Source organism: Macaca mulatta, chromosome 11, assembly GCF_049350105.2.
Source record: "Macaca mulatta isolate MMU2019108-1 chromosome 11, T2T-MMU8v2.0, whole genome shotgun sequence".
Lineage (NCBI taxonomy): Eukaryota > Metazoa > Chordata > Mammalia > Primates > Cercopithecidae > Macaca > Macaca mulatta.
In genome coordinates, this window is record NC_133416.1 from 80294802 (window position 1) to 80438980 (window position 144179).

Consider the following 144179-nt stretch of genomic DNA (forward strand, 5'->3'; position numbering starts at 1 on the left):
TCTAGATCCTTGAGGAATCGCCATACTGTTTTCCATAATGGTTGAACTAGTTTACAATCCCACCAACAGTGTAAAAGTGTTCCTATTTCTCCACATCCTCTCCAGCACTTGTTGTTTCCTGACTTTTTAATGATCGCCATTCTAACTGGTGTGAGATGGTATCTCATTGTGGTTTTGATTTGCATTTCTCTGATGGCCAGTGATGATGAGCATTTTTTCATGTGTCTGTTGGCTGTATGACTGTCTTCTTTTGAGAAATGTCTGTTCATATCCTTTATCCACTTTTTGATGGGGTTGTTTGTTTTTTTCTTGTAAATTTGTTTGAGTTCTTTGTAGGTTTTGGATATTAGCCCTTTGTCAGATGAGTAGATTGCAAAAATTTTCTCCCATTCTGTAGGTTGCCTGTTCACTCTGATGGTAGTTTCTTTTGCTGTGCAGAAGCTCTTTAGTTTAATGAGATCCCATTTGTCAATTTTGGCTTTTGCTGCCGTTGCTTTTGGTGTTTTAGACATGAAGTCTTTTCCCATGCCTATGTCCTGAATGGTACTACCTAGGTTTTCCTCTAGGATTTTTATGGTATTAGGTCTAACATTTAAGTCTCTAATCCATCTTGAATGAATTTTCATATAAGGAGTAAGGAAAGGATCCAGTTTCAGCTTTCTACTTATGGCTAGCCAATTTTCCCAGCACCATTTATTAAATAGGGAATCCTTTCCCCATTTCTTGTTTCTCTCAGGTTTGTCAAAGATCAGATGGCTGTAGATGTGTGGTATTATTTCTGAGGGCTCTGTTCTGTTCCATTGGTCTATATCTCTGTTTTGGTACCAGTCCCATGCTGTTTTGGTTACTGTAGCCTTGTAGTATAGTTTGAAGTCAGGTAGCGTGATGCCTCCAGCTTTGTTCTTTTGACTTAGGATTGTCTTGGCAATGCGGGCTCTTTTTTGGTTCCATATGAACTTTAAAGCAGTTTTTTCCAATTCTGTGAAGAAACTCATTGGTAGCTTGATGGGGATGGCATTGAATCTATAAATTACCTTGGGCAGTATGGCCATTTTCACGATATTGATTCTTCCTATCCATGAGCATGGTATGTTCTTCCATTTGTTTGTGTCCTCTTTTATTTCACTGAGCAGTGGTTTGTAGTTCTCCTTGAAGAGGTCCTTTACATCCCTTGTAAGTTGGATTCCTAGGTATTTTATTCTCTTTGAAGCAATTGTGAATGGAAGTTCATTCCTGATTTGGCTCTCTGTTTGTCTGTTACTGGTGAATAAGAATGCTTGTGATTTTTGCACATTAATTTTGTATCCTGAGACTTTGCTGAAGTTGCTTATCAGCTTGAGGAGATTTTGGGCTGAGACAATGGGGTTTTCTAAATATACAATCATGTCATCTGCAAAGAGGGACAATTTGACTTCTTCTTTTCCTAACTGAATACCCTTGATTTCTTTCTCTTGCCTAATTACCCTAGCCAGAACTTCCAACACTATGTTGAATAGGAGTGGTGAGAGAGGGCATCCCTGTCTTGTGCCAGTTTTCAAAGGGATTTTTTCCAGTTTTTGCCCATTCAGTATGATATTGGCTGTGGGTTTGTCAGAAATAGCTCTTATTATTTTGAGGTACGTTCCATCAATACCGAATTTATTGAGCGTTTTTAGCATGAAGGGCTGTTGAATTTTGTCAAAAGCCTTTTCTGCATCTATTGAGATAATCATGTGGTTCTTGTCTTTGGTTCTGTTTATATGCTGGATTATGTTTATTGATTTGCGAATGTTGAACCAGCCTTGCATCCCAGGGATGAAGCCCACTTGATCATGGTGGATAAGCTTTTTGATGTGTTGCTGAATCCGGTTTGCCAGTATTTTATTGAGGATTTTTGCATCGATGTTCATCAGGGATATTGGTCTAAAATTCTCTTTTTTGTTGTGTCTCTGCCAGGCTTTGGTATCAGGATGATGTTGGCCTCATAAAATGAGTTAGGGAGGATTCCCTCTTTTTCTATTGATTGGAATAGTTTCAGAAGGAATGGTACCAACTCCTCCTTGTACCTCTGGTAGAATTCAGCTGTGAATCCATCTGGTCCTGGACTTTTTTTGGTTGGTAGGCTATTAATTATTGCCTCAATTTCAGAGCCTGCTATTGGTCTCTTCAGGGATTCAACTTCTTCCTGGTTTAGTCTTGGAAGAGTGTAAGTGTCCAGGAAATTATCCATTTCTTCTAGATTTTCCAGTTTATTTGCGTAGAGGTGTTTATAGTATTCTCTGATGGTAGTTTGTATTTCTGTGGGGTCGGTGGTGATATCCCCTTTATCATTTTTAATTGCGTCGATTTGATTCTTCTCTCTTTTCTTCTTTATTAGTCTTGCTAGTGGTCTGTCAATTTTGTTGATCTTTTCAAAAAACCAACTCCTGGATTCATTGATTTTTTGGAGGGTTTTTTGTGTCTCTATCTCCTTCAGTTCTGCTCTGATCTTAGTTATTTCTTGCCTTCTGCTAGCTTTCGAATGTGTTTGCTCTTGCTTCTCTAGTTCTTTTAATTGCGATGTTAGAGTGTCAATTTTAGATCTTTCCTGCTTTCTCTTGTGGGCATTTAGTGCTATAAATTTCCCTCTACACACTGCTTTAAATGTGTCCCAGAGATTCTGGTATGTTGTATCTTTGTTCTCATTGGTTTCAAAGAACATCTTTATTTCTGCCTTCATTTCGTTATGTACCCAGTAGTCATTCAGGAGCAGGTTGTTCAGTTTCCATGTAGTTGAGCGGTTTTGATTGAGTTTCTTAGTCCTGAGTTCTAGTTTGATTGCACTGTGGTCTGAGAGACAGTTTGTTATAATTTCTGTTCTTGTACATTTGCTGAGGAGTGCTTTACTTCCAATTACGTGGTCAATTTTGGAGTAAGTACGATGTGGTGCTGAGAAGAATGTATATTCTGTTGATTTGGGGTGGAGAGTTCTATAGATGTCTATTAGTTCTGCTTGCTGCAGAGATGAGTTCAATTCCTGGATATCCTTGTTAACTTTCTGTCTCGTTGATCTGTCTAATGTTGACAGTGGAGTGTTGAAGTCTCCCATTATTATTGTATGGGAGTCTAAGTCTCTTTGTAAGTCTCTAAGGACTTGCTTGATGAATCTGGGTGCTCCTGTATTGGGTGCATATATATTTAGGATAGTTAGCTCTTCCTGTTGAATTGATCCCTTTACCATTATGTAATGGCCTTCTTTGTCTCTTTTGATCTTTGATGGTTTAAAGTCTGTTTTATCAGAGACTAGTATTGCAACCCCTGCTTTTTTTTGGTCTCCATTTGCTTGTTAAATCTTCCTCCATCCCTTTATTTTGAGCCTATGTATGTCTCTGCGTGTGAGATGGGTCTCCTGAATACAGCAGACTGATGGGTCTTGACTCTTTATCCAGTTTGCCAGTCTATGTCTTTTAATTGGAGCATTTAGTCCATTTACATTTAAGGTTAAGATTGTTATGTGTGAACTTGATCCTGCCATTATGATATTAACTGGTTATTTTGCTTGTTAGTTGATGCAGTTTCTTCCTAGCCTCGATGGTCTTTACATTTTGGCATGTTTTTGCAATGGCTGGTACCGGTTGTTCCTTTCCATGTTGAGTGCTTCCTTCAGGGTCTCTTGTAAGGCAGGCCTAGTGGTGACAAAATCTCTAAGCATTTGCTTATCTGTAAAGGATTTTATTTCTCCTTCACTTACGAAACTTAGTTTGGCTGGATATGAAATTCTGGGTTTAAAATTCTTTTCTTTAACAATGTTGAATATTGGCCCCCACTCTCTTCTGGCTTGGAGAGTTTCTGCTGAGAGATCTGCTGTTAGTCTGATGGGCTTCCCTTTGTGGGTAACCCGACCTTTCTCTCTGGCTGCCCTTAAGATTTTTTCCATCATTTCAACTTTGGTGAATCTGGCAATTATGTGTCTTGGAGTTGCTCTTCTCGAGGAGTATCTTTGTGGCGTTCTCTGTATTTCCTGGATTTGAATGTTGGCCTGCCCTACTAGGTTGTGGAAGTTCTCCTGGATGATATCCTGAAGAGTGTTTTCCAACTTGGTTCCATCTTCCCCCTCACTTTCAGGCACCCCAATCAGATGTAGATTTGGTCTTTTTACATAATCCCATACTTCTTGCAGGCTTTGTTCATTTCTTTTTCTTCTTTTTTCTTTTGGTTTCTCTTCTCGCTTCATTTCATTCATTTGATCCTCAATCGCTGATACTCTTTCTTCCAGTTGATCGAGTCGGTTACTGAAGCTTGTGCATTTGTCACGTATTTCTTGTGTCATGGTTTTCATCTCTTTCATTTCGTTTATGACCTTCTCTGCATTAATTACTCTAGCCATCAATTCTTCCACTACTTTTTCAAGATTTTTAGTTTCTTTGCGCTGGGTACGTAATTCCTCCTTTAGCTCTGAGAAGTTTGATGGACTGAAGCCTTCTTCTCTCATCTCGTCAAAGTCATTCTCCGTCCAGCTTTGATCCGTTGCTGGCGATGAGCTGCGCTCCTTTGCCGGGGGAGATGCGCTCTTATTTTTGGAATTTCCAGCTTTTCTGCCCTGCTTTTTCCCCATCTTTGTGGTTTTATCTGCCTCTGGTCTTTGATGATGGTGATGTATTGATGGGGTTTTGGTGTAGGTGTCCTTCCTGTTTGATAGTTTTCCTTCTAACCGTCAGGACCCTCAGCTGTAGGTCTGTTGGAGATTGCTTGAGGTCCACTCCAGACCCTGTTTGTCTGGGTATCAGAAGCAGAGCCTGCAGAAGATAGAATATTTCTGAACAGCGAGTGTACCTGTCTGATTCTTGCTTTGGAAGCTTCCTCTCAGGGGTGTACTCCACCCTGTGAGGTGTGGGGTGTCAGACTGCCCCTAGTGAGGGATGTCTCCCAGTTAGGCTACTCAGGGGTCAGGGACCCACTTGAGCAGGGAGTCTGTCCCTTCTCAGATCTCAACCTCCGTGTTGGGAGATCCACTACTCTCTTCAAAGCTGTCAGACAGAGTCGTTTGCGTCTGCAGAGGTTTCTGCTGTTTTTGTTATTTTTACTGTGCCCTGTCCCCAGAGGTGGAGTCTACAGAGACAGGCAGGTTTCCTTGAGCTGCTGTGAGCTCCACCCAGTTCGAGCTTCCCAGCAGCTTTGTTTACCTACTTAAGCCTCAGCAATGGCGGGCGCCCCTCCCCCAGCCTCGTTGCTGCCTTGCGGCGATATTGCAGACTGCTGTGCTAGCAATGAGGGAGGCTCCGTGGGCATGGGACCCTCCCGGCCAGGTGCGGGATATGATCTCCTGGTGTGCCTGTTTGCTTAAAGCACAGTATTGGGGTGGGAGTTACCCGATTTTCCAGGTGTTGTGTGTCTCAGTTCCCCTGGCTAGGAAAAGGGATTCCCTTCCCCCTTGTGCTTCCCAGGTGAGGCAATGCCTCGCCCTGCTTCAGCTCTCGCTGGTCGGGCTGCAGCAGCTGAGGAGCACCGATCGTCCGGCACTCCCCAGTGAGATGAACCCAGTACCTCAGTTGGAAATGCAGAAATCACCGGTCTTCTGTGTCGCTCCCGCTGGGAGTTGGAGACTGGAGCTGTTCCTATTCGGCCATCTTGCTCCGCCGCCTCTCATTATTTTTTATGACTGCATAGTATTCCATGGTGCATATGTGCTGCATTTTCTTTATCCACTCTGTCACTCATGGGAATTTAGGTTGATTCCATGTCTCTGCTATGGTGTATAGTCCTCAAAACGTCATTTACTTTTCTTAGCAGAGGAAATTTTTCAAATTTATTAATTGAACAAACAAAAATTTCATCAGTTTGATCACCTAATATCTTTTATGTGAAACCAAGTATGTTAGCTTTTGGAAGACTGAGTTCTAGTCTGGTTCAATTTTTTATTCATCATGAGTAATTTATTTGGCAGTAAAAAAGACTCTTTACATGAATAAATTTAAAAATGACTGGTGGAATGATACCTTCTTCATCTGATAGTTGTTTTAAATATGCCTCTCTTCAGAAAATAATTAAGCTGGAAATTATTGCTGAAAATCCTCAATCAAAATCTTGACTGAAAATGAAGGCATCTTCATTATTTATTGCATTTTTTTAAATGAATTTTTAAAATAGATGATAATATTGCTTGCTTTTACATTTTAGAAAAGAAAGGTAAGATTTTAAAAAATTCATTGAAAGCATTATCTTATAAGGAAATATTAATCACGAGATATTGATATAAAATGTAAATATATTATGAGTTATATATAAGAAAAAATTCCTAAAGCATTTCATATGTATCTGATAAAATTGAATTGCACATACAAGTATGATTGTCTGTGAATCTAATGTGCTGTAAGACTTGCATGAAAACAATAAGTATATGAGAACTCATACACTGAGGGAAATGACTTGAAAGATAAATAGTATGCCCTGTGCCATTTAATAATGCTAAAACTAAGAGAAGAAGTAGATGAAGGGTTAACAAAATTTTTAGCTGTTGATAAAATAAAGCTATTTTAAAGTCCATGAAAAACGTGTAATCAAAATGTTCATAAGGAAGTTAGAAATATGTGCAAAATAGGATAAAATAGGATTCATTATATAAAATGCAAATTATCATAACTGCAGAAAAATAGTTTGAAAATAGCATGTTTGGATACTAAAATAACTTAGAAATCCATAACACTGAATAATGTTAACAAAAAATCTGGGTGCAAAGTTAGACCTGAGCATATCTTACAGTGTAATGATAAAATCACAGAGCTATCCATTATGCTTTGGATAAAGTTCAAAACCCTCTAAGATGGTTTACAAAGCATCAGCAATCTACCTCCTGCAAAATTCTACAAATTCTCCTCGCTATTTGCTTTTCTTGATATATTAAGAATGATTATTTGGCTTCTGGCCTGTGCAATGGTTTAATTTTTTAACCAGGGTGAATTATAGCTTTCTTTCCTAAATAATGATCACAGGAATAAGAGCATACAATTTTGTGGATTAAATATGAGTTACATTTTGTACATGTTTGGTGTGAGTTGGCACCCTGAAAAACTACACTGTGATACCTAAGAGGAAGTTCAATAATTCTGGTAGTGATTTATATTTAAATTTTAGTAGAAGGAAGGCTGCTGTTCTGTTAGTTTCTGTCTGGCTACACTGGGTAACTACAGATGACCTTTGTTCTAAACATATTGGCTTGTGTCATATTAATTGTTAATTATTTTTAATATCTTCCTCAAATAGAAGATTGTGATTGAATTTTCCTAGGGAGAAATTAAGATGCAGACAGAGATAGGTCAGGAGTCCAAAACAAATCCCAATCCATATTCTGCTTTACATTAATAAACAGGAATGAATGCATAGACTTGTATGGAAATGGAAGCCTGTCATCTATACAACCTGAAGTGTATGTTCATCAGAAAGGCAACATCTACTAGAAATTAATTATGAAATTAATTAATGTTTGAAATTAATGTGCCTAATATTTTACCTGTAATCTTTGCCAATGTAAAATACATAGTTGTTTAATTTTTTGAAAAGTTATTTTCCTAAGATGCTGTTAAGAAATTGTTAATAATTCCTCATGCATAAATTTACTGACAGGCAAAATAATTATTTTTCCATTTCTAAACTTTGGGAAAATATCAATCACGGCAATTCGTATTGTTTTTGTTTATTTACTCAGTTGGGATTCATGTATAACTTCAATAGTTTATGGCAAGGCATTTTGTATCATATGCTTTGGCAGAAAAATGATTTTATTTATTCTTTAAATATTACCATTTTGAAATAAGTTTCCCAAAGTGATTTCCTTCTTTCCATTTCCTACTGTATGCTTAAAAAGGAATTATAATTTCTAAATGCTTTTGTTGGACTCCCCTGTCTCAGATATATTCATCTTTTACCAGAAATCAGCCTTCACAAAAGAAATAATATTCAGCATGAGGTCATTATTATTCTGTATTTTCATGTCCAGCAGATGATTTATTTCAAACCTCATTTTCTCATCATATGGTTTTATTCAGCCTACTGATAATGTTTACTTTGTTCAGAATGAATTCCCAAAATAGAATGATTGAACTGGAAGAGACCTCAGGGCACTGTTTCATTTTTCCCTCCATCATTAAGTACTTAAATTGTAAGTTCTGTAATGAAGAATTCATTTTTTTTAAATAAAACTTTTATCCACTCACTCTTCATTGTACTTCTTCCCAAATGTATTTCCTCTAGGATTTGTTCATTTGTTTAAAATAGACAAGTAGATTTTAAATATTTAATCTTTAAGAACATGTAGTAAAATATTTCATCATTTCTATCTCATGATCCCTAAGCAATTAATTGTACAAAATTACACAGAGCCACCCCCAAGTACCTCAGACATTTTTAACCTTTGGAGTTTCTCTACAGATGAATGTGCTTTCCCCTGGAGTTTTTCTTTGGGTGCACAGATGTGGTTCTCAGCCTCGCTGCAGTTTGAGCTCAGACTACCTTGAGGGACAGGTGCATGCAAAGTAGTGAAGGCAAACCAGCAATCAACATAATGATATTAGTTATCTATTAGTCCCTGGTCCCAGAAGAAGGCAGTTACTGACTGGTGTTTTCATAATCCCTAGCAAAGAGACAGAGAAAGGAGGGGCAGGGGTGGAAGAGAGAGAGAGATTATATAATATAGTTCTATTTACTAGAAAGTAGATGCTATCAATTCGACTGGAGTTTCTCTAGTCCCAGGAATGATTCCACAGGAAACATCACTGAAGAACCCTGAAGGAGTCATGAAAAGTAGATCTTATTAGCCAGTCATTTTATTAATTAAAAACACACACACAAAATTGAGCATCCGAAATATGTAAAGCTCATTAATAGGCATAATACATTTTATTTTCATTTAATCTTCACAACAACCTTTGGGAGTAGGGATTATTATTCCTATTACCAAGACTTTATATCATCTATGTTGTAGGGGTCAAGGGAAAACTTTCCCTTCACCCTCTTAAAGTTTACCAAAAATCAACTGACAAAAGGCAGATTAATAGAAGGAAGGGCATACAAAATTTATTAACGTGCATAGGGGAGAATCACAAAATGATTACTTCACCACACAGTAGGGTTCAGATGTTTGTAGACCCTTCTTTTTATGGGACAGGAAGATGGAGAGATGTGGATAATATTATGGGCATAGTAACTGATTTTTAGGGGCATTTCATAGGTCTGAAAAACTTACAATGGCCTAGAAAAATATCTACTGGGCCCACAGAGCAAAGAGTGGTTTGTGACAAAAGTCTGTCCAGGTGTGTTGTCAGATGGAAGCCTCCTTCCTGAGGTGTGAGTTCAGTCAATGAAACTCAGGGAAGGGGTAATTGTGTTAACTAGAGGTAATTGTTTTGTCTGTGGAGGGTCTGAACTTTACACACATAAGGGCCCTTCAGAGACCAAATTCATTTTGTGCGTTGGGAGAGAAGATTGAGAGACAAGAGCAGGCAGAGAGTCAGAGAGACCTTGAGACTTCTCCCTCAGTTCAGCATTTCAAATCACTGTATCTTGGGGTATTGGTTTCTGAGCCCCAAAAATGTTCTGAGGTAGTGTCAGGAGTCTCCTGTCTTCAAATGACCTGACTAATTTTAAAAAATACTTGACAGCATTGGGAGGTAAAAGTCTTATCTGGTGCTTCCTTCCAAGTGAAACCCTAAAGATAGCTGAATAGAACTCAAACATTTTGGGATTAAAACTTTATGTCATTTATCTCATGCTTATTTTTATAATGATCCAAGATCTTGATTCTGTAATTGTCCTTCCGAATTTAGCGAATTTAGCAATCTTATGGTTTACTTCAGTTTTTCAAAAGAAACAGGTTATTAGAAATATAATCACAATTTATACTCATTATCACATTTTGAACCAGGACTAATGCTAACATTAAAATATTGAAGTCTAATAGTGCAGAAATATGGATAATATATTTTTAAGTCTGAAAATTAAAAACAAAAGCAAATGATGGTTAGAATCAGCACAATTGAGATGCTATTTATCCACCAAAATTATTTTTTATTCAACTCTACTCTGCACAGAATATATATATATATTAATTTTCTCTCTCAAAACATAATTTTTTCTCTAAACCTATATTTCTTAATGACCAAAAAATCAGAATGTTTTTGGAATAAGCATTAAGTATATGAAGTTAGGGGTTAAAATTGTGTTTGTAATTACCTGTTATTAATATGAAAAACAGATTCATGACTCTGAAACTACTGAAAAATCTTTTCATATATTACTTTCATCCTGAACGTGGTAATAATTATGCTATAATTGCTAGTTAGCTAAACATTTATGTACATGTGATTATATTGTAATTTTAGCTAAAGATGTTTACACCAAATATGTGAGGATATTACTATGCAATTAGATATTTTCTCTACCTCTTTATATTATATATTTACATAGTAAATTGGCTGCATGAAAATTACCTTATAAACATGCATATTTATAAAAATATTTTAGAGTAGACTATGTAGTTAATATAAAGGATGTTATAATATTTTAAGGTAATTGGAAAAATTTCCCCTAAAATAAAATACATTTTTCCTAAAAAATTATGTTTTAGAGGAAGTTTATACTCTCAATAATCTCTCATTTGTTTATAGATCATCCATTTGCAAACTGAGTAGACCCTTGTCATCTATAAGGTAAATATTCTAACAATTTTGAGACTCTCCAAATACATAAAAGGCACTATAATATGTAATTCACCAATAAAAGACTGAGAAACCTATCTGAAAAATGTAAGAAAGCCCTATACCCCCTTAGTAATTTTATAAATACAGGACTAAAGTCATTTATAAATTATACAAATATATGCTGAATGAGCTCTCACTAAAACCATTTTCTATATCACTTTTGAAAATTTTAACACTGTATATGAATTATTATTCATGAAATAGAAACCATTGCCAAATTAGATATTCCTGTTTTTGTTTTCTGCTAAATTTACATTTTCTAGCTAAGAATCATCACCTTCTGGGTCTTAATTCAACAAAATTATAGGCCAAGCACTATTTTCGGCTCTATGGCTAGTTATACTTACCTGCCTGCATAGAGCTTACATTGGTTTTGTTCTTTTCTATTACCATTGCTACTAATTTGTTTTGTGTTGTGTTTATAATGAAATCTAAACCAGATGCCATAAAGTATCTTATATGACCTGCCTGCCTCCTTCTCCAATCTCATGTCTTACTGCTCCCTCTGTGCAGTTCTGCTGTAGTCATACTAGCCTCCATTCTCTTTATGCAACAATGATAATGCTTAACTTTTTCTCACTTCTGCCTCCTCCGGTTAGAGTTTTCTTTCTCAACTCTTTGTATGCCTAGGTTAGGTACACATCCCCTTTGAGATCCTCTGTGGCTATGATGTTCCCTTCCCCACATTATATCACCCTGCCCTTAACTTTTAACAAATTTATATACCCGTTTCTGTCTTTTCCATACAGGAATGTAAGCTGGAGAATATACAAAGCATAGTAAACACAAAATAAATAAGTATTTGATTAATGAATAAATAAATAGAAACTAGCTAGAAAGAAAATCATTTCTGTAATCTTTCTTTGACAAACGCTGCTTTCTATACCTTGGAGATTCACAATATAAATTAGCATATTAAAGGCTCTGCATATTTTGTAGTAAATAAACTTTCCTGTACCCAGAGTTGTCCAAGCTTTTTGGAACATGAAACCTTTTTTGTTTGTTTATTTTGTTTTAAAATCATGTCTATTAACATCTTCGTTAGCTATTGCTCTTTTGAACACTGGCTGTAAAAGGTGAGCCTTCTCTTATTCTACTGAGATTTTCATAACCCAGAATATAATTAAAACAAGCAATCTAATAAATACATGAAAAGTTTAAAGTATTGAGAGGGCCGGTGTGTGTTTTCTGAGTGAACAAAGTTCAGTTCTAGAAGAAAAAGGCATTTTGCCATTAGCTTTCTTGCTCATGGTTGACAGTTGATGGAACAGTATATGGAGCAATATGTTTTCCTTTTGCTTTCGAACTTTGTATTAAGCCCATAGCAATTCTGCAGCAAATTTAATGATGTTGTGGGAAAAATGTCTAATATAAAATATTTTATTATAAAAGTATCAGAACATTAAGGCTATACTGTATCTGCCTCTATATTTGACAGCAGAGAAAAAAGTACTATAGTTGTAAGGAAGGGAGGTAGAATGATTTTAGAAATGAAAATGAAAACCTGAACCGTATAGGCATTATTCCCTAGTGCTCAACTCTGTGGGATGTTTTTATTGTATTTTGTGTTTGACAAAACATAGTTTTCCATGTTCAGATTTTGGGGAAGTTTAGCCTGTTCTGGCATAATGGATTAAGTTATAAGGTCTCTTGCCATTTCAGAAATAATATGTTGAAATTCATTTGCTACAATTCCTCACGAAACAACTTCAAATGTCTAATAAAAAGAGAGGATGCAACTTTAAAAGACTTGGAAGTCTTTAAAGGTGGCTTTTTTTTTCTACTCTTCTTATTTGCAAGGATAAAAATATTCAAAAGTGAATTGTAAGTGAAATAAAGAAATTCTGCTTTAGATTTTAGACCTTATTTCATTTTTACAAACTATTAATCGTCAAAACTTTAAAAGAACACTAAAGACTATCTCCACTACATCCAGATGATTAAACTGAAATTCCATCTACCCAAATTATTACCAGTTTTAGAAAGTATACTAACACATAGATTGGGTTCCTTGAGAACGTGTCACAGAGAACATTGATTCCTTTCTAAAATGGGTTTTAGGTGAACCTAAAATAGACAAATCAACCTGTAGACTTTTTTCTTTAGTTGGATTACATAGACTGAACCATTAATCTGATGGTCCTTTTAAGAAACTTTCAGAAATGTTAAATGATTGTCTAAAATTCCATCCAAACTCATTTCCCACAATTATAAATGAACTAAAGTTTATTCACAACTACGGAGTCTATCCACAACTACAATGGATTTTAAGACCGATTCATATTTATTTCTTGACCTTTTTTTGTAAGCACTTTATGTGTGTGAGCTCAATTGATTCTCACAACAACCCTGAGGTAGACATTAAACAATATTATAATTTACAGAGTAGGAAAGGGGCCAGAATTCAAAAACTGCCTCTTTGCAAACATAATTACTTCCTGACAATTGGCATTGAAGACTAGAGATGTAAACTTTGAATTAATGTAGAAAGAATGAGTAGTTGAAAGCAAATGAACATGTGTTAATGTTAAGGAGAGGATTATAGATAAAGACAGTAAGAAGCAACTGTAAACTAAGTTTTTTTTTCTTTCTTATTAATAGGATTCAATATGAAAGGGCAGGAAGAAGGAGCCTCCCTTTTGGAGGTCTAAGATAAAAAGATTGGTTTCTGAGAAAAAAATGGTAAAATTTTCAATGAAGGGAGTCAGTAGTGTTAAAGAAGGCATTGATGTCAGAATTTCATGTAGTTGGTCTGCATTTTTGAGTGGAGGTACCTCAGACATTGACTAAGACAACTACATCGTATCCAGATGAGATACTGAAAACCACCAAATAGATTAACTAGTTATGTTAAATTTGAATTATTCACTGAGCATTTCCTGAGCCCCTTCTATATTCCAAGAACTTGGTTAGCTTTTTTTCTATATAAAGACATTTGCCCTATTCTTAACAGATGGTGTATAGAATAAGAGATAAATTGGTAATTATGACACAGTCTTGTGTATATTAAAAAAGAGGATCAAAAAGAGGTTGTGGGTCAGTGCTACTTTGGTGGAAGGTAGTTGGGCAGAATCAAGAATTTTTTTTTTCAGAAAGTGTGATTTAAACTATGATATACTTGAAGGCTAACTAGGAGAGATAGGAAACGGAATTAAAAGATGAAGTATATGCAAAGCATGGGATGTGAAATGACTCAATGTCTGTGGAAGGCCACATATCATTGGGGTGGGATAACCTTATCAAAAGATCTTTTTCACTTTCCCTTGATCCTTAATTATCTTGTCCATGTTTAACCTCCATTAGTGTCATTTAGGCATATACAGTCAGGCACTGCATGATGGCATTTCAGTTAATGATGGACTACATATATGACAGTGATCCCATAAGATTATAATACTGTACCTTGTCTATGTTTAGAAATGTTTAGATACACAAATACTTACGCTTGTGTTACAATTGCCTACAGTATTCAGTACATTAACATGCTAGATAGCTTCTTACCCTAGGAGTAACATTCTATACCATGTGGATTAGGTATGTAGTAGGCTCTACCATCTAGGTTCGCATAAATACACTGTATGATGCTTGCTCAATGACAAAATCCTCTAAGGATGCATTTCTCAGAAGATATCACTATAGTTAAGCAATGCATGACTGTAATCATATTTATCCTTTGATTTACTTGTGTTATGACAATTAACTACAATTCCAACATTGACTGTCATTCTGTAAAATTCCACAGATCACAAACATAATTACCTATAGTAGTCAAGAAAGCAAAGTTCCAGAGTGAAGCTGGCAGGATGAAAGTATTTGCACACTTGGTGAGTTTAGTGGAGCTCCAGTAAGATGGAGGAGACTCTGGGCCTTGGGGAGGCAGGGTGTGTATTGTTGCCATGGCAGAAAAGAAAATTGGTTTCAAGTAAAAACACTTTTATTCAGAAATAGGTTTTAAATACTCTAACTGATCAGTGTACTCTAGAACTAATTTAGGTCAATAATATTAGTTGCCTCTTACATCTTCATGTTTTCACATTAAAATAAGTTATTGATAGATCATTTATAATATGGAATATTTATTTCATATATGAGTCTTTTAATATAATTCTTTTGATATGATAGTTCTTTTGATAATTTTATTCTTCTCTAAAAGTGCTGCATATTTTCTGTTATGTATTAATTTTTTTGGAAAGAGAATTAAATGCAAAACATATAGTTCTGATAGCAGAACTATGAGTAGACTGTAGTAAGCAAAAGCAGTTTAAGTATTCACTGAGGACAACACAGTAATATACAACACTCAGCCTAATTCTATAAACATGACACCTATTAGGAGAGGCATAAAATTTATATTTTGCCTTAGGTCATGATTTTCAACTGTTGGAGAAATATATAACAGAGGAATTGATGTGCAAAGAAACATTTCGACTCCTGACAATAGAAATATTTCAGTGTATTTTTTAAATTACCAACTTAAATATTAGGAATGCCATATGAGACATTCATCCCAATCCCACCCCCATAAATCCGGTGACATGGTGTTTTATAATCAGGTAAAGAAAGAGTTAATAGCAACAGTTTAACACTATTTAGTTAATGCAGATAAATTATCCAATATCCTTATAATTTGCAGAGCTGGCAATACTCTAGATCAGTGGATTATCAGAAAAGCACCTAAAACTTAGAAAGCTTCACTAGAAAATAATCATACTTGAATCATAATCCAGTGATTATCATCAATAATCATAATTCAATGGTTATTCAGAGCATTAATCATTTGTGAGGGTATGTGTATGTGTAGGGGAAAACGCACATGCACATGTGTATGTATAAAAAGAAAATATTCAAGTTACCAATATAAAAACATTTATTTAGGAATAATTAGAATCACCTAATCATAGAACTACTAGAGACTTTTAGGGATCATTCAGTCGCAGTGAACAGCCTTAACCTAACCTTCCAGTTCTGTATGTTTTCTTTGTACTCATTCTTTTGATATCTCCACAGTACTTGGTTATGGCATCAACTGAAAAATAGTTTAAGTATAATTTTGTTAGTAGTTGATATAATTTTTCCAAGTAATAATATCATTAAGAAGTCTAACTTTCCCTTGACATATCATATAACACTTTTGACTCTCCTACAGAATAATAGGGGGAAAAAGTTTCTCTCTATAATAAATCGGATAAAACCCAAGTTGATAATCATCTTTTCCTTGGTTTGCTTTCAAGTTTTCTTCTCTTTGCTTTGGTGTATACTCTAGTTCCCTTAAGTTAATTTCTAATACAATGGAATATTACAATTAATTCATGAATTAATCTAGTAGAAGTATGTTTCTTAACATATATATTTTTAAAAGGCTGTTTTGTGTTTGTAGATGCAAATCTTATTTTACAGAACATTATCAATTATGAAAATGATTTTATCAAAAAATTACAAACATGAAACCAGCCAATAAGCAAAATGCCATTCCTTGTTTTTTACAACCATTGTAAGTTGTTGTTAAGACATCTTCGATTCCACATTCACCTGCTTCATTCCTTATTCTCTCCCTGTTACTCTGTAGGGTTCTTTGCTGCTTCTCACACTTTGAATTGCTGTATTCCTCGATACTTGGTCCTTATCCATTTGCCTTTTCTTTTGCATTTTCTCTACCAATATTATCTCTTATTTCAATGTCAGCAATTATTTCAACAGATATCCTTTGCCTTAACCTCTCCCTGAGCTCTAATCCAGAGTTGGCTATACTCTAGATCAGTGGATCATCAGAAAAGCACCTAAAACTTAAAAAGCTTTACTAGAAAATAATCATAATTCAATGATTATCAATGTAACTCTTGTTTAGAGAATTAACCATTTGTGAGTGTGTGTATCTGTACGTGTCTCCTCTTGGACATATTTACCTGAATGTTTATTTGTCATCTCAGTGTGGGCACCAAATTCATTAACCTCTATGCCCAACTGACTCCTCTTACAAATTCCATTTCTTTCTATGGCATCATAATATTTCCAGTCACTGTGCACATCATTTTCAATTGAGCTCCGAATAAACCAAAGTTTCTCAGCGGAGCCTCTGAAATCCAGTGGGAGACTCTTTGTATGGAGCTCTGGGCTTCATGTTCTCCTCCCCCTTTCAAACAGAGCAGCTATACTTTTATTTACTTGATACATGGGGTTTCTCGATAAAATTGTATGTGTAAATAAAATAAGCTGCTAAACAAGCAAGCAAACCTAAAAACCACTGAGGTATTTTTAAAATATTTAAGCCATTTTTAATTCTTTATTAACATAACGACACTCACATTAACTATCATTATCTCAATGCTTTTAAACCTATATTTATTTCTGCCGGAAAATTTTGAACTCTCTTTTAACACCAGATAATAATGTTGCCGTGTATGAGTGAATCCCTGAATATACTAGGTCTCTGAGGATGTTTGTAGTCTCTCTCAAACCTTATCCAAACAACGTATCCCTAAGAGAACATTATCCTGTTGTATCTCCCTTGCTCAGCAAGTACCTGTGATGGTTAATTTATGTGTCAACTTGACTGGGCCAAGGAGTGACCAAATAATATTCTGAGTATGTCTGTGAGGGTGTTTCTGGATGAGATTAAAAATTGAATCAGTGGGCTGAGGAAAGCAGATTATGTTTCCTAACATGTTTCTTCAACCAATCAATTGAAGACCCAAATAGACAAAAAAGCCTGTGTACCATTATGGAAAGCAGTTTGGTGATTTCTCAAAGAATTTGAAACAGAACTACCATTTGACCAAGCAACACCATTACTGGGTATATACCAAAAGGAATATAAATCATTCTACCATAAACACATATGAACGTGTATGTTCATTATTGTACTATTCACAATAGCAAACACATGGAATCAATCTAAATTCCTATCAGTAGGAGACTGGATAAATGCAACGTAGTGCACGGATGGGCGTGGTGCCTTAGACACATCATCCCAGCATTTTGGGAGGCTGAAGCAGGTGGATCGCTTGAGCTCACGAGTTTGAGACCATCCTGGGCAACATGGCAAAACCCCATATCCACAAAAAAATCCAAAATTAGTTGGGCGTGATGTTGCATGCCTGTAGTCACAGCTACTTGGGAGGCTGAGGTGGGAGGATGGCTTGAACTCAGGAGGCAGAGGTAGCAGTGAGTTGAGATTGTACCACTGCGCTCTAACCTGGGTGACAGAGCCAGACCCTGTCTGAAAAAAAAAAAAAAGAAGAAAGAAAAAATAGAACGAAAGAAAGAAAGAGAGAGAGAGAAACAAAAAAGAAAGAAAGCATAAAGAAGAAATGAAAGAAAGAAAGAAAGAAAGAGAGAGAGAAAGAAAGAAAGAAAGAGAAAGAAAGAGAAAGAAAGGAAGAAAGAAAGAAAGAAAGAAAGAAAGAAAGAAAGAAAGAGAAAAGAAGAAAAGAAAGAAAGAAAGGAAAGAAAAAGAAAGAGAAAGAGAGAGAAAGAAAGAAAGGAAAGAAAAAGAAAGAGAAAGAGAGAGAGAGAAAGAAAGAAAGGAAAGAAAAAGAAAGAAAGAAAGAGAGAAAGAAAGAAAGAAAGAAAGAAAGAAAGAAAGAAAGAAAAATACATACATACCATGAAATACTACACATCCATAAACAAGTGAGGTTATGTCCTTTACAGCAACATGGATGGAGATGGAGCCCATTATTCTAAATGAACTAATGCAAGGACAGAAAACCAAATACTGAATGTTCTCATTTATTTAAGTGGGAGCTAAACTTTGCGAATATCTAAATGCAAAAAAGGGAAAAACAAACACTAGGGCCTAGCCGAAGGTGGAGGGTGGTAGGAGGGTGAGAATCAAAAAATTACCTATCGTGTACTGTACTTATTACCGGGGTAACAAAATAATCTGTACACCAAACCCCTGTGACACACAATTTACTGACATAACAAACCTGCACATGGTCCCCTGAACCTAAAATGAAAGTAATAAATGAAAATAAAAAGCTGAGTCAGAGGGAACTTTGCCTGCTTGACTGTCGAGCTGGGACATTGGCCTCTTCTTGTCCTTGGACTGGAAGTTTAACCATCAGTTCTCGTGCATCTCAGGACTCTGAACTCTGAACCTACACCATTAGCTCTCATGGGTCTCCAGCTTGCTGACTGCATCTCTTGGTGCTATTCAGCTTTCAGAATTATGTGAGCCAATTCCTTATAATAAGAGTCTAAGTTTGTTTACACACACACACACACACACACACACACAGGAATATGATGCTGCAGTGACACAAATAAGAGTAGGTTAGGGATAGAGAATAAATTTGCATCACCAGACTTACCACAAATAAAAGAATATATCCTATTGTTCTGGATAAACCTGACTAATATAGTTACCCCTCCATAAAGCACCATCATCACTTAACTTTGCATGTGATAATCCTATTCATTCTTCCAGTGATAGCAGAAGAAAAGAAGAAAAACTTCCCTGGTGCCTCTAAGCAAAAATTATCTTTTCCCTTAGAAATCATACAGTAATTTTTTGCATTTCTCTATTTCACATAATACATCTTATGCTGCATTATAAATATTGGTAAATATGATTTTTGATTTCTACTACTCTAGGATCCCTATTTTTGACTTATATACAATTTGTACCTATCAGAATGCCTCGTATAAAATAACTTTTAAAAATGTGCTTAATAAATCAATGTATCTTTTTAAATTATTTTATTTTAAACAAAAACAAATAACATAAGCATAATGAGGTAATTTTTCTAATTTTGTTAAAGTTAATTGGTGTCAGAGAAGAAAGAAGAAATCACATTAATTAAGCTTTCATTCTTGTTATAAGAAATACTCTTTCATATTTCCCCAGTGGTGTACATGTGAACTGTTCACAAAATATATTTGTGGAAAATCTAGTGTGAAGTGGCTCAGGCAAGATTCCAAAAAGGTGGAATTCCAGGAGGCCACTGAATTTTCACTATCGACTTCATAACGATTTATTTATTGACTAAGAAATCAGAAACCAGCTATAGTTTTAGTCATCAAAAGGTCTTTCCCGCAGAGTTTCTAATAAGGTCATCAAAATCCATCTGTTGGAGAAAAGTGTTTCATCTCACAACATATCTTGAGTTGAGTTGGTTTTATCAAAAATTACACTTCATTCTTTCTCATTCTGCAGAAACAAGATCTCATCACCAGGCTTACCACAAAAAAGAATGTATATTTCTTAAAGTATCTTCACATCTGAAGTCTCTGTCTTAACTACTCTTCTTAAAGTGGTCTATATATACTTAGAATGAACTCAGTTTTCTTTTCTGTTTTCTAATTTTAGTACAAATCATACTTCACCTGAATGATGTGCTATTTTCACAATTAAGGTATAAAGTTGATAGATGGACTGGTGGTTTCTAGTGTAGGTTGGTGATCAGTATAATCAAGGTGTCTTTTACAGATACGCATCCCAGAATTCTAAACCCAGGGCTGCTGTATCAGCATTTCCAGAGAGTGTGGTAGTGTGATATATATATATAAAATATTGTATATATAATGAATACATACATAAATTACGTATTATATATAGCTTGAAAATGCATCCTCCCCTTGGTTTATAAACCTAGACTAGATTTGGCAAATAGATAAGAATTTATTCTGTGCTTTCCAAAGAACAAAACTAGAGAGGTTGTTATACATAAATAGAGGAAGCTTAAACTTGAAAGGAAGAACGGAAACTTGCTCACAGTAAGATAATAAAGAGGGCTCTATTTGATTTCTCTGAACTCACAAAATACACTGTTAGATTACTGTTATTGCTTAATCAGTGTTTGAAGAACAATCCTCTGGATCTTCTATATCAAAAAATACTGTTAATTTAATTATAAGATTCTATTGTTTTAATAAAGATATTAGAATTAATAATTTTAGATATCACTGTCAGATACTAATGACATCAATTAATATATTTTTAACTAAATCAATACTTCATAAATAAGAATTTATTCTATTAAAATTTATTTTCTCTGAAATATATTCTCTAAATACTTTCCTAAGGATTTGTTTCCTAAAATATAAAAATGTACAAAATTTTAGAATGAAAACTGGGTATATTATGAACATTACTTGTATGAAAACGATTTTGCTCATTTGTTATATAAAAAATATTTATTTATCATTTCCAGATGTAGATATGAAACGGCACTGGAAATACAAAGAAACGTAATTTAGTTCTAAAATATTTTTTGTGGTCTTAGAAGCTTTCACATTAGCAAGTTTGTATTCTATCTTTTAAATTTCATCTCCAGAATCTGGTTTTCTATTTATGTTACTAATTTTTTTTCAGTTTGTCTTATGGTAGCCATATCAAATTCCTTCACTTTTTCTTGTGAAGGAGATGAATGTTTTAAAGGATTATGGATTACAAAATAAAATACTTAGCATATAAATTTCTGTATTTAATTGTTAATTCATTATGCTGTTCAAGCAGACGGTGTGGTAATTTGTCTATAAAAAATATGTTGATCAATTGTGTGAAAAAGCCTGGTATACAATTTGTTCAAATTTTATGACACTATAAACTGACTTAGGATAAAAAAAAAATAGTTAAGGAATAAATGTGATAAGCATGAACAACTCTGACTGGCAAAGACTCTTATATTAAGAATAGTAAAAATAGGAATAGAATCAACATTGCTGAGAGTAGCATGAGAGTAGGTTTTAGGAAAACTGTGAATAAGAACACATACCAGTTTTTATTCCTGTTTGGAGTTAGAAGAACAAGGATTATATATTTATTTCTGATTGGAGGTGATGATCTGATATTAACTAACAAAAACTCCTTCACTTCATTTGTGTTTCTTTTGTGTTCCTCATTCGGAACAAATTGAAATAAGCTAGGGCCATTAAAGAGGTGTATTTTACAACGTTCATATTGGGTCATGGTCAGAATCCAGAATAACCTGAACAGAATAGAATAGTAGATTCAAATACAGGATTTAATGTGGACTCCTGAAATTAGTTTTAAAAATCATGTGTGAGAGTTCACTACTATTTGATGGTTTGGGCAAATTGTCTCTACTGGTCATTTGTGGCAGGCTTTCAATCATATTGGGCAGAAATCTGTTTTGGTTGATCCATGCCTCTGACATTCCTGCTATTAAATGTATGGACTATCTTACCTGAGGAATAGTATAAATGAGGATTTTGAGTTATTATGAAATCATGAGTGGTCTCTGGAATTTATATACCCCTTTTGTTTCAAGGACTCTGAAAAAACATGGCACATAGAATATAGTAGTAGAGCAAATGGAAATGATGTGAATATTTTCTTGTCATCTGATTTGATGTAACTGAACAGTTTGAAAAGTCTTCTAAAGAAGGTCATGTGGTTTCAGGTTCCATACAGAGTCTGAAACAAGGGAGATGAAAGGTCAATCATACTTTTGGCTGTGTTTTTCTCCATTGACACTAAATATGGAGTATTTGTTTATAAGCATCTTCTACTGATATAATGTTAGAGTGGCTCAAAGCTGCAATATACCATCATTGGTTAGGGAAAAGGATAATTGATATCCCTCCTTTCCTGGTAATAAAAATATTTAGCAGAAAGAAAGTAGAAGTAGCTACAATAAATTCATCTCCAGAGATGTAAATGTAAAAAAGAACTACTACATAATGTGTAGCATATAATTTGATTGTGAGAAAGTGAGCTTGCAGCCAGATAGAATTCAAAGAGGGAACTATATGAACACTAGTTGAAGGTATAAAGGAGAAGATTAATGTTACTTGGAGAGCTGAACTGTATAATTGCTTGGCTGTCATTCAAAGCTGAGATTTTTTCACTTTATTTTGCCTAAAGCAGTGGTTCTCAATCAGGGGTCATCTGTCTACTCTCCTGAGGACATTTCGCAATGTCAAGATACATTTTTGTTTGTCATGAATGGGGAGGCTCTACTAGCATTTTGAGGATAGAGACCAGGGATGCTGTTAAACATCCTATAATGCAGTGGTCCCCAACCTTTTTGGCACCAGGGACCCATTTCATGAAAAACAACTTTTCCATGGACTAGGGATGGGAGGATGGTCTCAGGATCATTCAGATGATCCTGAGATTCAGATGGCATTTATTGTGCACTTTCTTTCTATTACTATTACATTATACAATTTTAAGGAAATAATTATACAACTTACCATAATGTGGAATCAGTAGGAATCCTGAGCTTGTTTTCCTGCAATTAGGCAGTCTATCTGGTGGTGATGGTAGATAGTGACTTATCATCAGACATTAGGTTCTCAAAAGAAGCGTTCAACCTAGATCCCTTGCAGGTGTGGTTCACAACAGGGTTCCCACTCCTATGAGAATCTAATGCCACCGCTTATGTGATAGGAAGCAGAGCTCCAGCAGTAATGCGAGTCGTGGTGAGCAAACTCGCAGAAATACAGATAAAGCTTCACTGGCTCACCATGCCACTCGCTTCCTTCTGTGTGGTCTGCTTCCTAACCTTGGCCAGCGGTTGAGGACCCCCTGCTGTAATGCACAGGATAGCTCTCTGTGACAAAAAATTATTCAGCCCAAAATGTCAGTAGTGCCACGGTAGAAAAATTCTGGGCTAAATTAACAGAAAACTGTTTGCATGCAGTAAAGTATAAACTTTTTCATGTTTATGAATTCATTAAGCCTGAGAAATGTCTGTAGTGGTTAAAAAAAAAAAAAAAAAAGGATACACCCTCAACTTGTTTTTGTAACAGCATGTTTTATGATTTTTTAAGTTTTCTAAGAAAAACTACTTTGTATTCAAGTTTTAGGGTTCACTTTGTACGTTTTCCTCCTTTGTACCTTACTTGTCATGTGTGTCTTTTATTTCCTGGCTTTCCTATTTAGTAATTTTGTTTAAGTTCCATTTCTACCACTGAATTAGGAGTTTTCCTTTTCTACCTCTCATAGTGATGGTGATACCTTGCTTTCCCCAAAATTGCTGTCCAAATTCAACTTAGTAATTACATTTGACCTTTCAGAATTTACCTTGTAGTTTCTGTTCTAAAATGTTGGGGTAATTTTCTTACATGATTAAAGTATGTAATCTTTAGCTATGGCAACATTTCAAGTCACAGATTAAAAAAAAGAAAAAGCAATGCTTATGTATTACATATACTGTTACCATTTTTCTAGTTATGAAGATTTTGGGGTTCCTGAAAAAGGGGATTTGCTGATATACAGATTCATCATTTCAGTGTATTTCCTCTATCTTCTTTACAACAGCATTCTGCTGTTAGTTACGTAGTAATAGCAGACATTAAATTAACGTAACAAACAGATATAAAGCTTTTTATGTAATGGACAATCGAGACACTAAAAAGATTAACTTATTTAATCTGTATAACAACACATGAATCATCGGTATTATTATCTAATTTACAGATAAAGTCACAGAAGAGTTAAATAACATGTCCAAAGCCATTCAGCTAAGTCACAGGTCTAAATTGAAACCTATCTAGTCTAACTCCACAATCCACACTTTGAAACACTGTCTTTCTAAATTTTATATTACATATAAAATACTTACATATATGTATACGTTTATGTACATTATTGTACACAAAACACAAGTTGTACAAATTATTTGCATATTTTACATATACAACAATCCTATGAGATAGGTACATTTATTATTCCACGTTTTGGAATTGAAATAATAGGTTCAGAGCAGTTAAATAACTTGCCCCAAATCCCATTAATTTGGGAAGAAATTCCAGCTATTCAGTGGAAGAAGTGTGATTTGATCTCTGGAAATTTGACTGTATTCCACAATGAAATATACTATCGTTTCCTACTAAAAACGTGTTAAATAAATGAATAATTTTTTAACATGATTTTTTTGTTAGTACTCTCTTTTTAACCTATTTTAAGTTCAGGGGTACACGTGCAGGTTTGTTACATAGATAAACTTGTATCATGGGGGTTTGTTGTACAGATTATTTCATCACCCAGGTTTGAAGCCTACTACCCATTAGTTATTTTGCCTGGTCATCTCTCCCACCTCCCAGCCTTCACCCTCTGATAAGCCTCAGTGTGTATTGTTCTCGTCAATGTGTCCATGTGTTCTCATCATTTAGCTCCCACTTATAAGGGAGAACATAACATGACTTTTAACTGGGAATTGTCTTATCATTGACGAATTGTTTTCCAGCTTGCTACCTCACTTCAAATACTGAAGTGTGAAAGAGGTATGCAGGTAGATTTTTTAGCTTTATTGCATACATAGCTACCATGTTAGCTGAAGGCGTGTTTCTTTTCTGGACATTATTCCATACCCCTTTGATTACAGGTAAAATTCCAAAAGTGCAAACATCCAGATAAAAATATATACAACTACTCTGCTGTATTGATCATGATTTCTCTGTCTTTTTAGGCCCTCAGTGTTACCCCACCAACTGTTACTTATACAAATAATGAGTATTATTTATAATAATTTGAGAAATAAAATAACATTTCTCACTTTTAATACAATATTTACTGAAATGCTTTTCATAAATATCTACTATTGGAAAAATAAAACTCAAGATCAAAAAGAAACAAAACTATTAAATTAATTTTGGTACTTTGGTAGATTATATTGTCACTATTAGAATAGTTATGAAGGATATCTAAATAGTTATGAAGGCTCTCTAATGACATGGGAAATGTGTATGTTATGTGACTATGTAAAAGGTAAAATTAATATCTGCACCTTTAAAATAATAATAGCAGAAAAGATGAGCAGAAAATATATTAAAATATACTTTCAAAATTTCTTCAAAAAATTAAATATTTCTTATTTTAATTTTTTTTTTTTTTTTTTTTTTTTTTTTTTTTTTGAGACGGAGTCTCATTCTGTCGCCCAGGCTGGAGTGCAGTGGCCGGATCTCAGCTCACTGCAAGCTCCGCCTCCCGGGTTTACGCCATTCTCCCGCCTCAGCCTCCCGAGTAGCTGGGACTACAGGCGCCCGCCACCTCGCCCGGCTAGTTTTTTTTGTATTTTTTAGTAGAGACGGGGTTTCACCATGTTAGCCAGGATGGTCTCGATCTCCTGACCTCGTGATCCGCCTGTCTCGGCCTCCCAAAGTGCTGGGATTACAGGCTTGAGCCACCGCGCCCGGCCCTTATTTTAATTTTTAATGCTTAATTTTCAGAGCTGAAACAGTTATCTCCTTAGTTAATTAAGTCTTATTTTCATTTTTAAATATTGTTAGAAGACATTTATTTATTGAGGTATGGAATAAATTTTGTTTTCCAAATATACTCACTTTCATATAAAAAGAACAATAGGAAAGATACTAACTTACTGACAAATTATTGATAATTTGATATGTGTGCAAACGCTATACTGGGGATATTTGTGATAAAAATAATGTCAAGATATGATCTCTGCTCTCCGGGAACTCATAGGCAGGTGTAAATAGCTTCAGCACTATGTCGATTATAAGAGTTTTACGGAAGAGGTACAAATAGAGGACCATGGGAGCTTAAGGAAATACAGTTCTAGACAATGGGGTTCTGCACGGGGTTCATGAAATAAGTCATTCATGCAGACCTTCACAGAGAGAGAAAGGTATCTAGTCGCTAGAAATAGAGTGATTAGAAATCTAACATGTTCTAGTTTCTTCTTTTCTTTTTTTTTTTTTTAATTATACTTTAAATTCTGGGATACATGTGCAGAATGTGCATGTATACATAGGTATACACGTGCCATGGTGGTTTGCTGCACCCATCAACCCATCAGCTACATTAGGTATTTCTCCTAATGCTATCCCTCCCCTAGCACCCACCCTCCCACAGGCTGCAGTGTATGATGTTCCCCTCCCTGTGTCCATGTGTGCTCATTGCTCAACTCCCACTTACGAGTGAGAACATGCGGTGTTTGGTTTTCTGTTCCTGTGTTACTTTGCTGAGAATGATGGGTTTTAGCTTCATCCATGTCCCTGCAAAGGACACGAACTCATCTTTTTTCATGGCTGCATAGTATTCCATGGTGTATATGTGCCACATTTTCTTTATCCAGTCTATCATTGATGGGCATTTGGGTTGGTTCTAAGTCTTTGTTATTATGAATAATGCAGCAATAAACATGCGTGTGCATGTGTCTTTATAGTAAAATGATTTATAACCCTTTGGGTGTATACCCAGTAATGAAATTGCTGGGTCAAATGGCATTTCTGGCTCTAGATACTTAAAGAATCACCGCACTGTCTTCCACAGTGGTTGAATTATTTTACACTCCCACCACAGTGTAAAAGAATTCCTATTTCTCCACATCCTCTCCAGCATCTGTTGTTTCCTGACTTTTTTTTTTTTTTTTTTGAGGCGGAGTCTCGCTCTGCCGCTGCCCAGGCTGGAGTGCAGTGGCGCGATCTCTGCTCACTGCAAGCTCTACCTCCCAGGTTCACGCCATTCTCCTGCCTCAGCCTCCCGAGTAGCTGGGACTACAGGCGCCTGCCACCACGCCCGGCTAATTTTTTTGTATTTTTTAGTAGAGATGAGGTTTCACCGTGTTAGCCAGGATGGTCTCGATCTCCTGACCTCGTGATCCACCCACCTCAGCCTCCCAAAGTGCTGGGATTACAGGCTTGAGCCACCGCGCCCGGCCTGTTTCCTGACTTTTAATGGTTGCTAGTCTAACTGGCGTTAGACGGTATCTCATTGTGGTTTGGATTTGCATTTCTCTAATGACCAGTGATGATGAGCTTTAACACCACACATCTGCAACCCTCTGACAAACCTGACAAAAACAAGCAATGAGGAAAGCCTTCCATATTTAATAAGTGGTGTTGGAAAAACTGGCTAGCTATATGAAGAAAACTGAAACTGGACCCCTTCCTTACATGTTATACAAAAATTAACTCAAGGTGGATTAAAGATTTAAATGTAAGACCTAAAACAATACAAACCCTAGAAGAAAACCTAGGCAATACCTTTCAGGACATAGGCATGGGCAAATCTTCATGACTAAAACACCAAAAGCAATGGCAACAAAAGCCCAAATTGACAAATGGGATCTAATTAAACTAAAGAGCTTCTGCACAGCAAAAGAAACTATCGTCAGAGTGAACAGGCAACTTACAGAATGGGAAAAAAATTTTGCAATCTATCCATCTGACAAAGGGCTAATATCTAGAATCTAGAGGAATTTAAACAAGTTTACAATAAAAAAACAAAAACAACAAACCTATCAAAAAGTGGGCGAAGGATATGAACAGACTCTTCTCAAAAGGAGACATTCATGAGGCCAACAAACATGAAAATAAGCTCATTATCACTTGTTCCAGTTTCAATGTTTTTTTTTTTTTTCCTTACCCCAAACGTCAAAAAACTGCAATTTTTCAATGTCAGCTCCACATAATACTTATAACAGCTTGGAATCTTTAAATTTGTGCTCTACAGATGCTATTTTGAAACATGACTATATTTTCTTCTATCTACTTTCCATGTCCACACAAACCTAGGTGACAGGATGTGAGCATAATATTTATATCCATGGACTACTCTCCTTCAATACTCATTATTTTCTTAATCTTAAGTTTCTATTTGCTCTTGAGGGACCCCAAAATTATCAGACATGTAAGTAATAACATTTTTTGTCAAACATCCCATGCAGTGTTATTAGCATTTTCTAATTATCTTCTTTGCTGTAAATAAGTAATCATAAGTAGAGAGTTTTTCTTGTTATACCTGCAAATATGGTTACAATATCAAAACAGTATCTTTATTTGAATGTGCCAGTTGTTTTACTGAAGCAAACAATAATGACAGCATAATGTCTACTGAATACATGAACTATAGAAAATCATGCATTTTGGATTTGGATTTGAGTTGTACTTTTGAACTGATTCCCTAAAAATTTCTTCTGCCAAAGATCCTACTTTAAGCATTTCTATTTAAACAGGTATTTAAGAGCATGGTGATTGGGAGAAGAAGGGTTCTTAATTCTTCTTCCTGTAACTCATGTCTAAAAAAGTTATCCTTGAAGATGAAATCAGAGAGTGGAATGAACTGCTTAGGCTACTGATACCTGCCATCAACTAAATCTCAAAGTAGCATACCCTAAATCTTCTGAGGCTCAGGTGACATTTTCATGTCATTTTTATTTCACCCAGACCAAATTTGAAGGTATTTTAAGAGCAAATGAAATCTAGTCATCTTCCTTTTTCTTTCAAAAAATGCCACAGAATTGGAATAGCAATTCACACACACTCTCTCAAAGTATTTAAAACTTAAAGATAGTTCACCATCTAAATCACTGAGCAGTTTTTACCAGTTTTTATTGCAGTCATATTCCTTTAAACTTCTTTGCCGGGTATTCATTCTGTTCATATTCTTAGTGCCTTGTCATTTTGACTACTCCTGGCTAATACTTTCCAGCTAAAAAAATATGGTTTGAAGGAAATTGGCTCTGGCTCTGAAAATAATAGCACAAATGTCAAGTCTCCAAGTTACCTAAAAGTGCCATAACACAGAGAACATTTGCATGTTTTGTTTTACATGGTATGCAACAGTATCTACCATTGTTTGCACACATCTCAGAATGCTGGTAAAAGGATTACTGATTCTGAAGTGTTTGTGATATTGAATTGCAAATCTTGACCTAATATATGATCAAATTACCATTTTAAGAAATAGAAGTTCAGTTTAAATTATGAAAATACTCTATACACTCACTTGGTGTCCTTATTTTGAGCAAAATTGTTCCCTTTGGTGTCATTTAACTATGTTTTTTTTCTCTTTTCCTCATGCTTCCATTTTCCCCCAGAAATGCATACACTCTCTGTATTCACATGCAGTGCTGTACCCAACTGAACACTATGTTAGAACAATAGTTTCTAAAATTATAGAGATGGGAACATGAAATAGAGAATTGTATGGGACATAAAAATTATGATGATTAAAATTATGATCTTTATGAATAACCATGTAATTAAAATGTGTAAGGTTTGTTATAAGTATTCTGATTTCTGGTATTCCCTATGGTGAAGGTCACAAACAAACTTCAGAAGAGGGAATCTATCTATCTATCTTATATCTATTATCTATCTATCAATCATCTCCCAATCTATTATCTATCTATCAATCATCTCCCAATCTATTATCTATCTATCAATCATCTATCTATTATCTATCCATCTATCTATCTATCATCTATCTATCTTTTTTGGAAAGAATAAAGCTCTACAATTTCCTCTTTCCAAAAATCGAGACTCCTCTACCATTTACAAAACCACTACAGGTTTTTCCATTTCCAACATCAGTAGCAGCAAGACAGCCAAACCCAAAGTAACTGATTTCACAGGTATTGTTTTTCTCTGATTTGATTTACCTTGTGGTTTTCATACCTGCAATTTCAAGAACTACAATATTTAAAAATCGAAGGCACACACAAGAAATGTAACACTGAACATCAGTAAATGGCAGTCTTGTGTTCATACATTTTTGCCGTATCACTGGGTACTTGCTATACTGCAGACAATTGCAGAATTTTTAATATAGTAATAAGTGAGTCATACCTCTTGGACTTAGAAATGAAAGCAACATGTAAGGGAAAGATTTCTGAAGTTTCCATAACAAATTAATATAAATGAGAAAATCTAGTGTCTTATGTCACTGACAATTATTAGGCTAAATAGAATTATGGTTTTAAAAAATAGAAGAGGTTTATATATAACTCATTTTGAAAATGAATTTACTATACTTAAAAACTCTTACATTTTTCTTCCTTTTAGTTTATAATAAAATTTTGTCATTTTATTTAGATAACTAAAAGAATGAGGAGATCCAGTAAATATATAAAAACTCTTGCATATAGTCGCTTCCCTCCCTTCTACAGTTTTTCTTTTATTGTTTTTCCCCCCGCTAGGTCTGAAAATCAGAGGATGGAGCTAGTAGGGAATTCACTGTGTTCTTAGTATGGGCACCCGCTGAAACCTGAGGTAATATGGAGAAGTGAATCACTGTGAACTGATTTCAGTCTGAATAGCATACGTTTCTTTGCTGCATGTTTATATAAGCCTTACTGTAAGAGGCAAAGAAATTGGGATTGTGTGGGTTGGGCCTCCAGAAGAGAGACTAAATGGAGCCTATTCAAAATCCTCACGTCTGATTTGTACTTGAAGCATCTGATGGTAAAAAAAAAAAAAAAAAAAAAAAAAAAAAAAAAAAAAAAAAAACCAGACATTGTGGAGAGAAGTAGGACTGGAAATTAATGGTTATAACCCCAAGAACTATTTATCTTGATATTTTAGTGTTTAAATTTTATAGCAATAAATAAAGTAGGAACATAAAAAAGACTGTGCGTTTTTATTGACTTGAGTACCAATCAGGGAAAATAAAATGCCTGTGAGTTTAAAATGAAAGTGGATTTGGTTTTGCTGATCACTGCTGGTAGTAAGCAGCCGGCTAGATGTCTCAAATCCCACTTTCAAAAAAGCCTATTTTCTATTGGTGATGATAAATTTTCCCCTTGCTTATACTTATCAGTGGGTGTTCAGTTGTCACAGTAGATTGGAAGTGATTCAGTTCATTTCTTGGGTATTTTCAAAAGCAGGGAAGGATTTCACACTCTGTGGAGTGCTGCTGCACCAGAAGTAAAGAATATTGCAGCTTATGGGAGTGATAATTAAAGTCAATAATAACCTAGAAGTCTCACAGGCTCTGCAATGTTGGGAGTTAGACTTTTTTTTATCCCCCCACAAGGTGAATACCTGTCTGGTTGGGGACATTCTTGTTGCTCCCAAGTCAGGCTGAAACTGCAATTCAATGGGAAATACTGAAATCATATTCCTAAGTTTTCATGTGAAGAGTTAAAATATGCAAATAAATATTCTAACAATAAAGGTAGTGTATAAAGGTAATATATTATGAAAAAATATCATGAAAGGCTATTTCAAGATACACTGCCCTATACTGTCTATGTATGAGAAAAAAGAAAAATATTCTAAGTCAAAAGAAGAAAGATGATAAACTCACAAAGGAAAATGCCTACTGTATTCCAAATATTGTAGAAGTGATACATTATAGCCCATACCAAGTAGGTAATATAATATCTGACTGTTATAGGCATTTCCTCTTTATTTCCCTTATAAATTAATGAAAGAGCCATGATTTTTGATATTGAGAAACAAGTCAGTTGAGGCATTCCAAATAAGACTCAGAGGAAACAATTTCATTGTCCAAAGAATAAGTGGGCAAGTATGTGAGAGGCAGTTATACTAACTGCAATTATAGAGGCTTTACTAGAAAAACATTATGGAGAAAGTAAGCATACAACAAGTTAAATCAGAACAACAATAAAGGCTGTAAAAAACTAGCAAAAATCTTTGAACAACCCAAGTTCACTTTCTAAGTCTACTAGTTTTTAAACATTTTTTTATCACAAAATATCTTAAACTCTCTTTAAAATTATTGAAAATACCAAGAGCTTTTTTATAAAAAGTGGGTCATATCAATGAAATTTGTCATGTTAGAGAATAAAAATGGGAATAAGGGAGGAAAACTAATTCTGTCTACTCTTTCTTAATTCTTGGTCAGAACTCCCTATAACAAAGGATTAACAGGAGAAAATCATACAGAAGTTTGTCTCTCATGTACACATGGGAAATACCCTGAGAAATGAGTAAATCTCAAAGAGACGGCTTTGAATTCAAGTTTAGTATCGTCATCTAGTGAAACAAATAAGAAATTTGTGGGGAAGGCGACTTTTAGAGGAAGTCCAAGAAAACCAATGATAAGATTTGTTATGTAGGTTTAAGTTGGTGCCTTCTCAAATAATAAATCCCTAGTGATATAGATTCATCCTTCTCTTTCTGGTACAGAGATCTCATTTAGACTGAAATTTCCCTTCTAAAAGGGTAAATTCTACTCTCTTTCCTAAGCTTCCCTTGTGTCCACAGTTTCTAAAAATAATCAGCTCAAAATAGTCTTCATGATAAAGAAGCATATTTAGGGGTGGCATATTCTCATCTCTGAAATGAGGAAAAGTTTAAACTATTTATGAATAAATTCATTTTAAAGTAATAGTAGTAAATATATTGAATAATATATTTCATGAAAAATATATTTCATGATAAATATAAATTACTGAGTAATGTATTTGAATAATATATTTCATGATAAATAACTATATTTTGTAAAACAAAAATTTAGTAACAGAGTGACATTGTTTTTATTTTGCACAAATTTATTTTTAATGCTTCTTTTAATTAAGAACAGTTTTGGGCCAGGCATGGTGGCTCACGCCTGTAATCCCAGCACTTTGGGAGGCTGTGGTGGGCGCATCACGAGGTCAGGAGATGAGACCATCCTGGCGAACACGATGAAACCTCGTCTCTACTAAAAACATACAAAAAAAAGAAAAGAAAAGAAAACATTAGCCGGGCATGGTGGTGGATGCCTGTAGTCCCAGCTTCTCAGGAGGCTGAGGCAAGAGAATGGCGTGAACCCAGGAGGCGGAGGTTGCAGTGAGCGGAGATCAGCCACTGCACTCCAGCCTGGGTAACAGAGTGACACTCCATCTCAAAAAAAAAAAAGACAGTTTTGGATTCTTGCATATGCTTCTGCATTGTTGTTTTGGTCGGAGTATGAGAAAATTATCCCACCACACACCAATATGTAGTTACAAAAGAGAAGGCCCCTGAAACCCTGAAAAAGTCTTAGAATTCTCCTTGCTGGGATCATTGGACCTCAGTTTTAGGGCTGCTGCCCTAGTCCATTTATGGTCACACTCCCCTAGACAACACCACCTCTGTCTTCACCTTAATTAAAGATCTCCTTTCTTATTTATTGAAAAAACAAAAAACAAAAAACCCATAATCCCTACCTACTTGCAGCTGTGCCCATATACTCTTTATCCCTCCCTTTTCCTTTGGATGAAATATCTATGCTCCTATCTAAGAACAATCCACTTGGGCCCTTGCTCTCATATCTGCTGACCACTAAAGACATTGTCTAAGCAATTTTCCTCTTTATGTCCAGCATCATTGCTTATTTTCGTCTAAACCTCATTTCCATCAGTATATGATCATATTGCTTATTTTCCAATATTTCAAATAAAATAAATCTATCTTGAATCTACATTACTGTCCATTTACGCTTCTAGTTCTGTTATCATGTATGATAAATCCCCTTGTAGAACTTGCTTATATTGGCTATCTCCAATTTATCTCTTAAATTTCTAACATGAAACTTCTTTAATAAATCACTTTCTCCTATGTATGCACAAAATTTCTACTATCATTGTCAAAAGTGACTTCTACTTTGCTAAATTCAATCTTAATTCTCAATACTTATCTTATTTGACTTAGAAACAACATTTTATACTTTCATCACCTTTAATCATGTTTGTAATTTAGTTTCCCGGAGAGCAATCCTTCCAGGTTTTCTTCTTGTACACCTGCCTCTTATCTCTAATATCCTTGTTGATCTTCCTCATCCTTTCTACTTATGTTATATTTGGAGTGCCTCAAATCTCAGCCTCCAAAATTCTTCTGTTCTGAATTTACATTCATGCCCTTGGTGATGTCAAACTTTATCTCTTTTGAACTTCAGAATGAAGTTCAAATGAATAATCCATACATCCACTTGGATGCTTCCTAAGTATCTAAAAATTTAACATATCAAGAACTATACTAATGACATACCCTCTTCCCCATAATTTTTTCTTTCTAGATTCCCCCATTTTAATGAATGCCACTGTATCTTCCAGCTGTTCTAGCTAAAAACTTTAGCTTCATCGTTGGTCTTGGTCTTTCTCTTTTTATCACACCCCGTATCCAATCACTTAGTTAACTTCCTTTCACCCTCCTTCTCCAAAGCTACTACTCTGATGTAGCTTTAAATATTAATATTTAAATAGCATTAAATATTCTTAATAATATGACCAGATTACTTTAGTAGCATACTAACTGATCTTCTAAATTCTGTACTTGCCCCCACTGTGGCCTAGTCTCCAAACTGTAAATATGAAACTAACACCTATCATGTTATTTCTTGCTGTAAAATCGACTAATATTCCTTCATCTCCTGGAGATTAACATCCAAAGTCCCACCAAGGCCTTATGAATTCTGCCACTCCTTAAACTTTCTGGCCTATTTCACAAGACTATCACCCTACCTTCCTCTATTCCGGCCACATTGGCTCTTTGCTGTTCTCAAATAGGTATATTGCCAACTACCAGATATGCCCTCCCTCAGATTTCCACATTAGTTACTGCCTTGCTCTTTTAAGGTCTTCATTCAAAGGACATCTCCTTATTGATACCTTTCCTGGCCTGCCTATTTAAAATCACAACCTCTTCCACAGCTATCCTATCTCATGTTGTTTTTTTTCTCTATTACTTATTATCAAACATCACTTCTGCTTTTTCTTTTCAACTGCTGTACTTTCCGCCTAGCACACAGTCAGAACTCAATTAATATTTACAAGAAAAGTGAGTCATCTAACATGTCTATTTCCTTCTCATTAAGTCACGATTCTATGATTAGGTTGGCAGATTCTATTATTCCTACTTTTCTATTTGATTATTATTTTAACGGCAAAGATCGCAATAACTTTTCCACCAACCTAGTAATATAAAGTCATTTACTTTTGAAAGAGAAATTAATGGGGAACCATCATAACCATAGTCAAGACTTAGTAAAAGTATTGTTTTTGTACAATTCTAACATAATTACATTCTGAATTATGCAAGAGCTCAAAAAATATATTTCCTTAAAATATTATTTAGAGATTACTAGTCTAATGAGAGAAGAGTCAAAATTTATAATATAAATAGGACAAATTCTTATTATAGAAAGATTAGGCAACGTTTGTAAGAATACATATTTTATAATAAGTTAGGAATAATTGATACAATTGGTAGTCATAAAGTTGAAGGCAAATAGAAAAGCAATTTAAAAATAAAATATAACTGAAGTAAAACAGTATGAGTATAATAATAATTTCAGGCTAAATTTTTTGAATATGTCAACACATGCTAGGAAGAAAGGATATGTTATTAGGAATATATATTAGGAAATCCTAACAATGTAAACAATTTCTTCTGATAAATACAAAAGATCAAACTTATTCTTTGCTTTTACTTTTCATAATTAGAGAAGTTTTGTGGAAATACATATTTTATAAGCTTAAGAGAAACATTTTATATACATATCAAATCCATTGAAAAGAAACATGTAAACTGTACATTAGACAATGAGACAAAAATAAGAAACAGCATCACAGCATAAAGATACTAGGTTTATACACAAACATCTAATTTGAAAAGAGTAAGCTTAATGCTTTAAATTTCTTTAGCTTATAGCAGAGGAAAACTCCAGTTACGTGATACTTTTAAAAGAAAGACTAAAGTCTGTACCATATACTAAGGTTGCAAATAAGAATCTACAATATAATTGATGGAAGAAGTGAAAAACACAATGGAAGAGAAATAATTCAATAACACTAAAACTATCACTCTATGTATTAGCTTTCTAGGGCTGCTATAGCAAAGTACCACAAACTAGGTAGTTTAGAACAATAGAAATTTATTGTTTTGGAGACCAGAAGTCCAAAATCAAAATATCAGCAGGCTTATATTCCACTGGAAGGCATTAAGAAAGAGTGTCTTCTAGGCGTTGCTCCTAGCTTCTGGTAGCTTCAGACACTGCTTGGCTTGTGGATGGCTCTAGTCTCCTGTGCCCCTTTCCCAAATGTCATGGAAAGGGTGCCTGTGTCCAAATATTCCATCATTATAAAGACAATAATCACATTGGGTGCCTGCATGCATGGGACACATGCATGGGTGCCTGTGTCCAAATATTCCATCATTATAAAGACAATAGTCATATTGGATTTGGGGCCACCCTATTCCAGTATGATCTTATTAACTAATTACATAGCAATGATCTTATACCCAGATACAGTAACATTCTGAGGTACTGGGGGTTGGACTTCATCATATGCATTTTGGGGGAACACAATTCAATCCATAACATCCTAAAAGAATTAATATGAGATATAATCTTAAACGATGAAAGCAAATTTGTATTAACTCTAACTTATAATAATGTAATATTTTGGTGTCAAATAATGTAGTTGCCAAATAAACCTAAAAAAAGATTTTGCCTTAAAAAAGAAAAATGTAAAGAAATATATGTTCATTGGGAGATTTTCAGCAAACACTCTATGACACAGAAGGTGATCCACATAGAGAAAACACACTTAATACAAAATAGTGGATATATAGTAAAACCACTTCATTAACAAATGAAATAATTTTACTTTCTTTTCAGAATCTACTGAACATTTAAGAAACATGGATTTATATTAGGTCATAAAAAAGTAATGAATATAAAATGCTAGCATGTTGCAGACTCAGATCAAGTAGCAGACACTGTGGTATTGACACTATGTTACATAGAATAAGAAATTAGTAACAAATTTTAAAATGTAAAACCTGACTCCAGAAGATTTACAAAAGTAGGTCAAAGGGTGAAATCAAATATGTTTAAAAAGTTAAGCCAAAGATGAATTCAGAAATGAATTAATGTCTTAAAATTAAATACTTTATTAATCATAAAGAACAAATGACACAATCTAGCCAATAAAGTTAAAAAATAAGTGTAACTTCAAAAAATTAATAATAAACCAAAATATGGAAAATAAATAGAACAAAGATTCAAAGTAAAGTTAACTAATAATCTCTAGAAGTATCCTTTGAAGGAACAAGAAACACAGATAAAGTAAATTTTAAAAAGACTGTAATTATTTTAAATTCTACATTTTTAATTTTTCTACCTCACTTGATTCTGAGTAAATTCAAACTATCTTTTTAAACTTTTCATTATAATCCTTGTGTGTGATTGAACTTTTAAATGCAAATGAATGCTTTTCTGGAAAATAGAAATAACTAGAATAGACTCCAAAAATAAGAGACTAATAATCTTGGAAGGAATTACATCTACAGAAGACCATGAAAGAAGAGGATTCTTCAGGTGGGTTCTTTCACTATTGAGAGTATAATTATTATGCTATAATGTGTTACAGAAAATGAATAAAATATGAAAAAAGATACAGAAATGTTTCTTCAGTTATGTTAATCTTTATACAGAGTTTACAGAGAACCAAAAATATCACCATTACTATATATATGTATTATAATATATACTTATATATTATAATATATATATACACACATATATATATGTGAATCTTGCCACCCACAAGAAGAAATGAATTATACCTGCACTCTATTCATTACCATTAATTCTGGTTACAGTATCTTGCTTTGTTTTATTAAGAAATCTTTGTTTTTATGTTATCATTGAAGCTATCAGTCAGCATCCCCTACTGTTTTGGCACAAGAATGGACAAATAACCAAGTATGTTCTATCAGACTATTGCATTTTTCTTGGATATGTTGATTCAATAAAGGTGAAATATTTCACCCAAATAGTGTTAAACATAATATTTTCTCATATTTAATACAATAAAAAAGAGAAACACTCTTTCTTTGTGAATTGCAAGATTTAAAAAGCTTTGTAGACTTCGAATTGTTAGCAGCCATCTTTCTCCTCTTAGGAAAGAACACTGCAAAATAATTAAGTCAATACTCATACAGCATTATAACCCAGTAATAGAAATTGCTATAATGCCTGTATGGATCTAAGCTCCTGAATTCAGTTATGAGGTACAAGCGTGTCTACCCTTAGAATTCACTATGTGGCATTCACTCCCCACCCCTTTTTTTCTTGATAGCATCTTGTAATTGAGTCTCTGTTACTTGAAGCAAAAACCAAAAATATATTGACAATTACAATCCACTAACATTAAGTAGGATTTACTTTGGGAATTCAGTGATAGTTTATTAATTAAAAATCTATTAATATGTGTTAATAAGAAAATTAGAAAATATCACCTAAGGAGATCCTGAAGTTCATTTTATAATCTGCAGTGGAATCCTTTAATATTATTAACTAATTTAAGAAAGCAGGAATGTAGGAGTATTTTCATAAAATTATATAAAATATGTACCTCAAGCCAAAAGTCAACATGAAACATGGTAATTCACTAAAGTTATACTCATTAAAACCAGGAAGAAAGTGAAGACGTCTGTAATTGCTGTTGTTATTTTATATGATTCTAAATGTTCTGGCTAACACATGAATAAATGACACAGATATGAGAAGAAACCTTTTAAAAAGCAAAGTGCTAAATTATAATTGTCTAACATCACAGTAATATATCTAGAATTTCTAAAGAATCAATTGAGAACTATTAGATTTACAAAGGCAGCTTTAAAAAAACTGGATCTATGGTAAATGTAATATTTCTTTCTGAATTGGTGGTGCATGTCTATGGGAAGTGGTAGTCGGTCTGTGTGGATAAGCATTTTCATTAATATATAGATGATATAGTGTGAGAAACCATGATCTATGTTGACAAAAGCTCACTCCAGCATTCAAATACTCCTGAACATTCCCCAGGATGAGTGCCTTTATATTTCCTGTAAAACTGTCTTTCTTATGAATCTCCACTTAACAATTCTGACCTTTTCATAAATAGTTCCCCAAGCTGCCACAATTCTTCCTGCTCCATTATGCCTCAAATTATTCTCTTAATTTCCCAAATTAGAGATAAAACTAGGCTGATTGTTTAACAAACTTTATCAAATGCTGAGGATAACATAAAGGAATTACAATGCGTAAAATGAAACTCTAAAACCAGATAATCAGGTCTTACTCCTCCTAGAGTCCGTTGGTTAATTTCCTTCCTGGGAGTATCCCTTCTCCTTGGATCTAGCCTGAACAGTAGTCTCCTTTTTAAAAGTCTCCCTTTCTAGACTCTAGATTCTAAGAACTCAGCTTCCAGCAGAATAGCCCCCTCCAATCCATCTCCTCTTTTTCAAAAAAGAAAAAGAATAAAGAAAAAAAATATGTATAGTTCATAATCTCACGGAGATATCTCTGTGCCTGGAATGAATATCTATTTCATGATTAAATAGAACGCTTAATTTTTCCATCCAAAGCATACCGCCATCCCAGATACAGGGCTTCCTTTAGATTTGCATAAACTAAAAGGTTTGCTCATATTGGTTCCTCTAAAGAAGGGAGAATATTACTGAAAACCGAAAGCTTCCTCTACCTTTAAGTCCACAGGAGGAAGAAAGTGCAGGCAACCTGAAAATCGCATTTTGCCTCAGACGCTATCCATTATGAATGTCTTCAGACCTGTTTAGATGAATCTCACAACAATACCTTTCTAGTAAAATAAAATAAAATTTAAAAATAAAATAAAATATGTGATATTATATTCAGCAATAATTGGGAATATATAATGCCTTTTTTTAAAAAGCCATACTGCAGCAGGTACTCCCAAATAAACTGACAGCAAATAGCCATCTGAGGAAATAAGTGGGCTATGGAAATGAAAATCACAATCCTTTACTGCAGCAGAATATAAAAATAACTTGAATAATTTAAGATAGCACTAATATTTCTATATTTTTTCCCAAATTTAAGGTAATTTTAATAACAATCTCAATCGTATTGACATGTGAAAAAAAATTAGCTAGAAAAATAAAACTCTGTGAAAATTCATCTGGAAGAATTCCAGGTAATTTTAAACTCCAGGATATTGGAAAATGAGTTACATGGGAGAGCTAATTCTATGATATATGACCTGTGTTTTAACACTGTACTGGTTAAAACTAGTTCTGCTGTTGGCTTAACAATAGATAGGCAGTTAGCAAGACCACAACTGAAATATAGAGACAAACTCATCTGTATTTCATGTTTACATATATAATAAAATAAGTGATGTATCAAAACTTTTTCAATAAATAATTTTGAAATGATGTTTAAGTATGTTAAAAAATCAGATTGTTTTCATGTCACATCATGCAACAAATAAATTCCAAGTCATTGATTATGAAGCAAATAAATATTAATCATAAAATGTGGAAATTTTTATTAGCTATAGAAAGAAGGCAAGGTTGACTATATAAGGAAATTTAAATTAAAAACAGATTAAGACAATACAATAAAATATGCAAAACAGTAGAAACACTAAACAACAGATTAGCAAATATTTTGCAGTATGTATGATATATAAGTAATGATATTAAAATATAAAGAATTCATAAAATAATATTCTTACAAAATAGAACTCCAGTAGAAATAATGAGCAGTAAACAAGCAAAGGCAAATTACATACACACAAGCGGAAATTAAAAATATCTTGTAATTACTTACAGAAAAACAAACTTACTTAAAATCAGACATTTAAATACAAAAAACAAAATATTTCTCAGGTTTCAGTATCCTTTAGATAGGTAGGTAGGTAGGTAGGTAGGTAGGTAGATAGATAGATAGATAGATAGATAGATAGATAGATAGATAGATAGATAGATGATAGACAGATAGATAAATTCTGGCAAGGGCAATGTAATTTATAAGCTGTACAACAGTGGTAAGATATGAATGGGTGAGACTTTCTGTAAGACAATCTGGCAATGCCTATTAGTAGTTTCAGAGATGTTCATACTCTTTAACTAAAGAGTTCCATTTTAGGTTTTAAAAAGACTCATGGGAATCTATCTTAATGAAATAATCATAAATATGGATAAAAATTACCCATAAAGTACTAAAAGTATGGATATTTATAATAGGAAAAGAGTTAAATATAAAATAATGGTACAAAAATAGTGAAATCATGAAAAAATATTAGCAGCATCTTATCATGGAAATTTAAGTATCATTAAAATGGTTTCCTGAAAAAAGTACTCAAGATATTATACTTGAAATTAAAATGAAGTTTACTACAAATTTGCTGCCTTTGTATTATTTCAATTATAAGAAAAAGTTGCAAGGGTGGAGCAAGATGGCCAAATAGGAACAGCTCCAGTCTCCAGCTCCCAGCGGGAGCGACACAGAAGACGGGTGATTTCTGCATTTTCAACAGAGGTACTGGGTTCATCTCACTAGGGAGTGCCGGACAATTGATGCTGGTCAGCTGCTGCAGCCCAAACAGAGGGAGCTGAAGCAGGGTGAGGCATGCCTCACCTGGGAAGCACAAGGGGGAAGGGAATCCCTTTTCCTAGCCAGGGGAACTGAGACACACAACACCTGGAAAATTGGGTAACTCCCACCCCAATGCTGCACTTTACCAAGGGTCTTAGCAAAGGGCACATCAGGAAATTATATCCCACAACTGGCCAGGAGGGTCCTGCACCCACGGAACCTCCCTCATTGCTAACACAGCAGTCTGCGATCTAACTCCAAGGCAGCAGGGAGGCTGGAGGAGGGGCGCCCGCCATTGCTGAGGCTTAAGCAGGTAAACAAAGCCACTGGGAAGCTTGAACTGAGTGGAGCCCACAGCAGCTCAAGGAGGCCTGCCTGTCTCTGTAGACTCCACTTCTGGGGACAGGGCAGAGCTAAACACAAAGCAGCAGAAACCACTGCAGATGCAAACGACCCTGTCTGACAGCTTTGAAGAGAGCAGTGGATCTCCCAACACAGAGGTTGAGATCTGAGAAGGGACAGACTGCCTGCTCAAGTGGGTCCCTGACCCCTGAGTAGCCTAACTGAGAGACATCCCCCACTAGGTGCAGACTGACACCCCACACCTCACATAGTGGGGTACACCCCTGAGATGAAGCTTCCAAAGCAAGAATCCAAGAGGTACATTCGCTGTTCAGAAATATTCTATCTTCTGCAGCCTCTGCTGCTGATACTCAGGCAAACAGGGTCTGGAGTGGACCTCAAGCAATCTCCAACAGACCTACAGCTGAGGGTCCTGACTGTTAGAGGGAAAACTAACAAGCAGGAAGGACACCCACACCAAAACCCCATCATTACGTCACCATCATCAAAGACCAAAGGAAGATAAAACCACAAAGATGGGTAAAAAGCAGGGCAGAAAAGCTGGCAATTCAAAAAATAAGAGTGCATCTCCCCTTCCAAAGGAACGCAGCTCATCACCAGCAATGTATCAAAGCTGGACGGAGAATGACTTTGACGAGTTGAGAGAAGGAGGCTTCAGTCCATCAAACTTCTCAGAGCTAGGAGGAATTACGTACCCAGCGCAAAGAAACTAAAAATCTTGACAAAAGAATGGAAGAATGGATAACTAGAATAATCAATGCAGAGAAGGCCATAAACAAACTGACAGAGATAAAAACCATGACACGAGAAATATGTGACAAATACACAAGCTTCAGTAACCAACTAGATCAACTGGAAGAAAGAGTATCAGCGATTGAGGCTCAAATAAATGAAATGAAGTGAGAAAAGAAGTCTAAAGAAAAAAGAGGAAAAAGAAATAAACAAAGCCTTCAAGAAGTATGGGATTATGTGAAAAGACCAAATCTATGTCTGATTGGGGTGCCTGAAAGTGAGGGGGAAAATGGAGCCAAGTGGGAAAACACTCTTCAGGATATCATCCAGGAGAACTTCCCCAACCTAGTAAGGCAGACCAACATTCAAATTCAGGAAATACAGAGAACGCCACAAAGATACTCCTCGAGAAGAGCAACTCCAAGACACATAATTGTCAGATTCACCAAAGTTGAAACGAAGGAAAATCTGTTAAGGACAGCCAGAGAGAAAGGTCAGGTTACCCACAAAGGGAAGCCCATCAGACTCTCTTGTGGTTTAAACCACATATTATAAATTATGTCTTCTCCTGACCTAATTAATTCTTTAAGATATTGGTTTCCCTAAAGTCCAAAAATGACATAATTTGTCTTATTTAATATAAAAATCATATAGACAACATTGTTAAATATGAAATAGTGTTTGATTTTCTTTGGGTTGTATTTGTAAAAATATGTTATTGGTATTTGCTCCAAAATTATGAAAAAATCCTATAATTCTGATATCACTTAGTGTACATTGTCAGTAGTAATTATAATTGTTATGTTAAATTATTGTGTGCCACAGAGGAAACAAATTTGTCAATTGTGTCCTTGACTGTGATTTCCCTAAAATATTTTGTCATCCGTGGACAATTGTTGTCTTGTTTTGGTCCTCTTTAGAAGGTGGTTTTATTATCAGCTATAAAACTCTAACAGGTGCTCTTGAATACACGTTTCTGATAACTTTGGAGACTGTGACATCAGAATAGAAAAAAAAAAACTTTTAGAACTCACAGATAACTGAAATGTTCATATCAAGCAGAATCGGAATTAACTATATGGACTGAACTAATGTTGCTGATCCTTTTTTTTTTTCTCAGATTCAAGGAAACTTTTCTTTTCAGCTATTGACAGCTTTTTACAATTTAGAATACTCCTATGAACAGAATTTAGAACATATGTCTTTCTCTCTACCTGATTTCTCCAGAATTTGGAAACTATTTGTAAGTATTCTTAACTTACAGCAAAATATAGTTATTTGCATAAGTGCAATAAGAATCTGTTTCCATATATAACAGAAAACAACTGTAGAAACTGGTTATTTTACCAAAGCCTTGACTGAAATGGTATGCTTTCTTTTAAGGAATCAAACTTGACTCATGGAGCCAATAAAGGCCCCTCAGGAAAACTGGCCTCAGACCTTGTCTACACAGTGCCTTTACAGGGTTACTGACCTGTGGTAAGTAAAGAATGTCACTTTCTGGGCCAGGCTCAGTGGCTCAAGCCTATAATCTCAGCAATTTGGGAGGCTAAGGTGGGCAGATCACCTGAGGTCAGGAGTTCACAACCAGCCTGGCCAACATGGTGAAACCCTGTCTCTATTAAAAATACAAAAATTTGCCAGGTTTGGTGATATGCACCTGTAATCTCAGCTACCCAGGAGGCTGAGACAGGAGAATCACTGGCCCCAGGAGATGGAGGCTGCAGTGAGCTGAGATTGTGCCACTGCACTCCAGGCTTGGCAACAGAGCAAGACTCTGTCTCAAAAAAAAAAAAAAAAAAAAGGAATGTCACTTTCTGACAGGCCTAGGAGCCCCAAGGTTGTCTTTGGACCTCACATGAAGAGGACTTCACCCAACTCATAGATATTTGATACTACAAATCCATGGCTGGGCTTGGCTTCAAAAAGTCTTATCTGAGATTCCTTCTATGAAATAAAGCTCCATGAGAGATCAGACAAAACCCAAGACCAGAGACTCATTCTCTCCTAAAATGCTTTCTCCAAAAGATTTTTAAAAAGTAAAGGGGTGAAATTGTGAAAGGAAAATAAAATAAATCTTGGGTTCTCAAAATGACTAAGCCAAAGGGAAAAGTCAAGCTAGAAACTGCTTTGGGCAATCCTGCCTTCTATTCTATTCAAATTCACCCCTCTGATCACTGACATAAATGCGTATCTGATTGCCTCAGTTGGAAAGACTAATCAGGAACTCAAAAGAATAAAACTAATTGTTTCTTCCCTAACTATGACCTGGAAGCCCCCTCCCCACTTCAAGTTGTCCTGCCTTTGCATCAAGTCATCCCACCTTTCCAGACTGAACCAATATACAGCTTACACATATTGATTGATGTCTCATGTCTTCCTAAAATGTGCGAAACCAAGCTGTGCCCTGACCACCTTGGGTACATGTCATCAGGATCTCCTGAGGCTGTGTCATGAGTGCATGTCCTCAACCTTGACAAAATAAACTCTTTAAATTAACTGAGACCTGTCTCAGATGTTCAGAGTTTACAACAGACAGTGGACAGATAGATGGACAGATTATAGATTTATATAATTAGATACATCTGTATCTATATGTACTGTTGGTTCTTTTTCTCTAGAGAACTCTGATTAACACAAAGAAATCTTGCAACTGGCTACTGAGAAAGCTATAATCATTCTCACTTTACACATGATAATACTGATTTTTAATAACTTTAGTAACCTGCCCAAGGTCCCACAGCTCATAGATGACAAAGAAGATTCAAATCCAGGTCTCTGACTCCATAGTGCATTATTTTAGGTACAGTGAAGGTCAACAATATATCAGTTCAAATTGTTCTCCATTTTTATTTATGTGACTTTCAGGAGAAGATTCTCCCATTTTTCTTTTGGTATATTGACAAAAATGCATTTTTTGGAACCCACATTTACAATTTCAGTATTGTAGATGATAGGAGGATGTAGTACCTACAAGATATTTTAGTCAAACCACTAAGATCATTAAACTTAGTCCTACTGTGAACTCCTGCCTGACCCCTACACATACAAGAAAATGCTCCTATAGAATGTAAGAATTAATCACACCTTTCTCCACAAGTGCTTTAGACTAACCACATCAATTTCAATCTCAAGTTGAGTCTTTGGATCATTATCCTCTGTGTTTTCTCTGTTCAACTTGGAAATCTTTATTTTATATATCTAAAAATATAAACTTATGCTCTAAGCAGCCTTCAGTGTAAAATTAAGAATTACTGCCCTCTGTCAGAGCTGCTGACAATCTGAGAATAAACTACACACAAACATATACACAATGTTGTATATTCAGTCCAAGATTCTTATTCTGCAAACTAGACTTTTCAAGCACAGGTGCAGCTGATGAGAAGCAGACATTTTAGATAACACAGACATGAAGGAGCCAGATGATTAACTCAGTTTTATGTCTACACAAGAAGATAAAATTTAATTAAAGGCAATTAAGTGACTTTTAAGTGGATTGCATGTAGAAAAACCTATACTTTATCTTCCACACCTTTAAAATTTCTCTTGACCAATGCTGTCACTTATCTAGCCATGTATCTTTTTTTCTATTTGCCATTGAGAGTGTGAGTCCTATGCATAAGCTGACTCTGTGAAATGTTTTGAGTAAAAGAAGGAAAACACGTTATACTAATCTAGTGCCTGCAGAACTGTCAGATATGAGAAACATAGCTTCAAAACTGGCTTACTCGACTTCTTCTTGTACGAACCTTAGAAAATAACCATTTTTGAATCTCATCTGTTAAAAAACAGGGCAAATAACATAGAAGACAATGGATTTTATAAGAATTAAGTTCAGAAACCTAAAGTTACAAAATGCACCTTCAACCAAAAGGTGGACTGAACCAAGGTGGTAAAACTTATTTTTGCTTACAAACACAAAGAAAAATAAAACAGCAGCTGGAAATAAAAAGCTTAAATAAGTTTCTGAGATTTTTTGCTCATAACAACATGAAAAACCAACCCAGTGTGCTGGGTCTCTCTCCCAGCTTAAGACGGAAGGTGCCAGCAAGGAAATGAAAATACGTGGAATTGAGTAATTACAGTAAGTGTGAGAAACTCCTGAAGAAAAAAGGGCAAATGTGACCTGGTGTAGAAAGCAACACACTAGCTCAGGGTAGATAGAGTGAACTTTCATAATTTGGAATATGGGCAGGAGGTCTGGAGAGAACTTTTTATTTCTGCTCATTGTTTTTCCATTTATTTCGTGCTCCCACACAACTAGGGTAGAAAAACAACAGCTGCAGTTGAGAACTATAGTCAATAGGGGTAACATCAAAGTCATGCCAAGACTGGCTGGAGAAAGAGAGTATAAAAAGAAGCACAGGCTGATTACCAGGACCAAAGCATCTCTTACTCTTTCTTCCACTGACACTCTAAAACTCAGGCAAAATCAGTTAAGGGAGACACATCATTCAAGAAAAAGAGTGCTTAGAAAGGTGGTATATTGTTTCACATTCAACCACATACATGTTACAGGAAGGAAGATGAAAGGATGTCATTTATATTAGGAAAATAATACTTTCCCCTGAAACCACTGGACAATTTCTGCTTAGGACTCAGGGTCTATGACTGTTTCACCCAAGTACCTTTAGCTCCAAGGATGTCTAGGAAAATAAGTGTATTTGTTTCTTATTGTCAGAAACTATATATCATTACAATTATATTCTCGCATGGCTGTACATACTTTGTTGAACTTAAGAAAAAAAATGGACTGTTTACTCTGTTTCTCTGTGTCTTTATTCTAAAGACTCTTTGTACACATTAAATAAAATTTTGTATGGCTTATTTTCAATTAATCTGCCTTTTTTGAGTTGATTTTTTTAGTGAACATTAAAAGGGCTAAGGGGAAATTTTCCCTTGGTCCTGATAACTGCTAGCAAGAAAGGGGAAGAAAAGAAATATTGGGTAACTAGTTAGAAACTGCCAAATATGGACAAGAATTCCAGTATAAACAAAATAGAATTCAAAGTAAATAACATCGTGAAGAATAATGAGTTTTCATAACTGATAGAAAATAATAATTAGGAGTTTATTCATGTAGATTAAGCACGAAACTGCTGCTTCAAGACTCTTGTCTAGGCTGGCCCATTGATCTAGTATATGCTCTTTCTTCAAATATCTACATGGACTCCTACCATCTCATTTCTTTCAGATTTTTAGTCAAAGCAGAACTGTTTAGAGAGATCTTATTCCCACTCCCTGTAACTTTCTTTTTACTACCTGCTATAATTTTTAAAGCACTTATTGGTGTCTCCCATTCTGTATGTTATGCTCAGTTGTTTATTTTCTACCTTGCTCCCTACCACCTACAAGAGTGTAATCTCCCCAGTGGTAGACACTGTGTAGGTTTTGTTCATTGCTGTGTGTCTAGTGCCTAAAGCATTGACTGACACAAAGTAAGGGCTCAATAAAGAGGAACACATTGACTGAATAATTACAAATATGTATACAGAAAAAATAATTTAGCAGAACAAGCAGTAATTAACAGAACTATGGATAAAGCCAAACCAATGCTCAGGGTTTTAAAAGACTCATCCCAGACATTTTATTGATCAAATGCTACATAAACAAATATGTAGAAGATTCAAATAACACAATAGTCACACACCATACATCTTCAAATCCTACTTTATTGAGGATACAAAATTGATTATATCCTGGTTTACAATGATTTTTTCTTGCATTTTTACATATTTAATTCCAAATTTTTGTCTTTTAAAAATGCCAAATTTATAAAGAAGTTGAAATAATAATTCAATTAATATCTAACTTATATTAACTAATTTGTTTTATATTTTACTTTATGTTCTGGGATACATGTGCAGAACATGCAGTTTCTTTACACAGGTATACACGGTCATAATATTATATGGACTAGAATTTCCAGACAAAAGTCAATGGAGGGAGGGAGGGATGAATAGATGAAACACAGCCAATAGATGAAATAGATGAAACACAGTTAGGGCAGTGAAACTATTCTGTATGATACCGTAATGAGAGGTATATGTCATTATACATTTGTCAGAATAATATATGAATTTAAAGCCAGGTCAAAGTTTAATTAAAATAGCAAAGACAAAATTAAGCTAAAAAAAGCTAACCTATTTCCAGTTGTAAATATAGAGGTGAAAGCGTCAAACACAATTGCGTCTAAATAAATCCAATAGAGTTTTAAAAATAATATATCATAAATAAGGTGCATTACAGAAATTCAAGATAACAGGAATTTGAGTTTGTAGGTTCAACACATCTGTAGGTTATCATGTTGTAGAGGAAATGGAAGTAAGGGGAATAAAACAAAGGAAGACCCTGAATAACCAGTCATAGCAGTACTCTGTAAAATGAGGTCTATGTTGAACTCATTTCTCTGCTCCACTCTTGACTCCAGTTAGAATTGAAAATATTTAAAGAAAAAAAAAATGTAGTAGCTGAAGTATCAAAAGGAGGAGGAATTATATAATTTAACAAATCTTGTTGATACGGTTTGGCTGTATCCCCAACCAAATCTCATCTTGAATTGTAGTTCCCACAATCCCCACATGTCGTGGGAGGGACCCAGTGAAAGGTAGTTGCATCATGGGGGCAGTTACCCCCATGCTGTTCTTGTGAGAGTCAGTGAGTTCTCATGAGATCAGATGGTTTTTACAAGGGGCTTTGCCCTCCTTGCTCGGAACTCACTCTCTCTCCTGCCACCATGTGAAGAAGGACATGTTTGCTTTCACTTCTGCCATGATTCTACACTTCATCTTAGTCAAAAGGCCAAGAAGGGATACCCTTCTGCCATGATTGTAAGTTTCCTGAGGCCTCCCCGGCCATGTGAAATCGTGTCAATTAAACCTCTTTCCTTTATCACTCAAAAAAAAAAAAAAAAAAAAAAAGAGGAGGAAAAGTAGACAGAGATTACAAAGTAGGAGGAGGGATCTCTGATCTCTGTAGACAAAGAAATGTTAAATTTGAAAAGAAGTAAGACTTTAATGTGTATCTGAATCTCTCTCTCTCACACACACACACACACACACAGCTTAAGTCAGTTGCTTTCTAGGTGTAGTCCCAGACTGCAGGCATCAACATTATCTGGGAATTTGTGAGCTCAAAACTCTTGAACCCCACCCAGATCTTCTGGATCAGAATTCTGGTGGTGGAGCCCAGCAATGTGGTTTTAATAAAATGCATGCTAATGTTTCAGAACTCCTTCTTTAGAAGGTGAAGTTGGAACAACACAGTACAGAGAGTTGAGTCCATAGCTCTTGTTAGTGTTAGGGACCATACAATTTATTGTTCAATCTGTGACACCCTTGGGTTTAAAACAGGAAGTTAATAAAACCACCAGTGCCAGAGCACAGTGGTGTTCTACCTAGAACAATGGAAAGAGTCCCAGTGAAAATTTAGCAGTGAAAGCATGAGTTTTGCATAAGCAAAAAATTGAATTTGTATGACTCATGCGATGCTAAAATCTGTAGCCTTGATACTAATTAAAAGCTGATCTTGAATCGGTGAACTTCATAAAACCATGGTAGAGACAGCCACAAAACACTGTCACAGGGAGAGTGTATGTTGAAGTGTTCAACATGCAGGTCTTCTAAGGTTGGATTCATAGGAATTACAAATCACAAGATGATATTATTGTCATGAAAGTGACAGGCTCCTGCTAACAATACAATCAGCAAGAGGAACTTAAATACATGTTTGAAATAGTCAAAGATAAAAATAAAGAACTAAATTCATAACCCAAGTAAAGGGGAGTTTGAAAATGGCTACTTTGAAAAAAACAGCAACGTAGATTTTAGAAACTGAATTTACAGGATTTAAAATCAAATTATGGCCAGGCACAATGGCTTATGCCTGTAATCCCAGCACTTTGGGAGGCCAAGGTTGGCAGATCATGAGGTCCAGAGATCAAGACCATCCTGGCCAACATGGTGAAACCCCTCTCTACTAAAAATACAAAATTTAGCTGGGTGTGGTGGTATGTGCCTATAGTTCCAGCTACTCAGGAAGCTAAGGCAGAAGAATTGCTTGAACCCGGGAGGCAGAGGTTGCAGTGAGCAGAGATCGTGCCACTGCACTATAGCCTGGGGACAGAGTGAGACTCCATCTAAAAAATTAATAAAATAAAATAAAATAATGTACAACAAAAATAATTGGATCATGATGATAATTTTGAGATTTCTTCCCAGTAATAACTGGTACAAAAGCTCCAGGATTCCATATATGTAGGGATGTGTGTGTGTGTGTGTGTGTGTGTGTACATGATACAAAATATATACCTTTACTAATGTAGTTTAGTCAAACAACAGCTATCACTTTTGAAAAAATCACTGATTGTCATCCCCTTCCTAAAAACCAGGAAAAAGATAATTTCAGATTCCATTAACCAGGCAAGACGTAAGTGAAAACTATAAAATTTATATCATTACTAAAGAAAATCATGCATTTTAATTTCTAGCTTTTTATATTTTTATTTTGCTTTTCATCGAGACGCTTTTTGAGGAAGCTTGCTAAACTATGATTAACTTTTTGGAAGAAGTAGTTATGCTGGTTTTATTCTTGAAATACAAGCTTTCCTACCTTAGGCCTATAGATAGGTATCAAGGCTCAGTGTGGTCACACTCTTCTCTCTTACGGATTTTCATAGCCTGAAATTAAATCTGATCACCACTTTGAGGTGATTTATAGCAAGCTACTTAGCTTAGCAAATATACATCTTATTTATTTCTCTTATATTTTGGAATCCTTTGCCTGTCTAGAGACAGGTATTAAATAATAATATGCACTGTGTATTTACAAGTAAAGGGTATTTTTAACAAATATATTAGACACAGTAATGATAATTCAATTTTTATTTACAACCTGAACATTTTTAATTGTAAAGAGATAAAGAGTTACAGGTTACACTTCATAATGAATTTGACGTACTTTGATTAACTAGCAAGAGGTACCTGAAGAGTTCTTGAGTTAGAAAGATTTGGGGGGTGGTAATTTGTGTGTATATTTTATGGCATAACACTTCACCCATTTCTCTTTCCAAGAAAATTCAAGCAGCACAGTTTTGAGAGGGTCTGAAGATATTGCTGACCAGGAGACAAATGGGTTCCTTTGGGCAATGGCTATTATGGCCACGTTGTGGTAATATGGTGGACACTATGATGTACCAAATCTTTCTTCAAGGAAGGACTTGTCCCAGCTTGTGGAACTGCTGTCAACAGATAAGTGTTCATTGGTCACACTGTTCAGGGATTTCCTGAGTTGTGGAAAGCTCCCTTGTCCAAGGTCATGCTCATTTCCGGGGCAGTTCTTATCCAATGACTGATCCATGAGGGAATACAAAGGTCAGGTAATCTCAGCACAACTCTGGAAAACTGAAGGATTATTTTAGCTCTGGAGCTCTCTGTGGACTTGCTTTGCAGCTCTATTTCTCTTTTCAGCCATTTCTGCTTCCTTTCCCATCTGTCCTCAGGCATGGGTGACAGGGAAACCCTAATAAAACTGTACTTTGAATTTCATTTCAGAACTGGCTTGCCAGGGAAACCAATCTGTGACAATGCTCCTACAACACAAATTCATTTTGATAGATCTAATCCTCTGGTCTTTTGAAATGTAGTGTTACTTCTGATTGGAGGACATTTCCCTGTCCTGGCTCCTTTTCCATCTCTCCATATTTTATGTCTTTCCAGTCATTCTTTGCTGACCTTTATTTGATTAATAGAGCACCTGCACTCTTTTTTCCATCCTTTTATTTAGATACCAAATATCCTGTTCTTTTTTTTTTAAAGTATTTTCTTGTTTGGTGTTTTATTTTGAAATTTTGTGGGTACATAGTAGGTGTAGATAGTTATGGGTACATGAGATATTTTGATACAGGCATGCAATGCTTAATAATCACATCATGATAAATTGGGTATTCATCACCTCAAGAAATTATACTTTGTATTACAAATAATCCAATTATACTTCTTTATTTTAAAATGCACAAATGAATTATTTTTTCTTACTATAATCACTCTGTTGTGCTAGCAAATACTACGTCTTAATCATTCTTCTGACTATTTTTTGTACTCATTAACCATCCCTACTGTCCCCCTCACCCACCCAGTATCCTTCCAATCCTCTGGAAACCATCCTTCCACTCTCTATTTCCATGAGTTTAAGTGTTTTAATTTTTAGCTCCCACAAATAAGTCCAAACATGTGAAGTTTATCTTCCTGTGCCTGGCTTATTTCACTTAACATAATGACCTCCAACTCCATTCATGTTGTTGCAAATGGCAGGATCTCATTCTTTTTTGTGGGTAAATAATACTCACTCCATTGTGTATAAGTACCACAATTTCACTATTCATTCAACTGTTGATGGACACTTAGGTTGCTTTAAATTCTTGGCTATTTTGAATAGTACTGAAATAAACATGGGAGTGCAGATATCTATCTGACATACTGATTTTCCTTCTTTTGTTTCTATATAAAGAGGCGGTATTTCTGGACTGTATGGTAGCTCTATATTTATTTTTTAAGGCATCTTCAAACTGTTCTCCATAGAGGTTGTACTAATTTACATTCCCACCAACAATGCATAAGGGTTCCCTTTTCTCCACACCCTTGCCAGCATTTGTTATTGCCTGTCTTTCGCATAAAAGCTATTTTTGTTGGGGTAAGATAATATTTCATTGTAGCTTTTGTTTGCATTTCTATGGTGATCAGTGATTTTGAGTACATTCTCATATATCTGTTTGTCATTTGTATGTCTTCTTTTGAGAAATGTATATTTTGATATCTTTTGCCCAGTTTTTAATCATATTATTGGATTTTTTTCCCCTGTAGTGTTGTTTGAGCTTCTTGTATATTTTGGCTATTAAACCTTTATCAGATGGTGATATGGGTTGGCTCTGTGTCCCCACCCAAATCTCATGTCATATTGTAATCCTCAGGTGTTGAAGGACAGGCATGGTGGGAGGTGATTGAATTATGGGGGCTGACTTCTCCCATACTGTTCTTGTGATAGAGTTCTCATGATATATGGCTGTTTGAAAGTGTGTAGCACTTCTCTCTTCACTTTCTTTCCTCAGCAGTCGTGAAAGTGGGCATCCTTGTGTTCCTGATCTTAGAAGGCTTTCAGTATTTTCCCATTCAGTAGGATATTAGCTGTGGGTGTGTTGTGTATTGCTTTCATTATTTTGAGGTATGTTCCTTCTACTTTCTCTCTCCTGCCACCATGTGAAGAAAATACTCGCTTCCCCTTTGCCTTCTACCATGATTGTAAGTTTCCTGAGGCCTTCCACTCATGCTGCCTGCTAACCCTCTGGAACTGTGAGTCAAACCTCTTTTCTTCATAAATTATCCAGTCTCAGTAGTTCTTCATAGCAGTGTGAGAACTGAATAATACAGATGCATAGTTTGCAAATATCTTCTCTCACTCTGCGCGTTGTCTTACCACTTTGTTGATTGTTTGCTTTGCAAAAGCTCTTTAAATTGATGTGATCCCATTTTTGCTTTGGTTTCCTGCGTTCGTGGGGTATTACTCAAGAAATCTTTCCTCAGTCAAACATGTTCGATATTTTTCCAGAGTTTTTTTCTTTTTTAGTAGTTTTATAGTTTGAGGTGTTAGATTTAAGTCATTAATTGATTTTGATTTAACTTTTGTATATGGTGATACATAGGGGTCCAGTTTCATTCTTCTGCATATGGATGTCCAGGTTTTCCAGTATCATTTATTGAAAAGACTGTCCTTTTCCCAGTATCTACTACTGACACTTTTGTCAAAAATGATTTCATTGTAGATGTATGGCTTTATCTCTTGAATCTCTATTCAGTTCCACTGATGTATGTGTCTGTTTTTATGCCAATCTCAAGCAGTTGTGCTTGTTATTAGCACTGTAGTATAATTTGAAGTCAGGTCAAATTTCTCCAATATTCTTCTTTTTCTTAAGAAAGTTTGACTATTTTGGGTCTTTTGCAGTTTCATATAAATCTTAGGATTTTTTTTTTTCTGTTTATTTGAAAAAAAAAAAAGTCATTGGTATTTTGACAGGGATTGCATTGAATCTGTAGATTGCTTTGGGTAGTATGGACATTTTAATAATAATGATTCTTCCAGTCCATGACATGAAATATTTTCCCATTTTTTGTGTATGTCCTCTTCAATTTTTTCCATCAGTGTTTTATAGTTTTCTGTAGAGAACTTTTCCTTTAGTTAAGTTAATTCCTAGGCATTTAATATTATTTGTGGCTGTTGTAAATAGCATCACTTTCTTGATTTATTTTCAGATTATTTTCCATTGGTATATAGGAATGTTACTGATTTTTGTATGTCGATTTTGTATTCTGCAACTTTACTGAATTTTTTTCATTAGTTCTAGTACTATTTTGGTGAAAACTTTAGGTTTTTTAAAGGTATAAGATCAAATTATCTGCAAACAAGGATAATTTGACTTCTTTCTTTCTAATTTGGATGCCCTTTATTCTTCCTCTTTTCTGTTTACTTTGGTTAGAACTTCTAGTACTACGTTAAATAGCAGTGGTGAAAGTGGGCATCCTTGTTGTGTTCCTGATCTTAGAAGAAAAACTTTCAGTATTTCCCCACTCAGTAGGATAGTAGCTGTGGTTCTGCTGCATATTGCTTTTATTATTTTGAGGTATGTTCTTTCTACAGCCAGTTTTTAAAGGGTAGTGATTTTTTTCATGAAGATACGTTGAATCTTATCAAGTGCTTTTCCAGCATCAGTTGGAATGATTATGTGGTTTTTGTCCTACATTCTGTTGATATGAGGTATCATATTAATTGATTTTTATATTTTGAACCTTTCTTGAATTCCTGAAATGAATCCCATTTGGTCATGATGAATTATCTTTTTAATGTACTGTTGAATTTGATTTCCTAGTATTTTATTTAGGATGTTTGCACCAACATTTATCAGTAATATTGATATATAGTTTTCTTTTTCTTATGTTTCTTTTTCTAGTTTAGGTATCAAGGTAATACTGGCCTGGTAGCATAAGTTTGTAAGTATTCCCTACTCCTCTGTTTTCTGGAATAGTTTGAATAGGATTGGTATTAATTTTTCTTTAGCTATTTGGTAAAATTCAGAAGTGAAGCCATTAGGACCCAGTCTTTTCTTTGCTGTGTGTGATGGTTAATACTGACGTTAATACCTATTAAACTACCATTGACATTCTTCGTGGAACTAGAGAAAACCTTTTTAAAGATTCATATGGAACCATAAAATGAGCCCAGATAGCCAAGGTCATCCTAAGCAAAAAGAACAACGTTGAAGACATCATGCTACCTGACTTCAAATTGTACTACAGAGCTACAGTAACCAAACAGCATGACACTGGCACAAAAACAGATATATACACCAATGGAACAGAATAGAGAACCTACAACTATATGATCTTTGACAAACCTGACAAAAGTAAGCAATGGGGAAAGATTCCCTATTCAATAAATGGTGTAGGGATAGCTGGCTAGCCATATGCAGAAGATTGAAACTGGCCTCTTCCTCACACCATACACAAAAACTAACTCAAGATGAATTAAAGACTTACATGTAAAACCCTAACCTATAAAAACCCTGAAGGTCATGTTTTCCTGGGTTCTCTTGATGCTTGTGGATTTTCAACTGTATCTGGGCATTAATAATAGGTATATATTATAGCCTCTCAGTCTTGGTAGGTCCCAGGAGCACCGGTCCTTCTTGGGAATGCTTCCCAGGTATTTGAAAGGACTTGGGTGTTGTGATCTAAACCATATCTTATTAGGGGACACCCCAAGCCTAGTAATGCTGAGATTCTTTCAGACACATAGACGTGTCACCTTGATAGTCTTGGAGAAGATCCAGAATTCTCAGGATTACCAATCAGAGACTTGTTCTCTTTCCTTTTTTTTTTCCAAATAGAGTCACTTTCTCTGTTCGGAGCTGCCTGTAGCTGAAGGAGGAGTGATACAAGTACCCTTGTGGCCACCACCACTGCTACTGCACTGGGTCAGAACTGAAGCCAGCACAGAACTGGGACTTGTGTACTAATGCCTGCTGTAACCACTACCTGGCTACCACCTATGTTCATTCAAGGTCCTGGGGCTCTCAAATCAGCCAGTGGAAAAGTCAGTTGCTTGTGTCCTTCCTTTCAGGATGGCAAGGTTCCCCAGGCCCTGGATGGGTCCAGAGGTGCCATCTGAGAGCTAGGAATAAAAATACCTTAGAAGTCTACCTGATGTTCTATTTTACTGCAGCTTAGCTGGCTCTCAAACTACACAATGCAGTCCTTCTCCCTTTTCCCTCACGTTTCCCCAGGCAGAGGAGCCTCACCTCATGGCCACCAACACCATAGGCCCACAGAAAGTACTGCCAGGCTATCTCCAATGTTCACTTAAGGCCCAACGGCTCCTTAGTCAGCTTGTAGTGCCCCCTGGCCCAAGGCAGGTCCAGAAAAGTGGTTCAAGAGCCAAGACCTATAATGGGGGGCCCTGAGATCTCTCTTGGGTCCCCTAGCCCCTGTGTTTGAGCTGGTACCTAAGATGCAAGACAAAGTTCTTTTTACATTGTCCTCTGCTTTTCTCAAGCAAAATGAGTCTCTTTCCATAGCCACCACAGCTAGGAATGTGCTGAGTTTCACATGAAGCCAGCAAGTTTCAGAGGCTCACCCAAGACCCACAGCATTCTATATCAGTATTGCTCCTGGTTAGTCAAGGCTCAAGGGCTCAGTAAGCAGATGATAGGTCCTAACAGGACTCAATTCTTTGCTTCAAGACAGCAGGTTCCCTTCTGTCCCTGGATATATTAAGAATAGTCACCCTAGAGCTAGGGCCTGGAAAAGGGGCCTCATGACTCTCACTGGTGCCCTATTCTACTGTGGATGAGCTGGTATCCAAGATGCAAGACAAAGTCCTATTTTCTCTTTCTGCTCCCCAGCTCCTCTCCTGAAGTGAAAGAAGGGGTCTCTTTTGACTGTGCTGCTTGTGGTTGGGGAAGTGGTGGTGCAAGGCTCTCTTAGCCACCCTGGTTGGTATCTCTGCAGGTTTCATGCCCTCCAAGTCCACTGTCTCCAAGCCCAGTTCAGCACTGGGATTCACCTAGTTGCAGTTCTTGTGGTCTAGACTGCCTTTCAAGTTTATTTATGGCCTCGGAACACTTTAGCTTGTGGTTTTTGCCTGCTAGGCTGGGCAATTTGCTTCTGGCTAGGGTTTCTTTAAATGCTCCCTCTGAGGGTGTCAGCTGAGTTCAACCAAGTTTTGCTCTTTTTTTTTTTTTTTTTTTTTGAGACAGAATCTTGTTCTGTCTCCCAGGCTGAAGTGTAGAGGTGTAATCTCAGCTCATTGCAACCTCTGCCTCCTGGCTTCAAGCAATTCTCCTGCCTCAGCCTCCCGAGTAGCTGGGACTATATGTGAGTGACACTACATCCAGCTAATTTTTGTATTTTTAGTAGAGATGGGGTTTCATCATGTTGGCCAGGCTGGTCTTGAACTCCTGACCTCGTGATCCACCCACCTTGGCCTCCCAAAGTGCCGGGATTACAGGTGTGAGCCACTGTGCCTGGCCAGCTAGGTTTGCTTTCTGCTGTGACTGGGCAGCACTGATTTCAATGCAGTGTTTCATAGTTGCTGTGTTGTCTCTCTTCCAAGCTCACAGATTATCTCTTCACACCATGTGGCTACTGGTGGGCGTGGGGTACAGGTGGTGTCAGTGATTTAAGGCTGTCGTTCCTACCCTCTTCAGTGCCTCTTTCAGTGATATGAAGCTATAGTCAGGTACTCTGAATGCTCATCTGATTTTTGCTTTTTATGAAGTAATTTTTTGTGTAGATAGCTGTGAAATGTGGTGTTCCAGTTGGGGAGATCATCAGTGGAGTCTTCTATTTGGCCATCTTGCTCTGCCCCTTTCCACATCTTATGCTATATGTGTACTCTGCTATCTAGAACAAAGATTTAAGTTAAATTGTTTCATTCTTAATATATATGTTTCTCAAAATATTTATAGGGCTTTTAAATATGTTATCGTACCTGAAAATAAAGTGAAAATTACACCATCTCTGCTTAATAACTTCTAGTAAAATATATTTTTTCGGCGTCACAGAAAAGCATTTGATAACGAATATGCAGCAACTATTAAATGATTTTTCCCATAGATTTATTTTCTGCCTCATATGGCTTATCATATTTCCTTCAGTGATTTTAATTAGTCTTTCCCAGGGCATGTGGCTATGAAAAGCTTTGTACAAAATAAAATAAGTGACACCTATAGAATAGGTTAGTAGAAATGACTTAGGCTGCACTGCTGATTCTTCAAGTCTCTATGGATCACTTCAAGGGAGAATAGCTAATTAACCATACCAGTAGTCAGCTAATGGAGTGACAGATTGTGTACCTGAGGGCTAAATCAATGAATGAGAATATAATCACATGATTTAAAATTCTAGATAGGACATTTTCTCATGCTTAAATGATCTTGGTGTCTTTGGCTCAAAGCTATTTAGATGTATAATGAAGACTATCTCTAAAGGATTAAAAATATATAGGAATTGTTAACCATGGCTGAGACTATGATGGTTGTCTACAATCCTATATGTTTATATTCCCCTCTCCCATGCAATGTTAAGATTTAACCCTTAGTCTACAAATTTCTAGCAAGAGAGCAAGAGAATTGAATCTCTGTTTCATCCTGATAAATTTGTTCACTTATTGAATTAATTACAAACGTAATATGAAATATTAGGAACGCTATAACAATCTTAACACTTTTATTTCTAACTCTAGCTTTTAAGTTTCATGTTTTGGAAAAAACTCTTAAAAATAATGGCTTTTTTTAAAAGTAGCAGTCATCTTTAGGATTAATATAGTCGTCATACTCAGCAGATTTTCTTGGGCGATCTCTCTCTCTATATATATATATATATAAATATATAAAAATAAAAGATATGTATATATAGTATATATAATTATATATTATATATAATGTTTGTTTTCTCTTTCAATAATTTATTGGTTTTTTTCAACTTTTATTTTAAATTCAGGGGTATATGGTTACATAGGTAAACATATGCCATGGTGAGTTGCTACACAGATTATCCTATCATGTAGGTTTTAAGTCCACTATCCATTACCTATTTTTCCTCACGCTTTCCCTCCCCTGACCCCACCCCTTCACCACAGGCCCCAGTGGGTGTTGTTCCCCCTCATGTGTCCATAGGTTCTCATCATTTAGATACCACTTATAAGTGAAAATATGTGGAATTTAGTTTTCTGTTTTTGTGTAACTTTGTTGAGGATAATGGCTTCCAACTCCATCTATGTCCACACAAAGGACATGGACTCATTCCTTTTTATGGCTGCATAGTATTCCATGGTGTTTATGTACCACATTTCTTTCTGTACCACATTTTCTTTATGTAGCTCTCTACTTACCTGTTGTTGGTGTACAGGTGTGCTAGTGACTTTTTTCACATTGATTTTGTATACTGAGACTGCTGAAGTTGCTAATCAGCTTAAGAAGCTTTTAGGCTGAGATGTTGAGGTTTTCTAGATACAGGGTTGTGTAATCCACAAAGACAATTTGACTTCCTCTGTTCCTATTTGAATGCCCTTTCTTTCTTTCTTTTGCCTAAATGCTCTTTCCAGAACTTCCAATACTATGTTGAATAGGAGCAGTGAGAGAGGGCATCCTTGTCTTGTGCTGGGTTTTGCGGGAAATGCTTCCAGCTTTTGCCTATTCAGTATGATGTAGGCTGTGGGTTTTTCATATATGGTTCTTATTATTTTGAAGTATTTTCCTTCAAGACCTAGTCTATTGAGACTTTTTAACAGGAAGGGATATTGAATTTTATCAAATAAATCACATTTATTGATTTGCATGTGTTGAACTAAACTTGAATCTCAGGGATGAAGCCAACTTGATCATGGTGGATAAGCTTTTTGATGTGCTGCTTGATTTGGTTTGCCAGTATTTCCTTGAGGAGTTTTGCATCAACGTTTATCAAGGATATTGGCCAAAAGTTATTTTGTTTACATATATATATGTATATTTATTTGTATCTCTGCCAGGTTTTGGTATCTTTATTATGCTGGCCTCATAGAATGAGTTACAAAGCAGTCCCTCTGTTTCAGTTTTTTTTTTAAACAGTTTTAGTAGAAATTGTACCAGCTCTTCTTCATAACCCTGTTACAATTCAGCTGTAAGTCTGCCTGAACCTGGGCTTTTTTTCAGTGGGTAGACTCTTTATTACTGCCTCAATTTCAGATCTCATTATTAGTGTATTCAGGGATTCGATTTATTCCTGGTTCAGTCTTGGGAGGTTGTATGTGTTCAGGAATTTATCCGTTTTTTTCTAGATTTTCTAGTTTATATGCATAGAATTGTTTATAGTAATCTCTGATGTTTGTATTTCTGTGGGGTCAGTGGTGATAACCTCCTTATCATTTCTGATTGTGTCTATTTGATACTTCTCTTTTTTTCTTTTTTATTAGTCTAGCTAGTGGTATATCTATGTTATATATCTATTGTTATATATTTTATATGCACTCATTGATATTTTAAGAGTTTTTTAATGTATCCGTCTCCTTCAGTTCAGCTTTGACTTTGGTTATTTCTTGTCTTCTGGTAGCTTTGGGTTTGTTTGCTCTTAATTCTCTAGTTATTTTAGTTGTGATATAGGTTTTTAACTTGAGTCTCTAGCTTTTTGATATGGGCATTTAGTGGTATAAATTTTCCACTTAACACTGTCTTAGCTGCATCCCAGAGTTTCTGGTATGTTGTCTCTTTGTTCCCGTAAGTTTTGAATAGCTTCTTAATTTCTGTCTTAATTTCATTACTTACCCAAGAGTCATTCCAGAGAAGACTGTTCAATTTTCATGTAGTTTTCATGTAGTATTGAGTTAATTTCTAATCTCAAGTTCTAATTTGATTGTGCTGTTGTCCTAGAGGTTGTTTGTATAATTTCAGTTCATTTGCATTTGCCTATGAGTGTTTTGCTGCTGATTATGTGATCAATTTTAGAGTGGGTGCCATGTGGTGATGAGAAGAATGTATATTCTGTTGTTTTTGGGTGGAGAGTTCTGTACATATGAACCAGGTTCACTTGATTCAGAGTTGAGTTCATGTCCTGAATATATTTGTTAATGTTCTGTCTCATTGTTAAAGTCTCCCACTATTACTGTGCGGAACTCTAAGTTTCTTTGAAGATCTCTAAGAACTTGCTTTATAAATTTGGGTGCTTCTGTATTAGGTGAATATATATTTAGGATAGTTAGCTCTTCTTGTTGGATTGAATCCTTTACCATTATGTAATGTCCTTCTTTGCCTTTTTTGATCTTTGTTGGTTTAAAGTCTGTTTTGTCAGTAACTAGTATTACAGCCCCTGCTTTTTATCTGTTTTCCATTTGTTTGGTAAAATTTCCTCCATCCCTGTATTTTGAGCCTATATGTTTCTTTTCACATGAGCTGGGTCTCTTATAGACAGCATATCAATGGGCCTTGACTCTATATCTATCTTGTCATTCTGTGTCTTTTAATTGAAGTATTTAGTCTACTTACATTTAAGGTGAGTATTGTTATGTGTGAATTTGATCCTGTCAGTATGATGCTAGCTGGTTATTTTGCAGACTTTTTAATGTGGTTACTTCATTGTGTCACTAGTCTGTGTGTTTCTGTAGTGGCTGGTAATGGTTTTTCCTTTCCAAATTTAGTGCTTCCTTAAGGAGATTTTGCAAGGCAGGTCTGGTGGTGACACATTCCCTGAGCATTTGCTTGTTTGTAAAGGATCTTATTTCTTCTTCACTTATGAAGTTTAATTTGACTGGCTATGAAAGCCTGGGTTGGAAATTCTTTTCCTTCAGAAAGTTGAATATTGATCCTCCAATCTGTTCTGAATTTCAGGGTTTCCACTGAGATGTCCACTGGTGGTCTTATGGGCTTCCCTACGTAGGTGAACTGGCCTTTATCTCTGGCTGCCCTTAACATTTTTTCTTTCATTTTCACTTTGGAGAATCTATCAATTACGTGTCCTGGAGTTGATTTTTTTTTTCTGGAGTGTCTCATTGAGGTTGTCTGCAGTTTCTAAATTTGAATGCTTGCCTGTCTTACTAGGTTGGGGATGTTCTCCTGGATAATATCCTGAAGTATGTTTTTTAATTTGGTTCTGTTCTCCCTTTCAGGTACCCCAGTTACAGGTCAGGTCTTTTTACATAATCAGATATTTCTGAGAGGTTTTGTTCATTTCTTTTCTTCTTTTTTCTCTATTTTTGTCTGCCTCTCTTATTTCAGAAAGATAGTCTTCAAGCTCTGAGTTTCTTTTCTCTGCTTGATCTATTTTGCTATTAATACTTGTAGTTGCATTGTGAGTTTCTTGTGTTCTGTTTTTCAGCTCTATTAGGTCAGTTATGTTCCTCTCTAAACTAGATATTCTGACTATCAGCTCTTGCATTGTTTTATCATGATTCTTAGCTTCTTTGTATTAGGTTATAAAATGTTTTTTTTTTTTTTTAGCTCAGTGAAGTTCATTATTATCCACCTAATATTAGGTTACACACCTGACTCCTATTTCTGTCAATTCAGCCATCTCATTCTCAGCCCAGTTCTGTATTTTTGCTGGAGAGGTATTGTGGTCATTTGGAGAAGAAGAAGTGCCCTGGCTTTTGAGTTTTCAACATTTTTACATTGATTCTTTTTCATCTTTGTGGGCTTATCTATCTTTGATCTTTGAGGTTGATTGCCTTTCAGTGGGTTTTTTTGTGGGGTCTCTTTTGTTGAATTTGTTGTTTTCTGTTTGTTTTCTTTTAACAGTCAGGCCACTCTTCCACAGGGCTGCTTCAGTTTTCTGGGGATTCACTCAATACCCTTGTTGCCATTTTTTCTTATACTTGGACATATCACCAGTGAAGGCTGTAAAACAGCAAAGGTGTTAGCCTTTTCCTTCCTCTAGAAGCTTCATCCCAGGGGTTACTGACCTGTTGCTGGCTTGAATGCACCTGTAGGAGGTGGCTGGAGGCCCCTTTAGGAGGTCTCAGTCAGTCAGGAGGAATTGGATCACCAACACACTTAAAGAAGCAGTCTGGCAGCTTTCTGGTAGAGCAGGTGTGCTGTATTGCGGGGGGCTCTTTCTTGTCCAGAACACTTGGATTCCCCAAAATTGGCAGGCTAGAATGGCTGAGTTAATCAAACGGCAGAGATATTGGCCACAGCACCTGCTGGGAGCTCCATCCCAGGGAAAGATCAGAGCTGGGTCTGTAGAAGCCTGGCTGGAGTGGCTGAAGCCCCCATAGGCAGGTCCTACCCAGTGAAGAGAAATGGATATGGGTTCTGCTTAAAGAAGCAGTCTGGCCATTATCGGGGAAACCCCACCCCCAATATTAAACGTGGGTTCTTTTCTATTTCCCTAAGCATTGGCTGGTCTGAGAAATAGAGGGAAAGAGTACAAAAGAGAGAAATTTTAAAGCTGGGTGTCCAGGGTAGACATCACATGTCGTCAGGTTCCGTGATGCTCCCTGAGCTGTAAAACCAGCAAGTTTTTATCAGCGATTTTCAAAGGGGAGGGAGTGCATGAATAGGGTGGGGATCACAGAGATCACATGCTTTAAGGGCAACAAAAGATCACAAGGCAGGAGGTCAGGGAGAGATCGCAAGGTCAGGGTGAAATTAGAATCACTAATGAACTTTCATGTCCAGCTTTGCACGCATTGTCATTGATAAACAAGGTTCAAGAGCACAGAACCCATCTGACTATAATTTGCCAAGCTGGAATTTCCTAATCCTAGCAAGCCTGGGGGTGCTGCAGGAGACTAGGGCATGTTTCATCCCTATCTACATCTGCATAAAGGCAGACACTCCCAGAGTGGCCATTCAGAGGCCTCCTCTGGGAATGCATTCTTTTCCCAGGGCTGTTAATTATTAATATTCCTTACTGGAGAAAGAATTCAGCAATATTTATCTTACCCATTTTCGATAATAAGAGAAATATGACTTTGTTCTGTCTGGCCCGCAGACAGTCAGAATTTAAAGTTATCTCCCTTGTTCCCTGAAAATTGCTGTTATTCTATTCTTAAGGTGCCCAGATTTCATGTTGTTCAAATACACATGCTCTACAAACAATTCGTGCAGTTAACGCAATCATCACAGGGTCCTGAAGTGACATTCATCCTCAGAGTATGAAGATGACAGGATTAAGAGATTAAAGTAAAGATAAGCATAGGAAATCACAAGAGTATTGATTGGGGAAGGGATAAATGTCCATGAAATCTTCACAATTTATGTTCTTCTGCTGGGACTTCAGCTGGTTCCTCCCTTCAGGGTCCCTGACTTCCCACAACAGGCCATGATCTGGCAAGGCAGCTGTGCTGTGTTGTGAGGGACCCTTCATCCGGATCATCTAGATTCTCCAAAGCCAGCAGGCTGGAACGGCTGAGTCTACTGAACCACAGAGATGGCAGCTACCCCTCACCCCAGGAATTTGGTCGCATCTCAGGCAGACTCCAGCCTTTGCCATTGGCTGGCTGGAATTCCAAACCAGTGGGTCTTAACTTGTGAGATGTTTTGAAAGTGGGGCATAAAGACTGATGCTGCTTAGCTCCCTGGATTCTTCCATTCTTTCATGATTTCCAGCATTTCAAATTCAAGATTTAACTGAAAGCACTATTTCTATCATGTACATTTTTGAGGAAAGTGTCAAAAATAGTTTATGTGTTTCTTAGTCTTTCTCCTTTCTGTCCACTAGGATACTGACTTCATCTCTTCTCTGGATATCCATTATGAGGAGTGCGGAAAGACCAAAAAGTAGAAAGGACAAAGGCAACTTCATCAGATTATCACAGGAAAATGGTCAGAGTGAAGGATAAACTGCTTTCTGTTTCAGCATAGCAGTAGACACAGCAATAAGTAAGAGGGAAGAATTTGGAAATGATGTGGGAAAGTGAGCTCAACTGGGGAAGTAAGGTGAGATTCTCTCAGCAGTTTTCAAAGTACAAAGAACAGAGAAGAACAGATATTTTTAATTAGTGATTATGAACAATATACTTGGATTTCTTCTAATATTATTGAAATATGAGTGCAATGCTTTGATATTTAATCAGGTCTAAGCCTGAAATACATGACCATGGATTTGATAAAGAGATATCATCTATCTCTATCTCTATCTATCTATCTATCTATCTATCTATCTATCTATCTATCTATCATCCATCTATCTATTTTCTTTTGAGATGGAGTTTCACTCTTGTCACTCAGGCTGGAGTGCAATGGCATGATCTTGGCTCACTGCAACATCCAACTCCAGGGTTCCAGCGTTTCTCCTGCATCATTCTCCCGAGTAGCTGGGATTACAGGCATGAACCACCATGTCCAGTTAATTTTGTATTTTTAGTAGAGATGAGATTTCACCATGTTGGCCAGACTGGTCTCAAATTCCTAACCTCAGGTGAGGTCTCCCAAAGTGCTGGGATTACAAATGTGAGTCACTGTGTCTGGCCTGAAGTGGCATATTTAAATCATAGAAGTATGGCTAGATTGCCAGCCAACTCAGCCCTGTCCACAACCAGAAAATAGGCCTCATAAGAGATGGCAATATATTTTCTAATTGTACATTAAAAACTAGATTACATTAACTCTTTGCAAAAGGAAAAGAAAAATGATAGCTCTAAAAATATGGAATTTTAACTAATTGCACTATTTATGTTTTAGCATTTACTGACTCTATTAAAATGATTCTCAAGATGAGATTATGGGAGTATGCCCAAGAGTTAATTAGTCAAAAAATGTGTCAAAATTTTGTATGTCACAAAGTGAATTTCTTCTCAGAAACTTGTTTTTTGGATCTAAGTAAACAGGTTTTTCCAAATTATTAATGACCAAACAAAATTTGGGGTCAGTCAAAATAAATCTTTAATTTATTTAAGAGTTCAGGTTTGAAATTGCTTTCCAAAGGTGTTTGCTCATTTTTACTTAAGGTTTGGTAATAAGGTTAGATTTTAATTATTGAAGAAAATCACTTCATACCATTGCTGAAGTCCTATGAATTATAATCTTCTAAATCCATTTTGTGACTGATAGGATAATGTTTTATAGATTTTGCATGATGATATTTACATGTGAAATCTAAAAATGTTAAATTTGGAGAAACAAAGAATAGAATGGTGATTGCCAGGGACCAGGGGAATGTAGAAACAGGGATTTTGTCAAATTATATAAACTTTCAGCTATAAGATGAATAAATTCCTGATATCTTAAAATATAGCCTGGTAACTGTGTTTAATAATAATAAATTGATGATTGAAATTTGCAAAGAGTAGACCTTAAGTGTTCTAGCACAAATACACAAAAAGGTAACTATGTGAGGTGATGGATATGTTAATTAGTTTGATTGTGGAAATTATTCCACAAGTGTATAAGTATTTTCAGATATATTTTATACCAAAATACCATATTATATACCTTAAATATATACAATCTAATTATCAGCTGTACCTCAACAAAGCTGGAAAAATATTTAATAGCTTTTGAATTATAAACCAAATTTTCTTCAACTTTGAGATGTTTATTTTTTCACCCCTTTGGCAAAGAAATCCAATATGCTGAGTTCGTCTGATGATTGCATGGGGAGAATTGCCACTGAATCTCAAGCTGTTCAAATTCCTTCTCAATAGCATTCAGGATAATCATTGCTAGCGTGGCATTGAGATGGATCTTAGTCCTGTAAACAATGTTCAAAACTGATGCCTTGCTCTGGAAAGCAGTTCCTGCTACATAAATCATAAATGCCATAAAATTCACTTGACAAGAGACGTAAAATTGATAGGCGATTACTACTGAAAGAGTGATTGACAGCAAGACAATGCAAAACATCTCTGACTGAGGGAAATGTGGCCCATAGAGGACTGTGTTTTCAACCCATGAAAAATGGTTTCCACTGCAATAAATAGAAAACTGCTGCTAGCTTAAAGATTTCTCCTAAAATGATTGATCATGGGAAAAAAGGAAGTAAAACTCCATATATTGAGGGGTAAAGGTGACCGAATTTTGCTTCCTATAGTGATTCTCAGACCTGCACATATATCACAGTGATTAGTGGTGCTTCTGAAGAATGGAGATTCCTTATCCCTACTGCAGACATAGGCAATCTTAAACTCTAGAGTGGAACCTTGGTCTCAGCATTTGAAAAAAATCCCACACATGATTAGTATAAATCGTCAGGTTTGGATATTATAGTTAAGAAATATTTTCATAGCAGTTCCTTTAAAAATTTAGCTTTCACCTATGAGGAAGTCTATTTTTATCATCTTCATTTCCTCTATACGATTGATTTTATATTAATATACATTCAAACTGTAATAACTTATTTTTGTGTTACCATAATATACACATTTTAATCTCTAGGACAGGTCAAGAAATATGATTTCCTTTTCTTAGTAACTTTAGGTATTACCTATTATCTACAGATTGAGACACAGCCTCTATTTGTCAAATTTGGGAAGCAGCCTCTTTTGGTCAAATCTCTCTCCAGTCTGCCTTTGAACATTTATTTGTGTTCCATATATTCAGCAATGCATTATCAAGCCAAGCACCCCAAACAACGCTACATTTGCCTATTATAGTAGAATGGCAAGAATAACAGCTTCATTATTTTTGTCAATAATAACATCCCAGGAGTAAGAGCGACTAAAGAGATAATTGAAGTTATCCAAGGATTTAAACTAGCAAGATGGAAACAAACAAATAAAATAAGTTAAGGTATCCAGAAAGCAGGACAGTGAAGATTTGGAACAGTGAATCAAAGTGATTAGAATTAATAGAAAGGACTATAAGACTAGGAGGGTGTGATAGGCTGCCATGATTGGAACAAACGGAGGGAACAGAGGTCCGAAGAAAAAGTGATGCAAACTCAATGGATATAGATAAGTAAAAATGCCAGAGAGAGATATTATTAATATTTGGAAGCCCAAATTGGTAGTTTCTTCCTGTGGTGAACATAAAGATAGTTTTCTTTGAGAAACTACAGCATCTCTAAGATAACACTGTTGAAATTTTCATGTTATGACTGAGATTCCTCAGGATATTAACAAGAGTTTGGATAAACTTAAAAATAGTGGAAAAGGGATTAATATATTCTTGAGATAAGTGGGGATTGTGTGGAAATTTGGAGATTGACTTTGATAAAAATGAGAGAGAGGATATAGAATCTTATGATATGGACTTCAAATAAAGATAAATTGTTGAGTGTGGTAGAATGCCTTTCTGTAATAAAGAGGAGAGTGAAAATTATTCCAGCTTTTTGCCTTGGTGCCAATATGATGTTTGTGGAAGAGGTAATACTTTATATCTAATAAGTTTTAACATTTCAACAAATATAGATTAGCCATTGCATGTTTAAAACTAAGCTGTATTTTAGAAGTAAAGGAAGAATATACATGTGAATAAAATTAATTTCTTACCTTTGAAATGTGCATACAATCCCATCTGGGAGACAGTTCTGTACCCACAATAATGAATGAACAAGCGACTGAACCAAAGGTACTTATAATATTTATTGTATCCCAACTATATACCAATTTTGCACAGAATTCCAAATTAAAATTGCTATCATGGTATAGAAAACACATTTTAAATCCAATTTAGTGGCATAGGAAATGATCTGATTCCCAACGCTAGCAGCTGAAAAGAAAAGCTATGAATTTATAACTCACATCTGCTATTATTTAAACAAATGTATTAAATAATGCTTAAGGTTAAGTTAGTATTTTTCTTGATAGAAAGTGAAAGCATCTTATGGGAAGACACCAAGGAAGCATAGAGCAAGAGGGCTAATGGATTCTCAACTTGACTGATTTATTCTATTTAAAAGAAGTTGATGAAGAAATTTAAACTTTTTCCTAGTTTGGGGTTATAAAGAGAAAGAGACACCATGAGTGCATTTATTAAATTTGTTTTATGTCACTTATAACTTATTTTAATACACATACAACTATTTGCAAAAAATGCTTAATAGATGCTATTGGGCTAGCAAATGTCAAAAGGTGTGCAATTACTGGGACCTTTGAAAATGACTCACATCTGGCTTGGATCACCTCACTCATTAATTACTTTATTCAATAATTTAATAATTCTATTATTAGAAGACTTAATTTAATGGTGGAAACCAATTATAAAGACACACAAATGTAGAATAGTAGTTGCATCAAGCTAATCTTGAGAAACTAGTACTTAAGTTCAGATTCTGAAGATTAAGACGGAGCTAACGAGAAAGGAACAAGAAGAAAAAAAGAGATATAATAATGTGTAAGTTTCTGAGTTTTGAGAAATCATTGGTGAGTTCACAGAACTAGAATAAAGCCACTCTGATTTGGCAAGTGAAGACATAGGGAGTTTGGTGTCAAATGAGGCTTGACATGAAGTAGAGGGACAAATTATACAGGATTTTTTGAACAGATTCAAGTTATTTTACTTTATATTTAGAAAAACAAGAAACCATAAATATCATTTACCAATACTCTCAATTATTCTGTATAACAGTCAAGCACAAAAATCTTAGCAGTAGATTGAGAGAGACAGTCCATCTTTGTTCCTTAAGTCTCTTATTCTCCTTTTGGCCATGGGATAGCCTGGGCAAGTTCTCTTCAAAGGGGTGGAAAAGCACTTACTTACAAGGCAGGTGAAAAATCCTGAGGCATCTGAAAGTCTGGACTTGGAAATGGATCACTTTGTCTTCCAGTTTCAACTAATGGCCAGGCAAATCACATGGCTGAGGAAATACACTCTACTACTAAAGTCAAGGGGTGTGGAAATGTACTTCACTACTCTATTGGGGAAGGAGAAATAATGAAGACTCTTGAGTTTTAATTTAACCTACCACAATAAAGAAATTGTTGAATATGTGTATGTATGTTTGTGTGTATGTATGGGAGAGACAGAGAGAGAGAGAGAGAGAGAGAGAGAGAGAGAGAGAGATGGAGAGAGAGATGAACTAGAGAAAGAGAGAGAAAAAAATAAAATAATTACATTATCTTGTAAAATTATTGGTTCAATATGGAGAATGGATTGGATATATCTATTTATTGATCAGTTGGTCTGTCTGTGTTTCTATCAAGACCTCTGTAGTGTCCCAAAGAAATGATAGTTCTTTGGACCTGGATGAGCGAAGTTCGTGAAAATAAAAGATGAATTTAGGACATAAAATCAAAAAAACTTGGTGATGCCTTGATTTTAAGGGTAGACTGAGAGGTAGTTAATAAAGATATATATAAAGTTTCTTTCTTGATAAATTGAAAACTTGATGTCATTCCTTAGAATAAAGCAGCAGAAAAGGAATCAGTTTAAATAATTGAATTTAATAATAATTGAGTTTAATAATTGAATTCCAAAACATTCTGCTTTGGAAATATTCAATTCTAGGTAAATTTGAGATATCCCAAAAGAAATATTAATCAGAGAGTTAGATTTTAAGGTTTCAATCTTAGAGGAAGCTGTTGATATTAAAAGTTGTCCTCTTTTATTTCTTCTTATTTCTTCTTACGTACCGAAAAAGAATATTGGGAAATACTGAACAGCTAAGTTTTTATTAAAAGCCCAGGTAGAGGAAGAACAGTCATCAAAGGAGTCAGAAGAAGTAGGTAGAATGGTAGAGGGAAAGCCAGAAAATTGTTGTGCCATGGAGCCAAGTGAAGAGTGTGCTTTAAAAAAGAAATAAATAAATAAGATCAAATGCTGCTTTGAAGTCAAATAAAATGAAAAACAAAAGCTTCCATTCAATTTGCTGCCTTGCTTACATAAAATAATATTTTTAAAAATGTGGTTAGCTTAAAATTGAGATATAGGGTGACAGCTGTTACAGAAGGAGTATTCCAGCAAGGGTATGTTGGTTTGCTTTTGCTTTTATATTTCATTTCATTTTATTGGGCAAATCACTAATGCTCCTTCCCCCACCAGAAAAAAAAAATGTTACTATAGAACTGTAAATATGATATCTCTGGGATTTTGTCCTTCTTTCCTCTATTATTTCTTCTTATGTAAAAAACACCCTTCAAACTCTTGCTAGAGCTAAAAATAATATGTGCATGTTAAAAGGGCACAATATTGTCTTAAGGGAATGTGCTACTTCTCCAAGAGCAATTATAGCAAATAGTATCATGCCAACAGGAGCTGTTGAAAGTTACATTGTTGATCTGCTGTTGGAGAGTAGCATATTGGATATCAGCCATATGAATGGCAAGAATAATCCCCTAACATAATACAATAGTTACACGTAAAGCATTTGGCTAAAGTGTAATATTTTTTAAATATTAAATTTTAAATTATTAGTGTACTGAGGATGATGGGTGCTAAATTTAATTAAGAAATCAACTTCCTCTTTTAAATGATTTTCCTTGTATTATGTCAGGAATAGACTGCTTGAAACTAATGTTCAAAGTACAAAAAAAAAAAAAAAAAAAAAAGTACAAAAAAAGTGTTTACATTCAAATGAATGTAAAATCTTTGTTTTGATTACAGAGAAGCTACCCTGATTTGTTTAATACTAATGGCATCAGTGATGACTCTAAGTTTCAGAAACATTCCGTAGAGTACTTCTTAGGTTTTTGCATAACTTAGATTCATATTGAATACCAGAACTGGAAAATGGGTGCCAGCCTTTTTCCCAGGAGAAATCATCATCAATGTCAATACTACTCAGAACATAGTAAATACTCTAACAAACATGCTGACATATATAAGTCTTTACCATTCTACTGGAAACCTATATATTTGAATGGTCAAAAAATTTATGTGGGCCGGGCGCCGTGGCTCAAGCCTGTAATCCCAGCACTTTGGGAGGCCGAGACGGGCAGATCATGAGGTCAGGAGATCGAGACCATCCTGGCTAACACGGTGAAACCCCGTCTCTACTAAAAATACAAAAAACTAGCCGGGCGAGGTGGCGGGCGCCTGTAGTCCCAGCTACTCGGGAGGCTGAGGCAGGAGAATGGCGTAAACCCGGGAGGCGGAGCTTGCAGTGAGCTGAGATCCGGCCACTGCACTCCAGCCCGGGCTACAGAGCAAGACTCCGTCTCAAAAAAAAAAAAAAATTTATGTGATGAAACCTATAAAGTGATTCAGAGATGGTAGTTTCAAAAACACACTTCATTTTTACATCCATTATAATAGCATTGTGCATTATAAATTATAAATTATATTTCTTAAAATAATATCCAATATGTAAAAATCTACATTTGAATACTAAAAGAATATTTTTCACACTATGGTCCTAGTGTGTATAATAATGGCTACAGTATAATCGGTGAAAAATAAGTAGTTGCTGAAGAAATTGATTTTTATAAAAACATTTTCCAACACACAGAAGGGAAAACAAAAGACTTCAGTGCTTTCATTCCATATTGATTCTGACCTGCCTGATGGCAGGTAAATAATACTTTAAGCAGAAACATCAATTGGTAATCTGCTGAGACTGAATAACTCATTTCCCACTTATCATAGAAGACTGTAGACAATGTCTTGAGGTTAATTCTTAATTTTGAAACTTAATCTCTTAAAATGCCTCAGCTGTGTGATTTTGCTTTAGGTAATACTGAGTAGTTTGAGCAGTTTGCCCTCTCATCTGTTGTGCTTTCTTGTAACATCACAGATGGTCACTATTATTAAATTTAATACTAAATACCCTATCTAGGGTAATTATGTGGTTCCTTGGTTTAGTAATCAATTCAGGAGCCTGAATAAGAGCATTTATAACATAGTTATATTTATGTCATCTCTGGCTCTTTTCTTCTATTCTTTTCAGCCTATGTTTTGCATTTGCATCATGGTAAAAAATAATAGCATCTAATCTTTATCTTAGAATCTAGGAAGTGTTAAAAAATCTGTCATGTAAAACATTAATTCTGATTACACTAGGAGCACCTAAAGTTATTGGTATGTTAATTGAATGTGGTTTGGGAAAAGTGTCATCTGCCTTATGGCATTCATTTGCATATTAATAAAAAAACTTTGTTCAGTAGAGACATTTTCTAATTAAATCACCAATGTAAGAGCTCACTTAGGCCGGGCGCGGTGGCTCACGCCTGTAATCCCAGCACTTTGGGAGGCCGAGGCGGGCGGATCACAAGGTCAGGAGATCGAGACCACAGTGAAACCCCGTCTCTACTAAAAATACAAAAAAAAAAAAAATTAGCCGGGCGCGGTTGTGGGCGCCTGTAGTCCCAGCTACTCGGGAGGCTGAGGCAGGAAAATGGCGTGAACCCGGGAGGCGGAGCTTGCAGTGAGCCGAGATCGTGCCACTGCACTCCAGCCTGGGCGACAGAGCGAGACTCCGTCTCAAAAAAAAAAAAAAAAAAAAAAAAAAAAGAGCTCACTTAGAGATTATATGATTTCGAACTATGAACTGAAAAAGTCACAATTTCTAAAGAAAAGTCTTCTCAGACAAGCAATTTATATAAAAGAGCAAAGAAACACATTGAAACTATTGATACCATGTCTATACATACCAAGAGGCAAAGAAAGTAATGTTCTAAGGCATGTTACCAAAAATTTCTGGATTTTCTTAAGAAATTTTTTTCTCTAATGATTTTATAGAGCTTTATGGTGGTCAGATAAGTTTCCCAATGTTCTTGCAAGAAGGGCTCTTGAGAGAAAGCTGAGAGGTTAGCATAGGTTGTGAGATATTGGAACACATGCTCGCTATGACCAGCAATGGCTATTAGGCTTTGAATTAGTAACATAAAATAATAAGAAATATTTAAACTGCTTCACATGAGGGGAAACCCTACCAATCCATATGTCTGGAGCCTACCAACAAACTTCTAGATACTTCCCCAGATAATTTCATTTGTAATGTCCTTGGTCCACCTTGCTTAATTTGGATTTTTAAATAAATGGCTATAAATCATGTAGCCTGTATTAAAACATTCTGGAAAAGTTTTCAGAAAGCTTTGTTTTCTAAAAAGATTTTGTTATTTAAGAAGCCCCATTATTTAATCTAGTTGCTTCAGACCCTGCTTTGCAGTTATGTAGTTTCTTTGGCTGAATTCGTATTCCACTTATTTTATGAAGATCATAATCTTGTATAACTACAATGTGTCTTTGTAATATGTCTTATATAACAGTCCTTGTGATTGATATTCATTGACTTTTTATATTCATTATTCGACTTTTCCTTTCAGAAAAGGTACAACATTTGAACTCAAATTATGATAGTTTGTCATTGTAAATATATGGTCATCAGTGTAAACTATAAATTAGCAACTGATGGGATTTTCTTAAGTGTCATCATATTTTTGGCTTAGATTTTTCTTTTCAAGTTACCTTTCTTTCAAAGCAGGGATAAGATATAAAAAACGTAAGTGTTGGCTTCCTCCAATTAATAATTATCTTTAAAAAAAAAGATGATACTACTGACAGCAAGTAGTAATGGTGGGTGATGGGTTTGCACTTAACCTTTTTTCTCCTATTCTCACTTGTCACTTGTAAGAGTCTTCCAATCAAGTAAAACGGGAAAAAAAAAAAAAAGACTGAGGCTTAACTTGGCATCATTAAAGCACTGACCTATGTAGGGACAGGTATAGACAATGCATGAAACTCAGAGTCATGTTTTATTATACTTAGAGAATTATATCCAACTTTCTACTGTACATCTCTACTTGAATGCTTCAGAGATAGACACACATTATAAATACTAGGTTTACTTTCTTCTTCACTCCTCAGATCTCCTTATCTTTTCATTTTTTCCTGTCTTGACATTAAATACCTCTCTTGCCACCATTAAATACCTAGTTCAATCATAAACCTGGAAATTAGGCTCAATTTCTCCCTCTTGTTTAGCCTTTAATTTCATTGGAGATAAGACTCTATCCATTTTGCCTCTTAAGACTTCTTGAATTCCTCTGTTCCTTTCCATTCTCACTGCAACTACTTTGCTTCAGACCACTATGGCTTCTCTGCTAGATTTCTGTAAAAGTGCCTTGACAGGATCCCATGCCTCTGGTTCTGTTTTTATCCAATCTATTTTTCACACCATTGTAAGAATTACCTTTATAAAGCATAAATGTGACTATGTCATTTCTCTGCCAAGAATTCTTCTGTGACTTTAACTTTCAACTTCTAGTAAGTCTTTAAAAGGCTTATGACACACTGTAAGAATCTTTCATATCATAACAACTCTTACCTCATAAGCCCTATTTCTTGCCAATCCTTCTCCAGTTCCTTACTTAGGTCATACTTACTTTCTTGTAATCCTCAATCACGACATTTCTATTTTTTTTTTTTTCCTGAACCTATGTGCATGTACTTCTGTAAGGCTAAACATATCTTCTCTTTTTGTTTGCTTAGAGAACTTTTATGTCTTTTTCAACATTTATCAAGACTTTAAAAAATTAATTTCAACTTTTATTTTAGATTCAGAGGGTACATGTGTAGGTTTGTTACATGAACATATTGTACAGTGCAGAGGCTTGAGATACTAATGATCCCATTACCCAGGTAGTGGGCATACTATCCAACAGTTACTTTTTCAACCCTTATCCCCAACCCCACTCTAGTAGTCCCCAGTGTCTATTACTGCCATCTTTAAGTTCATGAGTACCCAAGGTTTAGTACCCACTTATAAGTGAGAACATGCAGTTTTGACATGCTCTTGCTACCCTTTTGGGTTTCTATTTTATAAGTTGCTATAAAATCTCAAATTTGCTTTGATTTGACAATTATTAAGATGAATCACAACTGTATTTGTCTGTTCTCAAGCTGCTAATAAAGACATACCCAAGATTGGGTAAATTATAAAGGAAAGGGGTTTCAATGACTCACAGTTCCACATGGCTGGGGAGGCCTCACAATCATGGTGGAAGGGAAAGAAGAAGCAAAGTCACATCTTACTTTGCAGCAGGCAAGAGAGAGCTTATGCAGGGGAACTCCTATTTATAAAATCATCAGATCTTGTGAGACTTATACACTACCAAGAAATGAGTATGGGGGAAACTGAGTCAATTATCTCTACCCCGGCCCCACCCTTGACATGTAGGGATTATTACAATTCAAGGTGAGATTTGGGTGGGGACACAGCCAAACCTTATCAACAACTGTCTTCTGCTCAACCTAAATATCCTCAACCCAGAGATTGTGTCTTTTATTTCTCACAATTTCTAGCACAGTGCTTGACAAATAATGCACAGTCCAAATTTATTTGTTGAATGAATGATTGAATGAATGAAACCAGGTTCATTTATTTGATTTTTCTCTTCTGATTTTTCTTGATTTTGCTGTTAGAAAGTTCTTATAAAAATGCAAACAAACTCATATGCAGCACAATCAGTATGTGTCCCAAGTAGACAAACGACTCCTATTTGACATTGCTCCATACATGTAGATAAATCACCTCTACATTATAATACCTGCCACCATCCATGCTGTTCTCCCTACTTAAGATCTCAGGAGTATTGTTGACCATTCTGCTTAATTGGTTACACCCAATATTGAATAAATCTTTTTGAATCTATTCTCCAAATTGCTCTTGGAGGCTTTTCCTACCTCTTCTCTTAATTCCTATAACCACTGTATTATTCCTGCTCCCATCATTTCTCATCTAAATTGGTTTCCCTAAATAGCTTCATATTTTCTTATCTCATTCAACTCTGTACAGTCTAGTCTCTGTAATATTACCATAGTCATAATTCTAAAATAGAAATTTATTTATATTCTGTGCTTAAAATCATACAATAGTTCTCTAATTTCACATAGAAAAGTCAGGATTTACTTATAAGGTGTGGCAGATAAAATGTTCTATTTATTCCAAATCTATTACATTTTCGTCTCTCTCCGATTACGTCTCTTTCTCAGATTCCATTACTGACAGACAACATTTCAACATTCCAACAGCATTGAATCTTGGATCATACATAACATGAGTAAACTATGTAAACTTTATTTTGTCAATCTGATGAAATTCAAAGTTTCTCTGTTAAAGCATCTACAGTTACTTACACTGATAATACATATAATAACCACAGCACTGTGGTTAAGAACATGAGGTTTTAAATTACAAGTGAGTCATGGTTCCAATATCACTACATATGGAAATGCAGGTAAATCACTTTCTCATTCTAAGTTTGGATTTTCTTTTCTAGAAACTATCTCATTGTAATGTTGATAACTATCTTGTTGTGATGTTGATAACTGAACACATAATTAGTAACTATCTCATTGTGATGTTGATAACTGAACACATAATTAGAACTCAACAAATACTGGCTATTAGTGTCTACAAAACCAAGATAACAGCATTTACTTTGTATAGGATTGTTTTGAAGATGAAAGTAGGTAATCTGTGAATAAGTATTTAATATAGTACTTGTACATTCTATTTGCTTAATTAAAATTAATATATGTGGATGTTATTATCATCATCATCCTCAATATGAATTTTATCTTTAAAATTCATGACAAGGGAATACTTCATAATGACCCTAAGCTTATTGAAACTTCAAGCAAACGAAGACTTAAATTATGATAATTTGTCAGCTATCCAGCCAACAAGGTGCTGCTTACACAAAATATTATCTAGTTTTACTTTGGATGAACAAGAAATGCAGCAGTAGCATTGACCATTTAAATCTTCAAATATTGTCCCCCTTCCCACATACTTTATTTCTGTGAATAATTAACACAGCACAAATTGCTTTTTGGCTATGGAACAAGAGGAAGGAGGAGGAGTTAGTTCAAATAATGAGCAAATTGACAATAATTACTTAAATGAATGAAACTTGCCCTAAATACCATATGTTTCTATTATACTTTAACAATGGTTTTAAAATCTCGGTTATTTTTAGTTTATTTTGCAAACTGTATTTTAATGTCATCTCAAAAGTTATGACCTAAGGAAGGCATAACTAAACTATATTTGGAAAAAAAAGAGAAAAAATGATAATACATTGTTTAAGGATATATAAGAACATATTTTAAATCCACTTCACACTCTGATATTTCTAATTTTATGATTCAAAAAACTTAAACACTCTCACAAGTACATGATTTTCACTTACAGGTACATTATAGCATACTCAAAACTACAATTGAATTATGAATAATAGCTGTGATTTTAGAAGCTGAGAATGAAAATGAAATAGTATAATATTTACCTCTCTTTAGAGTATATTTAGTCTAGTTAAAACATGCTGGCATAGATTTGAGCAGGTAATAACTGACTGTATTTTAAGGCTGGAGGCAAAGCCCAAGGTACTAACTCAAGCAGGTCATTAACGCACTGGTAAAAATGCTCACAGGATATATTCTGGCTTTCTATTTGTGCATTTTATATGGTGTACTCATTATTGAAGATGTTAAAACTACTTGGGTTAAATAATATATTTTGGCATAACTTGATAATTTATTAATATTACCTTGTAAATTGACCATTTTAAATCTGTTATTCTTTAATAGTTAATTTTCCTTTTTACTATCTACTTTATTTCTTACTATAATAATGAATATCTATAGTGTTTTCACAACTTATTTTTAGAAGTTATGACTATTAAACAAAAATATATTAGATTTCCAAAAAGTTTAGAGAGTTATATCTGTATCTGGCAAATACTTCCTAAATATTTATTGTTGATTAAATTACTAATCAATTATTTATTGTTTGGACTGGGATGCCAATATATTAGTGACTTTAAGGGATTAGATAGCTGTATTTTTTAATCCTGAAAATTTTATCTGTAAAATTCAATTTATTAAATACTAATTGGAAATAAATATTTTCCCTGGCTACTCTGCTGTCCTTTCTGAACTCTTGAACAGGACCATTTCTTACATCCTCCCATATTTGCTAGAGTTTATTAGATATTTAACTTCTCACTTCTCCTGGCATATATATATATATATATACACACACACACACACACGCACACACACATACATATTCTGTTTGTCTGAAATGAAGCCTTTTCTCATGTGAAGTATCTATCTTCCACTTATTTCTATATATGTGTACTTTCCAAGGATACAGAGCCCTCTTTACCTAGAACATTCTAATTTAAAACTCACAAAATTTTGTGCTTGCCAAACCAAGCAGGGATTCTAGGCTGGCTGCCAGTTTGCAAATCCTGGTTATGGGATGAAGCCCAAACTCCTAAGCATGGCTTATACTGTCCTTCAACATCAGGCTCCTGCCCACTGACTTGGCTCATCTTCCCACCATTTTGATGTGCAAATAAGACTCCAGTTGCCTCAAAAGATTTGTAACCACCTCTCTCCATCTTTTAAGTAAGACTTTGTGCTCTTACACAGATTCATCTCTCTGCCTGAATTTCCTCCCCAGCTATTTGTTTCATATCTCCCCGAGACTGCTTGGAAAACTTCTCATTCTCCAAGTAACTGTAAGTGTTACCTCCTTTGAAAAACATTTACTCAAGCCAAGTCAGTGAAATGTAACTCCATGGTTTCATAAATATTGCAGAATTTCTCTTACAAAAGTAGAATTATCTACTTATCTCTGATGTCTTCAATAAGACTTGCAATTCTTGAAGACATGAATGTCCAGCTATAAGCTTAGATGTCTTGTTCTCATTACTTCTTACGTAGACATCGACATGAGTCTCCTAAATTAATTAATTCTTTCTGCTATGGAGTTTTATTTGTCTCACTTAATGAGACTAGTAATGTGAAACACAATGCCATCAGATATCCTAGTTTTTATATTTTCAATTTGCTTTTTTTAGCTCAGACATATCACCCTGAAACCACAAAATGGCTGTCCTACTTCCAGCATCACAGTTATATTCTGCGCAAGAAGCACAAGAGCAGCAGGAGGTAAAAGTGTATATCCTGGCTGGATTAGTTCTCTTTAGATTTTTTTTTCTCAAAAAACTCAAATGTTTTCTCTCTATTATATATGATTGGACAAAACTATGTTACATAAACGTTTCTAGCTTCCAGGGAGAGACAGAAAATGATAAATTCTTAGTCGGTCCATTTTCACTCTGAATAAAACTGTCCTTCAAACTTCAAACTGAATAAAACTGTCCTTAGTAAGGAAGAAAAGAATGACTATTGGCTCACTTGCAGGTATCCTGGTCCTCATTATTTAAACTTCTCTTTGTTCTTCTCAGGGTGTTTCCACACCATAACTTGAATAAATTTTTATAGATCAACTGGATGATTTTAAGAAAAAAAAAACATGAAAGAACAATAATTAATCACCAGGAAAAATAGAAAGAAAAAATGAGAACAGTTTCATTTCTAGAGTTAATTTCCAGTATATAGAAACATAGGCTTATGTTTTTATATTTGTTCCCTCCTTATATTTGGAGGGAACAGCACACACCACAGGAATGCCAAGTACCCATAGGATGCTGATACCATACATGACATAACGGAGAAAAGTCTTCTTTTCTGGAGTCCTAGCTAGGTTCAGCTCAGTTTTCTTGGTAGTGTTTTTCAAGACAGCCCCATCCCAACTGATCTGGCCTGTTTCCCATTTTCTCATAGGTGTTTCCCTTTCTTGATGGTATTGATTTTGCTACTTACAAATAGGCGGTAATGGATTAATACCAGACATCACTCAAATAGCATATTAACACTTTAACAGTAGTCTTTTATATAAGGGAATTATTAAATCTCAGTTTCTGGATATGTCCATGGCAGGAATAGTGGTGGGTGGGTACGATTTTTAATAACCTCCAACTGATAAGCATAGATCGTGTTCATACTAGGTCAGTTTGTTTTGCCCCCCAGAGACATTTAGGATAGTTGACTTTATCTGGATCTCTTCCTTCCCCTAGGTGGCACTACGTTTAGATGCATGCTCCACCAGTGCTAGATTTGTTCTATGAAACCATTTATAAATCACAGTTGAATAACTGCTCTTTCTTTCCCTTCCCTTAAGCTCTTATGATGCATAAAGTTCCTAGAAAACCCAGACAAAATTACTATCCATTCTACAGAGCACCAATCTCATGGAATAGAAGTTTCCTTAATGATTTTGTCCCTCTCTGGCAACCTATCTGTGAGTTCTAGAGAACTCACACCACAGAGAAAACTGCACTGAATATGCTGGACCCACTCAATGTGTTCTCTGCTTCATCATCTGTGGCCTGATAATTGCACCACTCTTGTAACCAGTCTTCTGATACCCAGGCTCTCACCTCTCATCTCTCATCACTTTTCCATCAAGAAACATTCTGAAACAAGCATCTGAAACACATGATTCTCAATGCTTTCTGCTGGTTAATGATTCCTTATTGTTTAAAATATTTAAGTATGGTATCAAGTGTTGTTCAAAAGCTAACTACTAAATTCTGTAGAGACCGGGTGCAGTGGTTCATGCCTGTAATCACTCCCCTCCCCCCGCACTTTGGGAGGCTGAGGCAGGTGGATCACCTGAGGTCAGGAGTTTGAGACCAGCCTGGCCAACATGGCAAAACCTTGTCTCTACCAACAATACAAAATGTAGCCAGGTGTGGTGGCATGTGCCTATAATCCCCAGCTACTTGGAAGGCTAAGGCAGGAGAATCGCTTGAACAGGGAGGTGGAGGTTCAGTGAGCCGAGATTCTGCCATTGCACCGTAGCCTGGGCGAGAAGAGCGAAACTCCATTTCAAAAATAATAAAATAAAATAAAATAAAATAAAATAAAATGAATCCTCACAAATAATCCAATACCTGAATTAGATCTCACTGAACTAACTTCCTCATTTTAGGAGCAGTACTTACCATTGAGATCCCCAAGTTACACAAGCAGTGAGTCCTATTGTTGATATGTAAACATAGGTATTTTGACTCCAAGTGGTGTCAAAATTTTTCTACTTTTTGTAGAAAAAATAGAGGCTCACAGTGTCTGAACAAACTTGGCTGCTGAATGTGAATTCCTCCAATTTGCCATCCTTTCCTGCTGAACAAAGGAGGTAACTCTGCACTAAGACTCTTCTTACTGATAGATATGGTCCACAGCCTATGGTCCTCACCTGGGACTTGGCATGAACATCTTGGCTTCCAGACCTTGCAGTTCGTAAGTAACAAAGATCAGAGATTTGTAGTATTATTGTGGGAGAAGGCATCCTGATTCTCAATAATAATACATTGGTTCTCAGTAATAATAAATGGATGGACATTTGGGAACCAAAGGATCCAGGGTTAGTGATGAGATACTAGAATATTCAGCTATTTTCAGGACATAGTGAGTTCACTTGAGAGTTCTCTATAGAGAAGTTTCATAATTTATAACTATCTATCTTCAAATGGAGATCAGATAAAAAGGGTAAGCAGAGTAACTTGCTAGGGACTAATAGCCTTTTTTTTCCCTTCTATTTTTTTAGTTCATCTAGAACTTTGAATTGTCAATCTTGCATATATACATCATGCAAAATCAACTTTGTTTCAGAGCTCCGTGGCAGATTCTCATTGTCTTTTTATCAAGAAAAATAAAACATTTTGCTATTCTATTTAAAATAGCTATGTTTGATGCTTTTATATTTTCTTTCTCTATTTCATTTTTTTTTTCATTTTTGCACTTCGGAGTGCAAAGGCATGTTTTACAACATTGTAAAAAGTAATACCTATCATCTAATTGCTCTACTTCCCATATCTTGACTAAAACTCTATGTAAGTATAAGGTACCATTTTACATTGTCACTCTAGGTACAGGCTCTGAAACATCTTTCCTGTTCCCAAGAGATACTCAGAAAAATAATAGGGCATCTTCTGGACGATTATGTGTCTGTGGGAAGCGGGTTAGGGAACACTAGACATTGTTTGTAACCCCTAACAATCCATTATCCATAAACATGGGGTATTTGAAGAGCTGTCTTTCATGATGAAGAGATGTATTCATTTTAATGGTCTCATATGTCCTCATAAATGCATAGGCAGCACTTATATTCCATCATGACAGAGATTTCTGGGCTACAAAAATACATATGGCTTTATTTTGTCTAATAGTTTTCATCATTGTCAATATTAATTTTATTTCATAGCATAAAGCTCCACAATGTTAGATATTTGCAGCAGGAGGTCAATTAAATATATACACACCACTTTGACATTCTTATGTTCTCTTCTAAAACAAGACAAAAAGTAAATGCAAAACGATATTTAAAAAGTGCAGGTAAAAATGTAAGAATAAGCAGCATGAGATGATTCCAAAGTTAAGTTTTAAAAAACATTTTTTTAAATTAGCTCTTATTTTAATTTGTGACTTAAATATAACATGTTCACTATTTTACTTCTTAGAGATGTAATGAGAGTTAAATTAGACTATCTGAAAAGTTCATCAAAGTTTGTATTTAACCTCTATTAAAAATGCTATTTTTTACTGGTAATTTTTCAATGTTGATTTGTAACCTAACCTAATAAAAAGACTGATTTTATTTTTATGACTGTAAAAATACGATTCAAAAAGACAATGGCATACATTTTGTGGAGTCTACATTCTGTCATACAGTGGTATGCCATATTATAGTGGGTAAAGAGGATGCCATTTTAGAGATGCTTGGTTATGTTTATGAAAACTATGCTCATTCAATGTACTGCTTTCACACATAAGATTCATGTGTAAAATTCATTAGTACACATTATGCTATGAGAAACTTGGAAAGCATATTTTTCCGTTTTTGGTCCTGGAGCACATTTGTCATAAGTGCATGCATCAGACAGTTTCTATTCTGTTTCAATTTTATTTATAATTCTTACACAACCTTTTTGGAAATGGCATTGAGTTTCACAATTTAGATTGTTTAATGGAAGTTCACTGGCTACATTCCAAAATCTAATTACTTGGCTTAATTGAAAAACTTTTAGATTTGCGCTGGCTGGCATTTTCTTACTCCATGGATAATAGGTTAGTTTTTCTCCTCAAAGTAAACCTCCTTCCCAAACCAAGCACACATCTACAACACGTAGTTGAGCTGTGACTGCCTCCTGCTTATAATTACCAACAAAATAGAGGAAAGTCACAGGTTCTCCCTTCCTGAAGTGTTGCTAATAGAACATCTCAATCTTAGAAGGAAAAAAAAAAGTTTGCTAGAATTTGGAACTAGCAAATTATCAAGATGCCATAATAATATGAAATTAAGTTTCCATTTCACTTCAAAATATTTCAGCACTTCGTAAATTTTGCTCAGAGTGATAGGTTAAAAATATTTTCTATAAACAAATATGGGACATAGTCATTTGACATTTAATAGAGCATATGTAATTATTTACATTTCCTGAAAGAAAAAATAGGAAAAACAACTTTTGGGGCATATACAGTATTCTATTGTCTTAGTCCACTGTGTACTGCTATAAAAGAATACCACAGACTGAGTAATTTATAATAAACATAAATTTATTTGGCCCATAATTCTGGAGCCTGAGAAGTCTGAGATGGAGGGTCTACATCTGATGAGGGCCCTCTTGCTCTGTCATCCCGTGGCAGAAGATGGAAAACCAGAAGAGCAAACGTAAGATAACACATGAGAAGGAGGAAGGGAAGGCCAAACTTGAAATGATAACAAATTCACTGTCATGATAAGAAACCTTGCCCTGCAATAATGACATTTCTCTATTCATAATGACAGAGCCCTGATAACCTAATCACCTCTTAAATGTCTCACCTCTCATCCCTATTACACTGGGGATTAAGTTTCCAATGCATGAACTCTGGGGGATGCATTCAAACCACAGAATCGATGTTCTGTTGAAACTTTACATTTTAGAACAAAAGGAAAATCTAAATTTTTATTTCTTTCATGAGAATATGATCAGGGAGAAAATTATAAAAATCATAATTAATTAAACAACTGCTTAAATTCAACCCACGGGTCCATTAGAATAAAATACAATTTGTTGAGGACTTGTTAATGCATGGCTACCACCGGCAATCAATTTCACATACTATTTCTTTCTAACTTTATTGAGGTATATTTGACAAATAAAAAAAGTATATATTTAAGCTGTACAACCTGATGTCATGATATATGTATGCACTATAAACTGCTCACAATCAAACTGAGCAATATATCAATCACCTCAAATACCTTGTTATTGGACTGATAACACTTAAGAGCAACTCTATAAGATCAACTCTCTAAGATCAACTCTCTTAGCACATTTCAAATATACAATATGTTGTTGTTAACTATAGTCACAGTGCTATATATTAGATCTACAGAAATTATTATTCTGTGTAACTAAAGTTTTGTACCATTTGATTAACATTTCCCCACTTCTCTCAGCCTCTGGGCTTTGGAAACCACTGTTCTACTCTCTGCAATTATGAGCTTGACTTTTTAAGACTTCACATGTAAGAGAAATTATGCAGTATTAGTTTTTCTGTGTCTGGCTTACTTTACTTAATATAATGTCTTCTAGGTTTATCCATGTTATTGAAAATGGCAGTATTTCCTTCTTTTGACTGTGGAATATTTCATTTCACTTGTGTGTGTGTGTGTGTGTAACATGTTTTTAATCTCTTCCTCCTACCAGGAACACTTAGATTGGTTCCACATTTTGGTTATTGTGAATGACGCTATAGAGAATATGATGATACAGTTATCTCTTTGGGATACTGATTTTTCCTTTGCATGTACATCTATAAGTGGAATGGCTGGATTATATGGTAGTTCTATTTTTTAAACATTTTTGAGGCATTTCCATTCTGTTTTTCACAATGACAATACCAATTTATAGTCCCACCAACGTTGTGAAAGGATTCCCTTGTTTCAACATCCTAACCAATGCTTCTCTTTTATCTTTTTGATAATAGCTTTTCAAGCACATGTGAAGTAATATCTCATTCTGGTTTTCATCAATATTTCCCTGATGATTAGTGATTTGAGCACTGTTTCATATACCTGTTGTCCATGTCTATGTATTCTTTTGGGAAATATCTATTCAAGTCCCTAGCCCATATATTAATCAGGTTATTTATTATTTTGCTATTGAGTTGTGTACTTTTTTTATATGCTTTGCATATTAACTCCTTATCAGACATATGGTTTGCAAATATTTTCTCCCATTCCATAAGCTGCCTTTCCACTCTGTTGATGATTTTATTTGCTGTGCAGAAGCTCTATTATTTGATACAGTCTGACTTGTCTATATATGCTATGGGTATCTGTTCTTAGAGTTTATATCTAAAAAATATTGCCCAGACAAATATCAAGAAACTTTTCCCCTATATGTGCTTCTAGTAGTTCTATGGTTTCAGGTCTTAAGTTTAATCTTTAATCAAAGTTGAGTCGATTTTAGAATGTTTTATAAGATTATGTTCCAATTTTAAACTTTTCATATGGATATTCAGTTTTCTCAGCACTATTTACTGACAAGACTGTCCTTTCTCCATTGGGTCTTCTTGGCATCCTTGTTGAATATCAGTTGACAAGAAACATGGTTGTATTTCTGTGCTGTTTGGTTTCATTAATCAATCTCTCTTTTTGTTCCATTACCATATTTTTTAATGGCTCCAGCTTTGTGATGCCTCCTGTTTTGGTCTTCTTGCTCAAAATTGCATAACTATCTGTGGTCTTGTGTGATTCCACATGAATTTTAAGATTTTTTTTTCTATTTTTGTAAAGAATTTTACTGAGATTTTTGATAGGGATTGCATTGATTCTTTAGATCACTTTGGGTAATATAGACATTTTAACAATATTAAATCTTTCAACCCAAGAGTATAGGATGGCTTTCCATTTGTCTGTATCTTCTTTAATTTCCATTGATGTTTTATAATCTTTAAAAGTCTTTTACTTTTTGATTGGGTTTAGTTTTTAGTATTTTAATTTTGTTGTTATTGTGAATGAAAGTATTTCTTAATTTTATTTTCCAATGGTTCATCATTTTTTATATAAATGGGTCTGATTTTTTATGTTGATTTTTTATCCTACAAATTTACTGAATGTGTTATTAGTTCTAACAGGTTTTATTTTTTTGGTTCAGTCTTTATGGTTTTCTACATATATGATCATGTCTTCTGCAAACAGATCTAATTTAACTTCTTCCTTTCTTATTTGGATACCTTTTGTTTGTTTTAATGGTCTAATTGTTTAACTAGAATTTCTAATAGTATGTTGAATAGAAGTGTTGAAAATCTACTGTATGTTGGGAGAAAAATTTTGAGTTTTTCCCTATTTATTATAAAGTCAGCTGTAGCATTTTCATCTATGGCCTTTCTTATGTTACTGTAATTTCCTTATATACCTATTTTTTTTTTTTTTTTTTTTTTTTTGAGACGGAGTCTCGCTCTGTGGCCCAGGCTGGAGTGCAGTGGCGCGATCTCGGCTCACTGCAAGCTCCGCCTCCCGGGTTCACGCCATTCTCCTGCCTCAGCCTCCCGAGTAGCTGGGACTACAGGCGCCCACAACCGCGCCCGGCTAATTTTTTGTATTTTTAGTAGAGACGGGGTTTCACCGTGGTCTCGATCTCCTGACCTTGTGATCCGCCCGCCTCGGCCTCCCAAAGTGCTGGGATTACAGGCGTGAGCCACCGCGCCCGGCACCTATTTTGTTGAGAGTTTTAATTATGATTGTATGTGGAGCTTTCTCAAATGCATTTACTCCATTTATTGAGATGATCATATTTTTTTCTATTTTTTTTTTAATGTGACATACCACATTGATTAGTTTGTGAATGTTGAATAATCCTTGCCTCCCAGGAATAAATACCACTTGGTTATGCTCTGTAATCATTTTAATGTGCTGCTAAATTTGGTTTTCTAATATTATATTGAGAAATTTTGAATCTATATTCATCAGAGATATTGGCCTGTAGTTTTCTGTATATGTGGCACCTTTGTCTGACTTTGGTATCAGATTAAAGGTAGACTCACAAAATGAGTTTGAATGCGTTCCCTCTTCAAATTTTTGGAAAAGTTTAATTCTTTTTTGAATGTTTGTTAGAATTCACCCTTGAAGACATATATGGTGGTGAGTCTTTCTTTGTTGGGAAGCTTTTAATTACTAATTCAAACTTCCTATGTGTTATTGGTCAGTACAGGTTTTCATTATTTCTTGATTTAGCTTTGATAGGTTGTGTATTCCTAGGAAATAATCAATTTCTTCTAGATTATCCAATTTCTTCATGTATGATTATAATAGTTTCTTATAATTTTTTTTAAAAATTATGAGATATTTATTATGATATCTTCTCTCTCATATCTGATTTAATTTGATTCAATACTTCCTTCCCCTTAGTCTAGCTAAAGATTTTGTCAGTTTTGTTTACTTTAAAAAAAATCATAGTTTTGTTGATTTTAAAATTATTTTTCTAAACTCTTTGATTTATTTTGGCTCTAATCTTTATTCTTTTTCTTCTGCTATATTTGGGCTTAATTTATTCTCCTGTTTTAATACTTATTTGAATCTTTTTTTAAGGTAACCATTTATTGCTATAAACTTTCCTGTTAATACTGCTTTTGTTGTATCCTATAAGCTTTGCTATGTATTTTTTGTTTGTTTGTTTCATTTATCTTGAGCTATTTTTTTTAATTCCCTGTTGATTGTCTCTTTAACCCCAGGGTTGCTTAAGAGTGTCTTGTTTAGTTTCCACGTATTAGTAAATGTTCCTTTTTCCTTACTACTATTGATTTCTAGTTTTATTTCATTATGATGGAAAAGATACCTGGAGTGAATTTGGTCTGCTTTAATTTACTGAGACTTCACTTTGTAATTCAACATGTGTTATACCCTGGAAAATGCTCCACGTGTGCTTGAGAATATGTATTCTCCTGTTTTGGGGTAGAAAGTTCCTTTTATATTTGTTAGGTCCATTTGGTCTATAGTATTGCTCAGTTTGGCTGTACGCTTATTGTATCTTGTATCTTGTCTGATGATCTACTAGTAATGGGGAATGGGGTATTTCAGTCTTCTACTGTGACTGTATTATTCTTTATTTCTCCTTTCAGATTTAGCAATGTTTGCTTTATATTTTAGATTTTACTTTTTTTTTTTTTTTTTTTGCTTTATGCTTTATATTTTACATCTATGCTGGTATATATTCAGGAGTTTTGATGATAGGTACATGCATATTTGTAATTGTTATATTTTCTTCTTAAGCTAACCCTTTGATCATTATTTAATAAACTTCTTGTGTTTTGTGAGAGATTTGAATTTAATCTATTTTGTCTGCTCTCTTTTGGTTACTATTTGTCTTGAATATATTTTTCCATCCATTCACTTCATCTTGTGTGTTCTCTTGTAGGTAGCATATAGGTGGATCTTGGTTTTATCCATTAAGCCACTTTATGTATCTTGACTGGAGAACTGAGTCTGTTTACATTTAAAGTAATTATTGATAGGTAATGGTGTAATTCTGCCACTTTGTTAATTGTTTTCTGACTGCTTTTCATTCTTTCTTTCACTCTTTCTGTCTTTATGATTTAATTATTTTCTCAGTGGTATGCTTGGATTCCTTTGTTTGTAACTCTTGCATATCTACTGGAGGTTTTTCCCTTATGGTTATCTTAAGATTATATAAAACATCTTATTTTTATAACAGTCTATGATAAAGTGATAACAACTTAACTTCAATCACGTACAAAAACTCCATATTTTTACTCTTACTTCCAACATTTTATGTTATTTAAGTCACAATTTCCATCTTGGCATGCGTGCATATGTTAACAAATTATTGTAGCTTACCTATTTTTAATATTTTTTTTCACCCTTTGTAATAGCATCAAGCAAGATACACACCATCATTGGAGTATTATTCTGATTTTCACTACATACTTTCCTTTATCAGCAAGTTTTATATTTTCATATGTTCTCATGTTATGAAATAACATCCTTTCATTGCAGCTTGAACAAATCCCTGTGGCATTTTTTTGTAATGCTGGCCTAGTGGTAATGAACTCCCTTGGCTTTTATTTGCCTAAAAATGTCTCTTTGTCTTTTTAGTATCTGAATGACAACTTTGTCAGTATTATATTTTTAGGCTAAAAACAGCAATTAAACAAAATAAAGGTGTATGATAATTTTAAATATTGATAAATGTAAAGGAGAATAATATAATGTAATACAATAACTGTTGAGTAGAGTAGGCGAGATTACATGAGGTATATTTTTGGAATGGGAAAAAATGTTAAAAATCATAAAAATAATGAATTTCATTCAGTCCTCTCAACAGCCCTTTTTAACAGATGAGTCCCGAACTAAGAAGTGATGGTGCAAGTTTTTCGTCCAAGGCCTGTTTGACTCACAGCATTCCTGAGCCAACCTGCTGCCATCATGCCACATTGTATGTTTCTCATGTCTTTCCTCTCTCCTTTACTCTCCAAGTTCCGATTTTAATTTTATTGTATCCATATTAATTTCTTTCTTCAATACTAAGAACAGTATTATTGACATAATAAGGTGGTCAAAATACTTTCAAAATTAATTATTAATGAATGTCTTATACTAGCCTTCAGTCTACAGTAATTCTCTTGCCCCTCCAATGCTCTATAAAGTTGTATGCACATGTAAATGAATGTTTATTAAGTAAGCTATAAAGATGTAGAACAGTTAGGAAATTTAGGAAGATTTCCCAGAAATGACAGTTGAGCCGATCCTAAAAGCATGAGCTAAATTTCATCAAGATGATTTCAGGGGGCATCACATATTTCAGAAAAACAAAAGATCGCAGACAGAGTTATAGAGATATTTAAGTCCAAGAATACTTAGTAGCATTTTTAAGTGTCCGTGGAGGAGAGGAGTGAAGAGTGGCAAAAGGGGAAGCCTGACAGGTATGCTTAAACCAGATGGTGGCCAGCCTCATTACTAGCAAAGAGGTGTTTTCCTTGACTTGCTTCTATCCCACAGTTAAGTGGTATAACATAGATATGTTAGGCTCACCTGGTTGCTTGAGATCTGAATAAAATCAGCTCAAACCTCCCTTCTAAGTCAAATCCTAAATAAAGTTTTAAGTCATATCACTGAAAAAAAATCATAAAAATAATGCTTATAGTATTAAAATATTTGTTTTGAAAATATTATTAGAGTTATTAATAACAGTAACAAAAATCCATTACTTAAATGCATTTCAAAATATGTATTGCTCCATAGGGTAATGAATTTTATAAAACAAATGAATTCAAACTTCTTAATGTAGCATAGTGAAATAAGGACTATTTTAATCTGTGCCAAAGATGGAAGCTTTTTTTCCTTATATTGACATTTTGATTGACGGCTGATGATTGAAATTGCAATTCTGGTAATTTATAGGTAGTTGCAGAATGTTTGAATGGACAATGAGAAAATTAAGCATTGCACAAACTAGTAACCACATTTTAAAATATGAATTTAAAATGTCTTCTCTATTGTTAGGCAATGTTTTCTATTCATATCATAGAGGAATGATTTTGAAAATTTTGACTATTACTGTAAAATATATGTATATAAGACTAATCATAATCAAAATTATAATTGTGCAAATAAATTGTAGATTTAATTCCATAATAACTATAGAAAGGTGAGAGAGTGATAACTATAGAATAAATATTTTTTCTTTGATGAATATTTATATAAGAGCTACTCTATAATCTACTTATTAGGGTTCAGTTACACACTGGCAAATTCAAATTCAACTTGATTTTCACATTAGAAATTTTATTTATTATTATTCATAGTAACATAACCAATTTATGTTACAAAGTATCCCAATAATTAGTAATACCTATTGTATTAATCCTATACAATAGTAATACCTATTGTATTAATCAGAAATTAACACTGGTTAATTTATGCCAAAAAGAAATATATTAGAAGTTTTTTCAGTAGATCACAGGATCAATTGAACCTGGATTTGAAAAGGAACCAGAACAGCCAAACAAAGACAAGAGAGCACTGCAAGTGCACCATGTTCAGAATAGCAATGCTCGTTGTTGCTGGTGGTGGTGTTGCTGCTACTGGCCTTACTTGCTCTAGCCTTTTCTTTCCTTCCACTGGAGTTTTCACTGTATTAAAAAAAGCCCATAAATTTGGCTATTTTTAAGTTTTTTTTTAAAAGTTTTTCATTGACCAAGCACCTACCGAATCCATCCTGAGAATATGTAATTTTGTCATGTAACTGAAGAATCATAATTATTTCAGTGTTACAAAAGTTCCAATGCTAGGTTTTTTGATTTGTTTGTATTTTTATCATTCATCCAGATGAGTGACGATATCTGGAGTTATCAGCTAGAGATGAAGAGGAAGGGGGAGGGAAAGCATTAGGAAATTCTCTTCTCTTTTCAGGGTAACTCCATCAGCCAAGGTTGTTACAGAATCTTCATGATAGCAGAGTAATTCTTCAGTGAAAGACTCTTATCAGTTGATTTGGGTTTTAGGATATTCTTGTTCTCTTTAATCTCCCTTTCCAATTATCATGGTCCAACTCCTTCTCCACAAATAATCTAAATTTTGCATAAGAGATCTATGAAGCTAGGAAATTATTTTCATTTTTAATTTGATAATGTCCTGGTGCAAATGTTAGCTTCTTTTACTAAGACTCCTTGGGTGGTTTTAAAAGGAACCCAGATGGCTTCCAGTTTCATCCATGTCCCTGCAAAGGACATGAACTCATCCTTTTTTATGGCTGCATATTATTCCATGGTGTATGTGTGCCACATTTTTTTAATCCAGTCTATCATTGATGGGCATTTGAGTTGGTTCTAAGCCTTTGCTCTTATGAATAGTGCTTCAATAAACATATGTGTGCATGTGTCTTTATAGTAGAATGATTTATAATTCTTTGGGTATATACGCAGTAATGGAATTGCTGGGTCAAATGGTATTTCTGATTCTAGATCCTTGAGGAATTGCCACAGTGTCTTCCACAATGGTTGAACTAATTTACATTGTCTTACGCAATGGTTGAACTAATTTTCTGACAGTGTAAAAGCATTCCTATTTCTCCACATCTTCTCCAGCATGTGTTGTTTCCTTACTTTTTAATGATCACCATTTTAACTGGCGTGAGATGGTATCACATTGTGGTTTTGATTTGCATTTCTCTAATGACCAATTGTGATGAGCTTTTATTCATGTCTGTTGGCTGCATAAATGTTTTCTTTTGAGAAGTGTCTGTTCATATCCTTCACCCACTTTTCGATAGGGACATTTGTTTTTTTCCTGTAAATTCATTTAAGTTCTTTGTAGATTCTGGATATTAGCCCTTTGTCAGATGGATAGATTGCAAAAATTTTCTCCCATTCAGTTAAGTTGTCTGTTCATTCTGATGATAGTTTATTTTGCTGTGCAGAAGCTCTTAAGTTTAATTAGATCCCATTTGTCAATTTTGGCTTTTGTTGTCATAGCTTTTGGTGTTTTAGTCACGAAATCTTTGCTCATGCCTATGTCCTGAATGGTAACACAGGAACAATAAAACCAAACACTGCATGTTCTCACTCATAAGTGGGAGTTGAACAATGAGAACACATGGACACAGGGAAGGGAACATCACACACTGAGGCCTGTTGGGGGGTCTGTGGATGGGGGAGGGATGGCATTAGGTGAAATACCTAATATAGATGACAAGTTGATGGGTGCAGCAAACCACCATAGCACGTGTATACCTATGTAATGAATCTGCATGTTCTGCACATGTATCCCAGGACTTAAAGTATAAAAGTAAATAAATAAATTAATTAATTAATAATAAAAAGGAACCCAGAAAGGGCTTGAGTTTCAATCTTTGCCTTTAGCTGAGAATTTTGAAATCTGATCTTGTTGCTGTCTTTCTTATTATGTTTAGTGTGGTAGAAATAAACATTTTATTTTCACATGCCCATCATACTAATTTATGGCAGTTGCCATTCAGATCCCAAAGATATTTTTATCAACAGGCACTTTATTTCAGATGGCTGTAGAAATGGATTGGATAACCCATTCCTTATGGATTTACCATAGAATGACAAATTTCTATCTCTTACTGTTAATTTGTGTTTTATTATTATTATTATTATTATTATTATTATTATTTGAGACAGAGTTTCACTCTTGTTGCCCAGGCTGGAGTGCAATGGCCAATGGCACAATCTCGGCTCACCACAACCTATGCCTCCTGGGTTCAAGAGATTCTCCTGATTCAGCCTCCCAAGTAGCTGGGGTTACAGGCATGCACCGCCATGCCCGGCTAATTTTGTATTTTTAGTAGAGACAGTGTTGCTCCATGTTTGTCAGGCTGGTCTTGAACCTCCAACCTCAGGTGATCCACTCACCTTGGCCTCCCAAAGTGCTGAGATTACAGGCATGAGCCACCACACCCACCTGTGTTTTAAATTTTTTAAATTATTTTTTAATTTTTGTGGATATATGTTAGGTGTATATATTTGTGGGGTATATCAGATGTTTTGATACAGGCATGAAATGTGAAGTAAGTTCATCATGGAGAATGGTATATCCATCCCCTCAATCATTTATCCTTTAAGTGGGGAGCTGTCGGAGGGGGTGGTGATGGTTAGTGGGTACAAAAAAATAGAAAGAATGAATGAGACTTGCTATTTGATATCACAACAGGGTGACTATAGTCAATAATAACTTAATTGTATATTTTAAAATAAAAGAATGTGATTGGATTGTTGTAACTCTCAATGTTAATTTGAATGTTCATAATCTTCAGTCTCAATTATGCCAGTGAACAAAGCCTAGAATTCCCTATGCCGCTGAAGGTTTGTTCTTGGACACCATTCACATTTCTATACTGACTAGTATAGAATGACTAACGAGTATAATATAGTATGGTTTTCAGTTATAAATAACAGAAGCAAGTTAAGCAGAAAAGGACTTCATTGAAAAGGTCTCAGCTGAGCTATGGGTAAGATCAGTAGGAAAACTAGAGAACCAAGCGTGGGGAATATCCTAGACAGGCAAGCTACAGCCAATATGGTACTACAGAGACAAAGTGCATCTCATGGAGCTGTTAGTCAGCTGGATCTTTGCCATTTTGGCAAGTACTGCTGCCACTGAAACCTCAGTCTTTCTTATATTCACTGTGTATATTCACAATAAACACTATTAGCAAAATTGAATTATCCTCATTTTGAACATGAAGAAGCTTGACTCAGAATGTAAGTAATTTGCAGAAAAATCAAATAACTGATATCTGTGTAGTCGCATTTGCCCTCCACTTTTGTCAGTCTTGTAAATTCAGGATATATCATTCTTCCTTCTCCACCACAGGCTATATTTCCTCATTTATTTTTATTTTGTTTGGGAAACAAATTGGCATTACTGGTCTTTTTGTACTACAACTGAAGATGAATGCTGTGTTTGCTTTGGTTTTTTGCCAGCCCTGCTTGGATCTACTGCACAATCTATTACGGATAATATTATTTGCCTCCTGCATGCCAGTGTTCAGGAAAAAACTTGTTCAAAAAGTAAGCAATGGGTATCAAAAGGAGTAAGTGTTAGGGACATTACACAATGCCCTAGTGATTTCTTTTAATTGCCTCCTAGATTTCTAGGAAAGGTGTTTGGGTTTTACTCTTCACTTTGCTTGCTAATCAGAAATAATATGAAAAATCAATATAATTTTGGTCTGACAAAAATATGTTAAATAAGTCGGGTAAAAGAGAAGGTTCAGGTTTGAATTACTTGCAAAATTAAACCCTAGGACAACTTGTAAACAAGTTAAAACAAGCACAGAACTTTAAATGACCATGCAATGTAGTGAAAATACAGGTGATGGTCAAATGTGTAGTGGCCCACAGGCAAGGCAATGAACTCAGCTCAAAGGTTATATACTTCATGTGCCCAGAGGTTTACAATTCTGTTTTGTTTGAAGTGTAATTTAAGTGAAACAGATGGAACAGAGAAACACAGGGGAAAAAAAAGAAATAGTGAAGAAGGGAAGAAAAGTTCAACAAATCTTGCTTTGGTTTTTAAAAGATAATGAATTTACCTTTTATGACCTGTCACTTGAATCATTAACATTTTAGTATACTTAAATATACCTGCTTTAGGAATTGATTTTTAATAGGTTTAAGACTATTTAAAACTATTATTAAATAAATAGCATAATAATTAAAATAATGAATAGTTTGCATTACTATAGACTAAGTTTGAGTTCTACTTCTACTGCGAGCTAGCTGATCAGTCCTCTAAAGTTAGTTTCTGCATTATGCCATGGGTTCTTAGAAAGACAAAGTGAGATAAGGAATGTAAGGTAGTTACATTGATATATGATACATTGCTTGGGCTTCTCAATAACTGTTAGCTATCATCATCCTCATTACTGTACTGTAACATAAAGTATTAAAATGAATAAAATTAATCATTTTAGGTCTCAAACACCAACATCATCATTTAATGACAAATTACTATAATTGTAGCTAGACCAAGAATGGGTTCTGTCTGCATTGTCATTCACAGAACTTGAAGCATGTTAGTCATTACAAAGCGAACAAAAAGTATCATTATTAATGGAGAATAGAATTATATACCTAGAAACAGCTAATCAAAAGGAAAGAGATAGTTTAATAAAGTAGCTGTCTAAACTAAATATATAAAAGTCCACATTTCTATGTATTAGTTTTTAAAATTAAGTCATCAAATTTAAAAAATAACTTCATGTTTAAACTGATTAGATTTATAATACATTAATAGAATAATTTGGAGAAAACATGTTAACTGCATCTAGGGAGTGGGCAACTATTGGAGAAGTAGATGGCCTCGGAAGAATTTTGTTCTATGTGTATTGCTTATTTTTTCATTCTAATGAGAATTTAATTATGAATTTATAATTGATTTTAGATTTCTGAGAGGAAAATAGAAATTCTAATTAGTGAATAATAAGGAGAAATAATAGTTATTCATTTGTAATAATTTAGCATGACTTCAGAATAAAGGGTATATGCCTTTTCAATGTAGAATAAGTAAAGACAATACCAGCAATAACCAATCAACACAAAACACAGAATACCAAAAATAATCTCCAAAGTGGAAAAACTTAGTAAACAAAGCAATTTGGGAAGAATACATACTTAACATTTTCTTTTGAACACTGAAGCTATTTTAAATATCATCTACTTAATGTTTTCAAAGAAATTACAGAAGTAATAATAAGATATGAATTTTTTAAAAGATGAGATAAAGCCAAAAGCAACTTCCTGAGTTAAGGTAAACTAAACAAACAAACAAACAAACAAACAAAAAAACTGACCATATTATCAAATGACACGGCTCTATAGAGTCTTTATGTAAAGGGAAAAAAAGATTTTCATAGAATAGACATATATTTATAATAAACATTTTAAGAAATAAAATAGAGAAGGTTATACAATGATATTTTGGTCCAATTTGAAGAAGAATAAATGAGACATGCATATGTTCCTACATGGAAAATAAATACAAAATAATCAGAGACTTCAAGAGTGTTCATGAACCCTTCCTTGGTTGTATCTGCCTTCTTGCCAGAGGTTACCATTATTCTAAATATTGTGAAAGTTTTTTCCATCCCTTTAAACTATTTTACCATATACATGCACATACATACACACACGTATATATACATATATATTGAGAACCATCTATGATTTCATTTTCTTTTTTCTATTGCTATAAACGAAATTATGCTCTTTCTATATTTCAATGACATTTATTTACTCAGTCTTGGGATCTTGAAATTTGCTTATGTTGGTATGTTTGGCAGTAATTTGTTCAGTTTTCACTCCTTTACATGTTTCATTGTATAAATACATCACAGTTTATTCATCCATATTTCTGTTGTTGGAAATTTTAAATGTTTCTAGGTTTCTTTTTGTTGTTCCTGCTATTATTTATGCACCACACACATGCACACATATACAAACACTCACTTGAAATTACTGGGTGAAAGGAAAAATTTACACTTCACTAGATAACACCATTTTGCCCAGGATAATTTTGTCTATTTAGATTCCTAGCAGCAGTGTATGATGGTTCCTGTTATCTTCCATGCTATTCTTTAAAGAGTATTGCCAGACTTTTCACATTTTGTGAAGTTTGGACATAAAATGATTTCCCAGTTTGTTTATATTTTGCCTTTCTCTGATTTCTAATGAGGGTGAGACACTTTTCACATATTTATTGGTGATTTCTATGCCGTAAAATAATTATATTTTTGGGCTATTTTTGCATTGAATTGATCATTTCTGCATAACATGATGGGAACTACTTTGTTAACAGCTTTACTGAGATATAATTTATATATAATAAAATACATTTCACAGATACAAGAGATAGGATGAACTAATTATGATGTGTATCAAATTTATAATTGTGCCACTGTCATCGCAATTTATTTAGAAGTAGTTTTAAAAACATACAAATGTTAATTTTAATGTTTTTTGTTATTAACGTTTAACTTATTTGTACTGAGGTCAGAGTATGTGTTATGTACAGCAATGCTTATTTGAAATTTGTTGGAAATTTTTTTTCATTAATAATTCAAACATACTTGAAGAGATTTTAATTTTTAGGTGCAGTATTCTATTTATGTCTATTAAGTTCAGGTTGATTAATTATGTTGTTCACGTCTTCTATATTCTTTTTAAAAAATATACTGATATAACATTTCTAAAAAAGATGGTAGACATTTTCTAAAGTAATAAACTTGTCATTCTGCTTATAATTTCATTAATTTTTACTTTACATCTATTGAAGTCACATTTGTAGGTACACACAGGTTTAGAATTGTTATATTTTCATGGTCATCTAACCATTTTGCCAATATTTAGTAGCTTTTCAAGGATAGTAAAACACATTTTTCCTTAAGTTTTCTTTTGTTAGATTTTACTTTGGGTTAACAATACATGATATATAGTATTGCAAATATTTACTTTCAATTTTCCTGTTTTTATTGTTCGAGTGCATATCTTGTAAATAGCTAAATTGTGTTTTTTATCCTGTTTGACAAATGTATTTTAACTAGAAATTTAGTTCATTTACATAATTGTGCCTATTGTATTATTTAGAATCATTTCTTCCAGCTCGTTATACACTTCTCTTTTGTTTTTTACATCTGTTTTTCCTTATGTCTTTCTATTTAAATTTTAATTACACTATATTTACTCAGTGGTTACTTAGAGATTTTTAAATGTTTATATAACTTCAAAAACCATACATTTCATCAATATGTCCTCATTGTAGATAAGGTGACCATACTAATGTTCAAACTTGTATTACCCCATATTTGAATCTGTCCTATTGATGTTCACTATTTAGTTTCTCATTCTTTTCAGTCATCATTATTTTTATTTTAAAAATAAAATATTGGTTTAAATGTGCTAAAGTTTACTATTTTCTTTGTTCATCGTTTCTTTCTGTTTCTTACCACTGGTAACAAATTAGATATATGTTAGAGCTTGTCACTTATTCTCCATGATTTTTAAATTATTTTAAATATTTTGCATTGGTTGTGGAGTCTATTTGGCATTCTAGGTAATTTCATATCAGATTCATTTTCTGGCTTATTGAAAATGAGTTATGCCTATCACATCTGATACATAGCCCCTTCATTAAGATACTAATTATAGTTTTTAAATGTAACCATCTCAATTATAAAGTATAAAACACAAAAAGCAAAATATACAAAACAAAAAGTAAACAACTTAATAATATTGCATAAAGCATAGACATGTGTAATTAAACCCACATGTATTAGGTTCTTCAAAGAGGCAGAACTAAGAGGAGATAGATAGATAGATAGATAGATAGATAGATAGATAGATAGATAGATAGGAGGTGATTTATTACGGAAATTGGCTCATACAATTATAGAGGCTGAGAGATCCCATGACAGGCCTTCTGTAAGCTAGAGGCCCTGGGATATGTGGTACCATGGCTTAGTCCAAGGCCAAAAGCTTCAGGACTGTGGAGGCTGATGGTGTAATTCTCAGTCTGAGGCCAAAGGCCTGAGAATCCCAGGTAGTGGGTGATGTTGGTATAAGTCCTGGAGTTCAAAGGCAGGCAAACCGGGAGTTCTGATGTGCAAAGGAAGAAGAATGTCCTAGCTCCAGGAGGCAAGGACACAGGGGTTGGGGGTGGGGGGGGGACGGTGTCTATGTGTGGGGGTAGTGTTGGAAGGGGAAGATTGCCTTTTTCTTGACTTTTTTGTTCTACTAGAACCCAATTAGAATAAAAAGATTAGATAATGCCTGCCCACATTGAAGACGAATCTTCCTCACTCAGTCCTCTGACTCACATGCCAATCTCCTCTGGAAACACCCTTACAGATGCAGCAGAAACAATGCTTTACCAGTTCTCTAGATATTTTTTAATCCAATCAAATTGACATCTAAAATGTACATCATACCATGTTAGAAAAACAACATGCCAGCACCTCAGAATCCCTGTCGATCACAAACCCCTTCATTCACAAACTTAAACAATTTACTAATTTAAAGTTTTTCACTTGTTTGCTTTTATCGACAGTTGAATATTTAAATAATCATCTTTAAAGACACATAATTTTGTCTGATTTTAATCATATATTTGGAATGTATTCTTTTGTATTTGGCTAATATCATTCAACATTATGTTTTAAAAATTTACTTATGCTTTTTAAAAATAGGTAGCTATAGTTTTTTCCCTTGATACAAGATGATTCATTGTTTGAATATATCACAATTTGTTTATTCTATTATGAAGCAAATGATATTTTTGCATATTTAGGCTAGTATAAATAATTTTGTTATAAAGATTTATGTGCATTTCTCCCGGTGTTCCTGGATACATAGAGTTTGGGTATATATAACTAGCATTAGAATTCCTGGGTCAAATATTTGTTTAACTTATATTTATAACTATATTATTGTTAGGGACTGTAAAGGGTTTGACATTTTACCTTACCTGTGAATAAACAAGTTAGCCTGCCATCATTTCATGGATCTTGGCAGAAAACATCAGACTTTTGGGTCCGAGATAAAGATTTCAACAGCAGTAGCCACAGTACCATCATTGTTTAGCACCAACTTTCTAAGCCTAAATTACTAAAAGATGACATGAGGAAAGCCAGCTGACACCTACACATTTAGTGGATTATATTACAAGAGACAAAAACTGAACTTAGAGAACCTAAGTATTTTATAATGGGTAGTAAAAATGCTCGAATTATGTTTCAGCAGAAAACACTAGCCTGTCATGACTTCTAACACTATACATTAATTGTGTCTTTTTGTACTTTATATAAGGGGTATATATTTTTATGTGTGTGTGTGTGTATACATATATATATATATGTATACAGTCTACTACTTTGAGCTTCATTCACTCCATGTGATTTTTATAAGATTTACTTATAATGTTGCCTCTAGTAAAGAGTGCATTGTATTAAATTTTAAACCTAGTTTTTATTTTTATCAAACTTATCCAGGTACCATGATTTAAAGAGTCAATTGGATTCACACATGCTGCTAGGCACACAGCAGGGCAATGACAATTTTCAACTTACTTTCAAAGGTTTACTTCCATATCTCTAAATAATATTCTTATATCATTTTTCCTAGTTTTTCAGTTTGAGATATTGTCTATTGACTTCTTGCTATGGAAGATCAGAATTTAATCCTCTTTCATGTACTCCCAGACTCCTATTTTATTTACACCTCCCACCATCCCAAAAGTTATATTTTAATTTTGATTACATAGAAATTCAGTATTTATAGTTACATGGCTATTTATAGCTAAACCAATAATGTCTTATATTTCCTTTGCTTTATTTTCTATGTTCTGTTCACAAAATTAACCCTAAATTTATTATCTCACTACACTAGAAAACTTTAGATCATCCATCAATGTAATCATCTGAGAACCTTCTCCCAGATGATTCTGATTGAGTTTAGTCTTATCCGGCTATTCTTTAGGCCTGGTGCGTGGACATATTCCTTCACAATTTTCCTAAACATTCTCTGCTTTTTTTCTTAGATTAGATTCTCTGTTACTTGAATCATATATTAACTTATTTGTTATTTTAATCTCTTGTTATTACAAAGCACACTCTAAGGAAGGTAAAATTATACACCTTGCCATGTCTATAAATATGTTGATTCTACCTGAAATGCTTAGGTGAAAACTCGATGAAATTTTAAGTTGGAAATAATTTTCCTTCAGAATTTAAAAAGTGAAGCTCTACTGTCTTCCAATTTTCAATATTGCTATAAAGAAAATTAGTGTCATTTTGATTTTTTTCACTGAATAAAACCTTCCTCTCTTTGTCTTTTTCCTTTTGCATAATTACAGAAACATCTCCCTGTTTGGTATTTTGAAATATGAAAATGTGTCTTGTTATAGGTCTATTTTCATCCAAGGTGAGATGGTCTTGCTAATTCATTTCAGTCTGAAAACTTCATTTAGTTCAAGGATTTTTTTGAATTAGCTTTGAATTAGCTCTTCCATCTTCTCTCTTTGACTTCTAGTCTTTTCGTTTTCTGGGATTTAAACTCCTGAAATTGATTGTACCTAGGTTGTTGTTTATTTTTAAGTGTTTGATTTCGTAATTTCTATTGCTTTCTCTTTGGCTATACTTTCAAGAAAATCTCCTTTATTTTCCAACTCTTAATTCGTTCTGTTATATTTTAAGTTTTTAAACAATTTAATTCATTTTTCTTTCAAGATTACAATATTATAGCTTACTTTTCTAAGGAAACGAATTACCTTTCATATTCTCTCTCTTCTTTAAATTATTTTTTGACATTGCATAGTTGATATATTATAAATTATTGTTTTATTTTGTTTTTATTACTATTTATTACATTATAATTTTTTCTTAAATGTGTATTTATCCTTGGCAGTATGACAGCACATGGCTTTATTAAAATTAATGTGCTCTGAAAAAGACATTTCTTTGTGAGTTAGCTATTGGACTTATATTGAGCTTTGCATTTCTTAAAAAGATCAGATTTCCAATTATAAATCTGATTAGTCTGTCACACACTACTATGAAGAAATACTCACGGCCAGATCATTTATAAAGGAAAGACGTTTAATTGACTCACAGTTCTGCATTCCTGGGGAGGCCTCAGGAAACTTACAGTCATTGCAGAAGGCAAAGAAGAAGCAGGCACTTTCCTCATAGAGATGCAGGAGGGGTGAGTGCAAGCAGGGGAAATGCCAGATGCTTATAAAAACATCAGATCCTGTGAGACTCACTCACTATCATGAGAACAGTATGGGAGAAACTGCCCCCATGATCAAATTACCTCCACCTTCTCTCCCCCTTGACACATGGGGATTATGGAGATTATGGGGATGACAATTCAAGATGAGATTTTAGGTGGGGACACAGCCAAACCATATCAGACAGAGAGCTATTCTTAATCAAGTCACATATATGGGTCTTATCAAAAGCAATAGTATTAAAGTTAAACAAAAGTGCTTAAAGGAAAATTTGTAGTACAAATTTGTAGGTACAAAATATGTATGTACAAACTATGTTATAATAATACATTTGACAATTGAAATTCAATTAAAAAAAATCTTTTGTAAATCAATTTACCAAAAATGACAAAAAAGTAAATAAAAATTCTGAATAATTTGGCATTTATTAAATAAGTTAGATATCATACAGGGATGCCCTCTCTCACAACTCCTATTCAACATAGTGTTGGAAGTTCTGGCTAGGTCAATCAGGCAAGAAAAAGAAATAAAGGGTATTCAGTTAGGAAAAGAAAAGTCAAATTGTCCCTGTTTGCAGATGACATGATTGTAGATTTAGAAAATCCCATTATCAGAGCCCAAAATCTCCTTGAGCTGATAAGCAACTTCAGCAAAGTCTCAGGATACAAAATCAATGTGAAAAATCACAAGCGTTCTTAGACACCAGTAACAGACAAACAGAGAGGCAAATCATGAATGAAATCCCATTCACAATAGCTTCAAAGAGAATAAAATACCTAGGAATCCAACTTACAAGGGATGTAAAGGACCTCTTCAAGGAGAACTACAAACCACTGCTCAGTGAAATAAAAGAGGACACAAACAATGGAAGAACATACAATGCTCATGGATAGGAAGAATCAATATTGTGAAAATGGCCATACTGCCCTAGGTAATTTATAGATTCAATGCCATCCCCATTAAGCTACCAAAGACTTTCTTCACAGAATTGGAAAAAAACTGCTTTAAAGTTCATATGGAACCAAAAAAGACCCCACATTGCCAAGACAATCCTAAGTGAAAAGAACAAAACTGGAGGCATCACGCTACCTGACTTCAAACTATACTACAAGGCTAGAGTAACCAAAGCAGCATGGGACTGGTACCAAAACAGAGATATAGACCAATGGAACAGAACAGAGCCCTCAGAAATAATACCACACATCTACAGCCATCTGATCTTTGACAAACCTCAGAAAAACAAGAAATGGGGAAAGGATTCCCTCTTTAATAAATGGTGCTGGGAAAATTGGCTAGCCATAAGTAGAAAGCTGAAACTGGATCCTTTCCTTACTCCTTATACGAAAATTCATTCAAGATGGATTAGAGACTTAAATGTTAGACCTAAAACCATAAAAATCCTAGAAGAAAACCTAGGTAATACCATTCAGGACATAGGCATGGGCAAGGACTTCATGTCGAAAACATCAAAAGCAATGGCAACAAAAGCCAAAATTTATGAATGGGATCTAATTAAACTAAAGAGCTTCTGCACAGCAAAAGAAACTACCATCAGAGTGAGCAGGCAACCTACAGAATGGGAGAAAATTTTTGCGTTCTACTCATTTGACAAAAGGCTAATATCCAGAACCTGTAAAGAACTCAATCAAATTTACCAGAAAAAAAAGCAAACAATCCCATCAAAAAGTGGGCAAAGTATATGAACAGAACTTCTCAAAAGAAGACATTCATACAGCCAACAGACACATGAAAAAATGCTCATCATCACTCGTCATCATTGAAATGCAAATCAAAACCACAATGCGATACCATCTCACACCAGTTAGAATGGCGATCATTAAAAAATCAGGAAACAACAGGTGCTGGAGAAGATGTGGAGAAATAGGAACACTTTTACACTGTTGGTGGGACTGTAAACTAGTTCAACCATTGTGGAAAACAGTGCGGCAATTCCTCAAGGATCTAGAACTAGAAATACCATTTGACTCAGCCATCCCGCTACTGGGGATATACCCAAAGGATTATAAGTCATGCTGCTATAAAGACATGTGCACATGTATGTTTATTGCAGCACTATTCACAATAGCAAAGACTTGGAATCAACACAAATGTCCATCAGTGACAGACTGGATTAAGAAAATGTGGCACATATACACACTATGGAATACTATGCAGCCCTAAAAAAGGATGAGTTCATGTCCTTTGTAGGGACATGCATGCAGCTGGAAACCATCATTCTCAGCAAACTATCGCAAGAACAGAAAACCAAACACCGCATGTTCTCATTGATAGGTGGGAATTGAACAATGAGATCACTTGGACACAGGAAGCGGTCATTACACACTGGGTCCTATTGTGGGGGAATGGGGAGGGATAGCATAGGAGATATACCTAATGTAAATGATGAGCTAATGGGTGCAGCACACCAACATGGCACAAGTATACATATGTAACAAACCTGCACGTTGTGCACATGTACCCTAGAACTTAAAGTATATATATATATATATATATAAAAGAAATTGTAGAAGCTTCCCACCTTAAAAGGTAAAACATGCTTGAATGCTCTCATTGCTTGCATTCAACACTATATTGGATGTCCTAAGCAGTTCATTATGACAGTTAAAATGTCATTTAAATCCATCAAAATTAAAAAGAGAAGAGTGGAGCATAGAAAGACCACTCCAGAGATCTTTGGACTTTATCTCTTGAGTACTTATAGGTACAGGCTGATAAAGAAACTGCTCGACAGTTGAGAACAACCATCCAAAAAGACTAAACAGAACCATCTCCGGGGTTATCACAGGGCCAGGTCCCAACCTACCACACTTGTAATTCAAATAAAGGCCTTACCTTAATAATAAGAAACAATTAGCCCTAAACTGAGAAATACTTTAGACCTACTCTTCTGAACAATCCTTTAGACCTCCCTAACAAATCATAGGAAATTACCCAAAAGGATAAACTGTTTCCAAATAACTTAACTGGACCTTGGGACAAAGGTTTAAAATAGTCATAGAGAAACAAAAATATCTAGCACTCAACAAGGTAAAGTTTACAATGTCTGGCATCCAATAAGATTAACAAGCATACAGAAAGGCAGAAAAATGCAAAATATAAGGTGAAAAAGTAATAAAACAGAATTAGCATAAAACTTAAAATTAAGAGAAAAGAACAAAATAGTTATCATAACCATTCCTTATGTTCATTAATATTAGGGAAAGACAAGACATGTAAAATATATATAAATCAATTGTGTGGACATGAAAACCACAATGTCTGAGGTAAAAGATACACTAGATAGAATTCAGGGTAGAATAAACATTATGGAAGAAAAGATAAGTAAACTTTAAGGTATAGCAATAAAATTAATCAAAAAAGAAACACAGAAAAAATATGTTTAAAAAAATAAAAATAACATTTTTGAGCTATGAAACAAATCCCAGTTGCTTAACATAATCATAATTTGAGTTTCTTAAGGAGAAGAGTAAGAAGAGGATACAGAAAATTATTTGAAGAAATAATAACCTAAAATTTTCCAATATTGATAAAAATTATGAACCCACAGATTCAAGAAACTTAAGAAAAATCAAGAACAAGAAACTAAAATATAACTATACCAAGGCACATTATAATAAAATAGCTTAAAATATATGTACTAGAATATGCATAACACCACTTTTCAAAAGAACCTCAAACAGAGTTCAATCAGCAGTCAAGCAGATAGAAGATGTCACCACCGTGGTTGACTAGAGTCATGCAGAGCTTATCTCCGCCACAAAGAAGAACCAAAGCAGTGAGTAGATAACTACACATCAAATACCGTGTCTAAGGAAGAGTATTGGTATTCAGCAGGGAAATGACATGCCCCTCTCAGTCATGGACACAAAAGATGGCAGTATAGAGAAGGAAGTGAAGCAGGCAGGAAGGCTCCCTACTGTAAGAAGAGGTAAGTTAAAGATCCCTACAGTAAATATTCTCACCATAGAAACCCGAAATTGCAACTGGACAGCCTCCCAGCCCTCTGATAGTACCTGAGTCTAAAACAACTAGGTGTATAGAATCCATGTAACTACACTGTCGCAAAGAGAGAATTCACACTGGATATCCACCCCATACCCGTGGAGCCAGGGTGTTGCAATATGACGACATTTTGAGAGTGGACCCAACGCCAGGCTACATCCTGCTCAATAACCCCTGCATCACTGGGGGCCTGACATTTCCCAACATCCACTCAGGGTACTGCAGTGTTGTGGCACCAGCTAGACCTAGTAGTGCAACCATATCCTCACCTAGGGATGCACCTGAGATAAAAGATACACTAGATACAATTTGGGGTATAATAAACATTATGGAAGAAAAGATAAGTAAACTTTAAGATACAGCAATAAAAACAATCCAAAAAGAAGCACACAACAAAAATAATTAAAAAAAATAAAAATAGCATCATTGAGCTTGGCTCATGCAGTGCTCTATTCTCTAAGGAATAGATGATCCAGCTCATGAGAGAGATTGCTCCCAGGACATAGGGAGTCAAAGCCTTTGCTTCCCAGATTCTGAGAGCCACCTTTCTCAGGGCCATCAGCACTGCCAGCAATCCTACCTGCTCTAGCAGCAGGGGTGCAGTGCACCTGTGATCACCAGCCAGGGACCCAAAATACTGCCTGATTGGGCTACAGCTGCTACTGCAGGCACTCATGCATGGTGTCAGGAGTCCCAAGGACTGGCCTGCCCAGCCCACCACCAGCACTTCTAGGACCCATATAAGCCACTTAAGGGGCTAAGAGCCTGTCTGCCTGGTACCCTCGGTCCCCACTGAGGGTGCCCCTGTACACCACTCAGAGGGCTGAGGGCTGGCCCACCTAGTGCCCTAGTCCCCAGCAAAGCCTCAATATAGACACCACAAACAACTGGCACCTAAGCCCCTGAGGAACTTGCAGATACAGCTTGCATTGATTACAGCTGAAGAAATTACATGATGATTCCACTATGGTAGCCACTCAGAACCAAAGCAAAAATACCCTACCCAGATGGCACTATGGATACATACACAGGAAAAGGCTGTTTTCTACAAAAGCGGTTCCTAAAAGTGGAAGAAGCAACTGTGACACCAGATGCACAAATATCAGCATAAGGATTCAAGAAACATGAAAAAACAAGGAAACATACCTCTAAATGAACACAATAATTCTCCAGTATCAGACTGCAAAGAAAAAGAAACCTATGAAATGCCTAAAAAAGAATTGATAAAAAAATGATATTAAGGAAACATAGCAACATTCAAGATAACCTAGATAGATGATATAAAGAAATCAGAAAAATAATTCATTATCTGAATGAGAAATTTAATTAAAAGATATATATTATGAAAAACAACCAAACAGTGGCCAGGCATGGTGGCATGTGCCTGTAATCCCAGTACCTTGAGAGGTTGAGGCAGGAGTTGAGGTCTGGAGTTCAAGACCAGCTTAGACAACATGGCAAAACCTCATCTCTACTAAAAATACAAAAATTATCTGGGTGTAGTGATGTGCACCTGTGGTCCCAGCTACTCAGGTGGCTGAGGCATGAGAACTGCTTGAACCCAGGAGGCAGAAGTTGCAATGATCCAAGATCACACCACTTCACTCCAGCCCGGGTCACTGAGCCACGGAGGAAAACACTAGAACTGAATAATTCAATGAATAAAATAAACATAAATACGATCAAATATTTCAACAATAGATCAAGCAGAAGAAAAAAATTCTGAACAGGAAAACAAGTTTTCTGAAATAATTCAGTTAGACAAAAAATAATATTTTAATAAATGAAAACCTATGTGACATATGAGACACTATCAAGTGAACAAATATTTGGATTTTCGGAGTTCCAGAAGGAGAAGATATAGGGAAAGACAGACAAATTAATAAGATAATACTTGAGGCTGGGCGCAATGACTCACGCCTGTAACCCCAGCACTTTGGGAGGCCGAGGTGGGTGGATCACGAGGTCAGGAGATTGAGACCATCCTGGCTAACACGGTGAAACCCCGTATCTACTAAAAATATAAAAAAATTAGTCAGGCGTGGTGGTGGATGCCTGTAGTCCCAGCTTCTCTGGAGGCTGGGGCAGGAGAATGGCGTGAACCCGGGAGGTGGAGCTTGCAATGAGCCAAGATAGGGCCACTGCACTCCAGCCTGGGCGACAGAGAGAGACTCTGGCTCAAAAAAAAAAAAAAAAAGAAAGAAAAACAAAAAAGATAATACTTGAAAACTTCCTAAGTTATAGAAAATACATAAATATCCAGATACGAGAAACTCCAAAATGCTGCAATAAATTCAACCAAAAAGGTTTTCTTTGAGGGCTACTGAAGTTAAATATAACAAGCCAAAGACAAAGGACAAATTCTAAAAACAGCAAGAGACAAGTGTCAAATCACATATAAGGAACTCTTCATCAAACTGACAGCAGATTTCACAGTGGAAACATTACAGATTGGAAAATAATGGAGTGATATATTGGAAGTGCTGAAAGAAAAAAAAAATGCCAGTCAAGAATACCATACCCAGCAAAGATAACCTTCAAAAATAAAGGAGAAAAAAAGTTTTCCCTAGACAAGGACAAACCAAGATAATTTAGTACCACTAGACTGGCCTTACAAGAAATCCTTAAGGGGGTACTACATCTTGAAGTAAAAGAACAGTACATACCATGATGAAAACACACAGAGGTATAAAACTCAGTGGTGAAGCAGATACACAAATGAGGAAGGGAAAGAAATCAAATGAAAACAACAAAACTACACAGAAAGACAATGAGAGAAAAAAGAAGGAAACAAAGGATACACAAAACAATAAGAAATTAGTTAAAATAATAGAAGTTCACACCTATCAATAGCAACCTTGGATGTAAATAATTTAAGTTCTCCAATTCAAAAAATATAGAGTGCCTGAAAGAAAAAACAAAAAACAAAAAAACAAAAAAAAAACCCAAAACCAAAACAAAAGCAAAAAAATAAGACTATATGCTGCCTACAAGAGATTTACTTCAAGTGCAAAGATACCCACAGACTAAAGGTGATGGGATGGAAAAGATACTCCATATAAACAGAAAGCAAAAGTGTGCAGGAATAGGAATCATATAAAATGACTTTAAAAAAAAACAACAACATAAAAATAGAAAAAGAAGGTTACTACAGGCCATTATAGAATGATCAATGGATTAATTGAGCAAGAAGATATAATAGTTATTAATACATATGCACCCAAAGCTGGAGAACCCAGATATGTCGAACAAATGTCACAGGATCTGTAGGGTGTTGCTTTTCTAGCCAGAAACCTCTGGGTCTGGTGGCACCTTTGCCCAAGTTTTGCTCAATTCCCTGTGTTTATTCTGCCTATTCAGCCTGGCAGCTTGTTCTCAGCTTATGCTACTGGCTCAGATCCCACACTCGTCAAGGGCAAGCCAGGCGCGGAGCAGCAAGGGGTATGTGAACAACCATGGGGTCCAGCCACTGTGCTAGGCACGCCGGCTGCAGCAGGGTGGGCAGCTCCAGGGGCCAGCATAGGTGCTGGCTTCATTCAAGGCTGCAGCTGAACCCGGCGTACCAGAAACAGCTTCCACTCTGGGCACTGGGGAATGTGGTGGTGCCCGGAAGCTTGGCGATGCCAGGAACCACAAAGCCCCAAAGAGGGTTTCACAGCCCTGACTCAGGAAGCCCCTAGGTCTGGGCTTCCCTAAGGGCGGTAGCTCTTCTTTCTTGTTGCCTACACGTGGCAAGTGGGGAGTGTGTTTCACCCTGTTCGCATTACAGCTCATTCACTCCCACCATTTGGTGAGCCCTAAGTTCTTGTCCCACATCCAGGAAGAATGAGGTATGTGAACAACTGGAGAGTGAGCAAGGTAGAGAAGAGCTTCATTGAGCAACAGAACAGCTCTCAGGAGACTCAAATGGATCAGTTCATCCCAACAAGTGTCCAGCTCTCAGCAGAGAGGAGACCTATGGTGGGCAGCTCCTTTCTACAGGCAGGTCGTCCTGAAGAGTAGAGGAGACCTGAAGTGTGTAGCTCCCTCCTGCAGCTGATAGTCCCAATGTATGTCTGAGTCTAGCCGAGTTCAGGATTTTTAGGGGCTCAGAAGGGAGAAAGTATGTGCTGATTGGTCCATGGACAATCATAGGCGGGTCCATAAAAAAGCACCCTAAGTTCTCACTCCAGATCGTGGACTCTATCTGGAACTGATAGCCTAGCCTCTGGGCTTTAGGTGAACACTGACTTGAAGGTGGGGCTTCACAGGGGACCCACCCCTTTCTGTCCAAGAATCTGTCTGACTCCTGCTGCCATTAAAATGTCATCCATGGCACCCAGGTTGTTTGTGCTAAGGGTCACCTGCAGGCTCACACTGAGCTGCACTCAGCACCCCACAGGCCTCCCTCCTACACTTGTCAGCACCCAAGGTCTGGAGGGGACTAGATGGGGGTGGGAGGGTGCTAGCGTGTCAGTGCTGCCCTGAGTGTGTGCACACCTGGCCAGGTTGTGACAGTGCCTGGGCTTGGCAACAACTTTGCTCCAAAATTGGAGCGGTCACCAGGAGCAGAGAGAGGCCAGTGAGAGGAAGCAGGCACTTATGACCCTGTGTGGGCAGAGGGGCTTCCCAGACCCCCGAGAGCTCAAGGATGCCCAGGTAGGGAGCTGTGACTGTGTGGCTGCTGCTGTGCCTGGGAGCACAGGGCTCCCACCTCACTGTCTCAGTTACGGGAGGGGCTCCTGCCTGATCCCAGCTCCTATTGCCCTGTGGAGCCTGCAACACCAGCCGTGCCTCCCCAGCTGCAGCCAGCACCCTCCGGGAGGCTGCTCCCATCACAAATATCATCAGAGATAAAGAGAGAGTTAGACTTCAGCGTAATAATAGTTGGATATTTTACCATCCCGCTTTCAGCATTGGCAGATCATCTATTAAAAAAATGAACAAAGAAACATTAGGATTAAACTGCACTCTAGACCAAATGGACCTAACAAACATTTTCAGAACATTTCACCCCACAAATGCAGAATCCACATTCTTCTTAACCATACATGAAACATTATACAGAATATCTTATAGGCTAGTACAAAAACACATCGCAAAAAATAATTAAAAATCAAAATAATATCAAGTATCTTCTCAGACCACAATAAAAGATTGATAACAAGAAAAAAATCTGAAAACAGCACAAACACATGGAAATTAAATAACATGTACCTGGATGACCATTGGGTCAATAAAGAAATTAAGAAGGAAATTTTAAAAATCCTGAAATAGAGAAAAATAGAAAAATGACATACAAAATCCATGGGATACAGAAAAAAAAAGTACTAAAATGCACATTTAGAGCAATAAATGTCTACATTTTAAAAAGTAGGAAGATTTCAAACAACAAACCTAGTGATACACCTCAAGAAACTAGAAAGAATAAACAACATCCCAAATTAGAAGAAAAAAAGAAATAATAAAATCAGAGCAGAACTATACAAAATGGAGACAAAAAATACAAAAGGTCAACAAATCAAGAAATTTTTTTGAAAAGATAAACAAGTTGTTAGCTACACTAAGAAATAAACATAGAAAACCAAAATAAATTCAGAAATGAAAAAGAAGACATTACAACTGATACCACAGAAATGCAAATGATCATTTGAGACAATTAGGAGCATCTATGTGCCAATAAATTGGAAAACCCAGAGGAAATGGATAGATTTTTATACACATGTGATCTACCAATACTGAAAAAGGAAAACACAGAAAATTAGAAAAGATCAATAACCGGTAATAAGATTGAATCATTAATAGTCTCCCAACAAAGAACAGCCCAGAACTTGATGGTTTCTGTCAAACTTTTAAGGAAGAACTAACACAAATTCCTCTCAACATATTCCAATAAATGAAGAGAAAATTCTTCCTAAATCACTCTACAAGGCCAGCATTTCCCTGATACCTAAACAAGACATGGAAAAAACAAGAAAAGAAAACTACAGGCCAATATCCCTGATAAATATGGATGCAAAAATCCTCAACAAATTGTGGAAAAACCAAATCCAGCAACATATCAAAAAGATAATATGTGATGATAAACTGGAATATTTCACAGGAATACAAAGACTTTCAACATCTGCAAATCCATAAATGTAGTACTTCACATCAAAGTAATAAAAAGTACAAATACTATATGATTATTTTCATAGACATAGAAAAAGCACTTGATGAAATTCAGCATCTGTACATGATAAAAACTCTCAAAAAATTAGATTTAGAAGGAACATACCTCCACACAATAAAGGCTGTATATGAAAAACCCACAGCTAAAATCATACTGAATGGGAAAGAGCTGAAAGATATTCTTCTAAGAACTGGAACAAGACAAGGATGGCCACTTTCATCACTTTTATTTTACATAGTACTAAAAGTCTAAGCTGGGGCAATTAGGAAAAAAAAAATAAACAAGTAACTCAAAATGGAAAAGAGCAGGAAAGTAAATAATCTGATGAAAAACTGGGCATATGATCTGAATAGACATTACTCAAGAGAAGACATACAAACAGCCAATAAGTACATGAAACACTGCTCAATATCGCTAATCATCAGGTAAACACAAAATAATACCACAGTGAGATCCCATCTGACCACAGTTAGAATGGCTATTATTAAAAAGAAAAACAAAACAAAACAAATGCTGGCGTAGATGCCGGGAAAGGGAACTCTTATATACTGTTGGTGGGGACATAAATTAGGATAGCTCTTATGGAAAGCAGCATGTAGGTTTCTCATTAAACTAAAAAGAGAATTACCATATTACCCAAAAGTCCCAGTACTGGGGACTTATCCAAGGGAAAGAAAATCAATATATGAAATAGATACCTGTGCCCCATGTTTATTGCCGCTCTACCTACAATAGTTGAGATATGGAATCCACAGATGAATAAAGAAAATGTGGTACGTATACACAATACAATATAATGTAGCTACAAAAAAGAATGCAATCTTGTTGTTCATGACAACATATATGAGCCTGGAGGACATTATGTTAAGTTTTAGAGGACATTATGTTAAGTTAAGTAACTCATGTACAGAAAAATAAATACCACATGTTTCACTGATACTTGGAAGCTAAAAAAATAAACTCATGGATGCAGAGAGTAGAACTGTGGTTATTAGAGACTGGGGAAGGTAGGGGAAAGGAAAGGATAGAGAGAAGTTGGTTAACAGATACAAAATTATAGCTAGATTTGAGGTAGAAATACTAGTGTTCTGTAGCACTGTAGGGTGAATATGGTTAACAATAATGTAGTATATATTTTCACAAAGCTAGAAGAGAAAATTTTGAATGTTTGCAACACAAAATAATAACAAACGTTTGAAATGATGGATATGCTAATTGTCCTGATTTGGTAATTGCATACTGTGTATATCTATTGAAATATTACTCTGTATCCCATAAATAGGTATAATTATTACATGTCAGCTAAAAATAATAGGGGAAAATCCAATCGAACAGAAAATTATGGTCTGTTTACACATTGGAATATTATACTATAATGATTATAAATGAAATACAACTTCAACGATGTTTTCAAAAAATCTCATAACCATAATATTGGGTGAAAGATGTTGGACACAAAACACAGTATCCCGTGCTGTTTCTTTTATATGAATTTCAAATTAGGCATAGCAATACTTACATTTAAAACTCAGGATATTAAATTATTCTCAAAGAAAAATAATGGCTGAAAGGGGGTGGAGAGAGATTTAAGAAATGCTGGTTATACATTATTTAGTGATATTATGCAAGAAGAAATAAAACTGGATATTATTCAAAGATTACCATATAAAATTTAAAACATCTATACACATGCTGTTTGAATTAATAACTAAATTGAGCATGATCATTAAATGTAAATGTACTAAAAGTATGTGAGTAAAGCAATATGAGATTTCACAAAGGACTAAGAATTGAGCTACCATTCGATCCAGCTATCCCACTATTGCATATATATCCAAAGAAAAAGAAATAATTAGATTAAAAAAATACCCACATCATACATGTATCACAATACTGTTCACAACAGCAAAGATATGGAATCAACCTAATTTTCCATCAGTGCATGATTGAATAAAGGGGGTTGTTTGTGTGTGCATATGCAATAGAATACTATTCAGTCATAAAAAAAGAATGAAAGTATCTCTTTTGCAGGAGCATGGATAGAACTGGAGGCCATTATCTCAAGTAAAACAAATTAGAAATATAAAGTTAAGTATATTTTTAAATTTTTCACTTATAAGTGGGAGGTAAACAATGTGTACACATGGATGTGGAGTGTGGAATGTTAGATACTGGAGACCTGGAAGGGTAAGAGTGTGGAAGAAATGAGGAATGAGAAATTACTTAATGGGTACAATGTATATTATTTGGGTGATAGTTCCATTAAAAGCCCAGACTTTGCCATGACACAATGTATCTGTATGACAAAACTGCATGTGTACCTCTAAAATTTATAAAAATAAAAAATATTAAAATAATAAACATAAAAATATAAATGTAATATGTAATTTATTTTTAAATAAATGAGCCATGAGCAATCTAGAAGTAAAATTTTAGAGAAAGTAAATGTTTATGATAATGTAAAAAAACCTCAAACACTGAAATATAGACCTATTAAAATGTGTAAGACCTATACACAGAAAACAAATTGAGAGAAATTAAAGAAAAAAAAATAGTGGAATTTACTAATACATTGGGAGACCCATTATTGTAAAAATAGTGTCCACTCTCCAAAGTGGGACTCAGTTACAGTCCTATTCAAATTCTATTTGGCTTATTTGTGGAAAGTAAATGCTCTTTCAAAATTTTACCTGAAAATGAAAAGGACCAGAAATAGTTAATGCACTCCAGGAGAAGAATAAAAAGGTGAGAAAACTTTCTCTGCCTAAAATTTATGCTTATTATTTAGCTAGAGTAATTAAAAATGTACTGATACTAATAAATCAAAAATACAAATAAATAAAATAGTCTAAGAACAGAAATGGACCCATAAATATATGGTCACCTGATTTATAGAGTATTTCACAGAAATTCTGTGGGTCAAATAGAATATTTTCAGTATATGTTGCTGGATCAGCTGCATATTTCTGTTGAAATAAACTTTGACTCCTACTTCACACCTGATACAAAAATAAACTTCAGTTAGGTCACAGATAAAAAAGTGTAAGACAAAACAATAGAACTTCTAGAAGAACACGTGAGATAATATCTTCATATAAGTGTGGTGGAAAATTTTTCTTAAATAAGAAAAAAACTGTATCCATCCCTAAGGGAAAGATTGAAATATCAGACTTTATTAAAATTAAGAATTTCTGTTATGACAAGACTCTATTTAGGAAATCAAAGGAGGAGAATATATTTCCACTACATGTTTGACAAAGTATTTATTTCCAAAATTATAAAGAATTTCTAGAGATATATAACCAAAGCAGACAAATTTTACATATGGTAGTCAAAATACTTGAAAGTCACTTCAGAAAGGGTATTATTTAATTGACCACTAAACAACTTTCTGGTTCTAGATCCTTGAAGAATACCTATACCTTTGGGTATATACCTATACCCAAAGGAATATAAATCATTCAAATATAAAGACACGTGAACACGCATGTTCATTGCAGTACTATTCATAACAGCAAAGACTTGAAAGCAACCCAGATGCCCATCAGTGATAGACTGAATAAAGAAAATGTGGCATATATACACCATGGAATACTATGCGGCCATAAAAAAGATGAGTTCTTGTCCTTTGCAGGGACATAGATGAAGTTGGAAACCATTATTCTCAGCAAACTAACACAGGAACAGAAAACCCAACACCGCATATTCTTACTCATAAGTGAGAATTGAACAATGAGAACACATGGACACAGGGAGGGGAACATCCCACACCGAGGTCTATCGGAGGGTGGCGGGGCCAGGGGAGCAGTAGGAGGGATAGCAGTAGGAGAAATTCCCAATGTTGACAGGTTGATGCGTGCAGCAAACCACCATGTCATGTGTACACTTAGGTAACAAGCCTGCAGGTTCTGCACATGTATCCCAGAACTTAAAGCATAATTAAAATATATATATATGTTCTAAAAAAAAAAAAAGGTACACAACTTTAGTCTATCATTGATGGGCATTTGTGTTGATTCCAAGTCTTTGCTATTGTGAATAGTGCTGCAGTAAATATGTGTGCATATGCCTTTATGGTAGAATGATTTATAATTCTTCGGGTATACACTTAGTAATGGGATTGCTTGGTTAAATGGTATTTCTGGTTCTAGATCCTTGAGGAATTGCCACACTATTTTTCCCCAATGGGTGAACTAATTTACACTCCCACTAACATTTTAAAAGCATCCCTATGTCTCCACATCCTCTCCAGCATCTGTTGTTTCCTGACTTTTTAATGATCCTCATTCTAACTGGTGTGAGAAAGTATCTCATTGTGGTTTTGATCTGCATTTCTCTAATGACCAGTGATTACCAGGAAAGTTAAAAAATAAAATCATGAGCTAACGCTGGATATCCACTGTTTTGGTCCCTTCAGACTGCTGTAACAAAATGCCATAAACTGGTTAGCTTATAACGAATAGATATTTTTAAGTCCAAGATTAAAATACCAACAGATATGGTATCCTGAGATTTCTGGTTCTTAGTGTAATCATTTGGTGGAAGGGCTGAAGGAGTTCTCTCAAGCTTCTTTTATAAGGGCATTAATCCTTTTCATGAGGGCTGGCTTTATAATCTTCTCACCTACCAAGGGTCCCTCCTCCAATACTATTAATATATGAATTCGGGGGGGGGGTTAGATTTCAACATATGAATATGGGGAAGATACAAACTTTCAGACAATAGTACCCAGAAAATGTCTACCGCCAAAAACCAAATGACAATGCGAAGTGCATTCATCAGTTAATACACTTTAGAAAAAGAACCAATAGAGTGTGTGTGTGTGTGTGTGTGTGTGTGTGTGTGTGTGTGTGTGTGTGGTGTTGGAGAGAAAGAAAGAGAGATTTGGTTTATGTTACAGTTTGGCCTGGCAATCTAATATTTGGAGAGCAAGCATTCTTGTCCAGGGGACCTCAGTCTTTTTGGTTAAGGCCTTGAACTTAATGGATAATGTGCACCCACACTGTGGAGGGTAATCTGCTTTACTCAAAACCTACTTATTCAAACATTAATCACATCTAAAATATACCTTAATGGCAACATTTAGACTTGTTTTTGACTGAACAACTAGGTGTCATTACCTAGAAAACTTGACACATAAAGTTAACCATCACATTAAATTAAATGATATGTTACTGGTAGGAATATAAATGAACTCAGCCTCTTTGGACCTTTGGCAGTATTTACTAAAGCATGCTTTATAACTCAGCAGTTACCATCACTCATGTATAACAGAAATATGTACATGAGTGAAACAAAAGATATATGCAAGAGTGATTACAGGAGTATTTGTTGTTGGAGATTGAAAGTGAAATAATCCAAATATCTGTCAAGAGTAAAATGAATAAATACATTATGCAATGAAGTCATGAAATACTACACAGCAATGGAGAAGATCAAGAGGCCCAATAATGAATAATTCTCATAGGCATGAAATGCAATGAAAAAAGATGTGTTCAAAAGAGTACATGGTGAAAAAACTTTTAATGTACAGTATCTATTTAAGCAAAGCTAGTTTACGGTCTAAGAATTGAGAACAGTATTATCTTTAGGATTGATAACCACTGGAAACTTACACAGAGGATACTTTGCAATTATGATAAACTATCATATGTTTAATTTGGTAGTGGTTACAATAGTGTGCTCACTATGAATAATTCATTAAATTATATACCTATAATAAGATCTATGGATTTTATTGCATATATTCTAAAATTCCATAAAGTTTAAACAATAAGTAAAGTTATATCCTTACCTAATGATCTTTTATTTTAATTTATAAATGGCAATACACTGCAGGTTATAATTTATATATTATCTGATTCTTGAAGTCAAGAACAAATATGGTACATCTTTCTAAAATTTAATGTTGATTTATTTAAAATTACTTTTACATTGAAGATACTTCTATGTTACAAGACTGTGGTAAAAGTGTTGCCTTACTCTTGAAGATTAAACATAAGACTTCAAAGACATTTTAATTAAGTCATCAGCTGCTTCAGGCTTTGCCCTCAGATGCCCAGAAGATAACATGCAACATCCTTCTGTCAAGTTTCTTTGTTAGGGAGATTTGAGACTCACTCCCCAATATTAAAATGAAGTTCAGCAGATAAACTCTTTCAATGTTAAGATTTAAAACCGAAACATGTAAGCATAAAGAAAACTTTTACATATATTTTAGCAAAAAGAAAATATCCCATATTTAATACCAAAGCAGAAAACATGGAGTAAAAATCAATTAAGAATGAGAACGCATGAACAAATAGAGAAAAACAATACACACTGGGGCTTATCGGAGGGTAGAGGATGGGAGGAGAGAGAGGAGCAAGAAAAATAACTAATGGGTATTAGGCCTGATACCTGGGTGATGAAATAATCTGTACAACAAACTACCACGACACAAGCTTACCTATGTAACAAATCTGCACATGTACCCCTGAACTTAAAATAGAAGTTGAAAAAAATTTAGTAACATTTAAAAAAGCCAAATATGTTTTTAAAATTCTTTTGACGGGAAATAAAGAGGGAAAGTCACTTGCAATGTATATATCCTATATTTTAGTTCTCTTAATCTAACAAGGACTCTTTTAAATCAATTTGATAACTAAAATAACATTGTTTAAAATTGAGACACTATGTGTACAGTCCCCAGAATTCAGGTTCCAGAGAACAAAATATCTTCATAGCTCAATTAGAAGGAATTCTGAAAAAATGCGAGAATTAGCTCTACTTGGAAATTAGAAGAGAACTTCGAATATCTAGGCACTTTGGTAAAGAAAACCTCTCACTTGGAATTCACATGAACAATAGAAAGAGTAAAACACTGGTTACAAAATCTGCATTTTCATATAGTCATCCTCCTCTGTTCCTTTCCTCTAAACTCATAGCTTCATGAACATTCCACTTGAGATCAAGTCTAATCTCAATTTAGCTTTTAGCCCTGGGTTGTAGATTCTTAAAGTAATAATTTGTATTTGTTTTTCTTATGGATGAGAAGAGTGACTAGGATGTTGGTGAGCCTCAAAAAGTATTTGTTGAATTGAACTGAACTTGATAGTCACCACAAGAAATCTAGAACTCACCAGCAATCCTTCAACCCCCAGATTCTAATACTTATATTGGATCTGTACATTTCCTTTTCCATTTTATATTGTGGTCTCTTCCTAAAACATACAGATTTTTTCTGTACTCTGCAATCCATTAACAAATGTCTTAATAACCTCACACTCCTTTTTTGGGAAATTCTTTCCTAATTCTTACATTTATTAAAATTGCCTTAGTACTGAGACATGGTATACACTGTTGTCATCTGAAGTAGTGACTATTTTTTTACCCTCTCTCTTCGTATTTCTAGTCACAGAGTAGGAGATGGGTGACTGACCTCTTTTCCGTACATTGTTGTTGCCTCTTCTCTGAAACTGCAGCTTGGACTGTTGTCATTAAACTATATCAATCATCACCTTTCTTGCTGCCATTTTCTATGTAAACGTTACCTTAATTCGTCTGTTGGAGACTTATAGTCATAGAAATTTTACCTATTTGTGCCCTAATTTTAAAATACGTTGATATCCATATTGATGATCCTTCTAATACTTTTTCAATTACTTGATCTCTCTTTTGTTTCTCTGAATATTATGTATTCCTTCAAGTTAAACACTTACTCTCATGGTCATAAAACAGTTAAGTCAATTTATCTCCAAAATTCTCAGTTTTAGCCACTGTGAACAACAACCACTATATTTTCAGTTCACTCCACTTTTTATACTCCACTGGCAACTACCACACATCAATCTTACCAAACTTGTACTGTCCCCATCATTGTCATTTTATCACTTCCCTCTTAATCTAGCTTATTTTTCTTTGTTTTATCATTTTAGTCATTTCTTAGCTTACATACTCAAGCTCTTTGAATCTAGTACGTCTTTTACTGAACTTCTCTGTGAAAATAATAACTTTGATTTAATAGATTTCTCTCCCTACCATTTTCTGAAACACCCACAGGCAGATGAACATGATTGAAAATACACACACACACACCAACACACACACACACACACACTCACACACACACACACAGGCATGTACAGGCATACTGATGCCTCTCAATTTATATTAATGATCTCAAAAGGGCCCCATGTTTATTTCCAGTTATGCTAAATTCCTTTGTTGATTCATAATTTTGCATTCCTAAAAGACAATTTTGTACTTTCTCTCTCCTGACACCTTCAAACCCTCTTCTCCTATCATTAGTTTTAATGGTAAAAATAGCAATTACTTTTGCACCAACATAATACATGTTTCACTAAAAAGCAATGAGTAAAAAAAAAAAAAAATCTGTTTTCATCAACACATCTACCAACCTTCCTGCCACTATATGTACATATTCTGTTGTCTTTCTTGTCTTCTTGGAAACATGGCTTTTACTGCTATGTAAGATGAACACCTGCATTTGCACAGTAGATACGAATCCTGCTTTCTTACTCAACAGCTCCATTAGCTCTCCCCTTTATCTCCAATATCATCAATTCTCCACCTACCTTCCCCAACTGAATATGCCCATCACAACACTCAAAGACTATGGTCATTTTCATTAAAAATAACATATTTAAATTTTACATCTTTAGGTCATAATACTTCTCCATTATTCTATTTCTTTCTATAGAAAATCTTCCTGAAATAGTTATTTATACCCGTTATTCTCTTATTCATTTTTTGCCTTTGTCTCTTTGACCTTTCTAGTCAGGTTTTGGCCTTCATTGCTTCAATGAAATTGCTTATCTATGGCACAATGACACTAAATCTATTTGTCAATTCTCAAATTTTATTTTTCTAGACCCCTTTACAACATCTGATCAAGTTGTTCACTCTCAGCCATAAAACACTATGTTCACTATTCTTCCATACTGTCACAATCTGTTGGCTGCCCTACTTCACTTTGCTATTTTTTAGTCACATTTAATATTGCTCCAACCTCTAAATGTTAAAGATGTCCGAGGACCCAGTCTTTGCCACTCTTCTTTACTTTATCTGTGCTCATTTCCCCCATGTTTTTGTCTTTGCTACAACTTTATGGTTTTAATTATAATTGATATACTAGAGATCACCAATTACATATTTTAAGCCCACTACCTTCCACTAAATTCATACACTTAACTGATTTTATTCCATTTTCATCTGATGTCTCATAGGCATTGGAATGTAACACTTTTAAATCCACATTTTTGTTCCTATACCTACTCTTAGCATCTTTTTCATCGTTAAATAAACGGTAACTTTATCTTTCTACTTTCTTGGACCAAATAATTCTGGGGTTATCTTTAATTCCTGTCTCTCTCATTCCTAACATCCTTATCCACTTGTCTACAAACCTCACTGACTTTGCCTTTAATCATATTACAATCTGAACACTTCTCACCACTCTGTTTTATCTTCTTGGATCATGGCACCAGATGCCTCAAATATATGTTCAAATGTCATCTTCTCTGTGAGTCTTCACTGACTATCATATGCAAAACTTTAACAATCATCACATCTGAATATTTCCCTTCCATGCTATATATTTTCTTTTTCATTTAAAAATCACTTGTGTTCGATGATAAAGACATACCATACCAATCACGTAGTAATTTATAAAGAAAAAAAGGTTTAATTGACTCACAATTCCACGTGGCTAGGGAGGCCTTGCAATCATGCTGGAAGGTGAAGAACACATCTTATATGGCGGCACACAAGGGAGAATGAGAACCAAGTGAAAGAGTTACAAAACCATCAAGTCCATGAGACTTATTCACTACCATGAGAACAGTATGGGGAAAAGCACCCCCATTATTCAACTATCTCCCATTGTTTCCTTCCCAAAACATGTAGGAATTATGGGAACTATAATTCAAAATGAGATTTGGGCGGGACACAGCCAAACCATATTATTTTGCCCCTGGCCCCTCCCAAATCTCATGCCCTCACATTTCAAAACCAATCATGCCTTACCAGCCATTCCCCGAAGTCTTAATTCATTTCAGCATTAACTCAAAAGTCCGCAGTTCAAAGTCTCATCTGAGACAAAGCCAGTCCATTCCTCCTATAAGCCTGTCAAATCAAAAGCAAGTTAGTTAGTTCCTAGATACAATGGGGGTACAAGCATTGGATAAATACACCCATTCCCAATGGGAGAACTTGGCCAAAACAAAGTGGCTAAAGGCCCCATTGAAGTCTGATATCCAGTGGGGTAGTCAAATCTTAAATCTCCACAATGATCTCCTTTGACTCCATGTCTCACATCCCGGTCATGCTGATGAAAGAGGTGGGTTCCCATGGTCTTGAGCAGTTCCACTCCTGTGGCTTTATAGAGTACAGCCTCCCTTCCAGCTTTTGTCACCAGCCAACATTGAGTGGCTGTGGCTTTTCTAGGTGCACGATGCAAACTGTCAATGGATCTCCCATTATGAGGTCTGGAGGACTGTGGCCCTGTTTTCATAGCTCCAGTGGGCAGTGCCTCAGTAGTGACTCTGTGGCGGCTTCAACCCCACATTTCCCTTCCATGCTGCTCTAGTAGATGTTCTCCATGAGAGTGCTGCCCTGCAGCAAACTTTTGCCTGTATATCCAGGCATTTCCATACATCCTCCGAAATTTAGGCAGAGGTTTCCAAACTTTAATTCTTGACTTCTGTGCACCTGCAGGCTTGACACCACATGGAAGCTGCCAAGGCTTTTGTCCTGCACCCTCTGAAGCCATGGCTCGAGCTGTAACTTGGTTCCTTTCAGCCATGGCTAGAGTGCCTGGGATACAGGACACCAACAAAAGTTGCACACAGCAGGGGGACCTGGGCCCAGCCCCAGAAACCAATTTCTTTTTTCTCTTAGGCCACCAGGCCTGTGATTAGAGGGGCTGACACAAAGGTCTCTGACATGCCCTGGAGACATTTTTAAAAATCTTCTTGGCAATTAACATTTGACTCCTTGTTACTTATGCAAATTTCTGCAACCAACTTGAATTTCTCCTCAGCAAAAGGTTTTTCTTTTCTATCCCATCATCAAGCTGCAAATTTTCTAAATGTTTATGCTCTGCTTCCCTTTAAAATCTGAACACCTTTAACAGCACCCAAGTCACATCTTGAATGTTTTGCTGCTTAGAAATTTCTTCTGCTAGATACCTTAAATCATAGACCACAAGTTCAAAGTTACACAGATTTCTAAGGCAGAGGCAAAATGCTGCCAGTCTGTTTGCTTAAATATAGCAAGAGTCACCTTTACTCTCTTCCTCAAGTTCCTCATCTCCATCAGAGACCACCTCAGCCTAGATTTCATTGTCCCTATCATTATCAGCATTTTGGTCAAAGCCATTCAACAAGTCTCTAGGAAGTTCCAAACTTTCCCACATTTTCCTGTCTTCTTCTGAGCCCTCCAAACTGTTCCAACCTCTGCTTATTCCTCAGTTCCAAAGTCACTTCCACATTTTCACATATCTTTTCAGCAGTTCCCCACTCTACTGGTACCAGTTTACTGTATTGGTCCATTTTCATGCTGTTGATAAAGACATACCCAAGACTGGATAATTTATAATGGAAAAAAAAGCTTTAATGACTCACAGTTCCACGTGACTGGGGAGGCCTCACAATCATGGTGGAAGGCAAAAAGCATATCTTACATCATGGAAGGCAAAGGAAAATGAGAACCATGTGAAAGGGGTTTCCCCTTATAAAACCATCAGCTCTCATGAGACTTATTCACTACCATGAAAACAGTATGGGGAAAACTGCCTCCATGATTCAATTATCTCCCACCAGTTTCCTCCCACAACACTTTGGAATTATGGGAGCTACAATTCAAGATGATATTTGGGTGGGGACACAGCCAAACCATATCAATTAACATACTTTGTATTTTGTTTATTTTTTTAATTGCTTTTCCCTTTACTACAGTATAAGTTCTATGAGGATAGCGGTTTATGTTGCTTTTGTTTGTGGCTGGATATAGGTTACATGACACCACTAGTCATACACCAGTGCTAGACATTTTAGTTGAAGGAATAAAGAAATGAATAAAATGTCTAGAATGCTGTCAATCTTATAAGCAATTCTAACAAATAATTATAACAGTACAAAATAAGATAAGTATAAAGCTTGAACTGAGTCTTATAAATAAATGCTGTAGAAAAAATTGAGCAGTATGTATCAAAAGATTAGAATATGCAATTTTCTGACTTAATAGTTCTACCTCTAGGAATTTACCCTAGATATAAACATGTTCATTGCAATGATGCATATATATGTACAAGAATAAAAGAAATTCATTTAAATAAATTAGCTTATATTATGATAATTATGTAATGTGTATTTATTGAAAATAGGTTGATATTCTCTGTCTCTCAAAAATACTATTAAAAGTATGTATGAACTTATTTTTTACTTTATTTTTAAAAGAAGGTTTGGATTTAGATTCACAGTAAAATTGAGTGGTAAGTACAGAGAGTTCCCATATACTCACCTTCCCACACATGCACAGCCTCACTCTACTATCACTATCCAGAGTGATATATGTGTTACAATATCAGTACATTGAGCCTATATTGACACATCGTTATCACCTGAAAATAAACTGTTATAGCTATAAGATATTTTTTGTAAGCCTTATGGCACTGCAAAGTAAAAAACCCATAATAGATGCCTACACAAAAAGATCAAGGAGTCAAAACATACAACTACAGAAAAATCACTTAACCACAGGAAGACAGTGAGAGGAAAATAAGGAAAGCATCTACAAAACAACTGGAAAACAATTAACATAATGGCAGCAATTAAGTAATTACCTAGCAATAATTACCTTGAATGTAGATAAATTCAGTTTTTCAATTAAAGACATAGACTGGCTAAATAGATTAAAACAAACAAACAAAAAACAAGACCCAACTATATGCTGCCTACAAAAGATTCACTTCAACTGTAAAGACACGCATAGAATGAATGTGAAGTGATGGAAAAAATATTTCCTGCAAATAAAAAACCCGGATATGTGCAGGAGGAGCTATATTCATATCATACAAAATAGTCTTTTAGTCAAAAACTGCAAAGAGAGACAAAGAAGTTCATTATACAATGATGAAGGGGTCATTACAGAAGAGGATATAACACCCAACATCAGGAACACCCAACATCATAAATCCACCCAACATCAGAACACCTAAATGTATAAAGTAAATATTAACAGCTCTAAAAGGAGAGATTGACTACAATACAATAATACTATGGTACTTCAACACTCCAGTTTTAGCAATAAATGGATTATGCAGACAGAAAATTGACAAGAAAACACCAGACACAAGCTACACTCTAGAACAAATAGACTTAATAGGCATACACAGAACATTCCATCCAGCAGCTGCAAAATACACATTTTTCTCAACTGCACATGCAACATTCTCCAGGATAGATCACATACTATGATGGTTAATACTGAATGTCAACTTGATTGGTTTGAAGGCTGCAAAGTATTGATCCTGGCTGTGTCTCTGCAGGTGTTGCCAAGGAGATTAACATTTAAGTCAGTGGGCTGGGAAACACAGACCCATCCTTAACCTGGGTGGACATAATCTAGTCAGCTGCCATTGTGGCCAGAGTAAAAAGCAGGCAGAAGAACATGAAAAGACCAGACTGACTTATCTCCCCAGCCTACATCTTTCTCCCATTCTGGATGCTACCTGCTTCAAATATCGGACTCCAATTCTTCAGTTTTGAGATTTGGACTGGCTTCTTTGCTCCTCAACTTGCAGATGGCCTATTTTTGTACCTTGTGATCCTGTGACCTAATACTCCTTAATAAACTTGATATCACTATATATGTATACACACACATATATATATATATATATACATATATATATATATATATCCTTTTAGTTTTATTCTTCTAGAGAATCCTGACTGATACAGACTTTGGTACCAGGAGTGGTTCTAGAGGAACAGAATATAAAAGAAAAAGTTCTTTGATTGGTTTTGGGGTTTCTGGAGTTGACTGGTTAATACGATTACACCCCAAAATGCTAAGGACTCTACCTCTAATAGTATGGAGAACACTGATAGTCCTTGGGGTAAACTGCTAAGAGATTTATGCAAAATAAATGCATCTGGCACTCCTGATTCACCACTCATAAGAGGCAAGGAGTTTAGTGACTCTCTATATAATATTTTCGACTATATGTAGAGAACCAAGGAACATAATGAAGTTGGATGGTTACTCTTAAGTTCACTGGACAAAGTGATGAAATAAAATGATAAACTCAGGGATTCTAACTCCAAGCTTCAGAAGCAGACACTGAGCCTCAAATCTGCTAACATTGCCCTGAGTAAGAGTCTTATCTCCTGTAGAAAAAAAAGCTGAAATTGTGGAAAAACAGACACAAGCACTTATCAGTGAGTGGCTGACCTGCAACAAAATGTGCCTGTACAGCCTTGCCAGGTGTCTACTGTTAAAGTGAGGACATTGATTGGATCAGGCTGAATTTATTGGTTTGGACCCACTCAATAGGGAATCTGCATTTAATGTTGCAGCTTGGGGAGTTAAAAAAAGGTTCTAATAGCTTATTTGCTTGGTTAGCTAAAACATGGATTAAAAGATGGCCCACTGTGAACTGGAAATGCCTGATCTCCCTTGGTTTAATGTAGAGGAAGGAATCCAACAGCTTAGGGAAATTGGGATGTGGGAGTGGATTAGTCACTTAGACCTACTCATCCCAACTGGGAGGGTCCAGAAGATATACCCTTAACCAATGCTTTGCTAAATAGACTTATGAGAGCAGCACCTGCATCTTTGAAGAGCTCTGTAATTGCTCTTCTCCGTATGTCTGATCTAACAGTAAGAACTGCAGTCACTCAACTACAAAATTTAAATGCAATGGGAATAATTGAATCCCAAGGTGGTAGAGGCCAAGTGCTGGGACTCAACTGTCAAAGGCAAGGAGGGTGTAGCTACTGTAATGGACAGCAAAGGCAAGGCAGCAATCACATAATAGTGTAAGACTCTGGCATTGGCTAATTAATCACAGTATTCCTAGAATGGAAGCCTACTGCATTCCTACTTAATTTATATAAGCAGAATACTTCCAGGTTGAGTGGATGAAATACTATTTTGAATTATAAGAAAAGAGAATCATAGCCCTTCAATCAATTTCCAGACTTGAGTCAGTTTACAGACCCAGAACCTCTTGATTGAAGGGGAGGCCAATTCCCCTTGAGGAAGGATCCCACTACCCTATGACAATTTATGCTGTTAATCTTTCTCCCATCCTTCCCCAATGGGACCTCCAGCCTTTTACCAGGATAACTGTGCAGTGGGAAAAGGAAAATGATCAGACATTTCAGAGACTACCGGATACAGGCTCTGAGCTGATATTGATTCCTGGGGACCCAAAACATCACTGTGGTCTTCCAATTAAAGGAGGGGATTATGGAGGTCAGATAATTAATGAAGTTTTAGGTTCGACTTACAGTGGGTCCGGTGCATCCCCAGACTCATCCTGTGGTCATTTGCCCAGTACCAGAATGTATAATTGGCATAGACATATTTAGCAACAGGCAGAACCCCCGCCCCCCTCAGTTGGCTTTCTAACTGGTAAGCCAAGGGCTATTATGGTGGGAAAGGCCAATTGAAGGTTATTAGAGCTTCCTCCACCTAGAAAAATAATAAATAAAAAACAATATCACATCCCTGAAGGGACTGTAGAGATTAGTGTCACCATCAAATACTTGAAAGATTCAGGGGTGGTGATCCCCACAACTTCCCATTCAACTCTCCTATTTGGCCTGTGCAGAAGACAGATGGATCTTGGAGAATGACAGTGGGTTATCATACATTTATCCAAGTGATGACTCCAATTGCAGCTGTTGTAACAGATGTCGTTTCATTGCTTGAGCAAATTAACACATCTCCTGATACCTGGTACACAGTCACTGACTTGACAAATGCCTTTTTCTCCATTCCTGTCCATAAGGCCCACCACAAGCAATTTGCCTTCAGCTGGCAAGGCCACCAAAATACCTTTACTGTCCTACCTCAGGAGTATATCAACTCTCCGCTTTGTTTCATAATCTTTGAAGAAAACTTAATCTCTTTTCACTTCCACAGGATATCACACTGGTTCTCTAAATTGATGACATTATGCTGACTGGATCCAGTGAGCAAGAAATTGGAAACACACTGAACTTTTTGGTGAGAGATTTGCATGCCAGAGGATGGGGAAAAATCTGACTAAAATTCAGGGACCTTCTACCTCAGTAAAATGTTTAGGTTATCTCATGGTGTGGGGCCTGTTGAGATATTTCTTCTAAGGTGAGGGATAAGTTGCTGTATTTGGCCCCTACTACAACCAAGAAAGAGGCACACACCCAATGGGACTATTTGAATTTTGGAGGCAACACATTCCTCATTTGGGTGTGTTCCTCTGGCTCATTTATTGAGTGACCCTTTCAGGGCTGCCAGTTTTGATGGGGTCCAGAACAGAAGAAGGTTCTGCAACAGGTCCAGGCTGCTGTGCAGGCTGCTCTGCCACTTGGGCCATATGACCCAGAAAATCCAATGGTACTTGAGGTGGCAGTGGCAGATAGGGAAACTGTTTTGAGCCTTTGGCAGTCCCCTATAGGTGAATCACAGTGGAGGCCTCTAGGATTTTGGAGCAAGGCCCTGCCATCTTCTGCAGATAACTACTCTCCTTTTGAGAGACAGCTCTTGGCTTGTTACTGGGCTTTGGTAGAAACTGAACATTTGACTAAGGGTCATCACGTGACCTGAACTGTCTATCGTGAACTGAGTGCTTTCTGACCCATCTAGCCATAAACTGAGTTGTGCACAGCAACATTGCATCATCAAATGGAAGTAGTATATATGAGATCAGAGTTGAGCAGGTCCTGAAGGCACAAATAAGTTACATGAGGAAGTGGCTCAAATGTCCACAGTCTCTGCTCCTGCCACTCTGACTTCTCTCCCCTACCCTGTGAAGATGGCTTCATGGGGTGTTCTCTATGATCCATTGACAGAGGAAGAGACGACTAGGGCCTGGTTCACAGATGGTTCTGCACAATATGCAGGCGCTACCCTTGATAATGGACAGCTGCAGCACTACAGCCCCTTTCTAGGACATCCCTGAAGAACAGAGGTGATGGGAAATCTTCCCAGTGGGCAGAACTTCAAGAAGTACACCTAGTTGTGCACTTTGCATGGAAGGATGGTCAGATGCAAGATTATATACTGAATCATGGATGCTAGCCAATAGTTTGGCTGATTAGTCACAGACTTGGAAAAAGCAGGATTGGAAAATTGGTAAAAATAAATAAATAAATAAATTTGGAGAAGAGGTTTGAGGATGAACATCTTTGAGTGATGAAAAACTGTGAAGATTTTTATCCCATGTGAATGCTCACCAAAGGGGGACCTCAGCAGAGACGACTGTAATAATCAAGTGCATAGGAGGACTCATTCTATGGACACCACTCAGCCTCTCCCCAGCCACCTCTGTCATTGCCCAATGGGCCCATGAACAAAGTGGCCAGAGTGGCAGGAATGGAGGTTACTCATTGGCTCAGCAACACGGACTTTCATTCCGCAAGACTGACTATGCTACAGCCACTGCTGAGTGCCCAATTTGTCAGCAGCAAAGTCCAACACTGAGCCCTTGATATGGCACCATTCCTTGGGAAGATCAGCCAGCTACTTAGCGGTAGGTTGATTATATTGGATCTGTTCCATCATGGAAAGGACAGAGGTTCATCCTCACTGGAATAGACTGTTACTCTGGATATGGGTTTACCTATCCTGCATGCAATGCTTCTGCCAAGACTACTATCCGTGGACTCATGGAATGCCTTATCCACCATCATGGTATTCCACACATCATTGCCTCTGAACAAGGCACTCACTTTATGGCTAAAGAAGTGCAGCAGTGGGCTTATCCTCGTGGAATTCCCTGGTCTTACCATATTCCCCATCATCCTGAAGCATCTGGATTGATAAAACAGTGGAATGGCCTTTTTAAGTCACAATTACAGTGCCAACTAGGTAACAATACTTTGCAAGGCTGGGACAAAGTTCTCCAAAAGTCTGTGTATGCTCCAAATCAATGTACACTATATGGTACTGTTTCTCCCTTATCCAGGTTTCACGGGTCCAGGAATCGATGGATGGAAGTGGAAGTGGCACCACTCACCATCACCGCTAGTGATCCGCTAGCAAAACTTTTGCTTCCTGTTCCCACAACATTATGTTCTGCTAGTCTAGAGGTTTTAGTTCCAGAGGGAGGAATGCTGTCACCAGGAAACACAACAACAATTCCATTAAACTGGAAGTTAATATTGCCACCTGGACAATTTGGGCTCCTCTTACCTTTAAGTCAACAAGCTAAGAAGGGAGTTACAGTGTTGGCTGAGGTGACTGACCTGGACTATCAAGGTGAAATTAGTCCACTACTTCACAAGGGAGGTAAGAAAGAGTATGCGTGGAATACAGGAGATCCCTTGGGTAGTCTCTTAGTATTACCATTCTGTGATTAAGGTCAATGGGAAATTACAACACCCTAATCCAGGCAGGACTACAAATAGCCCAGACCCTTCAAGAAATAATGTTTGGGTCACTCCACCAGGAAAAAAGCCAGGACTTGCTGAGGTGCTTGCTGAAAGCAAAGGGAATCAGAATGGGTAGTAGAAGAAGGTAGTCATCAATACCAGTTCCGATCACATAACCAGCTGTACAAATGAGGACTGTAATTGTCATAAGTATTTCCTTCTTCTTTTGTTATAAACATGTTTGTGAATGTATATACTTGTACTAAGAAAATATCTTCATTTTATTTCCTTTATCCTTATCGTATAACATAAGACTTATTGACTTCATATTAGCATTTAAGTGTTAACTATGTAATAGCATTTGGATTGGGGATTGTTGTGTTCCAGTTGTACAAAGGATAGCTGTATTATGTTAATCATAGTTAAGATCTTATCATTGTATTTATTTGAAGATTGTGTATGATCTCAGGAGATGTGTATGGGTTCAAGTTGACAAGGGGTGGACTTGTGATGATTAACACTGAGTGTCAACTTGATTGGATTGGAGGATGCAAAGTATTAATCCTGGGTGTGTCTGTTAGAGTGTTGCCAGAGGAGATTAACATTTGAGTCAGTGGGCTCAGGAAGGTAGACCTACCCTTATTCTGTGTAGGCAAAATCTAATCAGCTTTCAGGATGGCCAGAATAAAAAGCAAGCAGAAGAATGTGAAAATAGCAGACTGGCTTATCCTTGTAGCAGAAAGGCTACATCTTTCTCCTGTGCTGGATGCTTCCTGTCCTCAAACACTGGACTCCAAGTTCTTCAGCTTTGGAGCTTGGACTGGCTTCTTTGCTCCTCAGCTTGCAGACAGCCTATTGTGGGACCTTGTGATTGTGTGAGTTAATAAGTCCTTAATGACCCCTCCTTTACATATATATGTATATAACTATCGTATTAGTTCTGTCCCTCTAGAGAACCCTGACTAATACACGTTAAGGCACAAATCTTAACAAATTTAGGAATATTGAAATTATATAAAATATATTTTCTGACCACCAAGAAGTAAAACTAATAACAACAGGAGAAACTTAGAAAATCCACAAATACATGAAAATTAAGTGACATGCTTTTGAATAATCAATGGGTCAATAAAGTAATTAAAAAGGTAATTTAGAAATGTTTTGAGATAAATGAAAATTAAAACACAACATAGTGCAACCTGTGGCATACAACAGAAGCAATCCTAACTAGAAAGTTTATGCAAATAAATACCTATATCATAAAAAGAAGAAAGATCTCAAATAAACAACCTAACAATGCACTTCATAGAACTGGAGAAACCATAGCAAACTAAGTCAAAAATTACTACAAGGATGGAAATAATATCAGAGTAGAAATAAATGAAATAGAGACTAGAAAATTAATATAAAATATCAACAAAATAAACAACTGTTTTTTGTAAAAGTAAACAAAATTAACAAATCTTTAGTTACATAAGACAAAAAGAAGATTGAAATAAGTAAAATCAGAGTTGAAAAATGAGACATGAGACATTAAAACTGTGACCATAGAAATGAAAAAAGATTATAAAAAACTATTAGAAACAGTTGAATACCAAAAAAATGGACAAAATGGAAAAACTCCTGGACATGTACAACCTATAAAAATTGAATTATGAAAAAATAGAAAATTTGAACAGATCAACAACAGGTAAGGAGATTGAATAGGTAATGAAAGCTCTACCATTAGAGAAAAGTCCAGGATCTGATTGCTTTACTGCTGAGTTCTACCAAACATTTTTTTAAAAAGCTAACACCAATTATTTTTAAATGTTTCCAAAAAATTAAAGCAAAAGTTATGTTTCTGAACTCATTTTCCACGCCGGCATTCATGTGACACCAAAACCAAAGACACAACAACAAAAAAGGCAAATACAGGCCAGTATCCATGATAAACATAGATTTTTTTAAAAATCCCCAACAAAATACTATTAATCCAAATTCAACAGCACTTTCAAAAAAGATAATTCACTATGATCAAGGGGGATCTATTCTAGGAATGGAAAGATGGTTCAACACATGCAAATCTATAATCACAATACATGGTATTAACAGAATGAAGTACAAGATATCATATGATTGCTTTAATATATGCAGAGAGAAAGCATTGAACAAAATTCAACATTCCTTCACCTTAAAAACTTACATCAAATCATAGAGAGAAGAAATTTACTTCAACACAATAAAGGCCTCATATGAGTAACCCACAGCTAACATCATAATCAACAGAAAAAGCTGAAAGCCTTTTCTCTAAGATATGTTGAAATATAAGGATGCTCACCTTCAAGACTTTTATTTAGCACAGTACTAGAAATTCTAGCCAAAACAGTTAGGCAAGGGAAAAAAAAAAAAAAGAGCATCCAAATTGGAAAAGAAGAAGCTAAATTTTCTCTGTTTGGATATGGCATGATCTATCTATAGAAAACCCTAAAGACTTCACTAAAAAAACGCTTAGAACAAATAAATGAATAGAGTAAAGTTGCAGGATACAAATCAACATACCAAAATTAGTAGAATTCTATACACTAATTATGAACTATCTGAAAAAGAAATCCTGAAAACAAACACATTTACAATAGCTATAAAAATACTTAAAAATGAATGTAATCAAAGAGTTGAAATATCTTCTCACTGAAAACTATGAGACATTAATGAAAGAAATTGAAGATGACATGGATTGAAAAAATTAATATTGTTAAAATATTGCTACTACCCAAAGTGATCTACAGATTCAATGCAATCCATGTCACAATACCAATGTCATTCTTCACAGAAATTAAAAAAAAAAGTCCCAAAGTTTGTATGTAACCACAAAAGACCTTGAATATCCAAAGCATTCTTGAGCAAAACTAACAAAGCTGAAGGCATCATTCCTGACTTCAAAATATATCACAAAGCTATAGTAACCAAAACAGAATGATACTGGCATCAAAACAGACATACAGAACAATGTAATAGAATAGAGATTTCAGAAGTAAATTCACGCATTTAGAGCCAACTAACTTTTGCATAATTGTCAAGTATACACAATCGGGAAAGGAAAATATCTTCAATAAATAGTGTTAGGAAAACTGGGTATCCATACGTGCAAGAATGGAATGAAGCACTCATTTCTCACCATATATAAAAATCAATTCAAAGGGGATTAATGACTTAAGTGTAAGACTTGAAACTATGAAAATACTAAAATAAAACATAGGGAAAAAGTCTCCATGACATTGGTATAAACAATATTTTTTTCCGCAAACGACTTCACACATTCCAGCAATAAAAGCAGAAATGGACAAACATGATTACATCAATCTAAAGAGTTTCTTCCTAGCAAAGAAAATGATTTAAGAAAGTGAAGAGACAACCTAAAGAATGGGAGAAAATATTAGCAAACTGTACTCCTGTAAGGGGTTAACATTCAAAATGCATAAAGCACTCAGACAATTCAATAACAAAACACAAATAGCCCAATTAAAAAGTAGACAAAAGACCTGAGTAATCATTTCTCAAAAAAATACATACAGAAAACCAGCAAATATATGAGAAAATCCTCAATATTATTATTCAGTAGAGAAACATACATCAAAATCACAATGAAACATCACCGCACACCTGCTAAAATGGTTATCAAAAATACAAAAGATAAGTGTTGAGGAGAATGTGGAAACTCTTGCACACTGTTGGTTGAAATGTAAATTAGTACAGTCATTGTGAAAAAGAGTATAAAGTATCTCTAAAATTTAAAAATAGAACCATGATATAACCCAGCAATCTCACTTATATCCAAAGTAAATAAAATTAGTATGTCCAAAAATATCTGCACCCCATGTATATTGCAGTACTATTCACAATAATTAGGATATGGAATCAACCTAAGTGCCCATCAACAAATAAATGAATAAAGAAACTATGGTCTATAGATACTGCAATACTACTTAATGATAAAAAAGAAGAAAACCCTGTCATTTGCAACACACATGAACCTGGAGGATATGTTAAGTGAAATGAGCCAGGCACAGAAGGACAAATGCTGCATAATCTCACCCACGTCAATTATTTTAAAGTTGATCTCACAGAAGGAGAGAGCAAAATGGTGGTTACTAGAGGATGAGGTGGTTAGGTGCAGGGAGGTTTGGGGAGATGTTAGTCAAAGGACACTTATTTACAGTCAGATAGGTGGAACCGACTCAAGAGAGCTCTTGTATAACTTGATTACAACAGTTAATGATGATATATTGTATTTGTAAAAATGCTAAGAGAGTAGATGTTAAGTTTAGCATCACAAAAATGACTACTATGTGAGGTAATGCATTTGTCAATTTATCCACTGAACAATGTCTACATACTTTAAGACATGCTGCACCCAATAAATGCATACAATCCTGTATTTAATTAAAAATCAAATTTAAAACTTAAACCCAGAAATATATACAATTATTAAAATGATCTCTTAACTCATGTAACAGAAGGATTTAACGCAATTATGGTGAGATCCACTTTCTCCCAAATTGCACTGTGAATGTATCTTTTTTTTTTTTTTTTTTTTGAGATAGAGTCTCACTCTGTTGCTCAGGCAGGAGTGCAGTGGTGTGAACTTGGCTCACTGCAACCTCCACCTCCCTGGTTCAAGTAATTCCCCTGCCTCAGCCTCTCAAGTAGCTGGGATTACAGATGCATGCCACCACGCCTGGCTATTTTTTTTTTTTTTTTTTTTGTATTTTAAGTAGAGATAGGGATTCACCATGTTGGCCAGATTGGTCTCAAACTCCTGACCTCAGGCAATCTGCTCGCCTTGGCTTCCCAAAGTGCTGGGATTACAGGTGTGAGCCACCACGCCTGGCCTGGATGTATCTTACAATGAATCTAGATACATTTTTAATTGATCATACCATTAAGTGAAAATCTAAAGTCACCAATTATTTTAAACCGATTCAATGTCTGGAAAACAGGACTTAAACTGCATTCCCAAATGAACAACAACAACAAACCTAATCTATTAATCCATCATCACTTTCTAATTTAGTGCTGTAAGTGGGTTTCACAGAACAGTGGAGAGGCCAACAGGCTTTTGAATGATCCCTTCTCAATGGGTAAATGTTTAGGACATGATACTACCTTGTTTTGAAGACATCAATCCTCATAAGTTTCAAAAAAAACTCATCAAAAGAGTCAAAAACTCTTTGTATAAACATGTACATTAATTTTGTTATAAAGGAACTTAAAAACTTCAATTTTTCTATTAATGTAGACATTAACAGGAAAATAAACAATAAGATTTGGGCAAAAATTAAGAACACAAAATAAATTAATATGGCTAGATATATATCCATTGCTTTGTTTTTGTGATTTCAGCATTTCTGCATGAGACTATCCTGACAATTGTGAATGGTCTTGTTGCCTGGTAGGAAACATAATATCACATAATTTTAGATGTTTGTTCATAGAGGATGAAGTGATGATCTCATAAAAATTCTCAGTGTATTTGCTACTAGGTTAGAGAAGATGAAACAGAAAGTAAACTGTTCTTGATTTTTAAAAAAGTTCAAATAGTGTTTTACACTGCCTCTAAGGATCTATTAATCTATCCCCAAATTATTTGTTTTATGTGAAATATAGAAAATATTTTTCCTAATATTGCAAGGACTTTTGCAGTACAATGAAATAAATACTTGTGGAAGTACCATCATGTTAGTAAAATTGCAGAGTATTACAAGTTTAGGGAAATCACTTTTACATATAGCTTTGCCATTGAATTGCTGATCTACTTAGTTAACTAAGTCAATTAATCAATACACTCACCAGATTTATCTGAAGGAAACTTACTACTCCCATTTTCTGTAACTCCATGATACATTATATTCATCTGAGTTTCATTAAAAAAGAAAACACGGTAGATTTATTTTATGCCTACATGCCAGTAAATCATGCCTTTTGTAAGCTTCCTTGATTTTTTTGTTGGACACTTGCAGAAAGACAATTTACTGTCATAATGATTTAGAGAGAAATTCTGATGGCTGCAGTGAAAAATGAAAATTCCAAGAAATAATATAAAAAGTATTTATCTCTTGATGTTGGTGTGTGTAGAGTGTAGAATGAATTAAACTTTGATTTTAGCTGGAAAAGCACCATCCTGAATAATTTAAACATATCATCCCTAAGATATGATCTAGTTGCTACACAATTGAAAGGAAGTAGGATGGATTACAATAGGATTTGTTTCTTGTGTCTGGATTTGGTAGTCTCTGTATGTTATGCTTTCTATATGACCATACAACTAATATTTTCAGAAATTATTTTTATTGTTTTGTAGTCTGAAGTTATGCTTTTATTGTCCAATTGAAGAAAAAGAGGGATAATTTAACTTTTCTCTCAATAAGAGTGACACTTTAAATTTGAAGGTTAAGTTTACACATCTTTGCATGAATCACTGCTATTTAAAATACCTTTGTCAATGGACTAAATATTAAAGAGAAGGTAAGTATTAACTTTACAGAGCAATTACATTATTCAATTGACATCATAGTTATATAGATATTTTTTAAATTAATGGTTTAACTGTATCTTGCAATATGGCATAGAGGAGAGCATATATGTTTGTATACAGAGATCCTTCCAAATATCTAACTGTCCAGAATTATTAGACACAAAAATGTACTCAGTATAAAAACTTAACTCTAGCAGAGCACCTAATTTATGCTGAACTTGTATGTTGATGTTTCACGTTATACTGTGAGATCATTGAGGTCTGGGACTCAGTTTTACTTATTTGTTTATTATTTTGTATACCAAGTATTGAATACAATACTTAGTACATAAAGGATTGAGTTCTTATTATATTCCAGGCACTTTCTTAGGTGTTAGAAATATGAAAGTAAGTAAAAACAACAAAATTACTACTTTACTCTTGTAGCTTGAAGTTTAGTCAAATAAACATGCAACAATAAACATTCAAACAAATGTAATCTGTGTTTATGAGCAATGTTACACAGTCACAGTCTTTTTTTTTTTTTTTTTGAGATGGAGTCTAGTCTCCCTCTGTCACCCAGGCTGGAGTGCAGTGGCGCCATCTTGGCTCACTGCAAGCTCCGCCTCCCGGGTTCACACCATTCTCCTGCCTCAGCTTCCAGAGTAGCTGGGACTACAGGCGCCCGCCAACACGTCCGGCTAATTTTTTGTATTTTTTTAGTAGAGACGGGGTTTCACTGTGTTAGCCAGGATGGTCTCGACCTCCTGACCTCGTGATTCGGCCCCCTTAGCCTCCCAAAGTGCTGGGATTACAGGCGTGAGCCACCGCACCCGGCCCAGTCACAGTCTTCTTTAATAGAGGAGTTTAACCTTATCATTAAGGTAAACAAAACTTTTCTGTGGCAGTGTTGATTGACCTGTGATCTGAAGGGTAAGAAGGAAAAGAGGTCATCCCAAGCAAGTGAAACAGCTTGCTTTTTTTTTTCCCTCCTGTTGCAGGAAAAGCATGCTCAGCACAAAAGACTGAAAAAAGCCAGATTTTATTTGACAGTAGAGATGAAAAAAATATCTTTACCATGTAACTGGTTAAGTGGCCACTGAGTGTGATTTTGCACATATTACTCTGCACTTTATACTCCTCTAATATGTTTTCATTATAGCATTTATGAATTATCATACAAGATCTATTTGCTTATTTATGTACTTTTTTTTTTAATTTTCCACCATCAAAATGCATGCTCCATAAAAGCAGAAACCTTGTGTTTTTTGTTCTCTCTATGCCATAACCCTAATAACTAGGATAATACCAGAATATCATAAATGCAGAATAAATGTTAGTTCATTAAATTAAAAAATGAAGATTTTCATTGTCTATTACTACAGTGACAAAAGTTATAGGACAGAACATATGCAAAAGAAAGCTCATCAACCAATCAAGAAGCACTTTTTTTTTTTTTTTTTTTTTGAGGTAGAGTGAGAGAAAACACAATCCTGGTAACAGAGAATTGGGTTTGCGAGAAAAGTCTTAGCCCACTAAGTTAATACTTTATTCTTTCTCAACTATTCCTTGATCCTGTCACTCTTTTCCCATTTTAAATTCATTTAATGGGATGTTGCCACTGGGCTTAATACCTTTGGGCCTCCATGTTGTGAATGGCAAGGTGAGGGTAATGTAATTGGCACATTTTTGTGATGAAACATTATTTTGAGATAAAATAGTCTAGCATAGGCAATGATCTATGGTAGATAATCAACACATAGAATTTATGAAACTGTTGATGCTCCTATTGAGGCTACTGCTTCAGCTCCTGTTTCGGTGGTGGAGGATGAGTTCTTTGAAAAGACAGCTGTGCAATGGAGTTTTGTGAGTAGAATGACTGTAGGGAGTGCCCTTGGGATCAATGCCAATGAAACAAATTGAAGGAAACAGGATAGGGCAAAGGGAGAAGTAGAGCTCTACGGTAGGTCAATGGTAGTTTTAGGTACCCACACCTGGATCTCCAAAATAAGTTGAACCCTCAATATTTTTCTGAATTTGGCCTAACTGGCCATATCTTTTACCTTTTGTATGTGAGATTCCCAGGGAAAAGTGTAACATTGAGGAATAGGTTATCCTTGAAGGAACTGACAGCTGAGGCAATACATCCTTTGAATGGGGATCTGGGTGCACATCACTATGTCTAACACCTTGTTCTTCTTTCAGGTGATAAACTTTTTAGATTTTTGAGTTTCCTAAGACTTAAAAGAAGGATCACTGATATACCTGAGGAGGAACGAAACTCTAACCTCAGTTTATCCACTCACTGGTAGGGAAAAACTTTTATTTTATTAATTAATTTTATTCCATTTATTATTACATTGTTTTGTGGAATGGTGTCTTAATCCGTTTTCTGTTGCTCAAAACAGAACATCTGAAACTGGGTAATTTATAAGGAAAAAGAATTTATTTCTTACAGTGATGGAGGCTGAGAAGTCCAAGGTCAAAGGGCTGCATTCAGGGAGTGCCTTCTTGCTGGAGGGGACTCTGCAGATTCTCAAAGCAGCACAAGGCCTCACATGAAGAGGGGAATGATTGTACTAGCTCAGGTCTTTCTTCCTTTTCTTATAAAGCCACCAGTTCTCCCATGATAACTCATTAATCAAGTAACCTATTAATCTAACAATTCAGAAATGAATTAATGTATTCATGAAGGCAGAACTCTCCTGACCCAATTGTCTCTTAAAGACCCCACTTCTCAATGCTGCCCACATTGGGGATTAAATTTTAACATTAGTTTTAGAAGAGACAAATATTTAAACCATAGCAAATCTCCATTATGAGATAATTACTATAATATATATTTACACACACGTATCCTTTTAATTCTTACAAAAATACCATTTTTTTGCAAACAAATAAAATGATGTTCAGAGCAGCTAAAATATTATCCTAGAATAATCAATAAATGGGCGACAAGGCCAAGCCTCAAATTTAATAATTTTGTCTCTAATATAGGTTTCTTGGACTAATTGATATTGATGGTGATTTTATGCCCCAAACTCCTAGTCTGTTAATACACTGAAATCTAATGCCACAATAATTATCTGTATACATTGGTTTAAAAATACAATCTTAATGTCAGACCAATGCATTGATTAGCATCTTAAACAGGAGATGTTTAAAGAATGTTTACATGTATGTTAATATAAACTGATTTATTCTGAAGTGCTAAGAGCTTCAAATCCTGTTGAAGAATTTTGCAGTTTTCAGGAATTATTGGCAAAAATATTAAAAATAATGCTAGGAGGGGGCCAAGATGGCTGATTAGAAGCAGCTACGGTGTGTGGCAGTCACAGAGAGGAACAAAAGGGGTGAGTAAATACAGGACCTTCATCTAAAATATTCAGGTACTCACAATGAGACTAATAAGAGAAACAATGTGATTCACAGAGAACAAAGAAAAGCTAGTCAGGGTGATCACCCACCCAGAAAAGACATGGAGCCAAGAGAACCCCCAACCCCACCCAAGGGAAGCCATGAGTGAATATGTGACCCCAAGAAACTACACTTCTCCCATTGATCTTTGCAACCCTCAGATCAGGACATCCCCTCCTGAGCCCACTCAACCAGCGCCTTGGGTCCAACACACAGATCTGTGTGGAGTCTAGGCAGAGCAGCTGGTCAGTCACTGACAGGGACCCAGGAGCTTTACATACTCTGGCCTTGGGATACCTGACAAAAGGTGACTGCAACTCAGGCAAGGCAGGAGCTCCATATATACTGATAATAAGGAAGATGAATCCAGGGGTCTGAGCAGTGTCAGTCTACAGGCCCCACTTCCACAGCACCTCATAAGATAAGACCCACTGGCTTGGAATTCCAGCCAGACACCCACAACAGGACCTGCCTGAGATGGGATGGAGCTCCTGAGGGGAGGAGTGGGCCACCACTTTTGCTGTTTGCATGACTCAGCTATTCCAGCCTGCAGGCTTTGGAGAGTCCAAGTGGTCAAGATGAGGAAGAGATCCCTCCAATGCAACACAGCTACTTTACCAAAACATGGCCAGAGAGCTTCTGTAAGCAGAAGTCTAATTCATTCCTCCTCTGAGCCATGGTCTCCAGCCATGCCTATCTGTGTTCTACAGACATAATTCATATCTCTGCCTGGGTCAGAGTGCCTTGGGGGAGGAACAGGCCACAACCTTTGTTGTTTAAATGACATGCCATTCCAACCTGCAGGATTTGGAGAGTCCAAGTTGAATGGGGCAGAGGTGGTTCTCCAGCATGGCACAGCTGTCTTGTTGATGCATAGCCAGACTTAAATGGTACCCTGATCCATTCCTTCTCCCTGGGCATGTGCTCCCAGCTGGGACCTCTGGCCACTCTGACCAATGCTCTATTGCTGATAGAGTTCCAATTTCTCCCTGGGAGGAGGTTCCCAGGGAACTTTCTTTTGCTATTTGGGCATCTCAGTCAGATATGAATTATGTCAGCCAGTCTAGCCAGTGGACCTTGGAGAGGCCAAACTGATCAGGGGCTTAAAGGATCCCCAACACAGCATAGCTGCTCTACAAAAACGCAGCTAGATCACTTCTTTAAGTAGGTACCTGATCTCATTCCTGCTGACTGGGTGAGACCTCCCAGTTGGAGTTTCCATCAACCTCCTAATGGTGCATTTGGCCCAGGAACAAGTAAGTACCTGCCTGGGACAGAACTCCCAGAGAAAGGGGGGAAGGCTGCCATCTTTGCTATTTCATAGCCTTCACTGGTGATACATTCAGGTGCTGGGAAAACCAAGGTGACTAGAGCCTGCAGCTGACCTCCAGCAAACCACAGCAGCCCTTTGGAAGAATGACTAGAGTGTTAAAAGGAAAACAAACAAACAAAAACAATAGTAACAACAAAAAACACACACAAAAACCCCATCCAGAGGTCAGCAACCTCAAAGATCAAAGGTAGATAAGCCCACAAAGGTGAGAAAGAATCAGTACAAAAATGCTGAAAGCTCCAAAAGCCAGAGTACCTCCTTTCCTCCAAATGACTGGAACACCTCCCTAATAAGGATTGAGAACTGGGCTGAGGCTGACATGGCTGAAATGACAGAAGTAGGCTTCAGAATGTGGATAGAAACAAACTTCATG